The sequence below is a fragment of the Mobula birostris genome, chromosome 12 (genome assembly GCF_030028105.1).
Source record: "Mobula birostris isolate sMobBir1 chromosome 12, sMobBir1.hap1, whole genome shotgun sequence".
Classification (NCBI taxonomy): Eukaryota; Metazoa; Chordata; class Chondrichthyes; order Myliobatiformes; family Myliobatidae; genus Mobula; species Mobula birostris.
The window spans coordinates 54,367,917-54,512,095 of NC_092381.1; the positions used below are offsets into that span (position 1 = coordinate 54,367,917).

Consider the following 144,179-nt stretch of genomic DNA (forward strand, 5'->3'; position numbering starts at 1 on the left):
TCTCTCTCTCTCTCTCTCTCTCTCCTTCTCTCTCCATTTTTTTCTTCTCAGAAAACCTCTGAAAGGTTCACTCAGATTTTGAGGTAGTATTTCTCTGTTCACAAACTATGCTGACTATGTAATCAGTCCATGCCTCTCCTATGATCATAAATCCTATCCCTCAGATTTTTTCCAGTAGTTTTCCTACTACTGATTACGGCTTACTGGCCTGTAATTCCTTGGTTTATTACCACAGCCCTTTCAGAATGTGGGAATATTAGCTACCGTACAGTCTTGCAGCTGATTGTTATTGTGCCGCCAACATTTACTCAGTAACAACGAAGCAAAAATTAGGACATATAAAGGCATACAACAAAGTAAAAATTAATGGGAGATAGAGGATTAATAAGTTTTTAAAAACCTACAGAGAGCAACTATAAAAATCATTAGAAAGGAAAAGATGAAATATTAAAGCAAGCTAGCAAACAATATCAAAGAGGATAGTAAAAATTTTTACAAGTATGTTAAAAATAAAAGAGAAATGAGTGGATACAGGACCACTAGGAAATGAGGCAGGACAAATAATAACGGGGGACAAGGAGATGACTGATGAACTAAATGAGTATTTTGTATCACTGTGGAAGACACAAAGCAGTATGCCAGATGTGGTAGTGTGTGTAGGAAGAGAAGTGAGTGCAGTTACTATTACAAGAGAGAAGGTGCTCAAAAAGCTGAAAGACCTAAAGGTGCATGAGTCACCTGGACCAGATGAGCTGCACCCTAGGGTTCTGAAAGAGGTAGTGTTCGAGACTGTGGTGGCATTAGAAACGATCTTTCAAAAATCATTGGATTCTGGCATGTTGCCAGAGGACTGGAAAATTGCAAATGTCACTCCACCCTTTAAGAAAGGAGGAAGGCAGCAGAAAAGAAATTATAGACCAGTTAGCCTGACTTCAGTGGTTGGGAAGATGTTAGAGTCAATTGTTAAGGATGAGGTGATGGAGTACTTGGTGACACAGGACGAGATAGTACAAAGTCAGCATGGTTTCCTTCGGAGAAAATCCTGCCTGATGGACCCGTTGGAATTTTTTGAGGAGGTTTCAAGTAGGATAGATAAAGGGGAGTCAGTGGGTTTTGTATATTTTTTACTTTCCGAAGGCCTTTGACAAGGTGCCACACATGAGGCTGCTTACCAAGTTAAGAGCCTATGGTATTACAGGAAAGTTACTAACATGGTTAGAGCATTAGCTGATTGGTAGGAGGCAGTGAGTGGGAATAAAAGGATCCTTTTCTGGTTGGCTGCCAGTGACTAGTGGTGTTGCGCCGGGGTCAGTGTTGGGACCACTTCTTTACGCTGTATATAAGTGATTTAGATGATGGAATAGATGGCTTTGTTGCCAAGTTTTCAGGTGATACAAAGATTGGTGGAAGGGCAGGTAGTGTTGAGGAAACAGGCAGGATACAGAAGGACTTAGGCAGATCAAGAGAATGTGCAAGGAAGTGGCAAATGAAATACAATGTTGGAAAATGCATGGTCATGCACTTTGGTAGTAGAAATAAGTGTGCGGACTATTTTCTAAATGGGGAGAAAATCCAAAAACCTGAGGTTCAAAGGGACTTGGGAGTCCTCGTGCAGAGATTGATAGGTTCTTGATTTGACATGGCATCAAAGGTTACCAGGAGAAGGCCGGGAACTGGGGTTGAGGAGGAGAAGGAAAAAAGATCCGCCGTGATTGAATGGCGGAGCAGATTAGATGGGCCAGATGACCTAATTCTGCTCCTACGTCTTATGGAAACAAATGAATCCTTTGCAAACTCATTTTACGCTGACTGAAGTTATTACATTATAAAATGCTCCACTAAAGGCATTTGAAAAAAACTGTTCAATAATCAGTGCCTTCTTTGACGATTCTGCAGAATAAAAGCCCCCAGAACTGCATTTTAGCGTATGGAGAAACAAGCAGAAGCAAGGAAAGTCAGCAACAATCAAAAGGTAGCTCGCTGCTGCAGCCGCAGCCTTGTAGCGATTTGTCCTGGGAGCGAGGGCGTCCGGATCCGGTTTACTGAGACACCACAGTGCGGAGCGATCATTTCCTGAATGTCAGGCGGTCTTAATGAGTGAGATTCGGCGAGTGGACCGGGGGGGGGGTGGTCCCGGGAATAGCCCCGGCCAGGGACTGAGTCTCCGGTCGTCAGTCGGGAGGTAGTTGTTGGTGATCTGTGATACGAACTGCTTCACTGCGGGCGAGATCGTGCGCGGAAGAAGGTAAATGACATTGCGTGGGCCCAGCAGTTGCTTGTTTCATGGTATTTGATCCTCTCGCAGTTCGACAACGGTGGTTGCGATTGATTTTTTAGCTAGCAGTTGGACTCAGAGCTACAAAATGAAACTTCCTCGGCAGGCTGCTGTAAGTTCAGAGACATCAAGGGCACCTTAACCTTAAGGGCACCGTAACATGACCCCTCACCCCCCCCGAGAGAGTTTATACAGAGTTTCGCAGCACCTCAGGTGGTTCAGATCCGCAGTGTTTTTTGAAATACGATGGTTGTTCTTCAGAAAGGAACATTGAAAAGTTAGGAAGTCCCTAAATAGTGCCTCACGCGCACAGTAAACATCAATAATAGAGGTGGCAGTCCGAGGAAATTTAATTGTCTGCCAAATGTTCTTCAGTGCAAATGCAAAGCAGGAAACTGACGTATGAGATATTAGAACTCACGGGATGGAAGATATTGGAGGCTTCACAAGGAAAATGGTAAAACGGGGACCCTCACCCACCCAGAACATGTCCTCTTATTATTGCTATCGGGGAGGAGATACAGGAACCCGAAGACGCACACTCAACGTTTTAGGGACAGTTTCTTCTCCTCAGCCATTAATTTCTGAACGATTCATGAACCAACCAAAATATTTTGCTCTTTTTTTCGCTTTTTGTATATTTTTCTTTGTAAATGTTAGTAAATTTCTATGTATTGCTCTCTACTGCTGCCCCAAAACAACGAATTTCTTGACATATTTCAGTGATGATGAATCAGATTCTGAATGCATTCAGGATCAGAAAGTTCAGGAGAGCGAATATGAGCGAATTCACTATTTCTGATATTCAGAAGCAGTTAAACTGCTAACCTGCTTATTCAAAATTCCTGATGGCTTGGCATCTGACTCACTGGGTTCTCTTCCCATGCTCCTCGGAAACTCATCTGATTCACTTTTATATGTATTATACTAGCATTTTACTAATTATTAACTAACATCAAAACAAAATAGCAAATTAAATGTGTAGGTGTATTAATAGGAGCAATATCGAATACTGCAGAAAATCTGTGTGGCACCACCAGCATGCCAGATGATTGAAGTTTTACTGTACTTCCAAGGAGCTGACCCAGAATTCCTCATTTGTCCCAACAACAGATAAACTCCCATTAGCTCTAAAATAAAATGTTGGACCCATTCCAGGTGTTTGACATTTCCAATTCAAGTAATGATAATAGATGTCTTGGGATATAAAATAGCCTCAAGTTCGTAACGTTAAAAGTTCAGACCAGAGGTACCATTAAAGATATCAGGGAGGAAGATGAGGTACTGTCATTGACGCTTGAGTAGTGCCTGTTTAGAAATATTTTCAAAGGTTAAAGGTGCAACTGCTAGAGGGCGAGAGATTGTTGAATTGACAAGGCAGTGAAACTTGCAGGTGTGAACTGCTGAGATATTCATTAAAACAGTCTCTTAATCTTATTCAACCAACACACACACAAAATGCTGGTGGAATGCAGCAGACCGGGCAGCATCTATAGGAAGAGGTACAGTCGACATTTCAGGCCGAGACCCTTCGTCAGGCCTAACTGATCTTAACCTTATTGTATAGTTACAGGTGATCATCAGGTACACAGGTCAACAGGTTATCGGTAATCTACAAAGAAGATTATAGTGCAAATTCAAAGCAGCTAGTCCAAGATTTGTTTCAGTAAAGTAAGTTTGTCCATCCTAAATTGTCTTCTATTCTTCTGAGTAATCAGTACAGGAAGCACTTAATGCACACTGTTTTCTGAATATGAGGTAAATGGGCAGTTGATGGTCAGTACTAAAGCAGGCCTGAACCCGAAATGTTGACAATCCTTTTTGCTTCCCCATATGTTGATGGACCTGCTGAGTTCCTCTGGTTACGGCATGGACAGTCTTTAGCATCTTCAATTGACAGTCCAGGAACATCATGAAGAGGTTAATTCTGCCTCTGCATACTCAACTAACATTTTCCTGAAGAAATCACTGAACAATAATTATCTGCAAATCAGAATGTTGTTCCTGTACCTCTTGCTGATTCCAAAGACATTTGAAGCTGATAGTTGTGTCTTTACTGTCTAAAACAGGGGTTCCCAACCTTTTTTATGCCGTGGACCATTAAGCAAGGGGTTCATGGACCCAGGTTGGGAACCCCTGGTTGAAGAGATGTGAAATCGCCTTGGGATATCTGATAGTATACGTAATAGAATAGCAGATAAAGGATTTGGAGATGATCTGAAGAGGCCTGTGATGTTGCTGGATTTCTTTTTGTTGGAGTTGAGGTACAAGCCCATCCTTTCTCAAGATTTTATACGTATTTGAGGACTTAGACAAAAAGCAACACACAACTGTTTGTTGAGATCTTTTTATGGATTGTTTTTCATGGATTCTATTTGTAAAGATTGTATCTGTATGTCTCCAAAATTGAGCATTATTTTTGAAAACTACTGGTGCACATTGATAAGAAGAATGGGAGACATTGTTTCTAGAATGCTGCTGTGACATTCCTAGTACTTCAAAAGAAATATCTTCAGTATTAGGCTGCCTTTACATTAGGAGTATGGTGCTGGTTATACACTTTTGTTAATATGCCTCCAGCACCCAACAATATACTGTTTCTGAGCCCCAGGAAGGTTATATCAGATCCTTTACAGTTTCAGCTGTGAAATCTTTCAGCAGCTGTCACCTCCCATTTATTGTCTTACTTTATCATGTTTGTACACAATAGGAGGAAATCGAGATTTCATTTGCTTTGAAATTTCCTCCTGGGAATCTTGATATCTTTCAAGTATTTCTTCATGGTGTTCTTGTTTTTATCTGTCGGCAGAAATGAAGACTGGATTCTGGCTTCAGGTTGCTAGGAGGCACCTGTTGAACTGGCAAAACTACAATTATCAACAAAGCATATCACCACTCCCAGAGATGAAGCATCAGAGATTAACAAGTAGTCTGTGCTGTTTAGGTAGAGATTCAGAAGTCTGGCAGACCTGGATTAAACCTAATGTGGTGTTACTACCTTGCACAAGACATCACTCAGTCTTCAGAAATTTTGTACACAATGTAGGACTTCCATCTAAAAGGCCACCAGCCATCATCCCAAGCCAACCCTCCTTCAGAGACTTTTCTCACTGCACCAGATGGAGGCCTGCTTATATCTTTTCAACAAAACTTTTTATTGCTAAAGAAACCACTGACCTACATAATGACTTCCACACTACTTCTCGGGTCTTAGCCTTGCCAATCCCTTTGTTTTGGATTCTGCTGAAGCCCCTCAAGAAAGTTGCAGCCATGTTTCTTGGCAGGTAAGTTGGTGGATGTGTAAGCATCTGAGGGGATAGAGTTCATGCTGAACCCAAGCATAATATGGCATTTTAAACACAGAAGTACATGGCAGGAGAAAGTGTTTCTCTTGACAATATCGCTTTATGGAAAGGTCAGATTGGAGTTAAAAGATGAATGCTAGTCTATTTTTTTTCATAGTGCATTTTGTTACAATGACGTGGTTCGAGATTCTAAATACGGCTCAAAGCACAGACTACTGGGAATTATCTATCAGTACAACGAGTTAATTGCAGAATGTGAAACTGGGAACACTGAGCTTACCTGCAGTTGTGAAGAAAGCTAGAATTGCAGGGGAGAGTATGTATTGTTATGTACCCCGTAACTGGGTTGCCAAACCAGCAGAAATGGATCACTCAGTTGGAGTCTGGATTACTAGAACTAAGAAAGTTTTATTAAAGAAACAAGCAGCACAGTAATCGAAAGGATAATAAAAGCAACAGTTCAGCAATGATAAACACACATGTGCACAGAATTAAGATAACAGCATCAATCAAGCTCTATCGTTGTCTAGGGGTAAATGACCAATTTCAAAGTGACACAAAAGTCCAGTTCAATTTAGTTCAGTTCGCAGTAATCGTTGCCATGGCGATGGACAACGTGGGGTGAGGGAGAGAGAGAACGAGAACGACTGATCATTCAGAAACGGCTTCCACTCACAGACCGGCGATATTGCTCACAAGCAGTTTTCAGGTGGGTCCTTTGTGATGTCACCTGAGGTCGCTGACTGTGACCCCTCCTCCAGATGCGGTCGACCCTCTGCAGTGAACCCGGCACCCAAGCAAGGGTGGACACACACCGGGTTCCCGCTGATCGTACCTTTCCACCCTGTGCGTTTAAGGTCCAGTACTTCCCACCGACTCGTGAGAGGCGCACCGCTTCCAGGGTCTCGTTACCTCAGGTGTCGTGTGTGTCCTGCCTTAGCGAACCTGTCCCTTTTTATCCCCCTGCTGGGGTATCGCCTGTCCATCACTTCAAACAGTTCAAGGTTCAAAGGGGGAGCTGCTCCAGACAGCTCTCTCTCCTGTCCCTTCATTACACATCTCCAGATCGCCTGTCCATCACTTCAAACAGTTCAGGGTTCAAAGGGGGAGCCGCTCTAGACAGCCCTCTCTCCCGTCCCTTCATTACACATCTCCAGATGCTGCTTCATTGTTCTTTATGTCTCCTTCCCCTGAGGACAGGTGGCAGACCAATTGCTGAGGCCACTGATGCTAGCCCAGGCCAGCAAACATCTTAATTTATGTGTATTCTCGTCACAGTATAAACGTGGGAGTTTTGTTAAATTGGACATGTCCTTTCATGTTAGGTGAAGTCAAGATAGCTTTGGATAGTACAGGGGAAAGTAAGTAAAATGTAAGGAGAGTAGACATACTGTCTTGGGAAAAGAGATTTTAATTTGACTTCCTAGATGTTTTCGTATGGGGTGATTGATTTCAAATTGATTTGGGATATCACATTCAAACCACAATAGAAATGTGAGTGGACAGTTTGGAAATGGTGGATAATAAACTTCAGAAATCTTTCCAAAATATGTACATGAAGAAACAGTTGGTTGTATTTTAAGATGTAGAATATTTGTAGAAGGAATAAAAGCATAGACTATTTTCTAAACAGGGAGAGAATGCAAAAATCAAGTGCAACAGGACTTCAGACACCTCATGCAGAGTTCCCTAAAGGTTAACTTGTAGGGTAGGAATCAAGATTCAAGACTCATTTATGATCAGAAATTGTATGAATTATACAACCTTGAGATTTGCTTGCTGTTCTGGCACTCTGGTTCCCATTCCCCGTATCTCTAGTTTAACCTCCACTGTGCAGTATTAACAAACCTCCCCACTAGGATATTAGATCTCCTCCAATGATCCAAAAACCTTATGCCCTGTTTTGATATGCCTTCCCTTCCACACCAACTCCTTAGCCATGCATTAAACTGTATAATCTTCCTAGTTCTAGCCTCACTAGCACATGGCATATGTAGTAATCCTGAGATCACAACCCTGGAGGTCCTGCCCTTTACCTTAGCACCTAACTCCCTGAACTCCCTATGCAGAACCTCGTCACTCACCCTACCCATGTCACTGGTACCTACGTGGACCATGAATTCCGGCTGTACGCCCTTCCACTTAAGAATAATGAAGACTTGAGTCGAGGTATCCTGGACCCTGGTACCCAGGAGGCAACATACCATTCGGGAATCTCGTTCTCGCCCACAGAACCTTCTGCCTGTTCCCCTAACTAAGGAATCCCCGACCACCACAGCATGCTTCTTCTCCTCCCTTCCCTTCTGAGTCATAGAGCCAGACTCAGTGCCAGAGACTGCGACTGTCCTCCATTAGGTCATCCTCCCTGATGGTATCCAAAGTGACATACCTGTTGTTGAGGGGGATGGCCATGGGGGTGCTCTGCACTGGCTCCTTCAACCCTTTCCCCTTCCTGACTTTCACCTAGTTGTCTGTGTCGTGCACCCTGAGTGAAGCTACCTCTCTATATGTCCTATCTATCACCCCCTCAGCCTTCCGAATGATCTGGAGTTCATCAAGTTCCAGCTCCAAATCCGTAATGCAGTAGTCATGGGGGATTTCAATCTGCAAGTAGATAAGAAAAATCAGGTTGGTGCTGGCTTCCAAGGGGGTAATTTCTAGAGTGCCTATGAGATGGCATTTTAGAGCAGCTCGTGGTTGAGCCCACGAGAAAATCAGCTATTCTGGATTGAATGTTGTACGTGAACCGTAATTGATTATAGAGCTTAAGGTAAAATAACCCTTAGGCGAAATATGATCGAGTTCCCCCTGAAATTTGAGGAGGAGCTAAAGTCAGATGTATCCTATAACAGTAGAGTAAAGGGAATGACAGAAGCATGAGAGAGGAATTGGCTAGAGTTGATTGGAAAAGTACACTGGCAGGGTTAACAGCAGAGCAACAATGGCTAGAATTTCTGGAAGCAATTCAGAAGGCACAGTGTAAATACATCTAAAGAAGAAGTGGAAAGAAAAGGAAATTGCCTTTTAAACTCATGAGAGAGCATAGGCCACCAACTTTTTTTGCTGTTGATGTTTCTGTAGCAGGCAATTTCTTTTTTACGAGGTCGAGTTGCTAGCTCGATGCTCAACCCAGCATGGATGGAAAGCATGCCTGGGTTTGAACTCGGGAGCCTTCACTCCGAAGTCCGGCGCTGATGCCACTACACCACCAGCCAGCCTAAAGAAGAAGTATTCTCAAGGAAAGGTGACACAACCATGGCTAACAGGAGAAGTCAAAGTCGACATAAAAGCAAAGACAGAGCATATAATGGAGCAAAAATTAGTGGGAAGTTAGAGGATTGGGAAGTTTCTTAAAAACCAACAGAAAGCAACTACAAAAGTCATTCAGAAAGTAAAGATGGAATATGAAAGTAAGCTAGCCAACAATATTAAAGAGGATACCAGAAATTTCTTCAGATACATGAAGTGTAAAAGAGAGGCAAGAATGGATATTGGACCACGGGAAAACAATGCTGGAGAGGTAGTAATGGGGGACAAGGAAATGGCAGTTGAATTGAATAAATATTTAGTGGAAGACACTAGCAGTATAGTGCAAGTTCTAGGTGTCGGGAGTCACAAAGTGTGTGAACTTACCTTTACTAGAGAGAAGGTTCTTTGGAAACTGAAAGGTCTGAAGGTAGTTAAGTCACCTGGACTGGATGGTATATACACAGAGTTCTGAAGGAGGTGGCTAAAGAGATTGTGGAGGCATTAATATTGAATCTTCAAGAATCACTAGATTCTGGAATAGTTCCGGCAACTGAAAAATTGCAAATGTTACTCCATTCTTCAGGAAGGGAGAGAGACAGAAGAAAAGAAACTATGGGCCAGTTAGTCATTGTTACTCATCGTTGGGAAGATGTTGGAATTGATTATTATGGATGAGGTCTAAGGGTATTTGGAGGCACATGATAAAATAGGCCATAGACAGTGAGGGAAAATCTTGCCTGACAAATCTGCTAAAACTTTTTGAAGACATATTAAGCAGGATAGATAAAGGAGAATCAGCTGATGTTGTGTACTTGGATTTTCAGAAGGTGCTACACATGAGACTACTTAACAAATTACGAGCCCATGATATTATAGGACAGATATTAGCATGTGGCTGATTGACAGGAGGAAAAAAGTGGGAATAAAGGGAGCCATTTCTGTTTGGCTGCCATTGACTAGTGGTGTTTCACATTTGTCTGTGTTGGGACCAGTTCTTTTTGTGTTACATGTCAATGATTTGGATAATGGAATTGACAGCTTTATTGCAAAGTTTGCAAATGATATGAAGATAGGTAGAGGTGCAGGCAGTTTTGAGGAAGTAGAGAAGCTACAGAGGAACTTAGATTAGGTGAACAGGCAAAGAAGTGGCAGATGGAATACAGTGTCGGGAATTATTTGGCAATACACTTTGACAGAAGAAATGAAAGGGTATACTATTTTCTAAGTGGAGAGAAAATACAAAAAACTGAGGTGCAAAGGGACTTAGGAGTCCTTGTGTAGGATTTCCCAAGTTAATTTGCAGGTTGATTCAGTGATGAGGAACGCAAATGCAATGTTAGCATTCATTTCAAGAGGATTAGAATGTAAAACCAAGTACGTAATGCTGAGACTTTGTAAAGCACTTGTGAGGCCTCACATGGAGTATTGTGAGCAGTTTTAGGTCACTTATCTTAGAAAGGATATGCTGAAACTGGAGAGGGTTCAAAGAAGGTTCACAAAATTTATTCCAGGATTAGATGTCTTGTCGTATGAAGAGCGTCTGATGACTCTGGGGCTGTATTCACTGGAATTCAGAAGAATGAGGGATGACCTCATTGAAACCTATTGAACTGTGAAAGGCCTTGATAGGGTTGATGTGGAGAGGATGTTTCGTATGGTGTGAGAGCCTAAGACCAGAGGACACAGCGTCAGAATAGAGGGGCATCTATTTAGAACCGAGATGAGGAATTTCTTTAGTCAGAGAGTGGTAAATCTGTGGAATTCTTTGCTACAGGCTGCTGTGGAGGGTAAGTCTCTATGTATATTTAAGGCAGAGGTTGATAGATTCTTGATTGGTCAGGGCACGAAGGGATACGGGGAGAAGGCAGGAGATTACGGCTAAGAGGAAAGTTGGAGTACCCATGATAAAATGGTGAGCAGACTTGCTGGGCCAAATGGCCTAACTCTGCTCCTTTGTCTTATGGTCTATGGTCTTAATTTTAGAAAAGGAATGACTGTAGAAGCAGGTGAGAAAGTGGACAATGAAATTGAACTTAGGAAAAAAGCTCTGCTCGCTAGGACTTCATTATTCTTAAAATCCCACACTTACTAGATAGCACCTGAAATCATGTGGTTTTCAATACATTATATGTAGTTTTAATTATAAAGAATTTATTAAGTGAATATGTGGAGTTGTTGGAAACACAAATAATCAATTATGAGAAAGTTGCATGAGTTGTTCAAGTTTTCCTGCTATTTCACTGGTAATTCATAACATACTCAAAGTTTCAATGAGTAGCAACATTGCACTTGTAACAAATAATTGTACTGTCCTAAATAATAAATAACTGCAGCAAATAGTCAAAAAGTCAGACATCATCTGTAGAAAGGGAAACAGTTAATGTTTCATTTTCAATTCTGACAGGTGTCTGCAACTTGAAACGTTAACTTAGTATCTCTTTCCACAGATACCTCATGACTTGCTGAATATTTCCAGCAATTTCTGTTTTTATTACAGATTGACAGAATCTGCAGCTATTTTTGTTTCTCCCATTTTTCAGATAACTGAATTTCATCAAGATGCAAAAGGAAGCATATGTGCTGAGGAGGAACAAATCAAACAGGACCCTTGTTTGCTTTTTGATTCTGTACAGCGAGAGCTCAGGGAAATCGGCATCAAATTCCCTGTATGTGTCCACATACTTGGCGATAATAAAGGATTCTGATTCTGATTAAGGAATATAAAGAAGCCAGGCAAGACCTCAAGAAGGGAATTGGGAGAGCCAGAAGAAGCCCTTGGCAAGCAGAATTAAAGGGATTCCCAAGGCATTGAATGCAATCATGAAGAGCAAGAGGATAATTAGGGAGCGGGTAGGACCATGCGACGAGAAGGATGGAAATGTGCTTGGGAGCGGAGGATGTGGGTGATGTACTAAATGAGTACTTTGCATCAGTAGTTACCAAAAGGAAGGACATAGAGTATAGTGATAATCAATGTGGAGCATATCAATATGCTTTGGCGTTTTGCAATAAAGAAAGATGATGTATTGGATCTAAGAACATTAGGTGGGTAAGCCCCCAGGGCTGGATGGGGGTATACACCAGATTACAGAGAGAGACAATAGATGAGATTGTCAGCCTCGATCAATATCTTTGCAATCTCTCTAGCTCCAGGCTGGTCCAGAAGGACTGGTGAGTAACTAATGTCGTTCTTTTGTTCAAAAGTGGAAATAGGGATTAGACCAGTGAGCCTCATGTCAGCAGTAGGAAAGCTGTTGGAGAGGATTTTTATGGATAGGATTTATGAACATTTGTAAATGCACAGCTTTGCATGAGGCAGGTCATGCCTTTCTAATTTGATTGAGTTTTTTCAGGAGGTGACAGTGGTGATAGATGAGGATAGAGCAGTAATTTTTGTAAGGCTTTTAACAATGTCCCTTATAGTAGGCTCATCCAGAAGATTAAGGTGCATGGGATCTACAGTAACTTGGCCATTTGTAATCAGAATTGGTTGTCCATAGAGGATAGAGGGTAGTGGTTAATAGGACATTCTAGCTGGGGGTCTGTGACTAGCATCAGACTAGTACTGGGACCTCTGCTGTTTGTGAAATGTATAAATTATATAAATGCAAACATAGATGCGTGGGTTAGCAGGTTTGCAGATGATACAAAAATTGGTGGCATTGTGGATTATGTAGCAGATTACCAAAGGATACATTGAGTTATGGATCAGTTGCAGATGTAGTCAGAGAAATGGCAGACAGAGTTTAGTCCGAGCAGTTGTGGGGTGTTGCGGTTCGGGAGTGAAGGGTAGGTGCACTGTGATTGCAGGACCCTTCACAGCATTAATGTACAGAGGGATCTTGGTTCACATCTATAGCTCCCTGAGAGTCATTACACATTGAAAGAAGGTGCATGGCATACTTCCCTTTATTAGGCAAGGCATTGTTCTAGAATCAAGAAGTTACAGCTTTATGATTGTCTGATTAGGCTGTGTTTGGAATGTTGCATTCAGCTCTGCTGCCTCATTATGGGAAGGAGATAGAGGCTATGGAGAGGATTCAGAAGAAGTCTACGAGGATGCTTCCTGGATTAGCGGAAAGTGTGGATAAACCAGTATTGTTGCCTCTGGAGATGCAAAAGCTTAGCGACCTGATAGAAGTTTATTAAATTATGAGAGACCTAGATAAAGCCAACAGGTGTACTATGTGCTGAAAACCCCTGAGCTACATGACATCCTGCTCATGTTTTCTCTCTAGTTTCATAGGAATGATAAAATTAGAAATAAAATATTTCAATGGTTGTGTCTGATAACTTCAGCGTGAATAAGGTGATTTTCAGTATGCATCATCATCTAGCAGAAACAGTGTCTTGTCAAACAACAGGAAGCCTCTCAACCCTAAGCCTATTCCTTCTCGCTATCCATAACAATCAGATTTTCTGTGAAGGCAGATGCAAGGCATTCATTTACAATTTTACTTATTTTTCACCTCTCCATGCTATGTAAATTTAGTCTACATTCGGCCATTTGTCCTTTTGTGATCTTTATTTCTTTTAGTTATTCAGAAATCATCCTGGAGTTTGCTATGATTCTGTTTGCAGATTTTTAAAATGCAATTAAAACTGAAAATGCTGAAAATACTTGGAAGGTCAGGAAGCGTCTTTTTCACAGGAAACAGTTAACATGTCGATTGATAGTCACAAGATCCCTACACTACGTGAAGGTGATGAGTGTGGAGAGAGTTGAGTAGAAGCTGAAGGGTAGTGATACATTACTGGTACATCTATCCTCACCACCAGTGGTGTCTGCATGTGGGGCTGCCAGAAGAAAGCAACATCTATTTTCTAAGATGCCCACAATCCAGGTCATGGCATCTTCTTGCAGTGATGCTACAACAAGCAAGTTTTCATTGCACTTGTACACACATGTACATGAGCATGTGGCAATAAGCTCCACAACTGACAACAAAAAACAGTGCTAAACTACAAAGTATGAAACACAATAGTTGCTGTCACCTGAAACAAAATATTGCATATATCTAGCAGGTTTTGGCAGCAACTATTGAGAGAAGCAAACAGCTAAGATTACAGTTTGATAACCTTTCATGAGAATTATTTATGTACATCTTCCTTTGCCTTCCTAGGTGACTTTTTTATTTCACTCCTGTATTTTCTGGAGATATTCCTAGAGTTTGAGCTCTTGACCATTGGTATGAGCTTCCCTGAGATGATAGGGCTCTCCTGATGGAGGCATGAGACAAACCTGAATACTGAAAAGAATCTGCTTTGTTGTATAATTTTGGAGGTTTCATGTCAGTAATTCAGATGGAATTTTGTGATATAAGCATGCAAAAAGAAACTTTTTTATTTCTTTGAGGTGTTTTGCTTTATTGCTGGTATATATTTGAATTAATGACTCTTGATTTGCTTTAGTTTTCATCACTATTTTGCTCTAAAGTTACCCTTAGATTTTACTTTTTTTATTGTTAAATCATGAGATAATTGCCAGATCATTCACTTCAGATGGGTAGTTTAAACTGCCAGCTTCCAATTTTTATTAAATTTTACACTCGAGTAGGGCTGTGATAAGTCTTTATGTGAGAAAGTTTGAGTCCAAAAGTAAAACTACCAACATGAAACTAAAGCACATGGAAGTCTGTCAGCTGGACTGCAATTGGGAACGACTATAGAAGTCTAGGTAAGGAATTTCAAAACTCAATGCAATGAATCCCCTCTGATCCACAGTCATAATATAATTGTTTTGTATTTTTCTCAGGAGTATTCGGAAATGGTGGAATGAACTTCCAAATGAACAACAGGAGCTGCTCAAGGATAGGGTGAAAAAGAATAAGTGGAGAATTTTGTTTGGCCTGTGTGGCATATCAGGTGTGATTGGATTGTATTTCTTGACCCACCTGGACAAGAGTCCGATTACAGGACGCCGTCGCCTACTGGTGTTCAGCAAACGACAATACCTGAAGCTGGCTGAATTTGAGTATCAGTCGGTAAGCTTGCCCCCTATGTTTAACCAAAGCCCTGTGGCTTCTTGCTGACCCATTTTGGGAATATTGTCAGATCAAAGAATGTATTTTGTCATTTTGTTCAATTTTTAATGTCAGTTTTTGTGATCCAAGAATATAGCTTTCAAAAAGTATATTGAAATTGGTACTGAGCTGTGCATTCCATTGAAATGTTCTGTGTGTTTGCTGGTGACTGTGACACACATTTGTATCACTTCCTTGTGCTTTCAGTAACTGGAGCTCTTTCTGAATTCCTGTCATGCATCTGGTTGTGACTGGAAATTCAAGTTTCCTGCCACTAATGGCATGTCATGCCACCTGACCTCTCCTCCATTGTGATGTCAGTTTTATCTTGTGTACAAAGTGTTTCCAAATTTCTAACTCCCACTTTTAATTGTTTCTGTTTCAGTTCATACTCCTGGCATCCAGAGACAGAAATTGGGAGGTCCCCACCTCCACTCTTGTGGCTCCCACTGTAATTTCTCCTTTTATATTATGCTCCAACATATTTATTCCCCCATGGTTGCTTGGGGCCAATTTATGTGAGTGCCCCTGGATTTCAAACTCATCTGTTCAATCTCCTTTTTGCATTTTTAGTAATAACAGCAAAAGAAAATTCTTGCCTCTTTTAAAAGTTGACATCTTTGATGCCTGTGATCATCTCAGTAAGTGTTTCTGTCTCTGGACAATGAACCAGCTCAGCCACTGAACCCCACTCTCCACCAGTAAATCAGTGAATTGGACTTGCAGTGTTCCACATTAACAATGTCCAGCAGGGTTTTGCGATCACACAAAAACAAACTAGATGCTGTTAGATTGCACACCGCCTTCGTGCACCGACTTCTCTGACTCCTCTCTGGTGCAGGCGGCAGTACGATCCGCACTGAATCCAGCTCCTTCAGTTTCACTGCCAATGAACAACTCTGTGATGGGGTAACCTGCAGTACTTCAACTTCTTAATGTCCAGCAAGGTCTTGTGATCATAAAAATACATTAGAAAATGACAATAACAACTTTGGTTGACCCCATAGATCGAACGCACTGCTATCTTACTAGAATCTGATCTTGTGCCAAGTCCAGAACCTATATACTGATTCCAAGATCATCAAATGACTTATTCTATTCCAACTTCAAACAACTTTGTAGTACATGACTTGCTTTAAGAGTCCACAGTGCATTTCTTTAATTAACCTGTATTTTTTACGGTGAGCATTAATTTTATGCTGTTTTATAGCCTTGAGAAGATTACTTTCTGCAATACAAGCATAATCCAAGGTAGAAACTCTTTTGCACAGCTTCAAAAAATAAGACTGTTGTTGAAAAAGGGCTTAACCATGGACAGCAGCATTGAGCTCATTTCTGTGCCTGTCAGGAAATTTGTTTCTTTTCTCAGTGGGATTTTTTTGTTGCATACAAACCCCAAGTACCTTCCTCAGCGGTGTAATAATGTGCATTATTGGTGACCTGTGTGATTTTCAACTACATTTAGCTAACCAGCATTCACTTGAATATGAGCTTTCAAAGTGCTATCACTAAATCTGCATCCTTTGTCCCTGCTGAGACCTGTAACCAACCTTTGGCATTAAATATAACTTAATACATGTACCTTGACTGCTCTGACCATGGAGATGAACATCACAGGCATTTTTCTACTTTGTTGCTTCAAGGTAGTTTCCTGGCAGCTGATGCTGATTTATTCCACATCTCAGAAGGAGCTCACTGCCACATTAGGGAGATTACCCCAACTTCACACTCGAGGAGCGGAGATTTCATCCACTTTTCTCGAGGTCACAGAAATAGGCAGATTTCCCCGATGCATAGTCTTTTGGAGATGGAACTGATCCTTGGGAACTGATAGACTCCTGCAAACAATCTGCCTATAGTCCTGGAGGGATTCTCGTCTCCCTTGAACACAAAGAATCTGCCTTTTATGTTTTTGTTTGTCTCTAGGTCCCTCTGATCCCTGGAAGCACTTTCCCACTCCCATCCTTGCAGAATCCATAGTTAGAGAGCAGCATTCCACTGCAGTAGAATACTATGCCTATTTGAAAACTGGCCGTAGAGATTGCACATGTGAGGCTAAATGCGAGGACTGCAAGAGCTTGCAATAGATCCACTGAAACAGACAATGTTCAATCTGATTTCCCTCACTGTTCAAAATGCTTGCCTCATCTACCCCCTTTGAACTTCACCAGATGTTTAGTATACTGTCTACACTTTACATAATTGATCCATCAACTATTTCAGTATTTTGTCATTCTTTTTATGCTGGACCTATGTGAAGACTGTCATTCATTTCGAGTTGCGTATATTTCAATGTAAGGGGGATTGTAGGAGCTTATGGCATGGACCTGCACGTAGAATTATGACATTGTAGTCGTTAGTGTGACTTGGTTGCCGGAGGGGCAGGACTGGCAGCTCAGTGTTCCAGGGCTTCATTGTTTTAGACATGATAGAGAGGGAGGGATCAAAGGGGTAGGGGTGGCAATACTAGTTGGGGAAAACGTCACAGAGGTGCTCTGACAGGACAGATTAGAGAGCTCATTTTTTGAGGCTTTATGTGTGGAGTTGAGGAATAAGAAATGAATTGCCACTTTAGTTGGATTATAGTATAGACAACCCAAAAGTCAATGGGATTTAAAGGAGCAAATTTGTAGAGAGATCACAGGCTATTGCATGAATATAATGTTATCATATTTGGTGATTTTAACTTTCCTCATGTTGACTGGGATTCCCATACTGTAGAAGGGCTGGATGGGGTAGGGATTGTCAAACATGCTGAGGAAAGTATCTTTAATAGAGGTCCCAGCCAGGGGGAGCGCAATACCAGGTCTGCTGTGACAGAATGAGACAGGGTAAGTGACAGAAGATTGTGTAGAGGAACACTTGCATCTAGTGGTCATAGTTTCTGTATGTAATGGATTCACTGGCCTTCGATTAATTATCCATTTGGGCTGATGGATGCTGATTCAAAGGCAGTGATATTTGATCATTTTGCCTTTTTGACTTAAAAAAATTTTAATCTAGGCAAGATGCCACGGGCAGATTTGATGCTAGCCGGAAAAATTACCTGGCGTCTGTGCTGGTTTTGTTCATTTACAGGCAATGGACTAAAACACCACAATGTATACTGGAAGAATTATTCCGTCGATAGCTATGAACTAATACACAGTTTTACGAACTAATGCACACCTTTTTAACCATCTCCATGAAACTTTGGCTAATTAGGGCAGCTGCTTAATTGGGCCAAAATGTGCTGGTTCTGATGTGTCCCAATTAACCAGAATCCATTGTGATCATGGAGAAGGATAGGTCTGGTCCTTGCGTTGAAATTCTAAATTAGAGAAAAGACAATTTTGATGGTATCCAAAGGGATCTGTTGAATGTGGATTGGAACAGGTTTTTTTCTGGCAAAGGTGTACTTGGTAAGTGGGAGGCCTTCATAAGTGAAATTTTGAGAGTACAGAGTTTGTATGTTCCTGTCAGAGTAGAAGGTAAAGATAACAGGTTTAGGAAACTGGTTTTTGTTGGATATTGAGGCTTGGTTAAGAAGAAGAAGGCACATAGCAGGTGTAAGATTATAAGAAAGGAAAGAGAACACTTAGGAAGAAAATCAAGAGGGCTAAAAGAAGGCGTGAGGTTGCTCTAGCAGACAAGATGAAGGAGAATCCCAAGAGCTTCTACAGATATTAAGAGCAAAAGGGCAAAATTGGTCCTCTTGAAGATCGAAGTGGCCATCTATACATGGAGCAGAAAGAGATGGGGAGATGCATTTTTTGCATCTGTATTTCCCCAAGAGATGGACACAGTCTATAGATGTGAGGCCAAGCAGTAGTGAGATCATGGACTGTATACAGATTTCAGAGGAGGTGGTGTTTGCTGTCTTGAGGCAAATGAGGGGGGATAAATTCCCAGAGCCTGACTTGTGTTCCCTTGGACCTCTTGGGAGGCTAGTGGAAAAATTTCAGGGACCCTAGCAGAGATATTTAAAATACCCTGAGCAACAGGTGAAGTGCCAGAGGATTGGATGATCGTTAATTTTGTTTGATTGTTTAAGAAAGTCTCTAAAAATAAGCTCTAAATGACAGTGAGCCTGTCATCAGCTGTGGGCAAGTAATTGGAAAATGTTCTAAGGGGCCAGATATATAAATATTTGGATCGACAGGGGCTGATTAAGGATAGTCAACATGGTAGGTCATATATAACCAATCTTGTATATCTTTTCAAGGAAGTTAACAGGAAAATTTATGAAGGCAAGGCAGTAGATGATGTCTACATGGATGTCATCAAGGCCTTTGACAAGGTCTCGCATGGGAGGTTGTTCAAGAGGGTTCAGCCACTTGCCACTCAGGATGGGGTAGTAAATTGGATTAGACCTTGGCTTCATGGGAGAGTGCACATAACAAATGATCTCACCTGGTCCCTCAAAGCCCACCTCTTTTGTCAAGACAGTGCAGCTGCAGCTCTACTTCTTGAGGAGAGTGAGGCTTCTCCCTTCCTCATTCTAACCAATTTTTTCAGGAGCACCATTGAGAGTGTCCTGACCAGCTGCATCACCATCTGGTATAGGAATTGCAAAGCATTGGACTGCAAGTCCCCGCAAAGGATTGCAAGAACTGCTGAGAGGATTATTGGGGTTTCTCTTGCACCCATCAGAGATACTTGTTTGGAGCGCTGCGCGCGCATAGCCCTTAGCATTGTCAATGATCCCTGCCATCTGTCCAGCAATCTCTTTGACTCCCTACCATCAGACAGGAGGTACCACAGTGTTAGGACAAGAACTGTTAGGATGGGAAGCAGCTTCTTCCCCCGGGGTGTAAGGCTACTGAACTTACTGCCACCACTTGGGTCTCATCACGTATGAAGCGCCTGTATTGTTATATTGTTTAGTTTTAAATTTGTGTCATAAATGTACATTATTATTTGTTAATTTGTTTGGGGTAATATTACTTTATGAGTTGCACGTGTGAGTTATATGTACTGTGTTGTGCACCTTGATTCCGGGGAATGTTGTTTCGTTTGGAGGTACAAATGTATATGGTTGAATGACAATACACTGAACTTGAACTTGAAATACAAGAAACAAGAATAGGGTTTAACCTCTGAGAAAGGATTTATCGGTGTTCTTAAATTGGAGAATTACTTAAAGTCCATATCAATTCAGGGTGCAGCAGCTATTTTCATAATTGAAAGTTTAAGGCAAAAAATACCTGCAATATTTGATAATGGCAATGATTAATCCTTGCATTGGAAAAATGTGTATACATTTTAAGTGCATTTTAAATGCATCTTCCATTCACTGACTGAGAAGCCATAAATTTCCCTTTTGTTTTTGCTGTAGGCTATTGTTTAAATAAGAAAAAGTCTTTCCCATGTTCTAAGGGTGAAATCACTCCACAAAGCACTTACGATTATATATTATTTACCAGAAATGACTTGCTGCGTAATGGAGTGATGACCCCAAACTCAAAAATAACAGCTTGTCTGACTGTCAAGTTGTGAGTGCAATATGAATGCATTAAGCTTTGTACGAAGCACCAGTAAAATTTCACACAATTTTCTTTCAAGTTACATTATATAGAAAGTGAAAGGAAATTTACCAAAAAATGGTGCGATAACAACAAAACTTTAGTAGCTGTGTAATTTCTTTAAACCATCCAAAGTTTTGAAAGTTTTCTTCACTAAACCAAAAGCACAAGTACCCAGGATATTTCAACATTTGTGCCTGATCGCCTTGTGCCTGGTCTACAATTCAGAAAGGGCATGGCTGATCCTAACCACATTTCCCTGCAGTAATATGCTTTCCTTCATTTCAAAACTCTTTCAATCGATGTCTCAAAATATACTTAGCGACTGAGCCTCTGTAGCCCATTTGAATAAAGAATTCCTGATTTTACTGTCAGTGAAGAAATTTATGCATGCCTCTGCTGAGTGGCTTTACCCTTATTTTCAGGCTGTAACCCATGGTTTCAGATTTCCCAGCCTGGGGAAACATCATCCTGGCATTTAAACAGTTAAACCCTATGAGAGATTTGTATGTTTCTGTGAGATCGCCTCCCCTTGTTCTGAACGCAAGAGACCAAAGGCCATGTCTGCTTAATGTTTCTTCATATGACAGATCTGCCATCACTTACATTGGATTACTTCTCCCGTGTGTATTCTTCTTTGGGTAGAGAGACTAGGATTGTACACAGTATTGCAGATGTGCTCTCACCAGGGTTGTATATAATTGCAGTCAGACTTCTGTATTTTGTATTGAAGTCCTCTTGTAATAAATATCTGCATACCACTGTCCTCCTAATTGCTTGCTGATTCTGCACACTAACTTTCAAAGATTTGTCTACAAGGACATTCAGGATCCTCTACACACCAACACCTTTCAATCTCTTGAATTTTAAAAAATGCTGTGTTGCAATTGAAGTAGGAAAGATTGCAAAGGCATGAAACAGTAAGTGGTTGTTTTTAAAATGAGAGGAATTAAATAGTAATAATCAAAGTAAGCGATGACTGTGTTCTTTGCAGATGATTCTTTTGAAAATTATCTTCACAAATTATACTTACCTTCTGTAATTGATACATTGAGGAAAATATGCATTGATCCTGAATCATTTGCTTTGCATATTTGCGTAAGTGTATAAATTGAACCCAGTGTCATCTGCAGTATTAACTCAATATTTCATTCAAAAATATTAAATAATGCAGTGGGCATTATTACAATTACCTCTTTTTGTTACATGGATTAGTGATGCTGCTAAGTCCAGACAGACTGAACAGATGTAAGGGAAGTCTAGTATTGCACACTGACGTGCTATCACAGACTGCTTTTTATACGATAAGAAGTGTTACTTTGCAATTCTGTAATTAGGAGATTGAAGAAGAGAAGATAAGCATTTAGTGTACAGATAGATAATGAGGTTTTGAAAGCAGAGAGGGTGTTTTAGTGAAGGATGGAGAGCCTGTGGACAAATGCTCAATGATCCAAAGAGTGTATAGACTGACTGCATGGATGACATGGTCAAGTTTAGACATCAAGGAAATCCACAAAATTGGGTTCCAATGGTGTGAGTGAGAGAGCTGAGAACTGGGATTGTATTTCTGAATATAACTGTGCTGTTGGTGAAAGCTGTCAAAGGGAGAGTCCCTTCAAGCCTGTTTCACATCTTCAGGTATCCGGCTTACGGTGGCAGCGTTACAGCTCACGGCTGGGTGATCAAACAGGCTTGAGGATGGCAAAACAAGGCACTCAGCAAATCCTTTTGATTATCTCTTGATCTTCTTTGAAGTGAATTGTTAAATGTACTTTATCATGTATGAGGATACTGGAATGCTATTTATGATTAGTGCCTCTTTTTCCACAGGTGCTGGAGAAGTACAAGGATAAATTTTTGCCTAATGATGATCCAATCTATAAGGCCATTCAGTTTGTTTTCAACCAGTTAATTGAGAGAAACAAAGATATACCAGGTGTTTCTGAGACCAAGTGGATTATTAACGTTGTGGAAGATCCAGAGATAAATGCCTTTGTCTTGCCTGTAAGAAACAATTCCTGATAAATTTCGAACTTAATATATAGAATTGTTAATGTAGTATATATGTCTATTCTAAAGACCATATAATCAAAATTATGGCAACTAATTTTCTTATAAATTCAGCTTTACAGGTGTAAAATAATTTCTCCGCTATACCCTTTTGTAACCTTCATGTTAGTTTTATCCTACAGTTAATATATAATTGTATTTAATAGTGAAAAGTTTTCATTTCACATTTAATTTGATTCAGAATCACCAAAATTCTATATTTGATGCTGTATTCTGCACAAACAATGAAATACCATGTAGCATTTATAAAAGCTTTACCTAAATGTCAGGATGAATTTAAAAATTTACAGCTGAGTTGTGGATAAGGCAGACAAAATAGTGGATAAATAATATTTAATTTTTATTATTTATAGTAATTTGCACAAGTTATTCAAGAATTATTTTCATATTATATGAACTTGGAAAGCGTGCATTTTTGTTCCCTCCTCCTCATCAGTAATGTAAATAATTGAGGTTGAGACCTGATCCCCGGGCTACTTCACGTTGCATCCGTCCAGCCTGAAGTGATCCATTTGTTACAATTCTCTCTTTTCTTTGTGACAGCCAGTTTTCAGACATCCCACCCTGCAAAAACTCATTTCAGGGAGGTAGCACCATCAATTTGTGGGAGGCTCCGGGAGAGGTGGGATTTCTGCAATAGAGTAGCTCCTTAGCAGCTAGCCAGCTGGTTTAAATAACGTTAGCTATTGCTAATGAACGAATAACACCTGTTAAACTCACCTCAACATGTCTTTTACAGTCCTAACCCACCATGGGCAATAGAAAAGTCACTGTTGCAAACAGTGCAATGAGCAACACTGTCATTATTTTTGACCCCTATTAGGCAGGGGTACACTTTAGTGTAGTCTGGGGTGACGTACATTTTATATTTTTTTTGGAACACTCTCCCATGGCGCGTTCTCTCTCTCACTCTCGTCTCTCGTGCTCACTGTCTCTCACTCTTGTCTCTCGCGCTCGCTCTCTCTCACTCTCATGGTCTCTCTCGCTCTCGTGGTCTCTCTCACGCTTGCTCACTCTCAAAAAAATTGATTTCTGGGACATTGTATATAATTTGTGGCCATCGGGGAGCCACTATTAATATGCGGGAGACTCCTGGAACTTCCAGGAGAGGTGGGATGTCTGAGTTTTCAATCCATGCTAATACACTCTTCCAAGAACTTGGGCTTTTAATTTTTGTTTCAAGTTCTTGTGTGGCACCTTGTCAAATGTCTTTTGGAAACATAAGTATATTACATCTCCAGGCTCCTCTCCACCAACTCTCCATGTCTTATTCGCCAAGAATTCGAGCAAATCTTTCAAGTATAATGGAGACACAAGGGACTGCAGATGCCAGAAATCTGGAGCAACGCACAAAGCATCTGGAGGACCTCAGCAGGTTAGGCAGCATCTATGGAGGGAAATAGACAGCTGAGGTTTCAGAAACATCGACTGTCCATTTTCCTTCATAGATGCTGCTTGACCTGCTGAATTCCTCCAGTTTCTTTCTGTGTTTGTCAAACCTAATTTGCCTTTCATAAAATCCTGTGGATTACATTTGATTGCTTTCAGCTTCCCTAAATGATTAACCATTTTCTCTTGGTTATTGATCCAGAATCTTGTCTACAGTAGATCTTAAACAAACTGCCTGCCCCCCATGTGGGAGTTGTTGATGAACAGCAAGCTCCCTCGAAACAATTGCATAAATTTCAACATTTAAATATAACCAGTTAATTTTATTTCTAACTGTACAGAAATAGCAAACTGTCTATAGTTTATAATGTAACACTATATAATGTGTTGTTGGAGTCCTGACAGAGTAATTCATTTACTTTATGCTGTCAAATAAAATGCTGAGAGACTAGTTCAACATTAGGTTGATTCGTCAGCATTTGGTGCTTGTTTATTCTGATTTAGCATCTCAGCAGATGATATAGGCTATCCTAATGTCTGTTTCTCCTGGCACAGAATGGGCAGGTGTTTGTTTTAACTGGGTTGCTGAAAGCTGTGGCAGACACTGATCAACTGGCATGTATTCTTGGTCATGAGATGGCTCATTGCCTTCTGGCACATGGGGTGAGTGTAGCTTCTATATATTTGGTGGCTTGGATAGAGAAAGTCCTTGGATTTAAAGTAATAAACCATTTACAAAGTAATTCACATTTTAGAGACAATGCAGTAACTGTTTTGGTGTTAGAATGGGACAACTTGGTTCAAAGTTCAAAGTAAATTCATTATCAAAACTGGTTTCACATCACTAGGATGTACAAGAGGACTGGATTTAGGTTTTGTTTATTGGTTCAATCTGTTACCATCTGGGAAAGCAATGCACAATTATTGCAGTTAGAGGCTTCAAAATTAGATTTAAATCAATATTGAGTGATGTTTTTACACCCAAAGCAGAAAATGTTAGAATTGCTCAGCAGGTCAGGCAGCATTCGAGGGGGAAGAAGAGGGAGTTGATTTTTCAAGCTGAGGACCATTTGACAGCACTCAAAAAGTAAGTCACAAGGGTGAAGTAAACCAAGGGAATGCTTGTGATAGGTGAAGATCAAGTTGTCCAGGTAATTGTTTTAAAAATAGACAATTCGAGTCAAAGAGGAAGAAGAATGCAACAAATTAAAATGAAAATGTGCAACTGTATCCATAGAGAGGAACAACAGGTTGTTTACCAAAAATTGTTAAATTCATCATTGAGCCCTGAAGAATGAAACGTACCCAGATCAAAAGTGAAGTGCTTTTCCAAAGAAACTAAAAACTGGGAGGTGGGGATGGGGTGAAGAATTCAAGTGGTTAGTGATTGGAAATTTACAATTGTCCCTGAAGATGGAATGGAGGTGGTTGGATTAGTGGTCACCTAATTTCTGTCTGCCTTCTACATACACATTGTGAGCACTGACTGCCGTATACAAAATTGGAAGTCCAAGTGAATTGCTACTTCACGTACAAGGACTCTTCAGGTCCCTGGGTGGAAGGAAAGAGGCAGAAGTCAGGTGTTGTCTGCTGTGGTTGAATGGGAAAGTAGGGAGCATAGGTGAGATTGTAAGAATGAGCCAGGGAATTGAAGGAACAGCCACTTCAAAATGCTGAAAGGGGAGAAGAGAGGAAAATATGTTTAGTGGTGGAATATTGTTCAAAGTGGTGGAAAATACAGAGAATGATTCATTGTGGGTCGAAATTGAGGACTAAGGAAGCTCTATCTGTGTTCCTATTGGGGTGGGTGAAAATTAGAACAGAAGTGTGGGAAATAGGTATGGTTAGGAGCACTAACAACTATAGTGAAAGGGAAGTCACAGCTGACAGGAAAGAAGACATATCAAAGCAGTAGTATGGAAAGTCTCATCAGAGTAGATTGAACTGAGATGAGAGACTGGGGTTCTTACAGAAAGTGCTGAGAGGAAACATTGTTAATTTAGCAGTGGGAGTTTGTTGGTTTTGATAGATATTATTTCTAGGCTACCCTGTGAGATGAAGAAGACCCTGTGGAGGAAGGAAGAGTTAAATGCTGACCATGTCAAAGTAAGAGCAGGATGAAAATTGGCAGCAGAAGTAATGAACGTTTTCAGTTCTGTGCATATTTAAGAAACAGCATCAACAATATACACAATATAATGGAAGAAGATTTGAGGAAAGGGGTCTGAATAGGATCAATTAAAAAAAAAGTTATGGATATCCTGCAGAGACAACTCTGCTCAAAGCTTGGATGATTACAGTTTCCCATGGCAACAACTTTGATTTGGGTGAAGTGAGTGGAGTTGAAGTAAATATTAATGCAAAAGTGAGCTCAGTCAGGTGAAGGAGGGTGGTGGAGGGGATTAAGGTAAAAGAGGGGGTGGTGGAGAGGAGGGGGTGGAAGAGATTCAGGTGAAGAAGGAGGGTGGAGGGGATTCAGGTGAAGGAGGGTGGAGGGAATTCGGGTGAAGGAAGGGGTGGAGGGGATTCGGGTGGAGGAGGGTGGAGGGGATTCAGATGAGGGTGGAGGGTGGTGCGTATTCAGGTGAGTGAGGAGGGTGGTGGTGGTGGAGAGGATTGGTAGGGTCTTTGTTCAAGGAAATTATGAAAGGTTCTCAGATCATCCTAGTTTGGGATTGAGGTTTTGAGGGATTGTTTGCCCATTGTGAAAATGAACTGTCTGGGACTATAAGTCATCAACAGGCAGAGAACATCAGAGGTGCCACAGATGTAAATGATTAAGGAACTGGAATGGGGAGATAAATGGATCAAAATGGGAAGAAATAAGCTCTATTGGGCCACATCAGGTTAAAACATTGGATCTGCCAACATCTACTTGTGCATTTTATTAGGTTGTGTCCTATTGGTAGCTCTTTACATTAGAAGATGTATGTTGGTTTTAGAAGAATTTGCTAGATTAATTTTATGGTTGAAGAACTTCATTTGTGTAGATAGACTGTTGTTGGTGTCCCTATCCCAGACCCTTCCACACCTTCGGACCCGTCAAGCTCTGAAGGCGACCCTCTCCGCCATGAGGAGGTATTTGGTGTCCCTATCCCAGACCCTCCCACACCTTTGGGACACTTTCTTCGCCGTCTGTAATGGTCCTACCCGTTATTTCATCTTCCGTCGGATCCATGCCTGCAATCGCCATTTTTTTGACTTTGTCATGTTAGGCAAGGATCGCAAGATCTTCCATCTGCAGACCCCAGAGCCTGCTGGCCCAGACACTAGCAGGCATGAACTTAAGATTGCAGCCTCTGCCATTGATCTCGCTGGCTGCAACACCTCAGGGCATATTCAAAATCCGGACTCCAGCAACGACCATGGACACCTTCAAAGCGATTGCACAACCACCAACTGCGACTCTAGCCTTGAACTCCAGGCCGGGTCTTTATGTGCTGCTGTTGTGACTCCCATCTCCCCTTCCCCCACCACCACTCCGCAACCCCGTCTCCGTCAGATCCCATCGTCAGCTCCTGGGTACTCAGAGGCTCCATCTTCCTCTCACCCCAACCCTCCCCTCTCCATTGACACCCCCAGCCTCCCCCCTCCCGCCTCTGATCCCAGCTCTCAAGATTCCAGCCTTGAACTCCAGGCCGGGTCTTTATGTGCTGCTGTTGTGACTCCCATCTCCCCTTCCCCCACCACCACTCTGCAACCCCGTCTTCCTCAGATCCCACCGTCAGCTCCTAGGCCCTCAGAGGCTCCATCTTCCTCTCACCCTAACCCTCCCCTCTCCACTGACACCCCCAGCTTCCCCCCTCTGATCCCAGCTCTCATCCGTGCCGGGTCTTTACCATCCCCTCCGACCTTCAGCTGTCTGAGGCAGGACACTCTGTCCTCAGTAAGGACCTCACCTTTGTCCCCCTTTGCCCACACCTCAGCGAGTTGCGCGTTCACCATGACGCGGAACTGTTCTTCCGCCGTCTCCGAGCCTACTTCTTCGGCAAGGACTCTTCCACTCCCACCGATGACCCCTTCTCCTGTCTTCAACCCTCCTCTTCTTCATGGACACCCCGCACTGGTCTCTGCCTGCTCTGGATCTCTTTATTGCGAACTGCCGACGGGACATCAACCGTCTCGACTTCACAGCACCTTGTTCCCATGCCAACCTCACTCCTTCTGAACGCTCTGCTCTCCACCCCCTCTACACTAATCCTAATCTTATTATTAAACCCGCCGATAGGGGGGGTACTGTTGTAGTCTGGCGCACTGACCTCTACCTTGCCGAGGCACAGCGACAACTCGCAGATACCTCCTCTTATTTACCCCTCAATCGTGACCCCACTAAGGAGCACCAGGCCATTGTCTCCCACACCATCACCAACTTTATCCACTCAGGGGATCTCCCATCCACTGCTACCAACCTTATAGTTCCCACACCCTGCACTTTCCGTTTGTACCTCCTACCCAAGATCCACAAATCTGCCTGTCCTGGTAGACCTATTGTCTCAGCTTGCTCCTGCCCCACCGAACTTATTTCTGCATACCTCGACACGGTTTTATCCCCCCTTGTTCAATCCCTTCCTACCTATGTAAACTTTTCGATGATTTTAAGTTCCCTGACCCCACCGCCTTATTTTCACCATGCATGTCCGGTCTCTATATACTTCCATCCCCCATCAGGAAGGTCTCAAAGCTCTCCGCTTCTTTTTGGATTCCAGACCTAATCAGTTCCCTCTACCACCACTCTGCTCCATCTAGCGGAATTAGTCCTTACTCTTAATAATTTCTCCTTTGGCTGCTCCCACTTCCTCCAAACTAAAGGTGTAGCCATGGGCACCATGCCTGCCTTTTTGTTGGCTTTGTGGAACAATAACAATCTATGTTCTGAACCCATTCTGGTATCTGTGCCCCACTTTTCCTTCGCTACATCGACGACTGCATTGGCGCTGCTTCCTGCACGCATGCGGAGCTCATTGACTTTATTAACTTTGCCTCCAACTTTCACCCTGCCCTCAAGTTTACCTGGTCCATTTCTGATACCCCCCTCTCCTTTCTAGATCTTTCTGTCTCTGTCTCTGGAGACAGCTTATCTACTGATGTCTACTATAAGGCTATAGACTCTCACAGCTATCTGGACTATTCCTCTTTTCACCCTGTCTCTTGCAAAAATGCCATCCCCTTCTCGCAATTCCTCCATCTCCACCGCATCTGCTCTCAGGATGAGGCATTTCATTCCAGAACGAGGGAGATGTCCTTTTTTTTAAAGAAAGGGGCTTCCCTTCCTCCACCATCAACTCTGCTCTCAAACGCATCTCCCCCATTTCATGCACATCTGCTCTCACTCCATCCTTCCACCATCCCACTAGGAATAGGGTTCCCCTGGTCCTCACCTACCACCCCACCAGCCTCCGGGTCGAACATATTATTCTCCGTAACTTCCGCCACCTCCAACGGGATCCCACCACTAAGCACATCTTTCCCTTCCCCCCCCCCTGCTTTCCGCAGGGATCGCTCCCTACGCGACTCCCTTGTCCATTCGTCCCCCCCATCCCTCCCCACTGATCTCCCTCCAGGCACTTATCCTTGTAAGCGGAACAAGTGCTACACATGCCCTTACACTTCCTCCCTTACCACCATTCAGGGCCCCAGACAGTCCTTCCAGGTGAGGTGACACTTCACCTGTGAGTTGGCTGGGGTGATATACTGCGTCCGGTGCTCCCGATGTGGCCTTCTATATATTAGTGAGACCCGACGCAGACTGGGAGATCGTTTTGCTGAACACCTATGCTCTGGTCACCAGAGAAAGCAGGATCTCCCAGTGGCCACATATTTTAATTCCACATCCCATTCCCATTCTGACATGTCCATCCACGGCCTCCTCTACTGTAAAGATGAAGCCACATTCACGTTGGAGGAACAACACCTTATATTCCGTCTGGGTAGCCTCCAACCTGATGGCATGAACATTGACTTCTCTAACTTCCGCTAATGCCCCACCTCCCCCTCGTACCCCATCTGTTATTTATATACACACATTCTTTCTCTCACTCTCCTTTTTCTCCCTCTGTCCCTCTGACTATACCCCTTGCCCATCCTCTGGATTTTTCCCCCCCTCCCTCTTTTCCTTCTCCCTGGGCCTCCTGTCCCATGATACTCCCATATCCCTTTTGCCAATCAACTGTCCAGCTCTTGGCTCCATCCCTCCCCCTCCTGTTTTCTCCTATCATTTTGGATCTCCCCCTCCCCCTCCCACTTTCAAATCTCTTACTAGCTCTTCTTTCAGTTAGTCCTGACGAAGGGTCTCGGCCTGAAACGTCGACTGTACCTCTTCCTAGAGATGCTGCCTGGCCTGCTGCGTTCACCAGTAACTTTGATGTGTGTTGGCTGTTGAAGGGGTGGTTTCCTTGGACATAAATCAGCTGAATGGGGACCTGATGGGTATTTAAAATCATGAAGGCTTCGTCAAGAGGAATGTTTTTATTATTGTCACACATACTGAAGTACCATGATGAACGTTATTTTGCATGCCATCCATACAGGTCTATCTCATCAGTGCATTGAAGTCATACAAGGAGAAGAATAAAGTGATGCAGTTACTCACTGTTATTCTACTGATAAAGTGATACTTCCTCTGTAAATCGATCACAGAGAAAGTGAAGACCATAAGATATAGGAGCAGAATTAGGCCATTAGGCCCATCGAGTCTGCTCCACCATTTCATCATGGCTGATCCATTTTACCTCTCAGCCCCAATCTCCTGCCTTCTCCCCATATCCCTTCATGCCCTATATGGTGCAACGCCATAAGAAAGTAGATGATGTGTTCGATGGTCTATTTTATCATATTAGAGAGCTGTTTAGTAGTGTTATAACAATGGGATGGAAGCTGTCCTTGAGCTTGGTGTTTTCTGCTATTTGTATCTTCTGCCCAATGGGAGGAGGAGAGAAGAGAGAAAGAGATCGTGTTTGGTTTATTGATGCAGGTTGAGGTGTAGACAGAGTCCTTGGAAGGGAGGGTGGTTTCTGTGATGTGCTGAGCTGTGTTCACAACTCCAGCAGATCAGTTGTCACACCGTGCTGCCTCTGTCCATGTAGTTGTACCAGGACAGACTATTGCTGAGATTCACTGTTGGGAATTTGAGGTGCTCAGCCTCTAGACCTCAGCGCCATTGATGTTAACGGGAGGCTGTGCACCAACCCCTTCCTGTAGTAAATGACCGAACCTTTCTGTTACAGATATTCAAGAAATGGGCTGATGTGTGACAAGTCCTTAGTAGTTCAGTAGTTTATTTTAATTCTGTTTGTTAACCAGACATTTTATAGCCATCTGAGATTTAATTTTTGATTATGAAACAACATTACTTGATGCAGTAATACATTGGAATAAAGACAAATGCAGTACAAATAAATGTAATTTAATTTTTTAATGGCTTATTAGATTAATTTATATCAGAAAGGAAATGGGTTGGTGTTAGTAGACCGTGGATAATTGGAGTATAACTGAGGAGGATTTCATTACACAGGTGGGAGTGTGGGAGGATTATTTCGATGTTTCTAAGTATCTCTGTAGTGAATGAGCACTAACTCGCCTATTGTTGCAGGCAGAACATGCAAGTATTATTCAACTCCTTGACTTCATGTCCCTCGTATTTCTGACGCTTACTTGGGCTGTGTTCCCGCGGGATAGCCTTGCTCTTCTGGGGCAGTGGATCCAAGGCAAGCTAATCCAGGTGAGACTACTTCCAAAACTTTTGCATATTAGTTCTGAACTAACCTTAGGACGTGGAGCAGGTTACTCAGCCCTTCTAGTCTGCTTCATCATTCAGGAAAATCAAAGCTGATCCAGTACATTTTCAATAACCTTCCATCCCCTTCCTTATAAAGAATCTTACTACTCGTTGAAAGCTGCTGTTTAAGGAAGACAGCTCCAAAGGCTCAAGATGTCCTGAAGGAAACAAAATTCATTTCATTTCTGTCTTTATGTTAAGCAGCGACTCCTTCCATGAGAGGAAACAATCTCTGCGTCAGTCTTTATTTATTGTGATTTATTGTTGGACATCGGTAGTGTAGAACACTGCAAGCCAGGTTCGCTGGTTCATTGACAAGACTGATGGTGGGGGAGCTGCGTTGCCTCGATTGTGGCAAGAACTAGCCCTAGGCTGTGGGGTCGCTTGTTGTAGTCGCCCAGGAGAGGAGACTCCGGGGTGGAGTGGGGTTGAGTCCTCCTGGAATCCGTTCTGAGTTGGGTGCCGCTCTCCAGTGCTTGCTCCATGCTCTTGGTGAAAGAACAAGCTGGACATTCAGGGACTTGGCCTATATTTTATTTTCTTTGTGACTCTGTTTTTCTGAAATTGTAACCATACGTGCTATGTGCAGTATACTGTATGCTGTTTTGCACCTTGGCCCTGTAGGATCGCTTTTCATTTGGCTACAATCATGTACCGTTGAATAATTGAACTTGAACTTGACTTTGATCTAGTCAAGATCACTTAGATGTTTCAAGTTCTTTCTCGCTGTCCTGAACCAGCAGGCATAAGCCTTGTCTAATCTTTCCTCATTAGATACTCTTCCCTTTGGAGGAATCAGTCTAGCAAGCTTTCTCAGAATTGGCTATCAACTCATTAATACACTTGAGTGAATGGACTGATATTATACACAGATATGGCATGTCATGTTCTATATAACTGAAGTACAACTTCCCAACTTTTACGTTTACTTCTCTTAACAATAATACTATTAGCTTTCCAAATTACTTTTAGCACCAACATAACTGCCTTTTATGAATCCTGTACCAGGACACCCGGAACTCCTGCTTCTAAGAGTTCTGCAGTTGTTGTTCATTCAGAGAATTGGCTTTTTTATGGTTTCTGCCATAATAGACAATTTTACAATTCCTTCACCATCAGCGCTGCCCTCAACTGCATCTCTTGCATTTCATGCACGTCTGCTCTTACCCCATCCACCCTCCACCCTACCAGGGATAGGGTTCCTCTTGTCCTTACCTACCACCACACCAGCTTCCGCATCCAGCACATAATTCTCCAAAACTTCTGCCACCCACAATTGGATCCGCCCACCAAACACATCCTTCCCTCCCCACCACTTTCCGCTTTACACAGGGATTGCTCCCTACGGGACTCCCTTGTCCATTCATCCCTCTCCACTGATCTCCCTCGTGGCGCCTATCCTTGCAAGAGGAAGAAGTGCTACAGCTCCTCCCTCACTACCATTCAGGGCCCCGAACAGTCCTTCCAGGTGAGGCAACACTTCAGCTGTGAGTCTTTTCGCATCATATACTGTGTTCAGAGCTCCTGGGTGTGACCTGCTGTATATCGGTGAGACGCAGGCATAGATTGAGAGACTGCTTCACCAAGCATCTATGCTCCATCTGCCGGAACAGGCAGGGTCTCCCAGTGACCACCCATTTTAATTCCACTTCCCATTCCCATTCCGATATGTCCATTCATGGCCTCCTCCACTGTCCTGATGAGGGCACACTTAGATTGGAGGAACACTTCTGATTGGATGAACATTGATTTCTCAAACTTCCAGTAATGCCTCCCTACTCCTTCACCATTTCCCATCCGCTTTTCCCTCTCTCATGTTATCTCCTTGCGTGCCCACCTTTTTTCTTTCTTCTATGGCCTTTTGTCTCTTTCACCAATCAACTTCCTAGCTCTTTGCTTCATCCCTCTCGCTCCAAGTTTCTCCCATCGCCTGGCATTTCTCTCTCCCCTGCCCCCACCTTTCAAGTCTACTCCTCAGCTTTTTTTCTCCAGTCCTGCCGAAGGGTGTTGGCCTGAAATGTGGACTGTACTTTTCCACAGATGCTGCCTGGCCTGCCGAGTTGCTCCAGCATTTTGTGTGTGTTGCTCGGGTTTCCAGCATCTACAGATTTTCTCATTTGTAACTTTACAGTTATCACAGTATACTACTTTTGCCAGATTGTTGCCCAGTCATTTAATCTTCCTTCCTTGCGCCCTTAACTCCTGGTGGAGTCGTTGGGGCGCCATCATGACAAGCTTTGCACCAGTCTGTTCCATCTGTCGCGGTTGTGTGCCAGAGCCTGGGTCACCGCAAATGTTTTCCCTGTCCATTCTTTAATGTTGTCCATCCATCTTTTCCTCTGTCTACCTCTCCTTATTTTCCCCTCCACAGTTCCTTGTAGAACGGTCTTTGAAAGGCCACTGGATCTTGTTACGTGGCCGTACCATCTCAGCTTTCTTTTCTTCACCGTTGTGAGAAGGTCTTCATGGGAGCTAGTGTGGTGCTGGATGGTCTTGTAGACCTGCTGGTTTGTGATGTGGTCCAAGTATGAGATGCCCAAGATGTTGCGATAGCATCTCATATCCAATGCCTGTATCTTCCTCTGTAGCTCTGCTGTGAGGGTCCATGTCTCACATGCGTACAGGAGGATGGAGAATACCAATGCACGCAGGAGTCTGATCTTGTACTTCATGGTGATGTTGCTGTCCCTCCATATTGTCTTGAGTTTGGATAGTGCAGTCATTGTCTGTGCGGTTCTTGCCAGCACTTCTGGTCTTGATCCTTCATCACTGATGATTGCCCCCAGGTATTTGAACTGCTGCACTGTCTCAAGTTTCTGACCATGGACTGAGATGTCTGTTGTTATGGCACCGTTGGCATTTGCCATGAGCTTGGTTTTCTCGGCACTTATTTCCATTATACCAAGCTCACTTAATCTATATCCCTGTAAACCTTATTGTGTCCTGTCAGAACTTGCGTAACTGTCTTTGTGTCACCAACAAACTCAGCAATCATACCCCTGGTGCCTTCCTCCAGGTTGTTAATATAAATGGTAAAAAGCTGAGGCCCCAGTACTTGTTACACTTACCAATTAAAGAAAGATCAATTTATCCCTACTTTCAATTTGTTTTAGCATCCAACCTTTTGAGCATACCCATCTGAGTTTTGTTGCAGCATCTTATCAAATGCCTTCTGGAATTCTAAGTTCTCCTTCATCCACCTAAAGATACTTCTTAAAAGGATTCCATCTAATTAATCCCTCTTTTGTCTTTGCCTCATTATTAATTCTTCTAAGTGCCTTGCAATAATGTCTTTAAAGCAATGCCTAACATTGTGTCCACGACATATGATAAGCCAACTTCTGCAATTTCCTTCCAAGCCTGCTCTGAGATCAGAAAATGGTAGAGAGCAGGAGTAATGATACAGAACAGTAATGACACTGGACTGATGAAAATCAATTTGATCAAATTTGGCTTACCTTTTTATATCGTTCCTATCTCACTCCAAGGAACTAACTCATGTTGGACTCCGATTCCCGTAGTTCCCTAGCTACTCATTTATCTTCTGTAGAAAGTGAGTTGAATGAAATCACCTTTTTCTATTTCCCTTCCTCTTCGGAACAGTTGTGTTATTGCCATTGTAACAACCCTTCTTCTCTTCATATTGATATAAGCTAACCTAGTACAAATCTGAAATCAATATCACTAGTTCATTAGTGGGGTGATACATTTCATCACTGCCATGTTGGGAGTATTGTGTTATCTTAAAGTGTTACAGAATAGTTATGTATTTTAATAAAAACTGGTGAGATGTTTTAGTAGTCATGCGGAAACCAATTTAATATTTTCCAGAATAGAATAGTCCAGCTGTGAACCATGTTTTCAATGGAACACAGTTAAAGAGCAGGATGTGATATATTTTTTTAACATTTTAATAATGGTTTAAAGTGTACTTTTAGTATTTCCTACCGGATGCCCAGTTCTACCCCCTTCTAATTTCACTGTCACACACTGTTGTTATTGGGACTGATTCCGATGTTTGCCCTGCATCTTGAATCAGAATCAGGTTTATTATCACCAGCATGTGACATGAAATTTGTTAACTTAGCAGCAGCAGTTCAATGCAATACATAATATAGAAGAATAAAGAGAAAAAATAATAATAAATAAATTACCATATATGTGTATTGAATAGATTAAAAATCATGCAAAATCAGAAATAATATTTATTTAAAAAAGGTGAGGTAGTGTTCATGGATTCAATGTCCATTTAGGAATCGGATGGCAGAGGGGAAGAAGCTGTTCCTGAATCGCTGAGTATGTGCCTTCAGGCTTCTGTACCTCCTACCTGATGGTAACAGTGAGGAAAGGGCATGCCCTGGGTGCTGGAGGTCCTCAGTATGGACGCTGCCTTTCTGAGACACCGCTCCCTGAAGATGTTCTAGGTACTTTGTAGGCTAGTACCCAAGATGAAGCTGACTAAATTTATAACCCTCTGCAGCTTCTTTGGGTCCTGTGCAATGCCCTCACCCCCCATACCAGACAGTGATGCAGCTTGTCAGAAGGCTCTCCACGGTACATCTGTAGAAGTTTTTGCAACACACACAAAATGCTGGAGGAACTCCGAAGGCCAGGCGGCATCTATGGAAGAAAGTACAGCTGACGCTTCGGGCCAAAACCCTTCGGTAGGACTGGAGAAAAGGCTGAGGAGTAGATTTGAAAGGTGGGGAGAGGGGAGAGAGTACTACCAGATGATAGATGAAACTTGGAGGGGAAGGGATGAAACAAAGAGCTAGAAAGTTGATTGGTGAACGAGACAGAAGGCCAAGCAAGCAAGAAAAAAAGGGAGTGGGAAAGAGCACTACAGGGAGGCGATTAGCGGGCATGAGACAGGGAAAGGGGGATTGGAAATGGTGAAGGGGGGAGGGGCAGGTACTACCGGATGTTTGAGAAATCAATCTTCTTGCCATCAGGTCGGAGGCTACCCAAATGAAATATAAGATGTTGTTCCTCCAACCTAAGTGTGGTTTTACCTCGTCAGTGGAGGAGGCCATGGATGGATATATCAGAATGGGAATAGGAAATGGAACTAAAATGGGTGGCCACTGGGAGATCCCACTTGTTCTGGCGGACGGAGCTTAGATGCTTGGCAAAACAGTCTCTTAATCCACATTTGGTCTCACTGACATACAAGAGCCCACACTGGGAGCACTGACCCCAACAGATTCACAGGTGAAGTGTCACCTCACCTGGACGGACTGTTTGGGGCCTTGAATGGTCATGAGGGAGGAGGTGTAGGGGCAGGTGTAGCACTTGTTCCACTTGCAAGGGTAAGTGCCAGGAGGGAGATCAGTGGGAAGGGATGAATGGGCAAGGCAATCACATAGGGAGTGATCCCTGCAGAAGGGGCGGGGGGGAGGGAAAGAAGTGTTTGGTGGTGGGATGCATTTGGAGGTGGTGGAAGTTTCAGAGGATTATGTGCTGGATGCAGAGGCTGGTGGAGTGGTAGGTGAGGATATGACAAACCCTATCCCTGGTAGTGTGGTGGGAGGATGGGGTAAGAGCAGACATGCATGAAATGGAAGAGATGCGGTTGAGGGCAGCGTTGATGGTGGAGGAAGGGAAGCCCCTTTCTTTGAAAAAGGAGGACATCTTCTTCATTCGAGAATAAAAAACCTCATTCTGAGAGCAGATGCGGCAGAGACGGAGGAATTGAGAGAAGGGGATGGAGTTTTTTACTAGTGGCAGGGTGGGATTAGGTATAGTCAAGGAAGCTGTGAGAATCTGTTGTTTTATAATAGACATTGGTGGATAAGCTGTCTCCGGAGATAGAGACAGACCGAGGAAGTGAAGGGAAGTGTTGGAAATGGACCAGGTGAATTTGAAGGCAGAATGGAAGTTGGAGGCAAAGTAGATCAAATTGATGAGTTCAGCACGGGTGTAAGAAGCTTTTTGAGTTGTTTTTGTTGACATACCGAATCTCTTCAAGCTCGTAATGAAATATAGTCGTTGTCTTACCTTCTTTATAGCTGCATTGCTACATTGGGACCAGGTTAGGTCCTCAGAGATCTTGACATTTAGGAATTTGAAACTACTCACTCTCTCCACTTCTGATCCCTCTGTGAGGATTGGTATAGAAACATAGAAACATAGAAAATAGGTGCAGGAGTAGGCCATTCGGCCCTTCAAGCCTGCACTGCCATTTATTATGATCATGGCTGATCATCCAACTCAGAACCCCGCCCCAGCCTTCCCTGCATACCCCCTGACCCCCGTAGCCACAAGGGCCATATCTAACTCCCTCTTAAATATAGCCAATGAACTGGCCTCAACTGTTTCTTGTGGCAGAGAATTCCACAGATTCACCACTCTCTGTGTGAAGAAGTTTTTCCTAATCTCGGTCCTAAAAGGCTTCCCCTCTATCCTCAAACTGTGGCCCCTCGTTCTGGACTTCCCCAACATCGGGAACAATCTTCCTGCATCTAGCCTGTCCAATCCCTTTAGGATCTTATATGTTTCAATCAGATCCCCCCTCAATCTTCTAAATTCCAACGAGTACAAGCCCAGTTCATCCAGTCTTTCTTCATATGAAAGTCCTGCCATCCCAGGAATCAATCTGGTGAACCTTCTTTGTACTCCCTCTATGGCAAGGATGTCTTTCCTCAGATTAGGGGACCAAAACTGCACACAATACCCCAGGTGTGGTCTCACCAAGGCCTTGTACAACTGCAGTAGTACCTCCCTGCTCCTGTACTCGAATCCTCTCGCTATAAATGCCAGCATACCATTCGCCTTTTTCACCGCCTGCTGTACCTGCATGCCCACTTTCAATGACTGGTGTATAATGACACCCAGGTCTTGTTGCACCTCCCCTTTTCCTAATCGGCCACCATTCAGATAATAATCTGTTTTCCCATTTTTGCCACCAAAGTGGACAACTTCACATTTATCCACATTAAATTGCATCTGCCATGAATTTGCCCACTCACCCAACCTATCCAAGTCACCCTGCATCCTCTTAGCATCCTCCTCACAGCTAACACTGCCACCCAGCTTCGTGTCATCCGCAAACTTGGAGATGCTGCATTTAATTCCCTCATCCAAGTCATTAATATATATTGTAAACAACTGGGGTCCCAGCACTGAGCCTTGCGGTACCCCACTAGTCACCGCGTGCCATTCTGAAAAGGTCCCGTTTATTCCCACTCTTTGCTTCCTGTCTGCCAACCAATTCTCCACCCATACCAATACCTTACCCCCAATACCGTGTACTTTAAGTTTGCACACTAATCTCCTGTGTGGGACCTTGTCAAAAGCCTTTTGAAAATCCAAATATACCACATCCACTGGTTCTCCCCTATCCACTCTATTAGTTACATCCTCAAAAAATTCTATGAGATTCGTCAGACAGGATTTTCCTTTCACAAATCCATGCTGACTTTGTCTGATCATTTCACCGCTTTCCAAATGTGCTGTTATCACATCCTTGATAACTGACTCCAGCAGTTTCCCCCGGTATGTGTTCCTTCATCTTACCCTTCCTGAAGTCCACAATCAGCTCTTCCATCTTACTGACATTAAGTGCCAGGTTGTTGCTGTGACACCGGTCCAATAGTTGGCATATCTCACTCCTGTACGCCCTCTCGTCTCCATCTGAGATTCTACCAACAATGGTAGTATCATCACCAAATTTATAGATGGTATTTGAGCTATGCCTAGCCACACGGTCATGGGTGTAGAGAGAGTAGAGCAGTGGGCTAAGCACACACCCCTGAGGTGCACTGGTGTTTATCGTAAGCATGGAGGAGATGTTATCACCAATCCACACAGATTGTGGACTTCTGGTTTGGAAGTCAAGGATCCAGTTACAGAGGGAGGTACAGAGGTCCAGGTTATGTAACTTATCAATCAGGATTGTGGGAATGATGGTGTTAAATGCGGAGCTATAGTCGATGAACAGCATCCTGACATAGGTGTTTGTGTTGTCCAGGTGGTCTAAAGCCGTGTGGAGAGCCATTGAGATTGTGTCTGCTGTTAACCTATTGTGGCAATAGGCAGATTGCAATGGGTCCAGGTCCTTGCTGAGGCAGGAGTTCAGTCTAGTCATGACCAACCTCTCAAAGCATTTCATCACTGTCGATGTGAGTGCTACTGGACGATAGTCATTAAGGCAGCTCACGTTATTCTTCATAAGCACTGGTAAATTTATTGCCTTTTTTGAAGCAAGTGGGAACTTCCGCCCGTAACAGTGAGAGGTTAAAAGTGTCCTTGAATACTCCCGCCAGTTGGTTGGCACAAATTTTCAGAGCCTTACCAGGTACTCTGTCAGGGCCTTCTGCCTCACAAGAGTTCACTGTCTTTAAAGACAGCCTAACATCGTCCTCTGAGATCACGGGGTCACCAGGTGCAGCAGGGATCTTCACAGCTGTAGTTATATTCTCCCTTTCAAAGTGGGCATAGAAGCTGTACTCAGTGTACTGTTTGAAAATGTTTCTGTACAAAGCTTTTGTTATTGAAACTGTTGGTAAGTTTGAGATAAAACTTTTAATAACCTCTTTACTTTTAACCTTAAAGTTTTGAAATCATACTTTTAAATGAGTTCTGCATTCCAACATGATACTCACCACTTTTACATATCAGGTTATTTTTGAGTTGTCATTATCAGTGGAGGGCTTGGAGACTTTGGAAGATGCTGAGGGCTGTGTGGATGCCAGATGGGTATAAGACAGCGGGTGAGGAGAGTTCAGGCAATGCCAGCTGCTACACAGACTGAATAACGAGGAAGATGAGACGGGAAGTACGAGGATCTGAGTCAAAGTGCCCTCATCTCATTTGTGGCTTTGGTTTGGACTGTTTCGCCGTCTGAGGCAGACAGGGCTACCTAGAAGAATTTAACACTGGTGAGATAGCTGGAGCTCCAGCCAATCCAGAACCACTGGTGGCAGTCACTTGTAAATGAATAAAACATGGCACAGTGACTGGGGTTAGATAGACGAACAGCTCTGTAATAGCGACATAAGACACTTTTTTAGCTTCATTGTAGATTGAAACATACAAACCCCTTCTGCTGGACTGTTCACCATTTCCCAGCTGATAGGATCCCAAAAAAACACAAAAATCTAAAAAAAAATGCAAGCCAAGTGAACAAGACAGATCCGGGAGGAAAAGAACAACAGACATGGGTATGACAACACTGGATTAAAAAAAAGTTAATGAACTATGTAGATAGTTCAAGTCTGTGGAACTTAAATAGTGGAACTCTTGAGATAAGTACAGCTTCTGTGTGAAGGTTCTTCTGAACCCTCCCATAATGTTATATTCTACTCAGACCATGGAAACTAATGCCAGTTACATGTTCAAAAGATGCTTAATTTGGTGGGCCTAGTAAATTGCACCCTCAAGTTAGTGTGTAGTAATTTAATTGATACATTTGCTCTAAGGGTTATTTAGCTCTTTGTGATGTGTAGAAAATGCACCTGCAGTGGCTATTACTATTTATGGTTTTTACATAACATTTCCTACTGGAGTCCAATTCTGCAATGTGATGTTTCATTTCCTGCTTTTACCTGAATTTGAATGATAAATCAGAGTGGCAGCAGTTTAAATGGAGGATCTGCTTTAATTAAATTGAAGCCTAATGAGAAAAAATAGTATCATTACTCCATACCCTGATGTAATATTTATCTTATATACCTAATTATTGTGAAAAAGCAAAGCACTCTTTATAATAGAAATCTGGAACATTAGCTGCTTAGTGTTACTTTGCACTAGGATGTTTGAGAGTTTAGATCTCATTGTGATGAGATACTGACTCTAATTTATGGAATTTCAATGTTAATATACCAGAAAATATCTTCTGAAAGCATACTTAGAGCTAAAGGGAGTTGGAAATTATCATGTAGTTATTGCTCTACCTGTTTTATTAATATGGATCAGACTTGAAGCATAATATTATCAGTTCTTTTTATTAATAATATATTTATTACTTGCAGTACATGTTTGATAGACCCTACAGTCGAAAACTGGAGATTGAAGCTGATGAGATTGGACTACAACTTGCTGCTAAGGTAAAGTGTCCTCCACAAAATTTTGTACCTTGGTTTGTAAATGTTTATTGAATTATACAAAAAAATTCATTTATGACCAATTACGGATAATATTTCAGAATCAGGTTTATTGTCACCAGCATGTGTTATGAAATTTGTTAACTTTGCAGCAGCAGTTCAATGCAATACATAATATAGAAGTAGAAGAAGAAAAAAATAATAATAGTAAACAAATAATTAAATCAATTACAATATACATATATTGAATAGATGAAAAGTCATACAAAAAACAAATAATATATATTTAAAAACTGTGCGCGAGTTCAATGTCCATTTAGAAATCAGATGGCAGAGGGGAAGAAGCTGTTCCTGAATCGCTGAGTGTGTGTCTTCAGGCTTCTGTACCTTCTACCTGATGGCAACAGTGAGAAAAGGCTATGCTTTGGGTGCTATAGGTCCTTAATGGATGCTGCCTTTCTGAGACACCGCTCCTTGAAGATGTCCTGGGTACTTTGTAGGCTAGTACCCAAGAAGGAGCTGACTATATTTACAACCCTCTGCAGCTTCTTTCGGTCCTGTGCAGTAGACCCCACATACCAGACAGTGATGCAGCCTGTCAGAATGCTGTCCACGGTACATCTATAGAAGTTTTTGAGTGTATTTGTTGACATACCAAATCTCTTCAAACTCCTAATGAAGTATAGTCCCTGTCTTGCCTTCTTTATAACCAGATCAATATGTTGGGACCAGGTTAGGTTCACAGAGATCTTGACACCCAGGAACTTGAAACTGCTCACTCTCTCCACTTCTGATCCCTCTATGAAGATTGGTATGTGTTCCTTGGTCTTACCTTAATATAACCAAGAATTTCTCTAATCATATATTTTATAGAAAAATTGGTACATAATATGCTTTAAATAGATACTAAGAAGTAATTGCTGATCACAGAGCTTTCTGCATTGGAGAATTTTGACTGCTGGAAGTAGAACAATGCTAAGGCTGGATGTGTATAACATGCAGTCTCCCTTCAGTCTCCTGAGACTAATATACATCTTTCATTGAACAAGCACTTTAAATTTGTAGAAGTGAAAAAACAATCTGAGATAAAACTGCAAATATTTGAACGATAGAAAGTCAGTCAATACTTGAAAGAGAAAGGTAGTTCAACATTTCAGACAGGACACTGCTCAGCTGTATCCAAGAAGGCCACTGAATGAATTTTTTCTAATTTTAAATTTAGAACTTGAGAACTGCTGAGGGAATTTGTGTCAGCTGGTATTGTACCCAATTCCCCCATCTTTCATGTGTGACCTCTCTTGAATCTAGGCCTGCATAGATGTGAGAGCCAGCAGTGTATATTGGCGGCAGCTGGAATTGATGAAGATTGTTTCTGGTACATTTCAAATTCCTGAATGGTTTTCTACGCATCCATCAAATGAACGTCGAGTTCAACACCTGGACAACCTGATTCCAAAGGTAAATAGGAACTCGCATTACTCAGAAAAACGGAAAACCCACATGTTAATTAGTTCTGTGAGGATAACTTTGATGAATAGCCATACTGTGTAATTGTTCTCTCTAATAATTAACTTGGAGAGGCCCGAATGAGTGACCAAAGAGACTCAGTTTTCCAAGATAAGCTCTATCTCTCTCCATACATCACATAACTCCTGGAAGTGGAGCTTTTTTACCTGACTGAGCTAGGATGAAACTCAGATGTCCCTTCAACATTCAAACATACATCTTCTGTTAAAGATTTCTTTAAAAAGCAACAAACAAAACAGCCTTTTGCCTGTTTTATCCCTTTAAAACATGAATATTGGAAAATAAGTAATTTGATTATTCCTAGATAATACTTGAGAATTGATATTGACCTTGTTTGAAGGGTTTATGCCTTGGTGAGGATTCTTCTTTGTGGTTAGTTGGAGGAGCCACGGCAGAGTCGGGGTCAGCGTGACGCTGTTACAGCTCGGAGTGTTCCAGAGTTCAGAGTTCAATTCTGGCATCCTCTGTTGGGAGTCTCTGTACGTCCTCCCTATGGAATGCATGTGTTTTCTCTGGGTGCTCCAGTTCCCTCCCACAGTCCAAAGGTGTAACGGGCAGGTTAATTGGTCATTGTAAATTGTCCCATGGTTAGGTTAGGGTAAAATCGGGGTTGTGGGGTTGCTGGCGTGGTGCGGCTCAAAGGGGCTGAAGGGCCGACTCTGTGCTGTATCACTGATGCTTGCTGCTGCTTGTGTTGCAGTCTTTGCCTAGAATTGTGATACAGGATCAGGTGAATGCTGGTAGCTGGTAGCATGGGACCGTGATGAGCGAGCACTGTTTCATTATCTCATTTAGGAAGCAGTATTCCAGATCAGGTTGGATCAAGCCATTGTCACTCATTATCCAATTTAACTTCATACATTCCATCCTTGCATTTAGAAAGTGTTTTTGCTTTATTTCATTTGTAGGTGAAAAGCTGAATGTGCAGTTTTTTAGGAACAGTCTCCAGTAACACAAAAGATTCTGCAGGTGTCAGATTTCTTGAGCTGCACAGACAAAATGCAAGAGGGAACTCGGCAAGTGATGCTGTCTGACCTGTTGACTTTCTTCACTGTTTTGTAAGGTGTGCAGTACCTGCTGAGGAGTTGTGACAGGGAGAAATGAGCTAGTGGCAGGAGCATGAGCGCTCAGTCTGAACAGTCATTGCCCAACCCCTCTGTGACACAAGAGTCCATACATCTTTGTTGTCTGGTTCCTGCTGCAAGCTGATAGGCCTGCTTCATTTTCTGACAAGTTATCGAGAGAATTATTCATTTAGTTGTTTGCTTTATTCATTTATTTACGTGCTATTTATTTAGAGATACAGCGCAGAATCGGCCCTTCTGTCCCTTCAAGCCCTGTCACCCAGCAACTCCCAACTTAACCCTGGCCTAATCATGGGACAATTAACCTACTAACCAGTATGTCTTTAGACTGAGGGAGGAAACTGGAGCACCCCGAAAAAACCCACATATTCCACATGGACGACATACAGATTCCATACCAGTTACTTCAGAATTGAACTACAAACTCTGATGCCCCCAAGCTGTAGTAGTGCTGTGCTAAGCACTTCAGTACTGTGGCGTCCATAATCCTCAATTTTGGAAGGAAGGTCACTGAGGAAGTAACTGAATTGGTTGGGCCAAGGGCATCCCAAGACTTGTATTATTAACCTTCACCAATGGCAGCATTCTTCCTTTATGACTGCAACATTTGTGGTGCTTCTCCTTAATGCCTGTTGAGTTCTATATTCCCTGTCAAATACTGAGCAACACACACAAAATGTTGGAGGGACTCAGCAGGTCAGGCAGCATCCATAGAGAGGAGTAAACAGTCTTTGTTTTGGGCAGAGACCTTTCTTCAGGACTGAGAGAGAAATAAAAGGTGGGGAGAAGAGAAGGAGGCTAGCTGGAAGGTGATTGGTGAAGTCAGGTGGGTGGGAAAGGTCTAGGGCTGGAGATGAAAGAATCTGATAGGAGAGGAAAATGGACCACAGGAGAAAGGGAAGGAGTTGGGCTTCCTCAAATGCTGCTTTGACGTTAAGGGCAGTCGCTCCCACCATGCCTGAGGAATTTAGCTCTTTGGTTATGTTTGCACCAGAGCAGTGATGAGGTGTGGAAGCTGAGTGGTCCTGGCAGAACTCATAACCCGGATTGGTGATCAGATTATTGGTGAATTGGTGCCACACGACACACGTTGGTGATATTTGCCATCATTGATGATTGACAGTAAACCAGTTGGACACACGTTATTTGGGCTGGAATTATCCTGCTGTTTATGCCAAGGCAGATGCCAGTCTTGTAACTGTACTTGAAAAGTTCTGACGAGGGGCACAGATAAATCTGGAGCCAGAGCTTCAGTACCACAGCTGTTGTTTAGTCTGGTAGATTTTACTGCATTGTCAGTGTTGTCAGCCACTTCCTGATGTAATACAGAGTGAATTATATTGACTGAAGACTTGTTTCTGTGACGGTGGAGATTTCAGGAGGAAGCTGAGATAGATCCCCTACTGACTGAACAGAGTTGTGATTGCTTCAGTTTTGTCACAGGCACTCACACACTGGACCTCATGTAGTTCAAAAATTTGAGCCAATTGATTTCAGATCTCTGCTGCCTAGGGTTGTATCTGAGGGAGCTTCTAAATATAACATGAAAGGTGTAACAATATATGCCAGCTGCCCAGGATACCGATTTGTGCCGGTGATAAAAATGACTTAAAATAGTTAAAATTTTATAAGTTCATAGAACAATGGCAGTACCATTCTGAAAGCATCAAGGTGCCTGAAGTACTGGTAGTGTGATTTGCAACAGAAAATGTGAGCTAATTCAGCTGAACAGCTGAAGGTTTTAGTTGACAGGTCATGGGCTCACAGATAAAAGGGGAATTTAATTTGGAGATATTGCCACACAAATGGGAATTAAGGATAATGGCGCACACTGAACACGGGGAAACAAGAGTTAGCATGAGGCCAGCATGAAGGTGAAACTGTCGGAGTAAGGATGGGGTTAGAAATGATAGTTCATCTACTGGCAGAGTAGTGTGCCTGGAAGCCGGCGCCTGTTATTTCCACGTATTAATGAGGCAGATGATTCTGACTGTTCTACATAGATTATTTTTTTACTTTGACAGCACCATATGGTGAGAAAGTACTTCTGGAAATGTTCATAATCGGCCTGTAAACACGATCTACCTGGAATGCACAGGCAACGTGATAAGCTAGGGAAGTTTTGTTCATTAGTGACAGGAAGATGATTAACCGCTTAAGAAGTATGGTGCAGGTGGAACAGATTACAGAGTATCTGGCATTTACTGTTAAGGGCTGAATTTCTAACTTTAAAAATCAGATGACTTAATCAATAATTTAAAACCCTCCAGGAGAGTTGCTGAATATTTCATACCCATTGAGCTGTCTCAGGGATGGGAGGATGCTCCCTTGGAATCCTAGGAGATAAATAAGGATGCTGGGACATGAATAGTACGAGCTTGTAAAGTTGGCATGTCAGTTTTACAGTGCGATAAAGGTGAAAGATTTGTGAGACAGCTATTTTTAAATACCGGTTAAGAGACCTTCAGCAATGTAGATGAAAAATTCTGGGATTCTGCACAAATCACAAAAGTACTCATGGAAAGCTTCTGGATGGAATATTTCATCTGTGACTGGATGATGATAGTGGGCCTTTCGTGTTTCAGGAGGAAACATTAGTCATTGAGCAGTACAGCATAGGCAAACCCTTCAACACACTGAGATCATACTGACCATCAACCACCCATTTCTTTCATCCTCTTCTCATTCCCTCCGGATTCTACCACTCACTTTCACACTCATAACACTTTACAGTAGTCAATTAACATCAAAACCTCCCTTCTTTGGGATGTGGAAGTAAATAGGCTCATACAGAGGAAACCTATGTTGTCACAGAAGAACATGCAAACTCCATACAGACAGTACCCGAGGTCAAGATTGAAACTATGTTTCTGGTGCTTTGAGGCAGAGGCTCTACTGTGCTACTGAATATCAGCATCAGGTTTATTATCACTGTCTTATATGACATAGGATTTATTATTTTGATGCAGCAGTACAATACAAAGATATAAAATTACTATAAATTGCAAAGCAAATAAATAGTTCAAAGATAAAGGAATAATGAGATGGTGTTTACGGACCATTCAGAAGTCTGAAGGCAGAGAGGAAGAAACCACTTCTGAATCGTTGACTGTGGCTCTTCAGGTTCTGTAGCACCTCCCCAGTGGTAGTAACAAGAAGAGCACATGTCCTCGATGGTGAGGGTCCTTAGTGATGGATGATGTCTTCTTGAGGCTCTGCCTCTTGAAGTGTCCTCAGTGATGGGAAGATTTGTGCCTCAGTGCTGTAACTGGCTGAGTCCACATCCCTTCGTAGCCTCTTACAATCCTGTGTATAGGAACCTCCATGCCTGGCTGTGAGGCTACAAGTGAGAATGCTCTTCACATTACATCTATAGAAATTTGCAAGAAGTCTTTGGTGACATACCACATCTCCTCAAACTACACTGGCATGCCTTCTTCATGATTGCATCAGTGTGTTGGCTTCAGGAACTTGAAACTGCTCACCCTGTTAATTGGCCATGACCAAATGGTAGAGCAGACTCGATGAGCCGAATGGCCTAATTCTGCCAAGTCCTATGGTTTAAAATCAAACCAGAAGTTTGGTTGATTCCACTATTGTCTCATCTTCTGACTTCCCAAAGTCTGGCAAAGTACACTCAGGAATACAATGATTTCTCACTTCCTCACTGTATCCAGCGCTGACCATTCAATGAGAACTGATGTCTGTTCTCCTGACTTTCCCTTCTAAAATCCACCATCAATTCTTTGGCCTTTCTGACACTGAATGTGAGAGAGACATAGAGTTGTAGATACTTTAAACTTTTTTTTTGTTATTTTCATGAAATTTGGACTTTGCTGGCAAGGTCGTTACTTAATAAATGTAACTTATAGCCCTTGAGAAAGGTAGATGAAATTCTTCAACAAAACACAAGTCCTTGTAGTGTTTTCTCTGCAAACAAGTTTCAGGATTTTGAGCTAGATATAACGAAGAAGCAGTTACATCTTTCCATTATTAAGGTGTCGTTTCCACTCATTTTCTTTCTGGATGCAACAGATTTGGGAGGCATGAGCAAAGAGTGTGGCAAGGAGAGATGTGCATCTTTTTTCTACGTTACATGGTCCAGGCACGTGCACGCTCATGTAGATAATGAACGTGTAAAGTGGTAAACAGGGTCCAGTGATATAAATTGCTTTGCTCTATGTAGCAGAACTCTACTTATTCTGAAAATTGAAGACATTGTTTCCCTGAGTGTACTTTGCAGACTTTGGCAAGTCAGTAGATGAGTCGTTAATGCAAGTAGCCCAACTTCTGGTTTGATTGGAGACCATAAAACACAACAGAATTAGACTCATTCAGCTCATTGCATCTGCTCCACCATGGCTGATTAATATTCCCCCTCAACATCAGTCTCTGGCCTTCTCCCTGTAAACCTCTGACACACTTACTAATCAAGAACCTACCAACCTCTGAGTCAAATACACCCAAAATGGCTTCACAGCCACCTGTAGCAACAAATTATATAGGTTCACCACCCTCTAGCTAAAGAAATTCCTCCTCATCTCTGTTCTGGAGACATTCTTTTATTCTGAGTCTGTGCCCTCTACAACAATTGGAAGTGTCTTCTGGAAGTCCATTCTATCTCTGCATTTCAGTGATCAGCAGGTTTCATTGAGATCCCCCTTATTCTTCTAAATTCTAGTGACTACAGGCCCAGAGTCATCAAACATTCCTCATATGTTAACCCTTTCATTTCCAGGATCATTCTCATTATGTCTCCAATGCCAGGCAGCACACCCTTGTGTGTGTGCGGCTGGCCCACTTATATTGTGTGTGGGGAGAAGTGGGTGTGGATGATGGAGATTGTATATCGTGTATATCTGGACAGTTCAGCACCTGGACTGACTTACTGTGTCAGCCCATGGCATCGTCGAAGTTTCTGACCCAAGGTCCAAAAAGGAAGGAACTTAGGAGGTCACTGATGAGTTTGGTGGAGGGCCAGCTCAGGTCCAAATGATGAAGAATGAAGACTAGCAGCCTACAGAATAATTTTGTGTGGTTACAGATCCAAGCTGGCCCGAGTCAGAAAGTGGGAGACGCAGCTCCTGAACTATAATAAAACCTAGAAAGAGAGTGGAGGGTGAATTCAGCCTTCATTCCAGTAGACTAGCTCTTGTCCGATGCAGTTAAAAGTGCCTCACACTCTCAGGGCAGAGTGCTGTGTGATGATCTGAGGCAGCACGGGACCAGCACAAAGCACTGAATGAAGTGATGGTGGCAGTAGCACATCGGTGCCTCAGTTTGAAATGGGTGCGGTGTGGCCCGCCATTCAGCTCACAGCAGCTTGACTTGTGGAGCAGGTTGGTACTACTCTGGTTCAGAAATGCCATACCCACTGGCCAGCGTACAAAGCTAATGGTGGACTTGAGAAGGATTGAGAACATCAGACCCGGAGAAGGCCTCATAGTGAATACCCAAGCTTTGTGAATGAACTGCGAACCTTTCCTTTGTTCAGTGTGATATGTTACATTGCACTGTAACAAAATAGAATTAGTTGAGCTCCACTTAGATGTTTTAAACTAAACTCATTTGAAAATTCATGTTCCAAGTTTCTCTTGCTGTTGTTATCAGCTACTTTAACGTTAATGAGTTTGGTGCTCCAGATGTGCTGTACAACTGCTGAACATTGTATGTAATTTGTTACCTTGTTTCGTACCTTTTAAGCACCTACATTTATTATCCTTGGGATGACCTTACTCCTTTAAGCTCAGCAGGTAGTGTCTGCTGTGTCCTTGCTCACACGAGTATTTTCTGGGGGGCAGGGAGAAAAGTCAGAATTCCATTGACGAGCCCATGAATGATTTATTTAACAGGCAAGCAGCCCTACTGTGAGCTCCTGTTCCCATTCTTTGAAAATATGACACAAAAGAGATTAAAAAATGCTCATTTATGGTCATTTCTGCCATAAAGGACTAGTTGCTCCTTCAAGGTGAAAGTCAGGCTTGGATTAGTTTATTGGCCAGATTATCAAGGGGGAAAATACTGAATGCCAAAGAAACATTGTGGTATATTATTTCATCATGAGTTAGGTCACGTTACCTGATGACCTTAAAGGAGTAAAATCATCACAAGTTTATTGAACACAGGAATTAGTTCAATGATAATATGATTTGATTAGAGATGTAGTTTTATTTTATGGTCTAAAATAGTATAGCTTAATGGTTTGTAGCTGGGCACAGCTCTCTAGCTGAGGCATTAAACTAGAGGGTAGAAGAAGCAACCGAGGGCAGATTAGGTGTCAATTTCAGCTTAAAAGGAGGTTATTTACAATGTGAGTAATGATATGATTTGATATTGTTAATGTACTCCCAGTACTGGACATAAAACTTGCTTATGGGAGTGGTAACTGACCATATAGAGAAGACAAAAGTTTTGTAAAATGTGGTTTATGATATGGAGAATGTGGAAATGATTGTGAAAATTAGGATATACTGAGGTAAATTGAAATGGATTGCTCTTAACTCTTGATATGGGCATTAAAAATGGGATAAAGTGGAGAATGGCTAAAAATAGCTCACTAAAGTGGAACATTACACATTCTCTATGAAATCGAAATGTGTTTATTCTGCCTTCCCATATAGGTAAGTGAGTGCTCTTACTTTAGTGTGTGAATAGAAAAGAAGTGGCACACAAACCCATCAATTCTAAAAGCTACGTATCTAATAAATGAAGTAATGTGCTTTGTTGCAGAAAGTGGAAGTGAAATTTGACCTCTGGCCAGAACAGGCAGCAGAATGATGGCACTACCCTGTGCACATCAGAGCATGCCAACCACAACTGGAGCCAAATACGATTCATTGTTATGAAGCAGGTGCCAAACGGGTGACACTTTGTAGCTCACTTAGCTCGAGTCTGTGGCCCTTGAATTTAAGGAGGTTTTCGTGTATTTCAAAGATGTGCATACCATCTTTATTTTCAGAAACATTAAATATTATGTGAAGGAGATAATTCTGGTAGCTTTGCAAACACTGTCTTGAGCAAAAGCAGATTACCCAGTCATTAAAAGGCAAAAAAAAAATTCTAAACATGTGAAATAAAAACAAAACTGTCGGAAAATTTCAGCAGGTTAGGTAAAATGTGAATAGAGAAAAAGCTGTTTTTCCAGGTTAATAACTTTTCATCAGTACACAAAGTTCAACCGTTTCCAGCATTCTCAACTTCCAGCTGCTGATTACCTTATCACTGTCTATATGCCTTCGCTACATGTCACTTTATTGAATTTTGTATCTATATTGAATAAACCCCCTTTGTGATAGGTTTTATATGGCTGGAAGATTCATTGTGCAGGGATTTAAGGGATGCAATTTCCAACAAGAATGTGGCAAATAGATTTTATAAAATAATAGAATAGGTATAAGAGGGGTTATAGGGAAAAGATGAGTGTAGGAGCCAGTCGAATCATTGAGAATTTAAGATGGCGTTGCTGAAGCACGGTGAAGACTTGCTGGCAGCAAACAAACCTATTAACTGCTTTATTAATCACAGTTTTTCTCGACGATGATCACTACAACCAATAGCCTGTAATTTCCCTTTCTGGAGTTGAGATTTCGAACTGCTTGTATGACCTGGCAGTTTTGCAGTATGAACTGAGCAAATCCAGGGCAAAAATCAAAAAGGGCCACTTTTCAACATAATTGTATAAGGGCTAAGAGTGTTGTAAAAGCAAGCCTGAAGGCTTTGTGTGTCATTGCTAGGAGCATTCGTAACAAGGTGGATGAATTAAAAGTGCAGATTGTTATTAATGAATGTGATATAGTTGGGATCACAGAGACATGGCTCCAGGGTGACCAAGGATGGGAGCTCAACATTCAGGGACATTCAATATTCAGGAGGGATAGACATGAAAGAAAAGGAGGTGGGGTAGCATTGCTGGTTAGAGAGGAGATTAACGCTATAGAAAGGAAGGACATTAGCCAGGAGGATGTAGAATCGATATGGGTAGAGCTGCATAACACTAAGGGGCAGAAAACGCTGGTGGGAGTTGTGTACAGGCCACCTAACAGTAGTAGTGAGGTTGGGGATGGCATTAAACAGGAAATTAGAAATGCGTGCAATAAAGGAACAGCAGTTATAATGGGTGACTTCAATCTACATATAGATTGGGTGAACCAAATTGGTAAGGGTGCTGAGGAAGAGAATTTCTTGGAATGTATGCAGGATAGTTTTCTGAACCAACATGTCGAGGAACCAACTAGAGAGCAGGCCATTCTAGACTGGGTATTGAGCAATGAGGAAGGGTTAGTTAGCAATCTTGTCGTGCGAGGCCCCTTTGGTAAGAGTGACCATAATATGGTGGAATTCTTCATTAAGATGGACAGTGACATAGTTAATTCAGAAACAAAAGCTCTGAACTTAAAAAAGGGTAACTTTGAAGGTATGAGACATGAATTAGCTAAGATAGACTGGCAAATGATTCTTCAAGGATTGATGGAGGATATGCAATGGCAAGCATTCAAAGATTGCATGGATGAACTATAATTGTTCATCCCAGTTTGGCAAAAGAATAAATCAAGGAAGGTAGTGCACCCGTGGCTGACAAGAGAAATTAGGGATAGTATCAATTCCAAAGAAGAAGCATACAAATTAGCCAGAAAAAGCGGCACACCTGAGGACTGGGAGAAATTCAGAGTCCAGCAGAGGAGGACAAAGGGCTTAATTAGGAAAGGGAAAAAAGATTATGAGAGAAAGCTGGCAGGGAACATAAAAACTGACTGTAAAAGCTTTTATAGATATGTGTAAAAAAAAAAATTGGTTAAGACAAATGTAGGTCCCTTACAGTCAGAAACAGGTGAATTGAACATGGGGAACAAGGACACGGCAGACCGATTGAATAACTACTTTGGTTCCGTCTTCACTAAGGAGGACATAAATAATCTTCCGGAAATAGTAGGGGACTGAGGGTCTAGTGAGATGGAGAAACTGAGGGAAATACATGTTAGTAGGGAAGTGGTGTTAGGTAAATTGAAGGGAGTAAAGGCAGATAAATCCCCAGGGCCAGATGGTCTGCATCCCAGAGTGCTTAAGGAAGTAGCCCAAGAAATAGTGGATGCATTAGTGATAATTTTTCAAAACTCTTTAGATTATGGATTAGTTCCTGAGGATTGGAGGGTGGCTAATGTAACCCGCTTTTTAAAAAAGGAGGGAGAGAGAAACCAGGGAATTATAGCCTGACATCGGTGGTGGGGAAAATGCTAGAGTCAGTTATCAAGGATGTGATAACAGCACATTTGGAAAGCGGTGAAATGATCGGACAAAGTCAGCATGGATTTGTGAAAGGAAAACCATGTCTGACGAATCTCATAGAATTTTTTGAGGATGTAACTAGTAGAGTGGATAGGGGAGAACCAGTGGATGTGGTATATTTGGATTTTCAAAAGGCTTTTGACAAGGTCCCACACAGGAGATTAGTGTGCAAACTTAAAGCACACAGTATTGGGGGTATGGTATTGATGTGGATAGAGAATTGGTTAGCAGACAGGAAGCAAAGAGTGGGAATAAACAGGACCTTTTCAGAATGGCATGCAGTGACTAGTGGGGTACCACAAGGCTCAGTGCTTGGACCCCAGTTATTTACAATATATATTAATGACTTAGACGAGGGAATTAAATGCAGCATCTCCAAGTTTGCAGATGACATGAAGCTGGGCGGCAGTGTTAGCTGTGAGGAGGATGCAGGGTGACTTGGATAGGTTGGGTGAGTGGGCAAATTCATGGCAGATGCAATTTAATCTGGATATATGTGAGGTTATCCACTTTGGTGGCAAGAACAGGAAAACAGATTATTATCTGAATGGTGGCCGATTAGGAAAAGGGGAGGTGCAACGAGACCTGGGTGTCATTGTACACCAGTCATTGAAAATGGGCATGCAGGTACAGGAGGCAGTGAAAAAGGCAAATGGTATGCTGGCATTCATAGCAAGAGGATTGGAGTACAGGAGCAGGGAGGTACTACTGCAGTTGTACAAGGCCTTGGTGAGACCACACCTGGAGTATTGTGTGCAGTTTTGGTCCCCTAATCTGAGGAAAGACATTCTTGCCATAGAGGGAGTACAAAGAAGGTTCACCAGGTTGATTCCTGGGATGGCAGGACTTTCATATGATGAAAGACTGGATCAACTAGGCTTATACTCTCTGGAATTTAGAAGATTGAGGGGGGGGATCTGATTGAAACGTATAAAATTCTAAAGGGATTGGACAGGCTAGATGCAGGAATATTGTTCCCGATGTTGGGGAAGTCCAGAACGAGGGGTCACAGTTTGAGGATAAAGGGGAAGCCTTTTAGGACCGAGATGAGGAAAAACTTCTTCACGCAGAGAGTGGTGAATCTGTGGAATTCTCTGCCACAGGAAACAGTTGAGGCCAGTTCATTGGCTATATTTAAGAGGGAGTTAGATCTGGCCCTTGTGGCTAAAGGGATCAGGGGGTATGGAGAGAAGGCAGGTACAGGGTTCTGAGTTGGATGATCAGCCATGATCGTACTGAATGGCGGTGCAGGCTCGAAGGGCCGAATGGCCCACTCCTGCACCTATTTTCTATGTTTCTAAGTCTTGAAGCTGCAGGATTGTCGCAGCGTGGCACGTACAGGGTGCCCAGGCCCGAGAGTGAGGAATGAGCCAATGTTTGGCCATTCCTGGAGTGGACTTGAAACCGGTTCAAACCGGTAGATCTGCTGTGAGGCGAGCTGAGGCAGGGCCCCTGCTAAGAGGAAGGAATGAGCCAATGTTTAACTGATCTAAGTGCCGGGCCAGATTGGAAAGGTCAAGTAAAGGCCGAATCGAGGTGGCCAAGAGGGTATTGAAGTGTCAGGGTCCGGGTCTAAGAATGAGCAACGAGCTAAAGTTTAGTTGATAGAACGCTGGGCCATATTGGAAAAGTCAGGGTGTTGGGGCTGGAGGCGAGGGACAGGCAGGTGTTCAGCTTGCTGCTCCGTGAGGTTTACGCGACTCTGCTCTGAACTGAGACTGTGCTCTACAACCAACGGGCTCCTGGATCTGCTGTGACTTGCTTCATGGCCAGGACTGGTTTTGTAGCTGTGAACTCACTTTTGTGAACTTTAATTCTGGATGTTATTTGCTTACTTTTTATTGCTTGCATGATTTTGTTCTTATTTTACACATTGGGTGTTTGATGGTCTTTTTTAATGGGTTCTATTGGGTTTCTTTGTTTTGTGGCTATCTATAAGGAAACAAATTTCAAAGTTATATACAGTGTACATATTTTGAAAATAAATGTATTTTGAACTTTGAGAGTTTTGTGCACATTAGTATAGCCTGCTGTTATCTGTAGAGTCATAAAAACTAGAGGACAAACTTGTTGTTGAATTGTTAACGAAGCACATAATTTAAACGAACAATGGAAGCACAAGGAACCAAAAGTTGTTAAGGACCTTTACGAGTACATCCAACTTTAAGTTCACTGAATTTAAACTTACCTTTGACTAATTTTTTATTGCAATCAAGCTTTTAACACATTGCTGAATAACTCAAGGCACTAAATGCTTCCAACATTCTCCAAGTTTTAATACTGATTCTTGCAGTATCTGCGAAAATATTTGTATTATTAAAGTATTTAATTTTTCTTATTTTTCCAGGTTTAATATAATAGTGCACTAATTTCAATCAAGCATGCGTGCATACACACACACACACACTCTCTCTCTCTCTCTATCTCCCTATCTCTCTCTCTCTATCTCTCCCTCTATCTCCCTCCGGATCCTGGTTAATTGGGACACATTGGAACCAGTATATTTTGCCCCAATTCGACAAACTTTCAATTCCAAGTTCAAGTACAAGTTTACCTGTTATTCAGCCATACATGAATACCCTTGAATAAAGTCAATCAAAACAGTATTACTCCAGGGCCAAATTGCGAAACACAGTACAGTACTAACATATAAGATATCAGTAAAGTACAGTCACACAAAAAAGTATAGTCCAAGACCCTGAGTGCATGAAATAGTTAAAAGGAAACGAAAATATAAACTACCATTTAACTGAATAAAACAATTATGTATTTAAATGAAATTCAGAGCAAGTTAGAACACTAGCAATACCTCTATGTTACTATTAAACAGTATTAGTTTCTAACAGTTATTGATGGAGGTATTCATCTGCTGTGTTCTTTTGATTGAGTGTAATTGAATAAAATCAGAGGAGACATCTAATGCAGATAATGGACTGCCTTCATACAATATTTGAGATGATTTCATCCTCCAAATATTCATTTTCATTGTAACATTCAAGGTGATTACCGATAGCTTCATTATTCTTAACTTACCGTTTCTGGCATCTCCAAGACTGAATGCTTGAAACTGCGGTGAGCAAGCAGTTTTGAATTGTCTTAATGATTATTTCTCACCAATAATCAATGACAAAAATCACTGCTTTTTGAACATAAACACGTGCAACTGATGCTATTTAAAAACTGATCGCTGTAAACACGGAGTAGTGTCCACTGCCCATGCAAATGCACACAACTGATGCTAGTTAGAAACTGTTTGGCAACAGTCTCCTGTCACAACTAAATGGCGTGGGATCCCAGCTATTTTCTCAATTTAGTTTTTGTTCTTTATGAGTTGTCCCAAATAAACAGACATTAAGGTTGAAACTGATTCTCATAACTAACAAAAAAAAATCCTTTTTCACAGACAAAATTTTACTATCTACAAAGCAAAATCTGACTTCCCATATCAAAAATAAGGAGAATCAAGATGAACTGCTGATGCTTCTTTTTTGTAACCATTTGAGTAAGTTTTATAAATAATATGAAATATCTCCATTACCATCTTATCTCTGCAACTAATAATGTATTTATTTATTTATTGAGATACAGCGTGGAATCAGCCCTGCTGGCCCCTTCAAACCACGCCGCCCAGCAATCCCTGATTTAACCCTAGCCTAATCATGGGACATTTACAATGACAATTAACCTATTAACCAGAGCATCTTTGGACTGTGGGAGGAAACCAGAGCACCCGGAGGAAACCCACGTGGTCACGGGGAGGATGTACAAATTCCTTGCAAGCTGCGGCAGGAATTGAACCGGGGTCGCTGGTGTTGTAGAGCGTTTTGCTGACCACTGTGCTACTGTGCCACCCTATAATAAACACTACAATGAGAAAATTAGGTTGAAAACTATCCATCAGCTTGTTTAAAATAACAAACAATACATTAAAATAAAGATATATTTTAGTAAGATGGTAGTGATTAATTTGATTCTATAAAAACTCCTGAACCTTTATGTAGTTCTTCCACCTACTTAAGCAAGTTGGGCTATGCGTAGTGAAAATGAAGTGGATTTAGAAGGACTTTGGATTATTTTAATTCCTCTATCCAAGGATAACCTACCATATAATTCCCTGTAATATGTTTGTCAATATTTGGAAGTTTGAATCTTCTATACCTCTAATTTAAATATTGATTGCAAAGAAAATAAAATTGTGAAATTAGTCATAAATCATTTGACATTTTCTATTTTCATGCTACACTTAATACTAATTCAAAAACATACTGTGCTCTTTATACAATCCAATTTACTTACACAATTCTCCTTCGGTCCAGGTTGAAAATATTAAGATTTCCTTTTGGCAAGTGTCATCTTCGAAATGAATTCTGCAACTTTAGCTTCTGCCAGGTAGTGCCAGAACGAGAGTGCTAGATGTCTTTTTTTTTGTATCACTACAATAAAGTAATGCTCCAACAGTGTATGACTGACTGCCCTCCCCTATCATAAAAAACAGCCGAGACTGATATTAGTTTGTCTGTGAAACTTGTTAAGCAATCCATATAAATAGAGTTCATACATCACACACCTTGTTGATAAGGGTATTTAAATAATAGGGTTCCATTCGTCTCTGACAGATGTTTTAGAAGAATAGCATGGGACCTGTTAAAATTTGTTGTCTGAGATTGAGAATTTCTGGTATCAGTGAATGTACAACTCTGTCAGGAAAGTGATGAGGATGGGTGAGGTGTTCTGATGGCTATTGATCTACAGAATAATGTGGGAGTGTGGCGTAAGTGAAACAGCAGCATGTGTGTTGGTGAGTTTTAAAACCCTGTTGCAGCATCCTGCCATCTTAAACAGCATCATTATCAATGTATGAAAAATAGCATTTGACAACAGCAACATTTCAGTTTTGACATTTGCCTTTCTCTGCTGAACTGAGCAAGAGAAAGACTCTTGGAAGTTCGAAATGTGCTGACAGTATGATTTAACCACATTGCTTTAATCACGTTCCAGACACCGTAAATCACTGTCAGCATAATTAGGACACAATTATTTCTACTGATTTCCATAATAATATGGTATCTTGTTGATTGATTGGCACCCATAGAACAGATTTTTTTCAGTGCAGATCCAATTTGCATTTGTTTAGTTGGTTCATAGCCAACACATTTAGTCTGATTTCACTAAAAAATCTATTTGATGCTTGAGGTGTTCATGGGAAGAGGCAGATGCTGGAGAACGGCTAGGGGAAAAGTGGTGAGGGAAGGTAGTTATGTTATGTTGAAGCCTTCTTCCTCAAAAGCAGAACCTCCCAAAATTATGCATAATTAACTTATTTTGCTGGATGACCAGGGAAGTTCTTTCCATTGGCTTGGAAATCAATGACAAACAGTTAACTAATTAAAATTCGCACTGAGACCACAAAAATGAAAGGTTATGCCAAATGTTGTCTTCTGCCAAAAGATTGGAATATAGAATGCTTTTAAGCTCAAAAAACAAGTCAACAAAAGGGAGGGAGAGGGCAAGGCACAGCAGTTTGTGGCTACCTTAATAGAGTGCTGATACTATGGGTTTAAGTGCCCCCTTATGCTTTAGAGTAGATTTCTTATGTATCGTAATTTACTTATAACATGGGAGGCCATTAGGCCCATCAACTCTATACCAGTTCTGAGAAATTCCATCAAACATTTCTCTTTTGTGGCAGACTGTGTACAGACTGCAGCTGAGGCCAGGGGTGAATCTGGGCTACTTAAGCTAAGAGGCAGATGTGACACTATATGTTGTGGTAGTTACCTACAGAAGCCTTGGCTGCAATTGACCTTTGATGTATCGGTGTCCTGGCACAGTCATGGCAGAAATGTGTACATTGCTGGCTAAGTTCATGTCCATTTCAAGATTCTCCTGACCTTAGAGTTTTCCTGGCTCAATAATTGTGCTTCAATGTGGTGTTACTGACAGGATCTATAAAATTGTAGGCACCTTCTTACTTTCATTTCTTTTAAAGCCACTTGTATGAAAATTTGGAATGAATCAGTAATGGCTCAACCCAGTGCATGATTGTGGGGTGGACTGGACATCTAAAACATCAAAGTGGTTGGTGGAATATCAACATTAGAACAGCTTGTATGATATCATCTTCAATCTGTTAAACAAATGATCAGTGCTACGAGAATTGGGGCAACAGCTGCTGAAGGTGTTATTTTTATGCCAGGTCTGATGGGACAGCGGGAAACAAGCAGCAAACACCACTGTTGGGAACTTGGATTTCATTCTTATTTCCAGGAACCGATCTACTGCTCAGTCAGGGAGCCCGCAAAGGATTGCCCACCGAGTCCAAGCAAACTGTCAATATGATAGTAATATTTGTAAGAGTTCTCAGAGTAACACCTGCATGTCGGGAGGGAAGAATCGTCACATGTTCAGTAAAGCCCACAGTAAACATTTACAATATAGGAAGTTGGTCCATGAAAAACTGTATTAAAAATGGTGTCGAAACATTGGCTCGCATTAAACACTGACAGCACGTCTTTGAATAGGAAGGATTTCCCACTTCCCTTTTTTTGTAGCTTGGTTTCCCTACAGCACTCCAAAGCAATAGGCAGATTAAAAAGGCAAAAAAAAAATTAGGTGGAAATAAATGGGGATGTGAAGAGAAAATATGATTAGTATGTGTTCTGTAGAATGGATGAATGAAGGAATGCCAGGACCCAGTGGGGAATCTTTTGGGGCTCCCTAATTGGGCAGTAAAGCTAAATGGAATGCTGATATCATTTGATGCCTGTTCGGTGCTTATTGAAACACAGAGAATTGCCTCTGAAAGGAAAGGTAGAAGTTTAATTAGAGTAGAAATTAGGATATAAACTGAAAGAACTGTCTTGTGGTCAAGTTGGTGATTGTCCTAGACCAACCATTTAACACCTCTAGATCGAACTTGTCATGGATGGAGAATCAGATGCAGACAGAGGATGCTGCATCTTTTCATAAGGTGATACCTAAATACTGCTTTTTGGTTGTTGCAGGCTATCAAACTACGGGACGAGTGTGGGTGCACTTCATTGCCGAGCATAGACCCACGATTAGTTTTCAAGCTTAGTATGGAGGAAATGATGAAGCGCTTGAAGAAATGGGAAGAACCGATGTGCACAGTTTCTGGAACTGAACAACCAACGGGCACAGTTTCTGGAGCTGAACAACCACCTCAGCAGCAAGAGATCGGCCCAATTGTAATGCAGAGGATACCTGCAGTAATTACACTACAAGCACTCCAAAGCACAGCAGACTCTCAGAAATAAACATATTGAACTGTATTTGGTACCGTGCAAATTAGCAATTTGTGTTTTTAATTTAACTGGACAGTGGGAAACAGAAATAGTATAAGATGCAGTTGTCTCTAAAGAGATATTTCTGTGTTTTCCTAAATTTTGGGGGCGCTTCCAGTTGTTCAGTGATTATTTCTTTAATTAGGTATGGTTTTATTTTGTTCCAAACAAATAAGTTGGGAAGTCTGTTACAAGGAACAATCCAGTTTGCAACAGTCCCCAGTGGAATGTTAATTTGTAATTATGTCCCTTGGAGTCCCTGTTGCACAAAAATTTACCTTGGCAGCAGCAGCTCTCTAGTTGGTGAATCCTGTTTGAGGTAGCATAAGTAGTAGGAGCAGGAGTCTGTCATCTGGCCCGTCGAGCCTGCTCCGCCATTCAATAAGATCATGACTGATCTGACCATGGACTCATCTCCACCTACCTGCCTTTTCCCCATAATCCTTAATTTGCCTACTATGCAAAAATCTATCCAACATTGCCTTAAATATATTTACTGAGGTAGCCTCCGCCGCTTCATTAGGCAGAGAATTCCAGATTCAGCACCGTCTGGGAAAAGCAGTTCCTCTTCATCTCTGTCCTAAATCTACTTCCCTGAATCTTGAGGCTATATCCCCTAGTTCTAGTCTCACCTATCAGTGGAAACAACTTTCCTGCCTCCATCTTATCTACCTCTTTTCATAATTTTATATGTTTCTTTAAGAATTCTCATTCTTCTGAATTCCAGTGAGTACAGGTCCAGGCGAATCAATCTCTCCTCATAGTCTAACCCCATCATCTCTAGAATCAACCTGGTGAACCTCCTCTGCACTGCCTCCAAAGTCAAAATATCCTTCCTCAAGTAAGAAGACCAGAACTGCACACAGTACTCCAGGTGCAGCCTCACCAGTACCCTGTACAGTTATAGCATAACCTCCCTGCTCTTAAATTCAATCCCTCTAGCAATGAAGGGCAACATCCCATTTGCCTTCTTGATAGCCTGCTGCACCTGCAAACCAACCTTTTGTGATTCATGGCTAATTGAATACAGTGAGATATGACTGATTTGTTAAGCAAAGTATGTGAATTGAAAGTTAAAATAATCTATTTAGGAAAAGAAAGTGATTGGGGCGAAGGGGAGGATAACAAGTGAAGGGGATGGCGCCGAACAGGGCAATTTAGCCTTGAGCAAAAAAGCTGCAAGAGAATTAATATCAGCAGGAACATGTGAGACTGGTATTGAGAGCCATTGTTGTAATCAAATGTAGGTAGAAACTGCTAACATGTACTTGAAATTTGCAGTGATTTTGTTTTTTAACTCTGGTATTGTATTACTTTTAGAATTTAATTTCTCTTATCCCATCCTGAAACTTAGGAGGAAGGTTTCTCTGTTAATGGGGAAACAGCTTTTGATTTTCTTCAGCATTGTAATCCATGAGAATCTCTCAGTCCCATTCTATGTGCAGGGCTAATAATTCCTTCACTCGGTAGGGAACTAGATAATGTGTATAAAATAGGTTTTATTAATTACAATGCATTTGATGAAATTTGTATGCATAAAATTATTTTTATGATTAATCAGTCTCTTCCATTTTTATACACATCATACAGGCCTTGTACATTCAAAGAAACACAAGTTGTTTAAGTAATATATTTAGAGCATGTGCCAACCCTGAATTGAAAAAGATTTCAGCAATGTGAAATTGCATATTTCATGCTGCAAAATCACCAAAATGTTGGTTATTTTCCAGTTCATACCTGATCAGTCTACCTTTAGGTTTGATTAATAACTCACTGATGTAGTTGTTTCAGTATTTTCATTGAAAATAAATCCTGATGTACCAAGAAAGTGTTTTTTTTCGTTTGTGTGGCATTGTGGCACTGCTGGCAGATCTGTTGCAGCAACCCATATATGATCCAGAACTCTGGTGCTGTCTGCGTGGAGTTTGCATGTACTCGCTGTGTCTGCATGGGTTTCTCCTGGTGCTCCAGTTTCCTTTTGCATCACAGAGGCATGCTGTTGATAGGTTATCTGGCCACTGTAGAGTGCCCATAGTGTATAGACGAATGATAGAATCTGAAGAGAATTGATGAGCAAGTGTGGAGAATAAGTTACACCGAAAATGGGTCAATGGCATTGCTCTGTAAACTGGCATAGACTTGATGGGCTGAAAGATGTCCTTCTATATCTTAAGGAAATGTGGAAATGGTAAACTTGTTAAGTAGTATTATTAGTTACCAATTCTATTTTCAGACACAAGTGTACAGGATTTGTGGGGTAGGATTACTTAGGATTGGAGTCTAAAGTTATGAACCTAAACAATTAAGTCCAATGTAGTGTGAATATTTTTCAAGAGTGCCTCTGTCCAATTATTGTGTAATGGGAGTGTGAGGTAGAAACACGCATCAGAAATTGTTCTTAGCCCATATTTTATGGCATGTCCAGAGATTCCATTTATGAATTTGTGTTAATTTTCATTCTACCTGATTTATGTTTCATAGTTGCTATGAGGTCCCACAGATAGTACTAACTCTTGGAACATTTAAAGTAGCTACTGCAGCAGCATTTAAACACCAAGTTATTGATTTATATTTTACCCTGGCTGTCTTCGACCTACGTGTGTTCCTTGGCTTCTTCTAAGCATCTGAGCTATAGCTTCTAGGATTTAGCAGACCTCTTCTATCATGTTCTTATTGGCTATTGATAAAAACTACCAGTTATAATGCAAATGCTCCACAGCAATAATAATGTAAGTATTGCCATTATTATTATGTGTATACATAACAATGATATAAAATGCAGCTACAATTAACAATCATATTAAAGATGGTCCAAAGAAACTATAACAAAGGATTCATGCAGTTTCTTTCTCCCAATTACATCCGAGCCTCCTAGCCTCTTCCAGATTTTGCACACAGTCACCAAACTCCAGACAAGAGGTGAGGTAGAACTGCCAATGCGATTAGGGCAGATTTCAGCTGAGAAACTGTAATAAAACAAGTAGAACAGGGAAATAAATGACTAGCAACATAACTGGCCCAAGGAGGGTATACTCTTATCAGATGCAAACCCGTTTGATATACCATTTAATTGTTTTGAAATTGTTTTTTGTGGATGTCCACTGTAAAAATATGGGTGCTGTTGATGAAATAACTGAATACTAAAGATATTTTTAATTGTTTCAGAATTTTCTTTCAATTGAATTTCATCAATTTTCACATTTTCCTCTGCATCACACTTTACTCAAAAATAAGGCCGTCAGAATTTCAAGCAACACACACAAAAAATGCTGGTGAACGCAGCAGGCCAGGCAGCATCTATAGGAAGACGTACAGTTGATGTTTTGGGCCGAGACCCTTCGTCAGGACGAATTTCCAACATCTGCAGATTTCCTCGTGTCTCAGGATTTCAGATCTGATTGTAGATTTTGCATATCACTGCAAGTTTATGGAATCTGCAACTCCATCTGGCTAAAACTTACAACATTTATCTACTGTGACCATGTAGCTTTGTCACACCCCTCAACTCTTACACTACTTTCTTCCAGTAATTTCCTTGAACTGTTGTAACTTCGGCTGGACCAAGTTTAGCTGCAAATGCACTGAAGGCAATGCAGAGAACTGAAAGGAGCTTCATTTTAAAATTAATTTCTGCTGGAGGATAATTTTCTAAAAAGCTTGGGACCAAATTACCATTGACGATATTTTAGAACCCACACAATCAAAACATAAATGCCTATTGTACTCACTAGAACCAATAGTGAGGCAGGATGTCTTTTTTTGGCTTTTTGAAAACTAAAAGCAGCAGATACTGGAAATGCAAAACAATTTTGTATACCATGGGAGACTGGATTCCAGTCACCAGGGTTGTGAGCAGGGTGGGTTTCTTTACCTTAGAAAACGGTTAAAAGTATGCCCTCAATTAGAGTCAGAGCAGGAAAAATTATTTAAAAAGGGAAAAGGCAAGGGATTATGTATGCAATATTCATAACAGGATGAATTAATGGGTCAAATAGAACTGTATCTGCATTTAATAGCCACTACAGAGGCGTGGTTGCTATGCTATAATATGTTCCTGAGAGCTTAGCAAAATTGAAAAAGAAGAAAGGATGCTGTAACGGGAAAGAAAGTGATGAAAGCAATAGAAAAGAAGAATATATAGTAATAATATACAATGTAGTGAATTATAGAGTGGCACTGAGCTGTGATGCTCATTGAGATCTTGCCTCAGACAGTTGGTTGTTTTGGTTGCAAGGATTGTTTTGAGGACAGCCAGGGGAGTTAGAGGATCAGGTTAGGGTTTAGGAGGAGTTGGAGGTCAGGGTCAGTAGCCAGTGGTCAGAGTCTGGGTCTCAGTAGTGGAAGGGCTGAAATTGCCGGGGGTAGAGTCGGCTGCTGCTGAGGATGAAGATCAGCAATTCTTGTGGTCAAGGACCATTGTTGGCAGGCTCCAAGGATGAGGACTGGTGAACTCCAGGATGGTCATTCCCAGGCTTGGAGGCCCGTGCACGTCCAGAGTTTGAGGCTCCAAAGTCAAAGTCCTGTGATTGCCAAGTTCTGGGTCAATATCGGAGGTTGAAGACCAAAGTTTGAAAGTCCAAACATTGAAGCCCTGTGTCAAAAAAATCAGAAGCACGATATCTGCAAGCCTGCAAATCTGGCCAGGGACTGGAGGTTGAAGGCCCAATGTCTGACAGTCTGGATTGTTGTCGTTTTGTTGCTTGTGCTGTTCTGTTGAGCATTGTGGGCCTGCTATGTTGGCATCAGGATGTGTGATGACACTTGCAGGCTACCCCAGCACATCCTTGGGTTGTGTTGGCTGCCAATGTAAACAGTGCATTTCACTGTAGGTTTTGATGTACATATGATGAATAGATGGATCTAAATCTGAAATGTTTCCCCCCAGTCCTAAGACTTACAACCTTTTTGTAAATGCACGAAAGTCTCATGGCTCCTGCATATCAAACTCTAAAGATTACCACTTTAATCTTGTGATATAAATATTAAAGCTAAACATAAGCACTCACCTAATCTATGATCAAAAGTTATAGAAGGCCTGATGGGAAATATGTATATTTTGTAAGCGTATTATTCATATTTCACAATTGTAAAATGGCCCACCCATGACTCAAAACTCCTGTGCAATTCTAAATATTAGAGGCATGTGTATCATTTAGTTAACACAATAACTGCTACTTAGAATGATAGTAACTCTTAGATAATTAATTTGTCTTTATTTTCATTAATATTAGATATCAAATTATTTCATAATCATGTAAAGTCTGAAGACAGGCTTCATTCAGTGGTTTAGATATGTACAGTGATATTTAACCCTCTGATTGGCATTGTGCTATCATTGAAATGAGATTAGACTTAAAAACTACCACCAAGTTGAAAATGAGAACAGATGGAGAAGTCTCAGCTCCCCTCCATGTTTACAAAATGTTTACGAAATCATATATAAAAAAAGAACACTTCTGTCTGCCTTTTGCAGAAGGTTGAATTTAACTTCCTCCAAGTGAGGCAATGCGGACAAAAATTGTGGCTCACTTGCCCACCAATTACGTGCAAAGGAAAGCGCGTGGCGAGTTCCAGCTGTTGACACCTCTGCAGGGGATGATGTGACAGATCTAATAGAGATCAGTGACAAAACCTGCAAGCCTGAAATGAGACCTTTGGATGCAACATATGAAAGCTTTGATGCTGAAGGGAACACTTAAGATTTTAAGAGAATTAAAAATCAGCCTAATCTGCCTTCAGCACAGGCACTTCAAGTACATTTTCATGATCTTCCTTTAACTGAGAAGCTATGAGCTGAAGCTAATCTGCTCAGAGGCACAGTGACAAAGATTGCTGAGTTAGGGCTGTGGCATATTGGTCTACTGTTTTTTTAATGTTCTGGGATGGAAACGGCTGTGCTGTATAAAAGTTGCTGAAGTGATAAAATGATAAAAATGAATCAGGGTAAAGCAGCCCATTGGGAGAAGACCTTTGTTTGAGTTCTGGCTTCAAAGCTACTGCAATGGTTATTGCATGATTGTATTAAGCCTTATATTAATGTACTTCAGATAAATTTCAGGGGCAATATAAATGTGGTTTAGATTGCAAAATTTGTTTCATATAGCAGCAATGTTGCCACTAAAATTGAATTCATCTGTTGTAATTGGGAGTTCGTTCAGAAACGTAAAGCAGAAGAATGCCATCTGATGCCATGAAAAAGGGTGAGAGCATCAGGTCATCAAAATTAGAGTCACAGAGCACAGAAGCAGCCCCCTCAACCCACCGTGTCTGTGCTGGCAATCCTACGCCTATCTGTACTCATCCCAGTTTCCAGCACTTGACCCAGAAACTTTTCTGCTTCGGCATTTCAAACATTTAAATACCTTTTATTTTAATGTTACGAAATTGCTTGTCTCCATTGCCACAGGCAGTTCATTCCAGATTTCAATCATCCTTGGGGTGTAAGATTTCTTTTCCCTTGCCTCAAACCTTTACCTTTGTTTATACCCTATCTGAATATCTCATAATACACACATGTCCATCCAGTCACCCATAGAACTTCAAACAGTGCAGCACAGGAACAACCCTTTGAGCCCGCATTGACTGTGTTAACCATGATGTCAAGTGAAACTAATCCCACCTACCTATACATGATCCACATCCCCAACTCCCCCCCCCACCCACCCCACACATACCCTATGAACTGTATGTGTTTGCCTGAATTCTTCATAAATGCCACTATCATGTCTATTCCTACCACCACCCTGGTAGTACTTCCTACGCACTTGCTACTGTGTAAAAAAAAACACTTCACCCCACACATCCTCTTGAACTTTCCCCCCCCCCTCACCTTAAAGCAATGCCTTCAGTATTTGACATTTCTGCCCTGGGACCAAGATTATCTATCCTGTCTATGACTCTGATAATTTTATAAACTTCTATCCTCTGACACTCCAAAGAAAAAAATCCACTCTCTTTATAGCTAATAATCTCTAATCCAGGCAACATCCTGGTGAACCTTCTCTGCATCATTCCCAAAGCAGCCATATCCTTCCTGTAATGTGAACAGAACTAAACACAATACAAAACGTAACTTTCTGACTTTCATACTCAACACCATTACCAATGAAGGCAAGTATTCCATTCACCTTTTTACCAACCAATCAAACCAATACTCTTTTTCCACCAGCTCCGTCTTCAAGCCTACTTCTTCGGCAAGGACTCTCCCACCCCCACAGAGGACCCCTTCTCCCATCTTCAACCCTCCTCTTCATGGACACCCTGCTCTGGTCTCATGCCCGCTCTGGATCTCTTTATTGCGAACTGCCGACGGGACATCAACCGGCTCGACTTCACCGCACCTTGTTCCCATTCCAACCTCACTCCTTCCAAACGCTGTGCTCTCCACTCCCTCCGCACTAATCCTAACCATACTATAAAACCCACCAATAAGGGGGGTGCTGTTGTAGTCTGGCGTACTGACCTCTACCTTGCCGAGGCACAGCGTCAACTCATGGATACCTCCTCTTAGTGACCCCTCGATCATGACCACACTAAGGAGCACCAGGTCGTTGTCTCCCATACTATCACCAGCTTTATCCGCTCAGGGGATCTCCCATCCACTGCTACCAACTTTACAGTTCCCACACCTCGCACTTCCCGTTTCTACCTCCTACCCAAGATCCACAAGCCTGCCTGTCCAGGTAGACCCATTGTCTCAGCTTGCTCCTGCCCCACCGAATTCGTTTCTGCATACCTCAACACTGTTTTATCCCCCCTTGTTCAATCCCTTCCTACCTATGTTCATGACACTTCTCACGCTTTGAAATTTTTCGATGATTTTAAGTTCCCTGGCCCCCACTGCTTTATTTTCACCATGGCTGTCCAGTCACTATATACTTCCATCCCTCATCAGGAAGGCCTCAAAGCTCTCCGCTTCTTTTTGGATTCTAAACCTAACCAGTTCCCCTCTACCACCACTCTGCTCCGTCTAGCGGAATTAGTCCTTACTCCTAATAATTTTTCCTTTGGCTCCTCCCACTTCCTCCAAACTAAGGTGTAGCCATGGGCACCTGTATGGGTCCCAGCTATGCCTGCCTTTTTGTTGACTTTGTGGAACAATTTATGTTCCAAAACTATACTGGTACCTGTACCCCACTTTTCCTTCACTACATCGACAACTGCATTGGTGCTGCTTCCTGCACGCATGCTGAGCTCGTTGACTTCATTAACTTTGCCTCCAACTTTTACCCTGCCCTCAAGTTTACCTGGTCCATTTCTGACACCTCCCTCCCCTTTCTAGATCTTTCTGCCTCCATCTCTGGAGACAGCTTATCTACTGATGTCTACTATAAGCCTACAGACTCTCACAGCTATCTGGACTATTCCTCTTCTCACCCTGTCTCTTGCAAAAACGCCATCCCCTTCTTGCAATCCCTCCATCTCCGCCGCATTTGCTCTCAGGATGAGGTTTTTCATTCCAGGACGAAGGAGATGTCCTCCTTTTTTATAGAAAGGGGCTTCCCTTCCTCCACCATCAACTCTGCTCTCAAACGCATCTTTCCCATTTCACGCAGATCTGCTCTCACCCCATCCTCCTGGCACCCCACTAGGAATAGGGTTCCCCTTGTCCTCACCTACTACCCCACCAGCCTCCGGGTCCAACACATAATTCTCCGTAACTTCCGCCACCTCCAATGGGATCCCACCACCAAGCACATCTTTCCCTCCCACCCCCCTCTGCTTTCTGCAAGGATCATTCCCTACGCGACTCCCTTGTCCATTCCTCCCCCCATCCCTCCCCACTGATCTCCCTCCAGGCACTTATCCTTGTAAGCGGAACAAGTGCTCCACATGCCCTTACACTTCCTCCCTTACCACCATTCAGGGCCCCAGACAGTCCTTCCAGGTGAGGCGACAATTCACCTGTGAGTCGGCTGGGGTGATATACTGTGTCCGGTGCTCCCGATGTGGCCTTCTATATATTGGCGAGACCCGACGCAGACTGGGAGACTGTTTCACTGAACACCTACGCTCTGTCCGCCAGAGAAAGCAGGATCTCCCAGTGGCCACACATTTTAATTCCACGTCCCATTCCCATTCTGAGATGTCTATCCACGGCCTCCTCTACTGTCAAGACGAAGCCGCACTCAGGTTGGAGGAACAACACCTTATATTCTGTCTGGGTAGCCTCCAACCTGATGGCATGAACATTGACTTCTCTAACTTCCGTTAATGCCCCACCTACCCCTCGTACCCCATCCGTTATTTATTTATTATATATATATTCTTTTTTTCTCCCTGTCCCTCTCACTATACTCCTTGCCCATCCTCTGATCTTCTCCCCTCCCCCTTTCCTTCTCCCTGAGCCTCCTGTCCCATGATCCTCTCATATCCCTTTTGCCAATCAACTGTCCAGCTCTTGGCTCCATCCCTCCCCCTCCTGTCTTCTCCTATCATTTTGGATCTCCCCCTCCCCCTCCCCCTCCCACTTTCAAATCTCTTACTAGCTCTCCCTTCAGTTAGTCCTGACGAAAGGTCTCGGCCCGAAACGTCGACTGTACCTCCTCCTATAGATGCTGCCTGGCCTGCTGTGTTTACCAGCAACTTTTATGTGTGTTGCTTGAAACCAATACTACTCTTGCCATTTTTCGAAAGTAATGGACTTGGACCCCAAGATGTACATTATAATTCTTAATGGTCCTGCTATTTACTATGGACCTTTCCCTATATTTGCCAGTGCAAAGTGCAGCATCTCACCTGTGCCAGGTTAAAGACTATCTGCCATTGTTCCATCTGCAACAGATCGATATCCTGTTTATCCTTCTCCATTTCAAATAACAATGACAGACTATTCCATACTAGTCCATCCCAGGCAAAATCCCAATGAGCCTCTTCTGCAACCTCTCCAGTGCAATCACATCCTTCCTATTGTCTGATGACCAAAGCAGCACACAATACTCCAGCTGTAGTCTATCTTATATTTTAAATTGTTGTACCAGAACCCCCTTGCTCTTGTATTCCATGTCCTGGCTAGTAAAAGCAAATGTCGTGTATGCCTTCCTAAATATCTTACTTGCCTGTATTCTGCATTCAGGATTTCATGGCCACGAACACAAAGGTTGCCTGCTACCTCAGTGCTTCCCAAGGTCCACATCATTTAGTGTGTTTATTCTATCCTTATAAATCCTTCCAAAATGCAACATTTGCATTTTTGAAGATGAAGTTTCATGTGCTACTTTTTCACTCCTCTTACCAACTTACCAATATTCCTCCGTAGCCAGTGGCTCTTTTTCTCACCATCAGCGACACTGCTAATCTGTGACTCAGTGCCATCTGTGAACTTACTGACCACAACTCCCATTAAATCCAGTATACAGTAGACTAACTTATAGTAAGGGTGCCACCTCTGTTCCCCTGGTGCACCAAAGATCACTGGCTTTGCCTCCTGCCACCAATCCCTCTGATGTTGAAGTTGCAACGTGGTAGCTGTTCCATCTTGAGGCCTCCCCATGCTGTCTCCCCATGCCCTTTACAACTACAATGAGCCAATTAATAGTGATGCAGAAGTCTTGACATGCATATTACAACATAGGAGGAAGCCATTTGGTCCTTCTGGTCTACAGCAGGTCACAGGAGAACAACCCATTGAATCCCATTCCCTCACTACTTATTTCTCTGCAGTTTTGCAACTTTACACTCCCTCGCCTGCCCACATCCCTCTTGTTTCCTTTGCCACTTCTCTACACAATGGGGTCATTTACAATAGTCAATTATTCTGACAACATGATGTCTGAGTTTGGGAGGAAAGCAGAACAGCCATAGGAATATAGAACATAGAACAGTACAACACAGAATGGGCCCTTTGGCCTACAAGATTATGCTGACCTACTCCAATCTACCCTCACGCCCCTACAGTCTCATAACCCTTCATTTCCTTTCACCTATGTGTCTATCTAAGAGTCTCATCCATTACCCTTGGCAATGCGTTCCAACCACTGTGTTTAAAAAAACCTATCTCTGACATCTCCCTAGACTTTCTTCCACTCACTTTAAAAGGATGTCCTCTGGTATTAGCCATTGCCGCACTGGGAAAAATGCTCTGGTTGTCCACTCTGTTATTCCTCTTATAATTTTGAACACTTTTCGCAAGTTGCCTATTCACTTCAAAGAGAAAAGGCCTAGTTATCGCAACTTTTCTTCATAAAGATGCTTGAAATCCTCTGATGTGCAGGCTATCACAGGGAGAACATACAAAACTCAGCACTAACAGCACCTGCATCAGGATTGATCCCAACCCCTGCAGCTGTGGCCATGTGCCATCTCGGCCGCCCTTCATTCAACAATCCCTACTTTTAAAGTAAAACCCCGCTCTCACCCGAATAGCTTTCTCCTCGACCCAACACCTTCTACTCCTGGCTGAACAAACATGCCAATATGTTGAAGTAATAACTTGGAGAGATCCATTTCAGATCTTGTTTTGTGCAATGTGGAATGATTAATTGATAACTTGTTGTAAAAGGACTTCAAGGATAGAGTGACCACAATATTATAGAATTCTTACATGAAATTCTAAAGTGAAATTGCAATCTGAAGCAAGGATCTTAAACCTAAACAAAGGAATCTAAAGCCCCAAGGTGAGTGCTGTTTAGAGAAAATAACAGACCAGTAGTGGCTACACATAAACAACGGCTGTCAACGGAAATAAAAGATATTAAAAAGGAGCAAGACCCTTAACAGTGTTGATGAGCAGAGGGACCATAGCTCCCTGAAAGTGGCTACGCACTTTGATAGAGTGGTTAAGAAGCACGTGGTATGCTTGTCTTTATTAATTGAAGCGTTGAGTTCAAAAGTCAGGAAGTTACGTTGCAACTTTATAAGACTCGAGTTTGGCCTCAACTGGAGTATTGGATACAGTTCTGGTCACCCCATTGTAGGAAGGTTTTCAAGGCTTTGGAGAGGATGCAGAAGAGATTTACCAGGTACTGTATGGATTAGAGGGCATGTGCTATAGCAAGAGGTTGGAGAGTCTTGGCGTGTTTTTTTCTGGAGCAGTGGAAGCTGAGGGAAGATCTGATAAAGGTTTATAAGATTGTAAGATGCATAGATAGAGTATATGGACAGTACCTTTTCCCAGGGTTGAAATGTGCCAATAAGAGAGGGCATGGCTTTCAGGTGAGAGGGGGTAAGTTTAAAGGAGATGTGAGGGGCAAGTTTTTTTTATACTGGAGAGTGATGTTTGCTTGGCATGTGAAGCCCGGGGTGGTGGCATAGGCAGGTACAATAGGACCTTTTAAAAGAGTTTTAGATAGGCACGTGAATAAGAGAAAAAATGGAAGGATATGGACACTCAAAAATAGGAAGGGCACACTCACCCTGATGGGATTGTACTACAGACCACAAAATAGCCAGCAGGACATTGAGGAACAGATATGCAGGCAGATTAAGGAAAAGTGTAAAAACACCTTTGAGTTGATGTGATGGGGGGCAGCAACTTCCCGAATATAAACTGAAATCTTCTGAGTACAAGAGGTTTAGATGGGGCAGTATTCGTTAGGTGCATCCATTTTTTTTTAATCAACAACAGGAGGAGCTGTACTGGACCTGGTGTTAGGTAATGAGCCTCGCCATGTGACCAAACATTGTGGGTGAACATTTAGGAGACAGTGAGCACAACTCCTCAGGTCTTAAGGTACCTACAGAAAGGGTAGGTATGGATATTGTGGAAGAGTATTAATTTGGAGCAGAGCAAATTACAAAAGCATTAGGTGAGAACTCGGGAGAGTTAATTAGGAACAGCTGTTTTTCAGCAAGTCCACATCCAGCATGTGAAGGGTGTTGAAAGACCAACTGCACAAAGTACAGGACAGGTATGTTCCAGTCAGGAGGAAGGGCAAGGATGGCAAAGTTGGAGAACTTCGGATGTTGAGGTGATGAATTTAGTTCAGAAGAAAAAGGTAGTTAGGAAGCTAGAATCAAACATTCTAGGGAGCATGAGGTGAGAAACTGAGAGCTGATAAATGGAAAAGGCAAAGGGCTGGAGAAGAAGGAATCTGATAGGAGAGGAGATTGGATAATGGGAGAAAGGTAAGAAGGAGGTGATAGGCAGGTAAGGAGAAGAGGTAAGAGGCCAGAGTGAGAAAATGAAGGAGAGGGAGGGGGGAGCAGAAAATTTACCAGAAGCAGGAGAAATTGATGTTCATGCCATCAAGTTGGAGGCTATCCAGATGAGATATGAGGTGTTGCTCCTCCAACCTGAAAGTGGCCTCATCGTAGAAGAGGAGGCGGCCTTGGACCGATGTGTTGGAAAGGGAATGAGGATAGGAACTCAAGTGGTTGGTCACTTGGAAATTCCGTTTCTTGTGCATGGAGCTGGGATGTTCGACCAGTAGTACTTCAATCTACATCACGCCTCATCAGTGTAAAAGCAGCCACACTGGGAGCACTGTATATTGTAGATCTCAGCAGATTTGCAAGTGAGTTATTGTCTCACCTGGAAGGACTGTTTTGTGCCCTGAATGGAGACGAGGGAGGAGGTGAATGGTCGGGTGTAGAACTTCAACGTCTTGCAAAGATAATTGCCAGGAGGGAGATTAGTGAGGAGGGACGAATGGACAAGGGAACCATGGAGGGACTGATCCTTCTGCAAGGTGCAGAGTGGGGTAGAAGTAAAGATGAGTTTGGTGGTAGGGTCCAGCTGAAGATGGCAGAAATTGTGGAGAATGATGTGTTGGATATGGAGGGTTGGCTTTGTTTTTCCACAGGGATTCCTGACTGATGATTGTTTTCACTCCTCTTTCATATGGTCTATACACTAGTCTAATGTTGTTAATGTTAGTACATTCAGTCCCTCTTCCCACAGGGACTGCTGCCGGATATAAGGCAACTGAGAATTTTGCTGGTCCTGAACCTGCAAGTCATCACCAAGAGTGGACCTGCACTGTCAATGTCAGAGAAAGGGACTGTGGCATGATTTTCCTATAGCAATTGACTGAACTCATGTCATCACAGGTGCTTCTACTATGAAGCCTATATTTTTTTTCCAATAGGAAAGAACAGAGATTAGAAGCTGCAGCAGGAAAAGGGCCCCTCTCAGAATCCAATGAGATCCTCAGCAGATCCCTATATAATTTACTTCTCTTTGTACCCTGTGACTATAAGACTTGCATCAGGGTTTCTTCAGCTCTTTAGCATTTTCATCATCGTTGACTTTAAAACCTTACTATCTTTAGAAACCTAAGGGAGACAATTTCAAATCATTCTGTGTGCCACAGTAGCATTGCGGTTAGTGTGACGGTATTACAGCTTGAGGCATTCCAGAGCTTGGAGTTCAACTCTCGCACCACTCTTTAAGGAGTCTCTGTAGAACCTCTCTATGGAATGTGTAAGCTTTCCCCGATTCCTCCCATTCACAATAAGCCTACTTTTATCCACCCCAGATTTCCATCAACTTCTGTCCCAGAAAGGACCTGGACCCACCGCAATTTGCCTATCACCATAATAGGTCTACAGCAGATGTGATCTCAATTGCTGTCCATGTGGCCTTGTATCACCTAGACAATGCAAGTACCTATGTCAGGATGCTGTTTATTGATGATACCTCAGCATTTAAGACCATGGTTCCTACAAACCTGATCAAAAAGCTACAGAACCTGGGCCTCTGTACCTCCCTCTGCAACTGGATCCTCGACTTCCTAACCAGAAGACCACAATCTGTGCAGATTGAAAATAACATCTCTACTTCACTGACAATCAACACTGGCACGTCTCAGGGATGTGTACATAGCCCACTGCTCTACTCTCTCCACTCACATGACCGTGTGGCTAGGCACAGCTCAAATGCCATCTATAAATTTGCTGACGATACAACCATTGTTGGCAGAACTTCAGATAGTGACGAGAGGGCCTACAGGAGCGAGATATACCAGATAATTGAGTGGTGTCGCAGCAAGAACCTTGTACTCAACGTCAGCAAGACCACAGAGCTGATTGTAGACTTCAAGAAGGGTAAGACAAGGGAATTCAAACCAATCCTCATAGAGGGATCGGAAGTGGAGAGAGTAATCAATTTCAAGTTCTTGGGTGTCAAGTTCTTTGAACACAACATATTGACGCAGCTATAAAGAAGGAAACCAGCGGCTATATTTCATTAAGAGTTTGAGTAGATTTGGTTTGTCAAGTAAAACACTCAAAAACTTCTACAAATGTACCGTGGCGAGAATTCTGACAGGCTGCGTCACTGTCTGGTATGGGGGAGGGTGACAGCACAGGACCAAAAGAAGCTACAGAAAGTTGTAAAATTAGTCAGCTCCATCATGGGTACTAGCCTCCGTGGTATCCAAGACATCTTCAGGGAGCAGTGCCTTAGGAAGGTGGCATCTGTCATTAAGGATCCCCACCACCCAGGACATGCCCTCTTCTCATTGTTACTGTCGGGACGAAGGTACAGAAGCCTGAAGGCACACACTCAGAAATTCAGGAATATCTTCTTCCTGTTACCAGCATTCAGCAGATTGTTTAAACCTCTCAATAATCATTTATACCTTTCATAATATGCCTACTTTGGTTATTCCTAATTTGGTTTGCCCTATCTGTATGCAGATTAAAACCCCAATAATTATTGTACTGCTTCTTTGGTTTCCTGATTTATATCATTATTGTTTGAGGGCAGTCAGAAAAAGTGAAGTGTTTCTGTCATGTTTTCTTTCTCAGTCTCACCCAAACTGACTGTGCAAATGATATTCTGACCTCAGGATCTTAGTCTTTACTGCAGTATCCATTCTTTAAAATCATGACTGCTTCATCCCCTTTATTACCTCTCCTGGGGTATGTTTGGCAGGGTACTTACATAGAGAACAGTTTATGCCCCCCCTCCCCCCCCCCCAAGATTCTGGCATTGAATCAAAGCCCCCAAGATATCCTGTCATCAATGGAATTGGCTGCAAAATCAAAAATACATGCATTTGAGATTATAAACCTGACAGCTAAAGAAGAATAATTATCATTCCTGGCATAACAATGGCAACTCTGAATTAATTTTAAGTGATCTAAGCTTATTATATTTAGTATAATTTCCTTGTAAATTGTATGGGGGACAGTGATTAAGGTTAAGTATGCTGTGTTGGCACAACATGAAGATTATTAAAAGATCACTCTTTCTTACACATCTTCTGATCATTTTTATTGGAATAGAATTCATGACTGCTATATTTTGGATGACTTGGGATATCAGTTAGCCTGACAAGCTATATGAAAGGAAGGATGAAGCTATATTATACTTAATTGGGGTCTGCCTACGTAACTCAGCTCATTACATGCAGTTGGAGAGTCAAAGGGGCATTAGTTTGACCTTTCTAAGTGATAAGTAGCTACATTTTAAATGGCATGAATCACAGCAAAGTTAAACAGCTCATAAAAATCTGGAAAAAGTTTCTATTTTGAATGAAGGAGGATGAGAAGTGACTTGATAAAGGTGTACTAGATGATAAGAGGCATAGATAGAGTGGATAACCAGAGACATTTTCTGAGGGTGAAAATGGCTAATACAAGGGGGCATGATTTTAAGATGATTAAAGTATGGAGGGGGGAATGTCAGCGGCAAGTTATTTACACAGAGAATTGTGAGTGCGTGAATGCCTTGCCAGGGGTTGTGGTAGAAGCAGATACATTAGGGGCATTTAAGAATCGCTTACTGGATGACTGTCAGAAAATGGAGGGCCACGCAGGAGGAAAAGGTTTGATTGATCTTGGCGTAGGTTAAAAACATCCTGGGTCATGACGTAGGCACAACTGTATCTATTTTTTCCTACTAGCATAAGTAATTTTCACCAGATCTATTCACCATGCACGTTTTGGCATCTACCACACTGATTTCTACATTCTACATTGCTAATTCAGTTTACAGCTAGTATTTTTGTTTCTAATGTAGATGTTCAAAATAAAAACACAATTTAAGATGGATATCAGCTATAAATCAGAATGATCCTAATGTGTAAACAATATTTGCCTTTATCATACTGGCATCAGTTTAACTTGGGTATTAGCTAGTATCTTTTAAGAACTTTTCAAAACATTGTCAGTTAGCTTCTTCCTATTATCTCCTGACTTTACTTTTCCTGAAATGTCATTCCTTCAAAATCTGTGAGGGAAAATGCAATGATTCGATCTTACGTGCAAGTGTATGGTCACCATTTTGACTGCCAGCCATACTGATTCAGGTCACACTACATTTGTTATTAAATTGAATCTACTCAGATGTGTGACTATAATATCCTATATACAGAAAGATATAGTTAAATAAACTACTTTTGCTGCTTGTTCAAATGGATATTCTGTATTTCATTAAATATGCATAAAATAATCCCCGATGCTCTACACAGGGAAGAATTTTATCCCAAGCTATATAGAAAAGCCTAGAAGTCAATAAATGAGTACTGTTAACATGCAAACATTAGAGCAACAATGTATCAATATCCTTACAGTAGCTGAGTATGAAAGAAACAGCTTATTACCTAGATACTTAATTCTTAAATAACCTACTCTCTCAATAGTTACCACTTTACTCAAATATCATAGAATCTTTCAGGTTTCTTTGTCTTATCTGCCAAAGTTAATTCATTGCCTCTGTTTTTACTCTCCTAGTTTCCTTCAGATACTTCTACATCCCTTATACTCATCAAAGGATCACTTGATCCTAGCTGCTTATAAATGACAAATGTCCTCTTCTCCACCCCAACCCCACCCAGAGTCTCAACATCCCTTATCAATCAATGTTCCCTGTTCTGCCAGTCTTACCCTTCACTCTAACAGGAACATGCTGGCCCTGAACTCTCTACCCGCTTCTAAAACTACCCCTTCCCCTCCCACAAACCTCTGACTTGCCAGATGTCCCTTTACCTACAATTGGCTTCGCCTAATCAATTCTTGAGAGTTCCTTTCTGATTCTATTGGAATTTGCCTTTCTCCAATTTCAGACTAAATTGAGGACCAAGCCTATCTTTTCTCACACCTGTCTCAAAACTCATGGAATTATGTCCACTGGATCCAAAGTGCTTTTGTTCATTTACTTACTTGTTTACTTATTTCCCAGAGGATCAAGGTTTGATAAAAGAAGGATTCTGTTAACACCAAGGGAGTAAAGGAGAAAGGAACATTGTTCAGCATTGAGTGCACTGGCATTCGCAGACAAGACACAGAGAGCACTGTTTTCTTGTAACATGCACTGAAGTAATTCCCAACAGCTGAGGCATACATTTTCAGCATTTCTACAACTTGCCCAAGAGCTCTTCACTATTCTTCAATTCAATAAATATTAAATAAATCATGAAGAACTGCAAAACCAAAACCTTCTCCAAAACCATCTCTAAAAATCCATTAAACCATTAGAACCAAACAAAATTTGTCCTTTAAATGATGTCAGACACCAGATATCTGATAACTTTTGTTTCCTAGGAAGGTGAGAGACTATTTTCTGTACTTGTTCTGAGGCTCAGCTATTGTGGTGTTGAATATGGTGACTTTGGTGGGCAGTTTTGTTTTTGTGCTTATATATCAATGTCTGACCATATAATGTGATGTTTTATGGAGAAAAATGCAAGAATTGTTAATATAATGAAATGAGTATTTTTAACTGAGGAAAAACAATTTTTACCCATAATATCGATAAGGTTGACAAAACCAAAATATGTATTTGTGAAAACTACTTGACTTGAGTACGTAGCTGAGATTCTACATTGCGACTATAATGTTCTCCTGGAGACAGCACTCACTAATTTCAGGCTTCACGAAGTACATAGCTACAGCTGAATGACTACTTACCTGGTGGTAAACTGTAACTGCCGTGATAATGGACCACTTTTAATAGATTGCAATGACAACAGAGGCTGAAATCTACCTTTAATAAGCCCGAATCAAAATAGCCAAGTATGATTCTGATGGAAAATATAGCAACCATGCTTACCTCCTTGAAAACTAGATAGGCGGGAAATAAAATAAAATCTAACTTTATATTGAAAATGTTGAATTATTTAAGCTCGTCAGCATCATTATCAGTAGCCCCTCATGCCCAGTGCTCTGAAACAATAATTAACCTTTGCTGTATCTTTAGGAAATATAAAGAAGGCTTAAATGACTTATCAATTACACTTCCTTACAATCCATATTAAACAGAACTTTCAAGGGAGCAATAAAGTCCTCAGTCTGGTAAGAACCAGCTTACTTTTTCAATCAACCGATAACTCAGTTTCTACCTCACTTAGCAGCAAAATTCTACACCAGTGACAACAGACTCCACTCTTAATTTTGTGGTATTCCAACTAAGTGCTGGCCACTATACATAAAGATATGGTTCACAACTGTGCAATTAACACAGTAATCTTCTTCCAGCAGATTCCCATCTGAAACAACAGCAGTTGTAGAGGTGTTTCACAACTACAACTTGGCCATTTACCATGACCAAATGAACATTAGGAATTAAAATACTTGCACTGATAGTTATGGCCTAACTGACACTTCATACTGATTTTTAAGTGATCAGCAGTGACTTAATTGTGGCCTGTCCCAGAACCTTGTCTTCTCTGACTCCAGGAGTGAGTTGGGCTTTGCAGCTGACATGCCGAGCAGTTCAGCCACAGGAGAGCGTAAACCATCTGGTCTGCCATCACTGTAAACAGCTCACTTATGATGCAATCTGATAAAATGATTACTATATGTATCTAGCAACATGAATGTTTTACCGGTACAAGCAGCCCATGCATCAAAGACCATTACTGCTTTCTCCCAAATCCAGCATCCCTAAACACTACTGATTGTACTCACATGGATTGCTTTCTGAATGCTGGCCTTTAAACTTCAACATTTACTAAAGTGTGACAGGCGTCACCAGAAACCTAACAAATAGGTCACACTACATCTTCCTTTACGAATCCATGGCATTTCAAATGGGGACATAAAGAGTTCTACTCCTCCTCCTCCCCCGCCCCCCCCCCCCCGTGTCCTGTACAGCCTCACAACAGGGCTTTGGGGTTAGAGTTACACATTGATTGTTTTGTGGAGCCAGTATCAAGGCTTGAAGCCAAATTCTTTCAACATTTGAAGAGGTAGAGCATTATAGTTTCATCAATATTTGACAGAGAAAATTAGCCAGAGTTTCTGCAACTTGTGACTCCCTGGTAACCCCACTAGCAGGTGATGTCTGTATGGACACTTAGCAAGGACAGGATCATTTGAAAAATTTTAACCAAATATTTGAGATCTGAATACATACAACTACACTGGGCAGATTTGGACAGTGGCGGTTAAAACTGCTTTTGACTGACCACTATTTATTTGCATATTTCATTCTCCACTGTGAAACAGTTGACACATCTGACAAATAGAGAAGAATTGTTTAGTATTTTGTAAATTTAGAATCATAGAGCCATAAAACACCACAGAACCAGGCCCTTCAGTCCATCTACTCCATGCTGAACTATTAATCATGCTAGTCCTATCGACTTGCACCTAGACTGTACCCCTCTATACCCCTACCATCCATGTCCCTAACCAAATTTTTCTTAAATGTTGAAATCAAACCCAAATCTACCACTTCTGCTAACAGCTCATTTCACACTCTCAGCACCCTCTGAGTGAAGATGTTCCCCCTTATGTTCCCCTTAAACATTTCACCTTTCACCCTTAACACTGACCTCTATTTCTAGTCTCACACAGCCTCTGTGCAAAATACCTGTATTCATCTATCCTATCTATACTCCCTCATAATTTTGTATACCTCTATCAAATATTCCCTCATTCTCCCATGCTCTAGACCTAACCTATTCAATCTTTCCCAATAACTCAGGTCCTCAAGTCCTAGCAAAATCCTTGTAAATTTTCTCTGCATTCTTTCAATCTTGTTGATATCTTTCCTATAGATAGGTGACCAGAAATGCACACAATTCTGCACTGAAACAATGACCTTTGCACCTGGGTACAATGCTCCTTCAGTCAACATCTTCTGGATAGATCATGAAACCATATATTTCACTTCTTTTATGTCTTTTACATTTAGTTTTCATCTTGGATGTGATTCTGGAACTGTTGAAGCCTTTGATTTGCCGTTTGGAGATTGTTTGGGTGTTTCAGTGCTCTGCCGTCTCTGAGAGGATCTCAGGGGGCAGAGGTAGCGAGTGTGGGCAGGCGGCAGGACAGAACGTGAGCCGATGTCTGACTGCATTTCGCCAATTAAAGCTTCCATTGTTTACTGATTAAAGTGATGCGGGAGATTGAAACACTGAGGCGAATGCAAAAGCCTGGGGATTGTTTGGTGCTTCACCATTCTGCGGTCTCCGAGAGGATTCTGGGAGACAGAGGCACCATGTGAGAACCTCGCGGTGGGCAGACTGCGGGATGGGGTGCAAGTCAATCCCTGATTCCATTTCGCCAATTAGAGCAACAACAGAGATTGAAGCATTGAGGCGAATGTGGAGGGTGAATGCCAGCTGCCTGTCTTTGATCACTCTGCTGCAGAGAGGGAAAGGCCTGCCAGAGAGTGTTGCCCAAGTTTTCTGCGTTTTAGATGTGGACTTGGACTATAGATTTTTTTCAGTCTTATAGTTTTTAATATTCTGATGTTGTTCGTCCAATCTTTGTTTTTTTTTTGTGCAGGGAGGGTGATTTGGGGGTCAATATGCCTGTTCTATTTTGCTCATTTTTTGTGTAGGAGGAGGGATTTAGTGACTGATGTGCCTGTTCTGTTTCTGTCCATTTTTTTGTGTGGGGAGAGGGGTTTGAGGGTTGATGTGCCTGTTCTGTTTCATTCATTTGTTTGTGTGGGATGAGGGATTTGCAGGTTGATGTGACTGTTACATTTTGTTTGTTTTTTTGTGCAGTGAGGGAGGGAATTGGGAGTTGATTGTGCTACCTTTCTTTTCTTTCTTGGTTTCATGGCTACCCGGAGAAGAATTTTAAGATGTATAATTTGATAATAAATGAACCTTTGAAGAAAGATACTACAACTGAGGCTTCAAGTTCATTACATTTAAATCGTATTACTCCAAATTAGGCCTCACCAATACAACTTTGTCAAACCATCCTGACTCCTGTACTCAGTTCTTTGATTAATAAAGGTAAATGTGCCAAAAGCTCTCTTTACAACCCTTCCTACCTGAGACGTCACTTTAAAAAAATATGCACCTGTATTCCCAGATCCCTCTATTCTACTACACTCCTCAGTGCCCTACCGTTCATTGTGTAAGTGCTACCCTAGTCTGTCCTCCCAAAGTGCAAACCTCACACTTTTCTGTACTACATTTTATCTGCCATTTCTCGGCCTATTTCTCCAGCTGGTCCAAATCTTGCTGTATGCTTTGATAGCCTTCTTCACTGTCCACTATACTCAGAGTCAACAAATGTTTTTTCTCTATGTAAATAACTTTATTTTGTAATATTTCTGAATAAAGTATTTTTGGAGGAAAAAAATAATAATCAAAGGCAAGCTCTCACACCAGTATATATGCTGGTGAGATAGATCCTATGAGGCATTGCAACAGCTCAGGGATATTTGAACTGGACTTCAACAGTGACCAACTTTTTAGATGTCAGGAATGTCACTAAAATGTACTAAGGCATAAACAAAAAGGTTAAAAGAGTAAAGAGTTTCTCCACAGCTATACTAGAAGCAAGTTAGATCATCAAAAAGACTAAAGATAACATAGTTGTCAAATCTGCTGATGAGGTCTGTGTTATGTTTACTAAAACCAAATAAAACTCAGTCAGCATCATAGATCCAATCTCTTTAGCTCTATCATATTTGATCTAATGGTAATATCCTGTCTGTAGTGCCTCTGAGATACCTATCTTTAGCCATGTCTTCCCTCCTACGATAGCTTTAAACCACAGCTCTTCCGTTTACTGTACTTCTGTTCTTACCCCATTTCCAGCTGGATAGAGGAGAAAAAGGGTTTTCCTTGTCCTCATCTTCCTCCCAAGAGTCCTTCACATTCAATGCTTTGTTCGACATGACTTCTTCCATTTTCAACATGATCCATACGTTTCTTCATCTCCCTTCCTACTCCAGCATCCTTAAAGGACTGATTCCTCTGCATCTCCCTCGTTCACTCTTCCATCTCACCGTTGCCTATCTGTGGACCTAAGCACTCCTTCAAGATAAAATAGTTATTCACTTATTGTAATTTGGTGTATTGTGTCTGATAGTCCTCTACATCAGAGAAAAAAAAGTCATTGGGTGTCCACTCTGAAGAACACCCAGATAACCCTGAGCTTCCATGCCATTCCCACCCTGATCTTTACTTTTGGTCTTTTGCACCATTCCAAAGAAGCTTACTGTAAGCTTGGAGAACAGGAATAACCTGGCAATATAAGATAAAATAAACTCATCCTAAACAACCTTCAAGAGTACTCTGCTTCTCCCTCCCTCTCTCTCTGTACTCTGCTGAATATTTCCAGGATTGTGTTTCTGCCCCACCCCACCCTTACCCCAAGTCTGGATCATACTTAGAACCCTCCGCATTGAACTACCCACTGCTCTTGGAAAGGATATAGTGGTTTACCAGAATAATATCGGGTAAATTATAAGGGTTAATTAGATAAACTGGATATGTCTTACATAAAATAAGTGGGTTGATTGAGGTTTGATCAAAGGAAAATTTTCCTTTTGGGAGAAAATGTAGAGCAAGAGGGTGTAAACTAAAAATCAGGACTACAAAAGTGACATCAATGTCAAGTCAACTCCATCTCAGTTACTCTCATTGGCTTGGGGGAATTCCATTTTAATATATATTAATAGGTTTAAGCAGTAATGTACTTTTTCCATCAGATCTGCTCCATAGAGCATGTCCTAGAGTTGGATTTAATGAACAAGTCTTTAGTGAAGACACAGGAACATCAACAGTACAGGGTGGGGCAGTTAGTTATCTTTATCATTCAAGAATATAGTTGCCCTGAGTAATGTGTACCCCAATGGCTTTGTTATACTTTGAATGCTACAACCTGAATTGTAATTTACTCATGGGTTAGGCAGTTACAGTCACTGCACTTCATCTGTACACGTCCTCACTGGAAAGATTTCAGTTTTCCTGGAGCTCCAGAGTTTTAAACTACTTGGATAATCGAACAAGAGAAATAATATTGAAACTGGCTGCCAGCCTGACATGCTGAGGCTGCACTATGTGAAACACACATTTGACACTAGAATAATTTTAAAAGCCCTTGGTTTGAGGTAGAGAACATACTGTTAAAGTTGCCCTTGGGAAATGCTGTCCATATACATTTATCATGTGACATTGTTCTAGGTATCTCGTTAAACAATACACTTGTCAAAGGTTAACTGCATCCACACGCATAAGCCATCGGATTGTAAATGATGAGTGTATTTTTTTTATTGTATGAACACAATAGTCAAATAATTGACAAACTTTTTATTAAAAATCAGCTTCCTGAATTATAATGGAAAATATTAACTGTTTGTTTTACTTCAGGGATGAAACTGTGGCTCCAAGATGGAACTTTGCTTATGTTGATGGTATAGACCAGGGGTCCCCAACCTTTTTTGCACCACGGACCGGTTTAATATTGACAATATTCTTGGGGACCAGCCGCGCGGGGGGGGGGGGGGTGTTAATCACGACTGAAATATAGGTGAAACTATAAGTCACTTATAAGTGGCAATAATACACTCAATTTCGTTTCTAAAAGGGTTTATCTAACAAATTTAATATTAAACACATAGCGCATATTTTCCTCGCATGAATATAGTGATAAGTCAATTATAAGTCACTTATAAGTCAATAGCATCATAACATTTTAAGTAACGTTTGGATATTAAACACACAACATATTTTCCCCGTATGAACATATAAAATAATTGCAACATACCAATATCGCTGAATCAGTGGGAGCCCTGGGCTTGTTTCCCTGCAATGAGACGGTCCCATCGAAGGGTGATGGGAGACAGTGATACTCGAAGGGGGTTCCTTATGTCCAGTCTATTCCGCAATTTAGTTTTCATTGCATTCATTGCAGAAAGCTCCGCTTCGCAGAGATATGATGTTGGAAATGGAAGCAACCTTTTCAGTGCTTTCGTGGCTATCTCAGGATATTCAGCCTTGACTTTGATCCAGAATGCCGGCAGAGATGTTATGGCAAACATACTTTTCAGCCCATCGTCACCTGCAAGCTCGAGGAGTTGATTTTCTTCCCGCGCTGACATGGATGATTCACCGGGGACATTCACAAATGGGTCACGGACCCATTCCTTTGTACGACTTGGGTCACTTGCGGTTGGGAAGTAACGCTCGAATTCTGCCGACAGCGAAGTTAGGTGATTGCGCACCAGCTGTGAGAAAGACAGTGCAGCCTCAGTCTCCCCCAAAATCCCAGTTAATGTTGGGAACAAGTCAAAATACCCCTGTCCTCTCGCCGTCCCTGCAATTCCAGTTTGGCTTTGAAAGCAGACACTTTATCTACCAACTTGAAGACAGTTGTCATTCTCCCCTGAAGTGACGAACTGAGTTCATTGAGCAGGTTGAAGATGTCACAGAGATAACCACTAAGTACGACGCTCTCAGAGCAGCAGCATGTATGGAGGTGGTGGCTCTCGGCACTTGCTTTTGTCCCGCTTGCTCACGTTTTTTCCTTTCAAAAAACTCAATGGGTTTGTCTTTAAGTGCAGGGTGCTTGGACTCAAGGTACCGAAGCAGTCTTGAGGGCTTCATTGCCTCATTAGGCAGCTTGTCTCCACACATTACACACAGGGGGCTTGGAGCGTGCGAGTCGCCGGTCGCAATAAAGCCATATTTTATGTACGACTCATCGTATTTTCTGTTGAAGGAAGCTTTCTTTTTTTTTGCAGTCTCTGCCTCAGCTGTCTCTGCATTATCACCATCGTTAGGCCTTTTATGTCCCCTACCAACTTTTCCAAAGAAACCCTCAAGCGACGTTTGTTTTTTACTCCTACCGACTGATGACCTTGTGTGGGTAATGACATCGCGTGTGTTCAACAGTGGGCGTGACAGGGAATGAGGAAAGGTGCAGCTGACTCATATCGCTTCATACCACCAAATCATATCGTTTCCTCGCGGCCCGGCAGCACATGCTTTGCGGCCCGGTACCGGTCCGCGGCCCGTGTGTTTGGGGACCACTGTATAGACCTTAATAATGGTTTGCATGCGAGGTGAGTCGACACAAGATGTACATAACATGTGAGATGGTGACACAATTAAGTGCAACAAGACTGGTTGGCCTGAGCTGCAAGCTCTCAATGAAATAGGACACAGCGTGTGAGAGGAGAGCATGTGGATGAGAGAAGGCAGAGGGGTAAGTGGAAGAGCCATGAGGGGACCAATGGAACTCCCTGGCACTGTAATAAAACTGGGAGACATTACAGCACTACATTCAAATAACTGTGTGTTTTCATTTTAAATGAACAATGAAATGTCATGTCATGTCCACAGAAGATCTAAGTATATTATAGAGGGTGTGTCTGTGCATGCAAGGCTGCTGGGTGGGAGATGAGGTTAGAATGGACTTATAATGGATCTTTGCTGAAAATCTATGATTAAAAATTATCTTTACTTGTCACATGTAAATCATACAGTGGAATACGTCATTTGCATGAAGTTAAATCAGCGAGGAGTGTGCTGGGCTGCCCGCAAGAGTTGCCATGCTTCCAGGGTCAATGTATCATGCTCACAGCTTACTATGCCTAACTGTACATCTTTGGAATGTGGGAGGAAACCGAAGAATCCAGAGGGAACACATGACCTGCACCTTGGTCGTCCCGGAGGCTGAAGTACGCAGGTGTTTTCAACGAGTGGACAGTCGCAAGGCCGCAGGACCAGACGGCATCCCAGGGCAATTACTCAGACTGTGTGTAACACAACTGGCAGGTGTGTTTACAGACATTTTTAATCTCCCCTTCTCCCAGTGTGAAGTGCCCTCCTGCTTCAAAACATCCACCATCATTCCTGTACCTAAAAAGACCAAGGTAACACATCTGAATGACTGGTGTCCCATCGCACTCATCTCAATAATAAGCAAATGCTTAGAGAGGTTGGTTGGTCAAGGACTACATCTGCAGCATACTGCCACCCACACTAGACGCCCTACAATTCACCTACTGACACAACCGATTGACAGACACAGCTCTACACACCATCCTTACTCATCTGGAGAAAGGGATGCTTATGTGAGAATGCTGTTCTTGGACTACAGTTCAGCATTCAACACCATAATTGCCTCTAGGCTCGACAAGAGGCTCAGAGACCTCGGCCTTCCCCCTGCCTTGTGTAGCTGGATCCTGGACTTCCTGTCAGATTGCTGGCAGGTGGTAAGACTGGGCTTCCTCACCTCTGCCCCTCTGACCCTCAACACAGGTGCCCCTCAGGGCTGCATCCTAAGCCCCCTTCTTTACTCTCTGTATACCATGACTGTGTTGCCACCCACAGTTCCAATCTGCTAATTACATTTGCTGATGATACTACACTGATTGGCCTAATCTCAAATAATAATGAGGCAGTCTTCAGAGAAGAAGTCATCACCCTGACACAGTGGTGTCAAGAAAATATCCTCTCCCTCAATGTCACAAAAACAAAGGAGCTGGTTGTGGATTACAGGAGGAATGGAGACGGGCTAACCCCTATTGACATCAATGGATCTGGGGTTGAAAGGGTGAACAGCTTTCAGTTCCTCGGCATATACATCACTGAGAATCTCATGGTCTATATATGCCGGCTGTGTAGTGAAAAAGGCACAACAATGCCTCTTTCACTTCAGACGGTTGAAGAAGTTTGGTATGGGCCCCCACATCCTCAGAACTTCCTACAGGGCACAGTTGACAGTATCCCGACTGGCTTCATCACTGCCTGGTATGGGAACTGTACTTCCCTCAATCGCAGGACTCTGCAGAGAGTAGTGCGGCCAGCCCAGCGCATCTATAATTGTGAACTTCCACTATTCAGGACATTTACAAAGACAGGTGTGTAAAAAGGACCGGAAGGATCTTTAGAGACCTGAGTCACCCCAACCACAAACTGTTCTAGCTGCTAACATCTGGGAAACGGAAGCGCAGCATAAAAGCCAGGACCAACAGGGTCTGGGACAGCTTCTTCCACCAGGACATCAGACTGATTAACTCATGCTGCTACAACTGTATTCCTATGTTATATTGACTGTCCTGTTGAACATAATATTTACTATGAATTACTATAATTGCATATTTAGACAAAGATGAAATGTAAAGATTTTTACTCCTCGTGTATATGAAGGATGTAAGTCATGAAGTCAATTCAATTCATGGGGAGAGCTCCTTACGGAAAGCCGCGGGAATCAAATCCCAATCTCTTTCAGCTGACACGGCGAAGTGCGGCACCATCCGTTACACTACCATGGCCACATCAGCAAGACTTTGCAAAGGCAAATGAATCCTTCAGTTGCTTTGCAAGTAAATTCAAACCGGAAATACCATTCCTTTTCTGTGTGACGCCTTGATCAAACCTCCTTCAGAATACTGGGCCTAGTATTAGTTGTCTCAAATGATGTAAAACATCGCTTGAGAGCTTTAAATGAAGAAATAAAGAAGAGGTGGCTCAGTAGATGAACCTCCAGTTTAAGTGCCGTGATCAACCTGAAGACAGAGATAATTATATGCTATAAAACACAGACAAAAAGATTCAGTAAAATTTCTGAAATAAAAAAGGTTCAATTTGATCTACAATACACCAGGATGGCGAACCTTTTTGAGAGCATGTGCCCAAATTAGCGAAAGTAAGACCATTGTCAAAAAAATTCTGTCACATGCCGTGGTAATTTTGAACAGAGATTAACACTGATTAATGAAAAAGAATGCCCTATTGTTTACTTACATGTACTCATTGTTTTACTATTAATAAAATTATAACAGATTGAAATAAATGAAGCATTTTACAAAACCTGTTCAAATAATATTAATTTTAATCTTTTAAAAAGACTATTAGAAAATTATTTGTAAATTGTACTGTTTTTGTAACTATTTACTATCCAAATACTGATGTGTATGCCAGGTGTGCGAGTATTTCAAAATGTATCTTCATCTGTTCTCTCAACCATCTAGTTGGAGCCAAGTCAGTATGAGACATTTCCTGAAGATATCTCACTGCTCTCGGATGTAAAAAATCTTTCACTGTTTCATTCGATGGTAAAGGTAATCACTATATATCTTTTTATTACGGGTGGGGTTTAAAGAATCGAGGGGCAGCACTGCATGCCGTGTGTCAGCAAATTTTTTACACTGCTGTCTTGGGCATGGGTGCATTAGCTTTGCCACCACTCTAGGTAGATACTTTTAATAGATCAGAATCAGGTTTATTATCACCAGCATGTGATGTGAAATTTGTTAACTTAGCAGCACCAGTTCAATGCAATACATAATCTAGAAAAAATTAGATGAAATAAAAATAATAATAATAAATAAGTAAATCAATTACAGTATACGTACATATTGAATAGATTAAAAAAACATGCAAAAAACAGAAATACTGTATATTAAATAAAAAGTGAGGTAGTGTCCAGGGGTTCAATGTCCATTTAGGAATCAGGTGGCAGAGGGGAAGAAGCTGTTCCTGAATCGCTGAGTGTGTATCTTCAGGCTTCTGTACCTCCTGCCTGATGGTAACAGTGAGAAAAGGGCATGCCCTGGGTGCTGGAGGTCCTTAATAATGGATGCTGCCTTACTGAGACACTGCTCCCTGAAGATGTCCTGGGTACTTTGTAGGCTAGTACCCAAGATGGAGCTGACTAAATTTACGACCCTCTGCACCTTCTTTTGGTCCTGTGCAGTAGGCAACCCCTCCCACCCCATACCAGACAGTGATGCAGCCTGTCAGAATGCTCACCACGGTACATCTATGGAAGTTTTTGAGTGTATTTGTTAACATGCCAATTCTCTTCAAACTCCTAATGAAGTATGGATGCTGTCTTGCCTTCTTTGTAACTACATTGGTATGCTGGGACCAGGTTAGATCCTCAGAGATCCTGACACCCAGGAACTTGAAACTGCTGAATTTCTCCACTTCTGATCCCTCTATGAGGATTGGTATGTGTTCCTTCGTCCTACCCTTCCTGAAGTCCACAATCAGCTCTTTTGTATTACTGACGTTGAGTGCCAGGTTGTTGCTGTGGCACCACTCCACTAGCTGGCATACCTCACTCCTGTAGGCCCTCTCGTCACCACCTGAAATTCTACCAACAATGGTTGTATGGCCAGCAAATTTATAGATGGTATTTGAGCTATGCCAAGCCACACAGTCATGTGTATATAGAGAGTAGAGCAGTGGGCTAAGCACACACCCCTGAGGTGTGCCAGTGTTGATCATCAGCGAGGAGGAGATGTTATCACCAATCCGCACAGAATGTGATCTTCCGGTTAGGAAGTCAAAGATCTAATTGCAGAGGGAGGTACAGAGGCCCAGGTTCTGCAACTTCTCAATCAGAATTGTGGGAATGATAGTATTAAATGCTGAGCTATAGTCGATGAACAGCATCTGACATAGGTGTTTGTGTTGTCCAGGTGGTCTAAAGCTGCGTGGACAGCCATTGGGATTGCGTCTGCTGTTGACCTATTGTGGAAATGGATGCTTTTTCATGCCACTTAGCTTGGAGAGAACAAGGAGATATATGTACATGAAACTCTTCATTGAAAAAAAACTTTGCCTTTGTTGTTAAATCTCTTCCCATTTTCACCCCACCCTGTCCCTGTAGTTCCTTTCCCCATGCAGTCTTCCAGAATACATACAGTATCAAATTTGAGCCTTTTGATCACTCTAAAATGTAATTGTTCCACCGTTGTTAACCCCATCTTCACCTGAGAGGATCATCTTTCACAAATTCCTTTTTGAAATATTAATACTACCTGGCCATTCTTTCCACCTCTGAGGTTATCCTTAAAAAGGATAAGAAATAGAAGTGGCAGGAACTCATTCAGTCCCTTCCTCTGCCCCTTAGAAGGATTATGGCTGATCTCTTACCTCAGCATCACCAGCCCTCACTCATCTCATTCTTCTTCTCCTTTAGTATTTAAAACTCTTGCCAGTTTTTGCCCTGACTAACTCAGAGACAGAGGTTTCTCAATCCCCTTGGGTAAGGGATTGCAAAGCTTAACTGGTGCAGACAGAAGGCATGTGAAATGCCCCATTTCCACGTCTCGGAGGATGCCTGAAGCTGCTCAGCAGCAGGCAAATCAATCCGCATCCATCCTGCTGGTCTCCCAATCACTCAGTCATATGGTTGGGACATTCATAAGTCAGGTGCTGGTCACCTGGGGAAGACCTGTAAACAGCCTCCCATGCCAGGACCCAAAATGATGAATCTTCACTGACCTCCCTCTGTTGTAGTGAGGCCATATCTATAAATGATATTTCAGATGGAATAAAATTGAAGAATATTTTCTCTACTCTGCTGCTTTGGAGGTACCTAATAAAGAGGCCACTGAGTGTATTTTTGGTTTTCTAATTACCTACTTTACCTGTTTTTGAAGAAACTGACACTTTACAGATTCAATGAGTAACTGCAGCAAAACAATGGCATGAAAAGGTAGAAATGTTTTGGTGGCACGGGGAGATGGCAGTGTGATGGTGGGGTACTGAAAGTGAAATGTGTAGACTTGCCTTTCAGAGTTGTTATATGCCTATGACAAGTATATGTGCTTGATATTAGTCATTTGCAAGGGATATTCTACTTCAAAATAGGAGAGCTCTGATAGGACAACTAATTTTTAGGTATTCTTTATATCTTATATGTTGCACTGTTTTAATGTTGATATGAATTTCAACATCCATATGAGATTATACTTATTCTTTGATTATTGTTTTGCTTTCAATGTACAATATGGTACAGTATTAAGGCAAAGTCAAAAGCAGACTTGATATCTGATTTAAAAGGAGGCAATAGAAAAATCTGAATTCATGCCATATTGTTACATGTCAGTTATTCATTCTTGAACGACAAGACGTTTACATACTGGATTCAGTGAATGACATAGTCCTGAATGAGGCTAGTTGGCCCATCTGACATATGCTAACTTTTTGAGTGAGTTCTCCACTTACCCTTCCCTCCTTGACGTTCCTCGTGCTCTTGTTAATTTTCTTTCCTTCATGTATCCATTCAGTTCTCATTTTCATATTCCTGTTGAATCTCCACAGACTCAAGTTCTCACAGAACATTCAGCATGGTATGGAGAACCTTGAAGCCATGCATCCAGGGGCACAGAGGCCTTGCACAGAGTAATGGAAGGAGTGAACCACTTCCCAAATTACCCACCTCCTGCCCTGTAATGGACATCCTGCCCCGACTGTGGAGGAGTCTGCAGTTCCCATATCACCTCATTAGCCATCACAGAAGCCACAAAATCAGTATGGAAGCAATTCATCGTTGATCCTGAGGGAGTGTGCAAGAAGAGCTAATGAATTAGCTTAGCTTCCCTTTCACCATAGTTCAGTGCTTTAAAAAACCTTTCTCTTGTCACCACCAGTTCTTTTGCCAATTAACTTGAACTCTCTTTACTGACCATTCTGCCAGGTAGATTTCCCTTAGCAAAACCCTACGTGATTTTACACACCTCAAGTACTGTACGTCTACCCTTTTTAGTGAAAGCAATGCCATTTCATTCAATCTCTCCGCAAACTGAAGTCATTCATTCTTGATTTCCTTCTGTCAAATCTCTTCTAGAGCCTCTCCGGACCTTGACATCTTCGCCAAATGAAAAGCCCAAATGGCATCACAATATTTCAACTGTGGCCTAACCAATGTTTTATAAAGATTTAGCATTAATTGTTTGTATACTGACACTCAAAACTACCTGTAACTGCATCTCCATTAAATTTGCCTCATGCGGCTCAGATGACAGCATTTTCTCTTAAGTTTTAGATCAAAAGACCTAGGAGCAGAACTAGCCCATTTAGCCCATTGAGTCTGTTCTGCTATTCCATCAAGGCTGATTTATTATCCCTCTCAACCTCATTCTCCTACCCTCTCTCTGTAACCTTTAATAATCAAGAACCTATCAACTTCTGTTTTAGATATACCCAGTGACTTGCCTTCCACAGCCAGCTGTGGCAATAAATTCCATAGATTCACTACCTGTTGTCTAAAGAAATTCCTCCTCAAATAGTTTTTACACCAGTTTCCCTTTTTATTTCTGATGTTCTCCATTGAACTCACAAACTCTCCATGATTTTGCCCCTTAGCTGGGGTTTGAACCTTTGAGGTGGTGCACTTGGACTCGAAAACAAGGATCATTATTTGCCTGCACCTCAGTCAAACATGAGCACTGAAATAATCTTCTGGCTGGCAGAGATCTACACAATCCATTAAGTTTGTTATTAACTTTGAGTTGTGAGTTTATTATCTTATATGAGCAAAGGCAATATTATAAGAAACAATCTTAACACAAGTAAGTGCAGTGTGCTGTGATGTATGTTTTTTGTATTTAAGTTTCCTGTGCCATTATTAAATTCTGTTAGACGTGATAAGTACTGAAATCCATCAAAATGAAGGGGAATGAACTTCTGCAGGAAACATTTTATAGATTGTTTATACAGAAAGGGGAGTAAATTAGAAACCAATCACAGTTTGTTATTGATTCAGCTCTGAGAAAATAACATTACTAACTGTCTCAAAATCCATCTCTTTAGTCAACCCTTTCTGCTGGAAGAAATAGTACATAGTGCACGTTCCAACGGCTTTAATGTCAAAGAACTTCACAGAATAAATACACCTGGCCCAGGAAATATGCATGGGCTTTTTCAGACTATATTGTTTCCACTAGGTTTTCCTTTACATGTATTTATATCCTTGTGAAAACTACTATTTATCTATCACTTATCAATAATATTGCCTTTGCTTATATAAGATAATAAATTCACAACTCAAAATTAATCCTAATCATTTGCACATTGAAGGTTTTGCTTTCTCATGATACCTCTGGTTCTTTGGCCTTTAATCTGTACCTTCATACTATTGCTCTAACAGGCAATGGAAAGGACAGCTTTATTTATTCTCTCCAAACTCATTATGACTTTAAGCACCTCCAGCTTTCTCTGTCCTGCAGGAAACTGTCTAACCATGTAACTGGAATCCCTCTTGTCCATAAACAATTTTGAGAAATCTCTTCTGTTCCCACTTCAAAGCTTCTGCTTTTTTCTCAAAATGAGCTGCCTGGAATTGAACATAATACCCCTACCGGGGTAGAAGTAATGCTTATATGCATTAGGTATAATTGTTTGCCTTTGTATTCAACAGCCAACATTCATGGTGTGAGGGCTGACTCTCCATGTACACAAATATCGCAGCTATTGAATGGCCAACTATACCTGTGACCATGTTTGATGTGCTAAGTGGCAAAATCAGTCTGGTCTGCATTCAGTCCCAGGTAGGCTTCTGTTGGTCAGTGTAATCCATGGATGTTGCATCCTAGGTGTTCACTTTATCAATATGCAAGCCAGGGCAGTATGATATGGAGAGCAAGGCTCTCCCTCTCCATGCAGCTGATGAATCCCAAGGAATAGCAGAAATAGATAACACTGGACAACAAATTTTTTCAAATTGTTACTTTCTCAGAATTTTTTTTTGTTTCTGATAGACTGCTTGAGGATGAACACAAATATAATTTCAGACTACTTGTATCACGTAGGAATTTGGAGAAACAACAAATTAACTTTTATTGAATATAATGTGTTTAATTGCATAATGGTGCTGATGCTTTGCAATAGTTCAACTAAGTTAAAAATATTTTGTTAATGATTTAGATTAGATTATGAGAACACTCAGACCTCATTTATTGTCATTTAGAAATGCATACATGCCTTTAGAAATGATACAATGTTCCTCCAGAGTGATATCACAGAAAACAGGACAAACCAAAGACTAACACTGACAGAACCACATAATTATAACACATAGTTACAGCAGTGCAAAACAATACCATAATTTGATAAAGAACAGACCATGGGCCCAGAAAAAAAAAAGTCTCAAGTCCCAATCGACTCCCAAGTCCCCGATAGCAGGCGGCAAAAGGGAGAAACTCCCTGTCATAAACCTTCTAGGCACCGACAACTGCTGGTGCCTTGGAAGCAGCTGACCACAGCCGACACCGAGTCCGTCCATCCAAAAGCTTTGAGCCTCCGACCAGCCCCTCCGATACAGCCTCCCGAGCGCCATCCTCTGCCGACCACCTTCGACCTAGTCCCGGTTGCCAACACAAGTGAAGCCAAGGATTCGGGGCCTTCTGCTCTGGAGATTACGGTTACCACACAGTAGCAGCGGAAACTGCTATTCAGAAGTTTCTCCAGATGTTCCTCCATACTCTTACATCTGTCTCCATCAAATCAGAATTGTGCACATGATTTTCATTTGTACTCAGTGTCTGAGGCTTCTCACTTAAATGTCCAACAATAATTCGCTAGCATTGATGGATTCCAGTTGCCCTGGTATCTTTTCTCCATGACCGCAATGTCCTGGTGAAACCTTTCACCATGCTCGTCACTAACAGCACCAAGATTTGCAGGGAAGTCGTCTAAATGGGAATGCAGAAAATGAATCTTCATTGACATGTTGCATTTCATGGTCTTAAATGGGAATGCAGAAAATGAATCTTCAGTGACATGTTGCATTTCATGGTTTTATATGCTTGAAGCATGCTTTCAACCAGCTGCATGTAGTTTGATGCCCTGTAGATGCCGAGAAAAAATTCAACAACTTCCTTGAATGCCTTCCATGTGATTTTCTCCGGTCCCACTAGAAATTCTTCAAATTGCCTGTCATTGATTACCTGTTTGATTGTGGACCATCAAAAATGCTTTCCTTAATCTTGGCATCGGTTATTCTGGGAAGCATCTGTCTCAAATATCAAAATCCTTCATATAAATTTTTGTGCCTGGTGATAGCAAATTCCATCCTTACAGTCCTGAACCCAATATTTATTACTTAAACCTGTCCTGCCATGCAGCAACCGCGCTGCCTAAGCATGCCCAAGCATGCCTGGACAAGATAGGAAACTTTCCAGCTTACGTTGTAGGCAACATTTTAATTGACTTGAACTATTAATTGAAATAATAAACATAAGTTTATTAAAAATGGCATGTGATAGGAAAATTTCATGCTGATTTTCATGATCAGTAATTCAAAGTTCATAAGATACACCTAAAGGTGTTCAGGAAGCAAAATCTTTGTTGTCCAGTGTAATTTGAAACTTGTGGCATCACAGGAGCTGGCAGTCAATGTAGGACTGCCTTAGGGACTCCAGCTCCAGATTTTCCTCATGGTTTACTCTTGAAGCCTTTCCCATGAATGTGTATAGCCGCAAGGCAACAGGGGTTTGAGATCAGAGTTTTCCTTCTTCTGGTTGAGCTGCCAACCACAGCTAATGAGCCATATCTGCCTGAAGCAACTGCAAAACAGTTCAACGTGTACTGGTAGATAGAAAGTAATATTCATTCTAAACAAGTACCAGACAATGACTAACTGTACCCAATCACCTCCCCTTGGCATTCAACTTTTTCTTCAGCAAATCTTCCAGAAACATCACTTGGCATCACTTTAAGAAAAGTCTTAATTAAACCAACACCTAAGTATTATTGCTACAAGAACGAATCAGAAGCACTTCTCTCAGAACTATTCATCATTTACAAGTCTCAAGTCAGGAAATACAACTCCCCCTGTCCCCAACAACACTTGGGAGGCTCAGTAAATTTAGGACAAAGCAAACAATCTACTGCTTTGAAAATCATCTCCTTCCTCTAACAGCTACCATGACAGCAGTCCAGCAACTTGTGAAGGCTGCTTTACAGGAACTATTAAATCTATAACCTCTCCGAGAGAAACAACACCACCATCTCCAAGTTGCACACACAAGCTTCATTTGGAAATCCCTTATTTTCTCTGGGTGAGTTTTCTGGTATTCCTTACCTGACAGTTTTGTGAGACCACCTTCTCCAGAAGGAGTGCAGTAGTTCAAGAAAGTGGTTCACCATCTTCTCCACAAATACCATTAAACACTGGTCTTGCCAGCAATACCTTCATCCATCGGTAAAGATTTCCTATGTTAACCACAAATGTCTTTTTTCCCTCCTTTAGAAGATTCTGTAGCCTTGTAGGTACTGGCCCTTTCTTGCTGTCTTGCTAACAAGCATATTATGTGGTTCTTAATCTAACCCATATCAAGAATGTACTCATGTCCTCTGCACACTGCCCATTACCTCCCTTGCTCCATTGTTATAACAGGTTATTTGTTAGAGCAGTGAGCTTCAAAGTAGTAGCACTGGCATTAAATTATTGTCAGATATTGATTAATATAAACCTGTAAGTTCTTCAAACTTCTAGCTAGTACCAATTGAACATCCACTGATTCCACCTGCAACAGCAGCACAATCTGCACAAAGGATATGAATTGGATGCAATATTCAAATCAATTCAGTACTAATGCATTTAAAAATGTGCTTTAACGTCAAGTATCTAATCATTTCTTTATTTCATTTTGTTATTCATTATGCTCCTCAAGACAATGTGTCCGATCATATCAAGATTACAGATATAGTACATCACAGGTATTATCAGGTTACTCATGATGGAAATTGGTATGTATTATAATGTGGGTAGCTTACAAAGCACATGTTAAAGCTGTCCCTCTCTGCCAGTGTTACGTAGCACTGTACTTTCCCATTAAAACATCCAATAATTAATGGGATGTTTATTTTGTAATGACTAGTCTGAAATTCCTGTCCTCAATGGTGCCTGTTCATATATTCATAGAGGCATAGAGCCATAGAACACCTCCAGCACAGAAATAGGCCCTTTGGCCCATCTAGTCAGTGCCAAATCATTAATCTGCCTAGTCCCATCGACTGGCACCTATACCATAGCCCTCCCTACCCCTCCCATCCATGTACCTATCCACATTTCCCCTGTATGTTCTCTTGAAATCAATCCCGCATCAACCACTGGCACTGGCAGCTTGTTTCACGCTCTTACCACCCTCTGAGTAGAGAAGTTCCTCTTCACCGTGTCCTTAAACATTTCACCTTTCACCCTTAACTCATGACCTCTAGTTGGGGTCTCACCCAACCTCAATGGGAAATGGCTGCTTGCATTTATCCTATCTATACCCCTAATAATTTTGTATACCTCTATCAATCTCCTCTCAATCTTCTACGTTCTAAAGAATACAGTCCTCACCAAACAACCTTCCCCTATAACTCAGGTCCTTAAGTCCCAGGAACATCCTTGTAAATTTTCTCTGCACTCTATCAATCTTATTTACATCTTTACCGTAAAGTTCAAGGTTCAAAGTTAATTTATTATCAAAATATAGACAGTATATCATCATATACAACCCTGAGATTCATTGTCTTGCAATCATACTCAATAAATCCATGGAATAGTAACCAGAGTGCATAAGACAATGGCCTGTGCAAATACAAAAAGAAGAAATAATAATAATAATAATAATAAATACTACTACTATTATTACTACTACTACTACTACTGCTGCTGCTGCTACTGCTAGGTCGACTCAGGCCTAGGGGGCCGGCATCGGGTCAGGTCAGGCCAGGGCCTTGCCTTGCTATTGGCACCACGTAGCCCAGTACTACCTGTCTCGGGTTGGGTTGTTGGCGACTCAGCCGGCACACCCCCGGTGCAATTCGGTTAACCAGGGAGGAGGGTGTGTGGCACCCAGCAGGACTAAAAACAAAACCTGTCAAGGGGCGGATGAACTCTTTGTGAGTCCACGGCCACCTACTGCCTGTGTGAGGAGTGGCGCGCCACACAGTCTTTTGTTTCGTGCCTTGTAAGGCATGAAGGCAAGGCATAATAAATAAATAAGAAATAAAAGTTGAGGACATGAGATGAAAAGACCTTGACAGTAAAGTCCTTAGTTTGTGGGAACATTTCAATGTTGGGGCAAGTGAAGTCGAGTGAAGTTATCCCCTTTGGTTCGAGAGCCTGATGGTTGAGGGGTAATCACTGATCCTGAACTTGGTGGTGTGGGTCCTGAGGCTCCTGTACCTTTTTCCTGATGGCAGCAGTGAGAAGAGAGCATGACCCAGGTGGTGGGGGTCCCTTATGATGGATGCTGTTTTCAAATGACAGCCTTTGGTGTAGGTGTGCTCAATGGTAGGGAGCGCTTTACTCGTGAAGGGCTAAGCGGTACCCATTACTTTTGTAGGATTTTATGTTCAAGGGCATTGGTGTTTCCATACCAGGCTGTGGTACAGCCAGTCAAAATACTCTCCACTGCACATCCATAGAGGTTTGACAAAGTCTTAGATGTCATGCTGAATCGCAAACTCCTAAGGAAGTAGAGACCCTACCGTGCCTTCTTTGTAATTGCACTTATGTGCTGGGCCCAGAACAGGTCCTCTGAAATAATAACACTGAGGAATTTAAAGTTACTGACCCTCTCCACCTCTGATCCTCCGATGAGGATTGGCTCATGGACAAACACGAGGAATTCTGCAGATGTTGGAATTTCAAGCAACACACATAAAAGTTGCTGGTGAACGCAGCAGGCCAGGCAGCATCTCTAGGAAGAGGTACAGTCGATGTTTCGGGCTGAAGGGTCTCGGCCCGAAACATTGACTGTACCTCTTCCTAGAGATGCTGCCTGGCCTGCTGCGTTCACCAGCAACTTTTATGTGTGTTGCTCATGGACATCTGGTTTCCTTCTCCTGAAATCAATAATCAGCTAGTTGATCTTGGCTGACATTGAGTAAAAGGTTGTTGTTATAGAACCACTCAGCCAGATTCTCAATCTCCCTCCTGTATGCTGATTCATCACCACCCTTGATTCAGCCTATAGCAGTGGTGTCGTCAGCAAACTTGAAAATGACATTGTTTAGTCACAGTCATAAGTGTAAAATGAGTAGAGCAGGGGCTACGCAAACAGCCTTGTGGAGATCATGGAGGAGATATTGTTGCTATTCCGAATTGATTGGAGTCTGCAATTGAGGAAATCAACCATCCAGTGCAAGGGAAGTAGTGAGGCCAAGGTCTTGGATTAATTCTGAGGTGACGAACACTGGACACAATACTCCAAATTATGAACGCCAAGTGTAATCCTTGGGTTCAGCCAGTACATGTTCATCTATGGGAAAACAGCCTCTGGCCCTGCCAAACTGACAAATCACGTTTGTGTGGATGCTGTGTGATGTGTTGCCCAGTTACAAACCTGCACCACGAAATAGCAAACAGTACACAATATGCGATTAAACAATTGAGCTTTATAATTTTTAATTTGACTATATGGTTAGTAAAGAAACAAAAAAAAGAAAAGGGCCCATTCTCATAAAACAGTCTATTGTGCAACGTTGGAGCTCACTGCTTGTTCATTTGTTCCCATCAACCTCTGAGCGTAGCCGGCCCTGGACACTCGCTCCTCAGTCCACTTCATCCGGTGTTCTACCAACTCTTTCCATCGCTCCCCGACGAAAGACCCCAAAATCCCAGCTCCCAGATACACAAGAAAGAACAAGATCCCCTCATTGGCTAACATGCCCCATTATCTCTAGTCATAACACAAACATTGCTGCGACAGAGAAACCATTACCTTAGCAGTGGAACAGTACATAGAAGCCATTACATTAGCCTTAGCAGTGAAACCTTACAGCGTGTTACACAAACAATTGAACCTTCTTGACCAACATCCCATGAGGGACCTTGTCAAGGGCCTTGCTAAAGTCCATTTTGACAATATCCATTACCTTGCCTTCATCATCTTTCCTGGTAACTTCCTTGAAAAATAAGATTGGTTACATGTGACATATCATGCACAAAGCCATGTTGAGTAACTCTAATCAGCCCATCTTTCCAAATAGTTATATTTTGTAGCCTGGGGAAAAATACACATGCAGGACAACAAGTACTTTTTCGGGTCTTAAATTCATTTATCTGTTTTAGAGGTTTTATTGCAGAAAGAGGGTATCAAAATAAAAACGACAAAATAAATTAAAACAACAGTTCCCGCTATTACAATCTCAGTTTAATTTCAGACCACACCCTTGCTATGTATACAGTATGAAAATAACTAAAACAATATACAAAACCAATATGGTAGTGACAGTTCTAAAAAAATACAAACAACATTAGAATTCCACAACATGTAAAATATGAATAAATACATCTTATCTTAACTAAGAGATATACTCACATTTGGCACACACATGCTTAACTTCCAAACACATATAGTCTAGACTTTGAAATGAGTTCTCCTCGCTTGCACTACGTGAACAGAGATGAACACATTCACATTTGGTCATGAAACAATAAAGAAAGACAAATAAACTTTTACAATATATTGCTTTGTAGTTGAATGACAAAAAAGACCAACCTAGTAGACCTATTAAGGAACCTTGCAATCACACTGTCCAGGGCTGATCAATTTACTCACGAAAATCTAAAGCATCCACATGTAAAACACATCAAATTACTGATATTCTAGATTTTCAAACAAGTATTAATGAATTTACATGGATATTATCAAGTATTGTTCACCTTTCCTCACCAAACCTGGGAAAAGCATTCGAACATTGTCCTTTCTAGAACATGGCAACTCTTCATTCTACTCCACCCATGCAAAATGACATCAGTGTTTTCTCTTAAAGGCACAGGCGGCTATTTTAGTATTACCAAGGTGAATGCCTAAGTGCTCTTTAACAATAAAAAATGATCCAGTCCCTTAGAAAACCTCTAATAACTTTCCCACGACTGATGTCAGAGTCACCAGCCTATAGTGTCCTGTCTTATTTTTGGAAGCTTTCTTAAATAACGGAACAACATTATCTATCCTCCAATTCTCCAGCACCTCATCTGTGGCTAAGGGTGTTTTAAATATCTCTGCTGGGGCCCCTGCAATTTCTGTACTAGCCTCCTACAGGGTCAGAGGAACTATCTTGCCAGGCCCTGGGGATTTATCCACCCTAATTTGCCTCAATGTAGCAAACCTCCTCTGTAATCTGTATACGGTTCATGACTTTTTTCCTGCATTGCCTCACATCCGTAGACTATGTTTTTGTCTCCCAAGTAAATAAAAATGCTTAAAATCCATCTGCGATCCCTTTTGGCTCTATGCATTGATTACCACTCTGATCTTCCAGGGGACCAAATTTGTCCTTTGCTATCCTTTTGCTCTTCATTGATTTGTTGAAACCTTTGGTATTTTTCTTTATCTTCTCTACTAGAGCAACCTCATGCTTTCTTTTAGCCCTCCTGATTTCCTTCTTAACTGTGCTCTTGCATTTCTTATACTTCTCAAGTCCCTTATTTTTCCTTCCTGCCTGTACCTGCGATGCAACTCCCTCTTCTTCCTAACCAGAGCTTCAATAAGTTCCAAAACGTAAATTCTCAAAATCTGTTATCCTTGTCTTTTATTTTGACAGGAACATATAAATTCTGTACTCTCAAAATTTCACATTTGAATGCCTCCCACTTACCAAGTACAACTTTGTCTGAAAACAACCAGTCTCAATCAACACTTGCCAGATCCTTTCTCATACCATCAAAATTGGTCTTTCTCCAATTTAGAATCTCAGCCCAAGGACCAGACCTATCCTTTTCCATAATCACCTTGAAACTAATAGTATTGTGATCACTAGATGCAAAGTGTTTCCCGATACAATCTTCTGTCACCTGCCCCGTCTCTTTCCCTAACTGGAGATCTAGTACTGCATTCTCTCTCTAGTTGGGACTTCAATGTACTGATGAAGGAAATTTTCCTGAACACATTTGACAAACTCTAGACTTTTTACAGTATGGGAGTCCCAGTCAATATGTGGAAAGTTAAAATCATCTAATATCACAACCTTATGTTTCTTGCAACAGTCTGCAATCTCTCTGCAAATTTGCTCCTCGAAATCATCCAGATTATTGGGTTGTTGATAATATAATCCTATTCACATAGTCATACCTTTCCTAGTCCTCAGTTCTATCCATAAAGCCTAACTAACGGAACTCTTCAGTCTCTTCTGACTGAGCACTGCTGTGACATTCTTCTTGATTAATAATGCCACTCTTCCCCTTTAATCCCTCCTGTTCTATCATGTCTAAATCAACAGAATGCTGTAACATTGAGCTGCCAGTTAAGCTGCCCCTCCTGCAACCAACTCTCACTAATGGCTACAATGTCATAAAGCCACGTGCTGATCCATGCCCAAAGCTCACCTGCATTGCTCACCTACAATACTCCTTGCATTGAAATACACATAGCTCAGAACATTATTCCCACCAGAGCATGATGGTAGTGTGGAGGTTAGCACAAGGCTTTACAGTACCAGCCACCCGGGGCAGGGAGATTAGCGAGGGCTACTGAGGTGACTTTAAACTAGAATGGTTGTGGGGTGGGAATCAAATTAAAGAGGCTAGGCGTGAGGAGGTTAGTTCACAACAGGGGGATGGGAACCAGTGCAAAGAGACAGAGGGGTGTAAAGTGAGGGTAGAAGCAAAAAGTACTAAGGAGAAAAGTAAAAGTGGCAGGCTGACAAATTCAGGGCAAGCATTAAAAAGGGCCACTTTTCAACATAATTGTATAAGGGCTAAGAGAGTTGTAAAAGAGCACCTGAAGGCTTTGTGTGTCAATGCAAGGAGCATTCGTAATAAGGTGGATGAATTGAAAGTGCAGATTGTTATTAATGATTATGATATAGTTGGGATCACAGAGACATGGCTGTAGGGTGACCAAGGATGGGAGCTCAACGTTCAGGGATATTCAATATTCAGGAGGGATAGACATGAAGGAAGGGGAAGTGGGGTGGCGTTGCTGGTTAAAGAAGAGATTAACGCAATAGAAAGGAAGGACATAAGCCGGGAAGATGTGGAATCGATATGGATAGAGCTGCGTAACACTAAGGGGCAGAAGACGCTGTTGGGAGTTGTGTACAGGCCACCTAACAGTAGTAGTGAGGTCGGAGATGGTATTAAACAGGAAATTAGAAATGTGTGCAATAAAGGAACAGCAGTTATAATGGGTGACTTCAATCTACATGTAGATTGGGTGAACCAAATTGGTAAAGGTGCTGAGGAAGAGGATTTCTTGGAATGTATGCGGGATGGTTTTTTGAACCAACATGTCGAGGAACCAACTAGAGAGCAGGCTATTCTGGACTGGGTTTTGAGCAATGAGGAAGAGTTAATTAGCAATCTTGTCGTGAGAGGCCCCTTGGGTAAGAGTGACCATAATATGGTGGAATTCTTCATTAAGATGGACAGTAACATAGTTAATTCAGAAACAAAGGTTCTGAACTTAAAGAGGGGTAACTTTGAAGGTATGAGACGTGAATTAGCTAAGATAGACTGGCAAATGACACTTAAAGGATTGACGGTGGATATGCAATGGCAAGCATTTAAAGGTTGCATGGATGAACTACAACAATTGTTCATCCCAGTTTGGCAAAAGAATAAATCAAGAAAGGTAGTGCACCCGTGGCTGACAAGAGAAATTAGGGATAGTATCAATTCCAAAGAAGAAGCATACAAATTAGCCAGAGAAAGTGGCTCACCTGAGGACTGGGAGAAATTCAGAGTTCAGCAAAGGAGGACAAAGGGCTTAATTAGGAAGGGGAAAAAAGATTATGAGAGAAAACTGGCAGGGAACATAAAAACTGACTGTAAAAGCTTTTATAGATATGTAAAATGGAAAAGACTGGTAAAGACAAATGTAGGTCCCCTACAGACAGAAAAAGGTGAATTGATTATGGGGAGCAAGGACATGGCAGACCAATTGAATAATTACTTTGGTTCTGTCTTCACTAAGGAGGACATAAATAATCTTCCAGAAATAGCAGGGGACAGAGGGTCCAGTGAGATGGAGGAACTGAGCGAAATACATGTTAGTAGGGAAGTGGTGTTAAGTAAATTGAAGGGATTGAAGGCAGATAAATCCCCAGGGCCAGATGGTCTGCATCCTAGAGTGCTTAAGGAAGTAGCCCAAGAAATAGTGGATGCATTAGTGATAATTTTTCAAAACTTGTTAGATTCTGGACTAGTTCCTGAGGATTGGAGGGTGGCTAATGTAACCCCACTTTTTAAAAAAGGAGGGAGAGAGAAACCGGGGAATTATAGACCGGTTAGTCTAACGTCGGTGGTGGGGAAACTGCTGGAGTCAGTTATCAAGGATGTGATAACAGCACATTTGGAAAGCGGTGAAATCATCGGACAAAGTCAGCATGGAATTGTGAAAGGAAAATCATGTCTGATGAATCTCATAGAATTTTTTGAGGATGTAACTAGTAGAGTGGATAGGGGAGAACCAGTGGATGTGGTATATTTGGATTTTCAAAAGGCTTTTGACAAGGTGCCACACAGGAGATTAGTGTGCAAACTTAAAGCACACGGTATTGGGGGTAAGGTATTGATGTGGATGGAGAATTGGTTAGCAGACAGGAAGCAAAGAGTGGGAATAAACGGGACCTTTTCAGAATGGCAGGCGGTGACTAGTGGGGTACCGCAAGGCTCAGTGCTGGGACCCCAGTTGTTTACAATATATAATAATGACTTGGATGAGGGAATTAAATGCAGCATCTCCAAGTTTGCGGATGACACGAAGCTGGGTGGCAGTGTTAGCTGTGAGGAGGATGCAGGGTGACTTGGATAGGTTGGGTGAGTGGGCAAATTCATGGCAGATGCAATTTAATGTGGATAAATGTGAAGTTATCCACTTTGGTGGCAAAAATAGGAAAACAGATTATTATCTGAATGGTGGCCGATTAGGGAAAGGGGAGGTGCAACGTGACCTGGGTGTCATTATACACCAGTCATTGAAAGTGGGCATGCAGGTACAGCAGGTGGTGAAAAAGGTGAATGGTATGCTGGCATTTATAGCGAGAGGATTCGAGTACAGGAGCAGGGAGGTACTACTGCAGTTGTACAAGACCTTGGTGAGACCACACCTGGAGTATTGTGTGCAGTTTTGGTCCCCTAATCTGAGGAAAGACATCCTTGCCATAGAGGGAGTACAAAGAAGGTTCACCAGATTGATTCCTGGGATGGCAGGACTTTCATATGAAGAAAGACTGGATGAACTGGGCTTGTACTCGTTGGAATTTAGAAGATTGAGGGGGGATCTGATTGAAACGTATAAAATCCTAAAGGGATTGGACAGGCTAGATGCAGGAAGATTGTTCCCGATGTTGGGGAAGTCCAGAACAAGGGGTCACAGTTTGAGGATAAGGGGAAGCCTTTTAGGACCGAGATTAGGAAAAACTTCTTCACACAGCGAGTGGTGAATCTGTGGAATTCTCTGCCACAAGAAACAGTTGAGGCCAGTTCATTGGCTATATTTAAGAGGGAGTTAGATATGGCCCTTGTGGCTACGGGGATCAGTGGGTATGGAGGGAAGGCTGGGGCGGGGTTCTGAGTTGGATGATCAGCCATGATCATAATAAATGGCGGTGCAGGCTCGAAGGGCCGAATGGCCTACTCCTGCACCTATTTTCTATGTTTCTATGTCATTTCCTGCTGCTGCTGCAAGAAGTGTGTACATTCTCCCTGTAAACACATGGGTTTCCTCCGGGTGCTCCATTTTTCCCCGAAAGTCCAAAGAAGTACCAGTTGGTAGGTTAATTAGTGATTGTAAATTGTACTGTGATTAGGCTAGGATTAAATCAGGGGATTGTTGGATGTTGTGGCTCAAAAACCCTATTTATTACACACTGAATTTCAAAAAATAAATATATAAATGCTTGACTTTTCGATTTCTGATTCTGTATGCAGGCTTAGCAACTTCATTCTCCACAAGCCCTCCACTGTCTGTTTTGGTGTACTGGTTCCCATCCCCCTACTGGTTCCTAGTTTAAATCCCCCTCCTCCCTCGTGCAGCACTAGCAAACCTTCCCAATAGGATATTTGTTCCCCTCCAGTTCATGAAACAACCAACCCTTCTGTGCAGGTCCCACCTTCCCTGGAGGAGAGCTCAATGATTCCAATATCTGAAACCCTTCCTCTTGCACCAATTCCTTAGCTACATGTTGAACAGTATAGAAACATAGAGAAACATAGAAAGCCTACAGCACAATACAGGCCCTTCGGCCCACAATGCTGTGCTGAACATGTACTTACTTTAGAAATTACCTCGGGTTACCCATAGCCCTCTATTTTTCTAAGCTCCATGTACCTATCCAGGAGTTCCTTATAAGACTCTATTGTATCTGCCTCACCAGCAGCCCATTCCATGCACTCACCACTCTCTGCGTAAAAAATTATCTTCCTATTTCTGGCCTCACTAGCATGTGGCATGGTTAGCAATCCCACGGTTGCAACCCTGGAGGTCCTGTCCTTTAATTTAGCACCTAACTCTCTGAACTCATTTTGCAGGACCTTGTCACCCCTCATACCAATGTCACCGGTATCGACGTGGACCATGACCTCTGGACCCTCTTACTTAAGAATGCTGTGGACTCGATCTGAGATGACCCTGACCTTGGTATGTAGGGGAGCAGGCAACAAGCCATCTGGGAATTTCATTCTCGTCCATAGAACCTCCTTTCTATTCCCCTAACCAACAAATCTCCTGTCGCTATAACTTGCCTCTTTCTCCCCATTCTCTTCTGAGGCACAGAGCCCGACTCAATGCCAGAGACCTGACTGCTGTGACTTTCCTCTGCTAGGTCATTCCCCCAACGATATCCAAAGTGGTATGTCTGCTGTTAAGGAGAATGGTCACAGGTGTGCCCTGTATTGTCTGCCTATCCCTTTTCCCCCCTCTTGATAGTCACCCATTTACCCATGTCCTGCACTTTGGGTGTAACTGCAGTGTCTTCCAGTCTGCCCTGTATATCAGCTTCTCTGCCTTCCGAACGAGTAGTACTTGATCTAGTTCCAGCTCCAGCTCCTTAGCACTGTCTGTTGGAAGCTGCAACTGGATGCACTTTTTGTAGGTGTAGTCACCAGAGTCACTGGAGATCTCCCAACTTTTCCACATCCCGCAAGAAGAGTATTCCAGAATCTTGTATGACATTCCCACTGCTTTAAATGTGCAATAAGAAATAAAGGAGAATAATTAACAAAATAAAATATACCTGTAGTCTACCCCTCTTCTTGCTGAAGCCTCAATGAGCGAAAGCCTCAACTTCCCACTCCAACACTAGCCCACTCACACAATGACCACTCTGCTTAAAATTAACTTATTTTTATTCAACCTTTCCAAGTGCCTAATTAAGCACAATCCACTATCTCTTTGAAAATGTTGTATGCAAAATGTGTATACTGCCCCTGCTCACTTCTTTTAAACTCTCACTCCTTCTAAGCAATCCTATGTCTCCTTGGGACTATGGCATGAAAGATGTTCACTATCTATTTTTAAGCAATGTTTGATTTTACTTTAGATCTGCATAAAAAAAAGACTCTGTCACCTACTTTCCAGCATGTATGATGTCTATTTCTATCTTTGAATTATATTGGGTTAAATTATTTTAAAAGCACATGAAAATGTAAAGTGAAGTATATTTTTCCATGTTAAGAGAATATTTTCTTCTTTTTAATGACTCATAATTATGCATGTAGCTGTTGATAAAATATATGAAATCTACATTTCATACCATACAGAGTAAGGCAAAATAAAATAGCTTGATCTATATGAAATGAATTTCTCATCTTAACATACTGTAGCTTTTATCATTTGAATTTTACAGACTGGATCTGCAAATTTCAGAAATATAATTGTATCTTCAGGCTGAAGTATCAGCTATTGTACTTAGCCATGACACTGTGAAATTAATATCAGAGTTTAAACATATCTTTGCAGTATGTTCATGTATTCCAGAAGAAAATAGATGTCTGCTCTGGTCTTTCCTTTGACACATTTTTACATACATCAGCATTTTTAGTGCACCTCATTACGTGGAGCTTTTGAAAGTTTCCATGAATTGCTCGTTATTTCAAAAATAGCCCTGCATTCAAGTTATCTTTGCAGAGAAACACATTTTCTACAATAAAGCAAGGCGACCTGCAGTTGAATTCATTTTCTACAAACTCCTTGTCAATTTAATTCATTGAAAATTGCCCCATAAATTCTCTGGGGTAAAACAATCAAGCAAGTCTGTTATTTAAGGAAATGCAAATTTTGCTTAAGAATAGACTTTGTAATTACAGAAATTCAAAAGGCATGTGATCTTAATATAAGACTGCCATAAGGCCCTGAAAATGGATAGTTCAGTTTTAAACTTATCATTTTCCTAAAGAGCAACAATTTACTCACTGCTCTTGGAAGCAGCAAGTAAAGGAATTAGATGTGAGTTGTAGAAAAGAGGGCAGCTTGTGAATGGAGATCAATAACAGAGACACTGGAACAGAAGGAGAATTACTTCTTTTTGTCGGGATCAATGAGGTCATTAAGGTAAGTCGAGAACTAGGTACTGAGATGAGATTTTGGAGAAAAACAGTCTCTTGAGGTGGTTCCTGATGTTGTTAGATGCTGCCATGTAATCATTTCTTGAGACTAAAGCAGCTAGGGTATGTGCTGCTGAAACCGATGGTGATGGGTGCTAAATCCCATACCAATTGAAATGCAAGTACTCCTGCAATGTGGCTTAACGTATAAATTTTGCCCTCGTTTCCATTTGGATGGACTGTACATTCCAGAAACACACCAACATAATGTGAAAAACTATATCTAGTGTTATTTCATTGTCATTAGGTTATGGGTTCAAGTTCCATTCTGAATATTTGCAGTAAAATCTAGGCCGACACTCCATCACAATACTGAGAGTGTTGCGTAGCTGGAGATTCTGATTTTACAAGGATATATTAAACCAATTGGTTATTTAGGTCAATGCAAAGGGTGCAATTTTGAAGAAGAGTAGAGGAGTTATCTCCAAAGATACTGGGCATGCTATGTTGGCATTGGAATGTGTGGCGACACTTATGGGCAGCCCCCAGCATGTCCTTAGGGTGTGTTGGTTGTTAACACAAATGACCTATTTCACTGTATGTTTCTATGTACAGTGATAAATAAATCTGTATCTGAAAAAAAAACCCTTGTCAATGTGTATCCCTGAGCCACCATTAAAACCCCTCATCAATGCTAAACGATAAACAGAAAATACCGGAAAAACTCTCACTACATCAGGCAGCGCCCATGGAAAGACAAGCAGAGTTAATGTTTTACGTCAAAGCCCCTTTATCGGAATTAAAAGAAAAATAAGGTTAATTTTCAGCTGCAATCAGCTGAACAATGAAAGGACAAAAGGACGGTCTCTGTTAGAGTAAGGCCTGGATTGCCCTGGAAATGCATGATGGTCGATGGCTTACTGGCATCAGTGAGACAATAATCACGCAGATAAAATGTTGGGAACTGTAGGCTGTTGATCATGCCTAGGTAGCCTGTGTTAATGGGGGGAGAAATATTGAACTAGTATCACCAGTGGATGAATTGCAACAGAAAGGCCAGTTCTCATGCAGAGAGAGCAATTTATCTAATGCTGGAGAACTTGATAATGGCTCTGAAGCATGCAACTGGATGGAAAATGAGCTGCTGTTACTCAAGCTTATGTTAGTCATTATTGTAGCAATGCAGGAGGCCACAAACAGATAGGTCAGACTGGGAAAGGGAATTAATATGACAGGCAACAGGAAGTTCGCAGTTACCCCTGTGCAGATTGAATATAAGTGCTCCACAAGTCAGTCACCCGATCTGGTTGTCAATACTACTTTTGGGGAGCTTTCTCTTCTGCTTTGGAATACAGGTCAACCTTCACTAATCTGACTACCTGTAATCCGGTTCCTTCGATAATCCGGCACAGATTATGCTTAATGTGATCCTTCTGTAATTCGGCATTTTCACTAATCCGGCACTCCTCAGGTCCCAATGGTGCCGGATTAGTGAAGGTCGACTTGTATTTTAAGGATTGAGAATAACACATTTCTACTCCAGTTTGGAGGCTCTGAGGTGGCTGATGAGGACTACAAACCTCATCAGTAGGTAGTTGGTGTGAGGGTAGATTAGGAGGTGGCTAGCTTCTAAACTTTGCAGGGTTTCTATGAGTTTCCAGCAAATGGAATTCAGGTCCTTAATATTATCCCCTGGTTCCTTCCCCACTTTGAATAACCAAAGATCAGGAATTATAAAGAATGAAGCTTTAAGATCATCTTAATCTTTTTCTCTATCTGTTAATCTCTTAGCATAGGTTTGTAGATAGAGAAAAGGATTAAGATGATCTTAAATTACATACAGACAGCTCTAATAGACAGGCCATATCATTTATATTCCTGACAGCAGGCTCCTGAAAAGACACTCGATTTAGAGCTGACTGAATGTAATTGGAGCTTCAGTGATGAGTACATTGGCCAGGGAGAGGACACTGATGTCCATTTGTTTACTCTGTCAGTGGGTTTGCAAATTTTTGAAAGGAGGGCATTGGGGATAACTCTCAGTGCTCTGAAGTACCTAAGTTAAGTATCCAGGTGTTACAAACATGCAGAAAGGATCATGACTGCATGATAGACCATAAGTTTTGTGCTAGTTTGAATTCTTAGGTTTCAATTACATTTTTCTCAGATAGTCAAAAGTTTCCAGACTCAATATCACATTCTCCAACTTCAAGTAACTTACTTGAGATTTCTAGTTTGATTTTCTTTTATTACTGACTTCCAGATAAGTCACTATACCAGTTGGTATCTGAACAACCATTTTAGCTCTTTACATACCAACATCCCTCTCTGATATTGATCAGTTTTTCTTCGTTCTGATTGCTGGGCATGTTTTGCACAACATTTTTATTCTCCTTTGTTTGTATGCTCATTCTCAAACTGCACTCATTAAGTCATCAACCAGATAACTTCTACAATTCATCTCCAAAGCAATTCTTTCAGAGATATTCTCTTTGTCCTATCAGTCCTCAAACCAACTTCTCCACAACTTAAAATGAAGTTGATAGCATATAGCTGTGACATCAATGTCAGATATTAATGGTCATACTTGGACTCCTATTGCTTAGGATCCTTGCTGCCAGATTAAAACTGCACTCAGTCAAGCCTCTGTAATAACTGGTTATTAACTGTCCAATCATCTAGTCAAAATTAGGTACAAGTAACTTTCATTCCACAAAACAAAGTTAAGGACATGATCAGGATCACCATGGACATCTCCAGTAATGATCAACAGCAATATCAAGACTACTGATCTCCCTGCCATCACCCAGGTCTCATCACGTATGAAGAGCCAGTAGCCTTATACTGTTTACATTTTAACTTGTATTCACCTTATTGTTTGTTAATGTATTTATGGTAATATTACATTATGTGCTGTGTGTGATTTATATGTACTGTGTTTTGCATCTTGGTCTGGAGGTACATTGTTTGGTGGTATACATGTGTACGATTGAATGACAATAAACTGAATGAATGTGAATGATATATTTTATTAAATATATTTCTTTACAATGTTGAAGGAAGCAATTTGGCCCATCAACTAAGTGCCAATTGAAAATTGTCTAGGAACACAGCTATTTTGATTGGCATTGATATCCAAATTTGCTGTGGTTGTAACACCTCAAGCGCCCAGCAGGTGTCATCGACACCTCCAACAGCAATAATGTCCTCTGTCTGGGTGGAGACCTTCTCTTTAATCACTGGGAGGAATCTCAACTGGATTTACAGGACACACCTGAGACGGATTGAGAGGTGTTTAAGGCTGGTGGCTGCGTCTTCCAGTTGCTCAGTATCAACTGTTAGAGTTATTCATTCTCTGTGGATTTACTTACCTGCACCTGTACTGTGAAAAGACTTGCCTGGGATCTAGCCTGTGGAAACATCCCCTGTGTTTTGTAGATAAACTTGTCTGGTTTTCTCCTGAAGTATTAGTTCTTGTGGGACAGTTTATCTGAAGTCTTTTTGTTGTATTTGCTGGGAACTCCCAAGTTGCTTGTGTATTCTGGTTGGATTCTGAACAAGTGAATGTGGCAAGACAGCTGTGCTGAGTATCTCTGACTGCTGAAGTAAAGTTTGAAGACATTTGCTGTCACTGTCTCTGTCTGCAGTTGTGCTCAGACCCACCTGCACCCCTTAGAATTAACAGATCGGCTACAGCAACTTGAAAATGATAAACCAAATAAAACAGTGACTATACCTTGAATGCACCTCAGTGGAACAGTGCGAACAAGGGCAACATCCTCCAGATGGTTCATGAAACAACCACTGTTACTTCTTTTACATCTTTTTCTTTCCAATGTGGTTCTGCCTCTGTGATTTACATTTTCGTGGTGTGTTTTCGGGCTGATCGATCTGCTGTCTGTGAGGGAATTCTGTGAGGCTTTGAGCAAAGGGTGTCCCTCGAGGCCAAGAAGCCTGGAGACGGGGTGTGAACCCATGATTAACCCCATTTCTCGGCAACCTCACCAATTAAAGCACAGAGGAAGACTGAAGTCATCGAGGTGAGTGGGTGTTCAGCCTCTGACTTGCTGCTGCTGGAGACAGGTGTCTGCATGTGACCATCTCCCTTTCCCTTGATGCTGGGAGGATAGTGCCGGAGTTCAGGTCTTGGGCAAGGTAATCAACATGGTTTGTGAATTTGACTCTGTAGTTCACGTTATGATATTTTTCTGGTTTCTGTTCGCTCTTTTTTTGTTGCTATTTTGGATATTTTGAATTGAGCAGCCTACAGATAACAAACTCCGAGCTGAACTGACTATGCGTGGACTCCTTCAATTTTGTGTTTTGTATTCTATGATCTTTGCTCTTCTTTTTTGGTTGCCATTTGCATGATTTTTCTTAAGCGTGAGGAATTGATGATTTTCTTTGATTGGGTTCCATGATTTTTCTGTGTTTCATGACTGTCTGGGGAAGACGAATCTCAGGGTTATACAGTGCTACCTACTTTGAGAATAAATGTGCTTCGAATCTTTGAACTCATTTGACACTTGTGTGCTAATGGTGTTATATGGGGGAAGGGTTGTGACTGGTTGGAGAATTTTAACAGCAATCATACTGAGTTTTTGATATTATTAGTGAAAGAAAGCATCTTTAGGAGATTGAAACTAAGATAATTATAATAGGATTAAATGGAGTTTCCCTTGTGATCTGTATTAAGAATCTTGGCTGCTCATTATATTTATTAGTAGTCCCCAGGAAGGCATTAAAAGCACTGTTATTAAGTTCATAGATGATAGAAAACGTACACAAAGACTGACAACAGGGGGTGAAATTAGCAGGCTACAAGCTGATTTTGATGTTTGGTAAATAATTTCAGAATTAGGAAATATCAATTCCTGTGGCGTGTGCAGAGCTATGCTCGGTAACCTGTGGCATGACTGCATGTGTGGATGTGTCCAATATATTTCGCATTAAGAAGATCCTGTCATCACATTCCATGTCAGTTCCTGAGCACATCCTAACTAATTTTAATAAAATAAACTTTACTCATAGTAAAAAAAAAGTATTTACAAGAATAAACTGTTCAATGCTTTTCCGTTCTTTACATTCGTAGTCAAAGCATTCCATACTGTTCTATTACACTCAACAACACTGACAACACAGCTGCCACTCGTGTGGCTCCTGGGGTGGTATACCACTACAATAATTGAGGGGTATTATTGACCTGCTACCTCCCCCACCCCATCTCCAGTAGCTGAAGAACCCTACACTATGGTCCTACCCCACCGAGCCTGTGTGGTGGCTGCAGCAAGCTTCCCACTGTTTCCCTCGGCACGTACTCCTGTAGCCTGGAATGGGTCACTCGGCAGCATTCCTGCACGTACATCTCAACCTGCTGGCAGACCTACAACTTTCAGGCAGACCAAAGAGCATCTTTCATCGATGATCTCCTAGCAGCACTTGATGTTTGTGGCCCTGCGAACAGACTGTAGGTCAGAGAGTCCTCTATCAAACAGCTGCTTTGGATGAACCATGGCCCAGGCCCTCGCATCTTTCTCCATACCCTCTTCACAAACCCGCCATTCTTAGAGGGCAATATTGGGTATGTTTTTGCCTCCTTTATCCAGGAGATTGGCACAGACCCGCTCCATGTTGGATCCCCAGTTGAACCTGAGGACTGCTGGGATGATTCCCAAGCTGGAAGAACGGGGAATGGGCCACACCATGAGAGCAGCTCACTCATGATGGCCCGGTTATTCCCAGTTATCGATCGGGAGTGCCCTCCTCACAGTATCACTTTCTGTTTTACCATCCCAATCCACTCCAGCTAATTCTTGTTGTACACCTCAGCCTCCCTGAACCAGGTCCCCGACACCCTCACGTAATCAGACCTGATGGTGAAGGGGGCACTGGATCAGTCGGGCCAGTTGCCGAAGAGCATGACCTCGCTCTTTGTGGGGTTAACTCTGGCCCCCGGTGCCAAATCATACTGGTCAGAGATGCTGATCAATCTGCAAACTCACCTCTGATCTGAGCGGAAGAGAGTGACGTCCACGTACTGGGAGTTTTTCACTTGGGTCCCTCCACTGCCTGGAGGTGTCTCACACCCTATGCTCTTATCCTTCCTGATGGCTTCAGCAAAGGGCTCTATACAGCACACAAACAAGGCAGAGGAGAGTGGGGAACCAGGCCTGGCTCCAGATTTAATGGGGAAGCTGTCTGTTTCTCATCCAATGATTTGGACTGGACTCTAGGTGTCTGTGTAGAGCAGCTAGATCCAATTCCTGATTTCCTCCCCAAAGAATACATCCATCATGTACGTGTGTGATACCCTGTCAAGGTCTTTTTCCTGGTCCAAGCTGACTAATGGATGTGTAGTATTTGTTGTAGAGAAAAACAGTACGGCTAATTAATGCACAGAGTGGACCCACTTACAGCAGAGGAAGGCACATTACACTGCAGGTACTGTGACTGGCTCACAGTTTTAGTGACTGAGGTTTACTCTTGACATCCAGTGCTAACTGTGTGAAGTTCAATGTTTCGCTTGTGACTACATGGGTTCTTCCTGGGTACTTGTGTCGCACTCCCACATCCCAAATCCCAAATATGTGTTGTCTGATCAGGAAATAGCGTACTGTAAATTGCTGAAGATAGTTGAATGGTTGGAGAATTTTGTGTGTGTGTGTGTGTGTGTGTACGGGGTTTGTGGAGATGAGGAGATGGACTTGATGCCGTGAGAGAAAGGACAGCTTACATGGATGAGAGGGATGAGATGCTGAGCAGGCTGGCATACATTTGATGGGACAAAGGGCTTCATAATATCATAAAAATATAAAAGTATGACTAACCAAAGAATCTGCGCTAGTAATACAAGGGGAAGGAGGAATGTTGTCCGGGACACCAGCAGATCTCTGTGATGTTAGGTTCATAGAATCAGAGAAATAGAAGTTCATACTTCCATTCTGTCCATGGAAAGCATGGGGAACTACTTCACTTATTACATTTCACTTTCCACATCTTAGTAGAGTTAAAGGTTGGGGCAATTACTGATCCAGGGTGTGACTTTTAAATGGGATAAGGTTTCATTTGGAGAATTTGAGATCCTCACCATCCTCTAGGTGAATATTTTCTCCTCCCTTAGTCAAAGTTTATATTTTAGACATCTGTGCTGGCATTCACTTATTAGATTGACTGATCTGAAGTTACAGGTCATCATCCTGCCCATTCATTAACTGAGGGTGAATCATTTGCAGTTATTCATCCCTTAGGCTCCAAAGAGGATTGAAAGATTGTTTTCAGAGCTTCTGCATTTTCCACTTTTTCTTCTACAGTAACCTAGGTTCATCCAAAAAATGCCCAGAAGGATGAATATGAAGGCACAATACAGAGTTAATGGCAGGATTCTGAACAGTGTGGAGGAACAGGAAGGTCTAGGGCTGCAAGTCCATTGATCCCTCAGAGTTGCTTCACAAGTTGATAGGGTCATTAGAAAGACAAATGGTTTGTTGGCCTTCATTAGTTGGGATAATGAGTTCAAGAACTGTGAGGTAGTGTTACAACTCTATAAAACCTTTGTTCTACCACACTTGGGATGTTGTGTTCAGTTCAGGTAGCTTCACTATGGGAAGGAAGTGAAAGCTTTGGAGAGGATGCTGCCTGAATGAGAGAGCGTGTCTTATGAGGACAGGTTGAGTGAGCTAGGACTTTTCTCTTTGGACTGAAGGAGGATGAGAGGTGACTGATAGAGGTATACAAGATGATAAGAGGAATAGAATGAGTGGGCAGCCAGAGACCTTTGCCCAGGGCAGAAATGGTTCATAAGAGGGACATAATTTTAAGGTGATTGGAGGAAAGAATAGGGGGAATGTCAGAGGTAAGTTTTTCTTTTGCACGTAGTACTGGGTGATGGAATGCCCACTGGGGATGATGGTAGAGGCAGGTACGTTAAGGGCATTTAAGAAACTCTGAGACAAGCATGTGGATGTTAGAAAAATGGAGGGCCACGTAGGAGAGAAAGGTTAAAAGATCAGCACAACATAATAGGCTGAAGGGCCTTTACTGTGCTGTTACGTTCATTGTTCATCTAGACTTGAGTCTGTTGACACTTTTTGCTCTGTATGACTGGCTTCCTACTCATTTACTATTCCCTCTGGTGCACCCAGAGCATCTACCTGTGGAATCCTTTTGCTGCCTGATGTCAAATGATATCAGATTAGTTTCCATGTATATATCATTGACACCCAGCTCTACCTTGTCACCTCCCTTCATGGATCTTCCACAAACTGATTTTTAACATTGAAGTATCACTGTCTATTTTTGATGGAGGTTTCTTCCTCACTGGTGATCTAAGCCTACTTTCAAAACCGTACACAAAGCAGAACAAGCAACACACATCAAATTTGCTGGTGAACGCAGCAGGCCAGGCAACATCTCTAGGAAGAGGTGCAGTCGACGTTTCAGGCCGAGACCCTTCGTCAGGACGTCTCGGCCTGAAACGTCGACTGCACCTCTTCCTAGAGATGTTGCCTGGCCCGCTGCGTTCACCAGCAAATTTGATGTGTGTTGCTTGAATTTCCAGCATCTGCAGAATTCCTGTTGTAAGGGAAATATACTTGCAGCATTCTACATTACAGTATCTAACATGTTCTTGCAATCACAGGAGGAAGGTTCAAGGCAGTCGTTCGCTGATAGACTGCACTCTGCCTTCGGGCACCGACCCTGAGGCCTTCCTGTAGCAGGCAGTAATGCAGTCCACACCAGACCAGCTCCTCTAGCTGCTCCACCACTGAGCAGCTTGCTGATGGAGTAGACCTGCAGTACCTGATGTCCTTAATGTCCAACATTATCCTGTGATCACAAAAAGGACAAAAACACTTCTGACTGGCCCCCCGAGAGGTCACTGCGTTTGAACATGCTGCCATCTTACCAGAAGTCTTTCCTGTAATACCACCGACTCTTGTTAAGCAGCCTCAGATGTGGTACCTTGTCAAAGGCCTTCTGAATATCCAGGTAAACACCATCCACTGACTCTCTTTAGTCTATCTTGCCTGTTATTTCCTTAAAGGATTCCAGCACTTGTGTCAGGCAAGACTTTCCCCTTAAACAAACCATGCTGACTTTGGCCTGCTTTATCATGTGCCTCCAAGTACCCTGAAAGCTCATCCTTAATAATGGACTCCAGTATCTTCCCAACTACCGAGGTCAGGCTAACTGGCCCATAATGTTCTTTCTTTTGCCTCACTTTTTAAAGAGTGGAGTGACATATGCAATTTTCCAGTACACTGGAACAATTCCAGAATCTAATGATTCTTGAAAGATTGTTACTAATGAATCCACAATCTCTTCAGCTACCTCATTTAGAACTCTGGGATGTACACCATCTGTTCCAGGAGACATATCTACCTTCAGACCTTTCAGCTTCCCAAGAACTTTCTCCTTAGTAATAGCAACTACATTCATTGCTGCCCCCTTAAACTTCAAATTTCTACATTACTACTTGTAATGGCGCAAAATACGTACATTTGTCTGGTATTTCTTTGTCCCTCCCCCCCATTATTACCTCTCCAGCATCATTTTCCAGGGGTCTGATCTCCACTCTCACTTCTCTTTTACTTTGTATGTATGTTTTAAAAACAATTGGTATGCTCTTTTATATCACTGTCTAGCTTCATTTTTCATCTTTTCTCTCTTTTTGGCTTTTTTAGTTAGCTTCTGTTGGTTTTTAAAAGATTCCTAATCCTCTAACTTCCCACAAATTTTTGCTATATTATATGCCCTCTCTTTTCCTTTTATGCTGTCTTTGACTTCCCTTGGCAGCCAATCTTTCCTTATGCTCTCTTTGGAATTCTTTTTCTTCTTTGGGATTTATCTATCCTGCACCTTCCGAATCTCCCCCAGAAATTCTAACCATTGCTGTTCTGTCGTCATTCCTGCTGGTGTCCCCTTCCAATCAACTTTTTCATTTTCTCTCTCACACCTCTATAATTCCCCTTATACCACTGTAACAAGCTGATTTAAAACACCATCTCTTAGGCATTCTACAAATTCCTCCCTTGGAATCCCACACCAACCTGATTTTCCCAATCTACCTGCATATTGAAATCCCCCATGACTATCGTAACATTGCCCTTATTACATGCCTTTTCTATTTCTCTTTGAAATTTATATCCCACATCCTGGCTACTGTTTGGAGGCTTGTATATAATTCCCATCAGGGATCAGGGTCTTTTTACCCTTGCAGTTTCTTACCTCTACCCACAAGGGTTCTACATCTTCTGATCACATGTCACCACTTTCTTTTTATTTGTTACTAATTTTTTATTGCAACACCAACAAATTACTTTCAATACAACCAGTTGCCAATTACATTTTGACTGTTTATCCCAACCTTCATCACCATCCCCCTTCCACCCCTCTCTCCCCCCCCATCCCTCTCCCCTCCACCAACCAACTGAATAGTAGTGCATACACAGACAAAGCATTCCTACTTTGTACAACAGTAAGATTTTCTGATTTATCTGTGTTGCTCATCCTCCCCTGAATCTGTTGTTGTAAGTTGGTGGTGGAGCCCTGAGTTACCCCCTTCCCACCACCCCTCCCATTACCCCTCACATTCAACCCTTTACTTGGTAACATCTGTGAGTGTCACTTAGCAATGTCAGACACTGAACAATAACCGCCCCCCCTCTCGCACCAACAAATTAGAAAGGCAAAGCAGTTCTCATAGACAATCATATCAAAGAGACAAGAAAAAAAAAAACCTGGACAAACCCGTTAACCTATATAATTAAAACCATTTCCATCTCAAATATAATATACCACGTAATCAAGATCCCAACAGCTCTCTTGTGAGAAACTGTTGGTTTAATAGTCCGTCGCTTTGCAATGGCACCAGTGATGTCTTATCTGGCGCCCAGGAACGTAAACAAGTCTGCTGGAGACATAACCCGAAATGAACATGTACAACTAAAGTTATTCAGAATCAGAACAAACTGCTGTTTTTCAGCTTCGTTCTTGATGAAGTATGACATTTGGGTATATTGAATATCACCTTAGAAAATAAAAGATAAAAAGTATAAATCTAGGCGGACTTGTATCACCCTACCATGTTATCCTTGTACTAACAAGTTAACTGAGCCATTACCTTAAAACTCTCACCTGCAATACTCAGAGACAAATTGGCCCCTTAATTAACTAAATACAAAAGTACATCGAATGACTTTCCAATAAAAGAATAACCAGAAAACTTCACACCCAGGACATTAACTTGCCCGTGCCTGTTAGATTGCGCATACAGGCTGGTCCGAGTTCTTAATGCAGTTCCATCTCCTCCCGACGGGCGTGTGGACTTTGCCAAGGGTCTTCTTCCATATCTCCCAGCACTGATGAATTCAGAGCTTCTTTAGCTTCCTCTGCCGAGTTAAATGACATCTCTATCCCCTTTATATTCACTCTCAAAATTGCAGGGTATATGAAGAATGAGTCGATCCCCTTCCGTTGAAGCTTAGCGCTGATCTCCTCGTATCCCTGCTGTTCCTGCATCATGCCGGGATGTAGTTGGCGAAGAACTGTAGCTGGGTGCCATGAGGGAGAGTAGGCTTGGCTTTCCTCGCGCCCTCCAGGATAGCCTGCCGGTCGGTGTACCGTAGAAGCCTAAAAACCATGGTCCGCGGTGTTGAGGTGTTGTTTGAAAAGATCCTATGTACTCTATCGATCTCCAGTGGAGTGCTGTGGGAATTCTTGAGCGCTGGAATCTAATTAGGCAGCATCTCCTGGAGGTAACCTCTTGGATCGTCACCCTCAGCATCTGTCGGTAAGTTGACCAGCCGCACATTGTTTCTCCTGGATTTGTCCTCCAAGTCGTTTAGCTTCTTCCATATCTTAGACACCTCCGCGAGACAGGAGTTAGTAACTTTCTCATTCTTGCATAAGCAAATCTGAATGTTGTCTATTTTGTTGAAGACTGTGCTAAATTTTTTAGCATGAATGTCCGCTTGCTCCTTTAATGACCGGAGAATGTTGCCATTCTCTGCCATATGCTTCTGTATGGGGTCAAGAGCCTTTTCCAGCGACTCCTTTAGCATGTGGGCTACCGTTTCTTGCAGCAATTCCATCTCCGTTGCCATTGTTTGCTTAATTAGCAAAGCTATTTCCTCGGATGAATCGCTAGCTTAGTGTCATCTGCTGGTATCTTGTTTCCTGGTTGAATTTTGATCTTTTTTTGAGGTCATGTCTTGAGTTATATCTTTCTCCAACTCAATTTTGTGTTAAGACCATCTATGTTAATTATGTGTTTCATAAACTGGAAGCTCTTCTTTTGAAGTATCAGGAAGGCATATAAGATATGAAATACTTTAAGCTAAATCTGAAAGAGTGAGAGAGGGGTTCTCTATCAAAGATCCTGTAAACTTCATCATTGTAAATCATAGAATATGACAGTTTCATACATTACAAACTAGGACAACACCAAAACAGGCCACGGTGTCTATGCCGAACATAAAGATGGTAACAAGAACTTGAAAAAGGAGGGTTATATGTCAGCGCTCAGTGCTGTGCTGCCATCTTGCCTTGTGCCTCAGCGGAAGTCCCCCCATGTCACCACTTTCTAAGGATTTTATTTCATTTTTTACCAACAAAACCACCACATCCCCTCTGCCTACCTGCCTGTCCTTTCAATACAAGGTGTATCCTTGGATGTTAAGCTCCCAACTATAATCTTCCTTGCGCCACGACTCAGTGATGCCCACAACATCATATCTGCCAATTTCTAACTGTGTTACATGATCTTCTACCTTATTCCATATACTGTGTGAATTCAAATATAACACCTTCAGTCCTGTATGCATCACCCTTTTTAATCTTGACCCCCATATTGCACTTCAACTTATCCTACTGACTGCAATTTTGCCCTATCATCTGCCTGTCATTCCTCACAGTTTCACTTCACAATGCATCGACTTGTACTTCGAACTGCCCCATCTTCAGCCCTATCACTCTAGTTCCCATCTACCTGCCAAATTAGTTTAAATCCTCACTAACAGCTCTAGCAAACCTGTCTGCAAAGATATTGGTCCCAATCGGGTTCAGGTGTAACCTGTCCTTTTTGTACAGGTCATACTTTCTCCAGAGAGATCCCAATCATCCAGAAATCTGAAATCTTGCAACCTGCACCACTTTCTAAACCACTCATTCATCTGTGCTATCATCTTATTCCTGCCCTGACTAGCATATGGTACTGGGAGTAACCCAGTGATTACTACCTTGGAGTTTCTGCTCTGCAACCTCTTCCCTAACTCCCTATGCTCACTGTGCAAGACCTCCCTCGCTTTTACCTAAGTCATTGGTGCCAATGTGCACCATGATCTCTGGCCGCTCACCCTCCCTCTTGAGAATCTTCTGTGGTCATTCTGAGACATCCTGCACCCTAGCACCTTGTAGGCAATACACCATCCTGGCATCTCTTCCATGGCCACCGAATCTCCTGTCCATTCCCCTATCGAGTCTCCTATTACTATCATTCTGCCCGACTTTACCCTTCCCTGCTGAGCCCCAGTGCCAACCACAGCCCCGACTGCTGCTGCAGGTGCCCGATGGGACGTCCCTCCCAGCAATATCCAAAGGGGTATACTTGTTGCCGATGGGAATAGCAACAGGGGAACCACAGTCCCAACTGCTGCTGCAGGTGCCTGATGAGTCATTACCCCACAGCAATATCCAAAGGGGTATACTTGTTGCTGATGAGAATAGCAACAGGGGAACCCTGCAATGTATGCTTACTCACTTTGCCTCTCCTGGTGGTCACCAATATACTACGTGAAGCCTACACTCTGGGTGTGGCCATTTCAGAAAAAGTTTCATCTGAGGTTTTCAGCTTAACTGCAGATCACCACACATATCTTTCTCTCTCTGGCTTCTTTCATTGTGAATTATCTTATATTTGTGTATTTTAATTATCTGCAGTTCTGGCAGTGAGCAGAGTCACCAACCTCTTACTCCACCAATACCCCTCGTGTTTTTGACTCCTGCAATTTAATCTCTCTGTAGTGCCTCTACACGTGGCCAAGAGGTTCAGGCATTGGACTAGCGACCTGAAGGTCGTGAGTTCGAGCCCCAGCCGAGGCAACATGTGTTGTGTCCTTGAGCAAGGCACTTAATCATACATTGCTCTGCGATGACACTGGTGCCAAGCTGTATGGGTCCTAATACCCTTCCCTTGGACAACATTGGTGTCGTGGAGAGGGGAGACTTTCAGCATGGGCAACTGCTGGTCTTCCATACAACTTTGCCCAGGCCTGCGCCCTGGAGAGTGAAGACTTTCCAGGCGCAGATCCATGGTCTTGCAAGTGCCTCCACATACTTGAGATCTTCCATTCTTCACTCAGTTAATTGATATTAAATCGATATGGTGCAGTCCAGGTATACCTTCACTCTGGACTGACTGAGAACGCATACCTATCAAGTGTTCACATCTCAGGAAGTCTGAGACCTTTGAACATGCGCAGCCAAGCTAGAAACCTGAAATGTCTGGATGGTGATATGCCAGTCTATCAGTCTACCTGCTCCATTGTTTGGTCCCCCATTGGGTCTGCACCAGAGAGCAACTTGCTGAGGGAACACTTGACATCTGGGTTTCAGCTTTAGGACAAGGAGTAATAGATAAGGTAGCCAGCTCTAAGAAAAAAAAGAAAGTACAAACAAGTTCTTTACCTTTTATCATTTTAACTATTTGCTAATATTTGCAATGTGTTGTTAATTACAATTAACTATTTTAATTTTACATTTCTTGTTGAATAAATTTCTAAAAGTCCATTGGCTCCAGTTAAAGGTTATTATAAATCCTTTGAGAAACAGATGATGAAATGTTGTCAAGTAAACATAGAGATTCAGAATATCCTTGCTGTCTAAGGCTAACATGTCACTTAAAGCCATTCAAACTCTCTCTGAGCAGTTTAAGGAGCCAACCTTTTTTCCCTTCCATTTTTGGAAGAAGTGTGTGGGAAGGCAGGGCTGGGAGCAGCATTGGATTCAACTCACTAAATTTGTTGCATATCAACTAGGGTCATGGCTTAAGTTCATTCTCATTGAGGAAATGACCCAGTTTCCAAATTTCTAATTTCCTGATTTTGAGAACTATTGAAATTGGATTGGCATAGACCATTTTATTTTTAGTTTTATATGTTTGATGACTCTCAATGATTGTCATTTCAAGCTCAGTTAATCCAGCCCCTAAAAAATGAACAATTCACTACTATATTGGCTAGTTTTAATTAGGCAAGGCTTTTCTGATCTATTAAAGCTGCAACACATATTATTTCTAGATTTACAAATTAGCCAGCAGTTCCTAAAGGAAATTAAGGATGGACAGTAAATGCTGGAAATACCCAGCAGGCCTGAGAGCATCTGTGGAGAGAGATATTAAATTAACATTTCAAGTTGATGACCTTTCATCAGCATATCAGTTGTGATGAAGATAAGCGAAAGATTCAATTTTCCAAATCATTGACCTGAAATCTTGACTTTTTTCCCCTTACTATAAAGACTGTCTGACTGACCAGAATTTGAAGCATTCCCTGTACCTACTTCAGACTTAAATAGTCATCGTACTTTTGTTTTTTGACAGTAAATGTAGACCTTGCTAGTGACACTTGCATTGATAAGTGAATAAATAAAATCCTGCAACTGAGTACTGCTCATTATCTCCATCATTTGATGCTTATCTCAGTCTGACTGTGTCCAGTTTAATATTTCACCAACTGTTTCCTTTCTTCTGAAATTCTTTCTGAATCTACTCTGAAAAGAACAAAAAACATTTCCCATCCCTGCTGCAGTAATTCTTTATCAATGTCTTCAGTTCTTCCCCTATGCATATCCAATTCCTTTATTTTCTGTTAGTTAACTGTTTTTCTTCATTATAAATACTCTTGGGTACTTTACAATAAATGCCACCTTACAGTGAGCTGCTATTGAGGGCTGACAACTGGAAATTCACCCTTTGTTCGGTACAATAGTTCAGAAAAAGAAGTGTATGAACTGTCAGAAATTATCAGCAAGAAATACAGCTCAACCATGCCAGTCTCATTGTGATATCCCCCAAATGGGCATGGATTGGGGAATGAGATGGGGTGGATGGAGAGGGTGAAATGTTACAAATATCTGCAGTGCACCAGTCTACATACAAGATAGAACTAAACATATTTGCAATGTCACAGAATTTTCCATCAATAAGAGAGACTCCATATTCAAAGAAAGTAGTTATATTTTGTTCTTTTCAAGTGGAGAAACTTTACAACTGTGCTAGTTTTCCAATGCAGTGTGCCATCAACTGCTTAAATTGCTTTACAGTCACTAGATGTCAACTTTAACCATGTAGGATAACAAAATAGGGACACCTTCATGGTCCAATTGTCGTGCACAGCTTTGGTCTATCTGTAACAGGAAGGTTGTCATTAAGCTGTAAAGAGTGCAGTGAGGATCTATAAGAATGTTTCCAGGACTCGAGGACCTGAGTTATTTGGGGAAAGGCTGGGCAGACTAGGACTTTATGCCTTGGAATGTAGGATTTTGAGGGGCGGCCATTTCGAGATGCATAAGGTGATGAGCGCAGATATGGTGAATGCACAGTTTCTTTCCCAGGCAAAGGGAACCATAAACTCAAGGTACACACACAAAATGCTGGTGGAATGCAGCAGGCCAGACAGCACCCACAGAAAGAAGCACAGTCGACGTTTCAGGCCAAGACCCTCCGTTCATCAACCATCTCGACTTCACCACACTTTGTTCCAGTTTCGTTTTTACATAAACTCGAGGTCATAGTTTTAATGTGAGAGGGGAAAAATTAAAAAGAATATAAGGAACAATTTCTTCATGCAGAAGGTGGTGTTATATATGGAATGAGCTGACAGAGAAAGAGGCTGAAGCAGGCACATTAATAGCATTCAGATGTGATTGGGACAATACATGAATAGAGGATATGGGCCAAATGTGGGCAAATGCGACTAGCCTGGGTGTGAATCTTGATCAGAGTGAACAAGTTGGGTCAAAGGGTCTGTTTCTGTGCTGAATTATTCTAAGACTTTGACTCAGTTAGTCATTTGATGTAAATTCTAGAACCAACAGATGATGGGGCTCTGCAGCTGGTAGTTAAAACTGCCCAATGCATCACTGGCACCAATCTACTCGCCATCAAGTTCATGCATGCAGAAAGGTGCTTGGAGGGGAAAGCCAACTAAATCATAAAGGATTCCACACACCCTGCTTGTGGACTCTTTGTCCCACTCCCAGCAAGAAAGAGGCTATGCACAATCCACACCAGGACCACCAGACTCAATGACAGTTACTTCCCACAAGCCGTGAGGCTGGTCAACACCTCACCCATAAACCCAACCCAATACAACTACATACACATCAAGTAGTGTCACTTTATTTCCTTACAATCAGTCTATGTATATAACAGTTACTTGGATGTTGTATTTTATAGGGTTTCTTTATATTGTGTTTTTATTGTTTTCTCACCGTGTTTTTCTCTGGATCAAATGCAGCACGAGTAACAATCATTTCATTCTCCTTTACACTCATGTATTGAAGAATGACAAATAATCTTGAATCTTGAATGAATCTCTACGGTAAATGAAAGAGGAATCATTCATGACTAGAGCTATTCTGCTGAAGAGGCTTCTGATTTTGCTGATAATCAATCCATTCAGAACCTTGGTGACACATAGTATCCTGAGTAGACAACTGGAGGATCTTTGCAGTTCTCAACACATTGGCCTTGTGAACAAAGATTATAATTAAGATTTGACACTTAGTTGTTGCTATGGAAACCATCACAGATACCAAGTCCTTTGATCTGTTGAGATAGCTGTAAGTATATTAATTCTGACATTGAGTCTAAGTGAGCAGATATATAAACTTAGTTTGGGGGAGATCCTTTAAGTACATCCAAATGGAGTTGAAAGAACATTGGCTTGAGCAGTTGATATGAGGTAGCTGCTGGTTTTCAAGAACTCAGTGAGTTTCTAATAGAAAAACAATCTTAGAAGGAATGTGGTTATTTTGGCTATTGGTTATTAAGCAAGAGTACCTTCAGCTGCTTATCAAGGCACTCTCACCTTTGCCTTCCCTTCATTACTTTCCCTCATGCTTGTCTAATGTTCAGTTTAATTTATCAGGTAATGGAACAGTCCACGTCTGTATGCAGGAAAGCCCGGACACCAGCAGTCAGGCTGGGACTGATATTTGGTAGCAGAACTCATGTTATACAGGAACCAGTCAATGAGCCCCACACATGGAAATGTCTAACAAACTCAGCTTCAAACTGAATGACCTTCCCATCAAACCCTCAACTACAGACTTACTGGGAACCTTACAGTACATACCAATGTGGTATCCTAGCCAACTACCTGGAATGCAGGTCAATAATATCTGATGTATAAATCCTACCCCCAATATTTATGAATGTGGAGTTAGCTTCAAGAGCTGATTGGTCACACATATGAGATTAAGTGATGTTTCTCTATCTTCATCATTTGCTGTCTTGCTTTTCCTGAAGTGCGTCACCAGTCTGGAGTTCCCAAGTGTGATGGACAGGCTGTGAGGTTAATGCTATGGACTTATTGAACAGCAGAAGAGGCACCAAGGGTATCAAAGTTTACTCTTGTTCTTGTATCTTTTTTTAGTGAAAATAATAGGCAAAAATTGGAAGATTCACTCTCTGCAGGAAAAAAGTATGAGATTCTTGATTGGTCAGGGCATGAAGGGATGCAGGGAGAAGGCAGGGGATTAGGGCTGAGATGAAAATTGGATCAGCCATGATGAAATAGGGGAGCAGACTCAATGGGCCAAATGGCCTAATTCTGCTCCTATTATCTTATGGTCATATGAGAGGGAAATGGGATTTAAGCTAAAGAAATCAGTTATTATTGTTTCACATTTGCCATCTACCCTGATTTCAGCAGTGGCTATTCCAATAGTGATCAGCTTGGGGTGAGGACTTGTAGGACAATCCCTCTAGAACAGGGGCTCCCAAACTCTTTATGCCATGGACCCCTACCATTCACTGAGGGGTCTGTGGACCCCAGGTTTCAAACCCCTGCTCTAGAAGCAACTCCTCCTGCCTCCAATTGATCACTTGCTGCAAGAGAAGAGAAGAGCAGAGTGTCAGTGAGTTTTACGTAATCTCTTCGGGTGACATTGAATAGCTGGCAAAGTCTGCAAACTGCTTGTAAGGTGGAGGGTTAAGTGAAGCATATGGATGTTAGGTGTGAGCCCTAGCTGATTGATTATGTTGGCAATTGAGTGCTGGGAGTGTTGTGAATTGAGGTTAGCTGAACAAACGATCGGATATGACATTTGAAGATGTATTTCAACACAGCAAAAAGCAACATGGTAAGATGGCAGCATGCTTGGTCAATGACCACCCTGGGTCCAGTCAAAGCTGTATTTGTTCATCTTTATATATTTTTTTTTTACAATCACATGTCACCGCTGGATACTAAGAACATCAAGTGCTGCAGGAATATCCCATCAGCAAGTTGTTCAATAGTGATGGAGCTGGACTTGTGATGTGCTCTTGTTGTGTTGTTACCTGGACTTGTTGTGTACTGTTGTGTCAAGAAGGTACACAGACCAACAAACAGAGGGAGTGATTGTCCTGGATGTTTTTATTGTGATGGCTAGACCCTCTTGAACACTGGTGACATAGAATACTGCCAGTCTGGTTCACTGGCGAGACCATCGGCAAGGGAGCTGCATTGCCGTGGTTACGGCAAGGACTAGGCCGAGCCCTAAGTGTCACCTGTGGCAGCCAACCAGAAGAGGAGACACGAGTGCGGTGTGGGAGAGCCCTGCGGGGCACATTGAAGTCCATAGCTGGGTTGGGGACTGACCCCACCTGTCAGTGCTACCCCACCAGTGCTTGCTTGGTAGAAGAACAAGCTAGACACGGACAACTTGTCATCAATTCTACAGTCTTGCCATGCAGGGACTTTTCTTTTCTTGTGACTGTATGTTTTATTGAAATCGCTACCAAAGGCACACGTGGTTATGTATATTGAATCTTTGCCCTGGAGGAACTCTGCTTCATTCGACTTTATTCATGTGTGGTTGAATGATAATTAAATTTGATCTATTGATTTAACCTTGGCCACTCTTATAGGTTATTAAACTTTGTGCAGCTAGGTCCCTTGGTCTGGTGTCTGTGTCTGGAGTGTCCCCGAGCTCCTCTATTCCCCTACACATCTCTCTTACTTTCATCAAATCACTTAACGTAACATCAGCAAAACTATCTTCTCCTGTATTCTCTCATGGTGTATTTCAATCTTCCTTTATCATATTTACTTTCTGCAGAACTGCCAGATACAGTAACCAATGTAGCCCCACACACCTTTAGCTTGTGCATGCCTGAAGTTATTGCTGTTATGATACTGTGAATGTGACCAATGAATTAAAGTTTGGTGCTAGCTGAAAACAGAAATCTTGGAAGTGACAAGGTAACACAATGTCAACCAGCTGTCTGCATAGCAGTCAGTAGTTTGGGGACTCCTGTACACTTTCGAGACAGTTCAATTTCCCTCGCTCTGGACCCAACTCACTTCTAGTACTGCAGCTTAATCTTTGTCTTACATATTGCTAGTGCTGAGGGAAGTTTAACAGTGCATAAAATGAAATTGTGAACAGTTTGAGGTGACAGCAGAGATGTCCTCAAGGCATGGATGTTAATAACCCAAAAATTAATAAATTAAATTTTAACTGCAATCTTGATTGATAGAGCAAGCTAGCTAAATCATGAGGCTTTGCAGAAAGTTTAACATTACTGTTGGCAGAATGATACCTGTCTGAACAGGTATGCAATCAAGCTCTCTGCTACCCTTCGTTCACCTCCCCAATGTTCCAACTGACCTATGACAGGACTTGCCAAAGTAACCTCACATTTGGATGGTTGACAGGATGAGAAGGTATTGAAAATGTATAAAGCTCTAACATTTTATCTTTAAGGGAATAAAATGCAACCAAGATTTTTAAACTGTATTTACTGATCTAAACCACATCTAAGAGGTAGTACAGGAAACCCCCACTTACTGCATGAATCCAGTACTCTGTTCCGGAAAAAGGCTGAAATATTGTGCCTCTGCTTCATTAACCTATATGTCCTGCAAGTATATTTAGCCTTAACAGTGCAAAATTAAAGAATTTCATTTGCATAGAACTGAAGGTACTATTGACAATAGTTCAGAATGTTATGATACTGAATTTGTTTTTATTTTTATTTAGAGATACTGTGTGGAACAGGTCCTTCCAACCCAATGAAGCGCACTGCCCAGCCACTCCATTTAACCCAAGCCTAACCATGGGTTTACAATTTATAATGGCCAATTAACCTACTTAACAATATGTCTTTGGAATATGGGAGGAACCCGACGTGCCTACGGGAAGGATGTACAAACTTCTTACAGGATGCGTTGCGTTGGAAGTGAACTCTGAACCCTGGGCACGTCACCCCCTATCATGTCACCCCCCCCCATCAACAAAAGCACATTATTGAGTATATGCATTGTCACACAATGCAATACCTGCAAAATAAACATTTGATGAAGCGGCGGTGTAGCAAACCATACTATAACTGGTTGGGTTTCCTGTGCCCAAATGCCAAGAGTATAATTTTCATCTTTTCAATCAATTGGTGTTTGGTGCTTTTAAAGGTTAAGAAGAGTGACAAGGGTGTGGAGTTGACATATGGGGGAGAAACTAACGATAACATGCTTGCAATTGAGGAAGGTATTCATAGTATTTTAAAGAAGAGCATTGTAATGATGTTAATGACTTGATAGAACTGTCATGTTATTGACAACAGGATGAAACTGTCACTTTAATGGAAGAAAAGAATCTCAGTATTACGTGGCAGAAGACAGCAGTGTCACCTCATCATCACTCCCATTGTTATTATGCACAGCTGCATCTGCTAAATTTTATTTGCCGCATTGAAGTGGTTCGTTTATTAAGATGCTGCCTGCATCTCAGTAAAAGAGTAAAATTGATGTCTGTCTGAATTATGAAAGTGTCAACCTGTAAACGATTTCCAAGCATTCCCAAAATATTCTTAAGCACTGGATTACAAATCATGTTCACTGTGTCATGGATATGATAAGCACTTAAAAATTACTAATGCATTGAGCGTTGCTCTGGATTTCCAGCATATGCAGAACCTCTTGTATGTAGGATTTGCTGCTCCAATATGAAGTCTCTTCAAGGGACGGTGAAGCACCTTCAATAACTCCAAAAGACTGAGGTTTGGTAAAATACTGAAAGGCTTTTATTCGCTGTACAATACGACCTCCACAGTGAGTGTCTGCCCCCGGACTGAGGGGGAGGGGCAAGGCGAACACCTTTATACAGGACTCTGTGGGAGGAGCCACAGGGGCAGTCAGCAGAAGGGCGTGTCCAGACAGTTAACCCAGTTACAACGTATATATATGGTTTACCACAGACAGCTACCCTGAAGAAGTTTAAATCTTCTCTTTGACGAGAGTTCAGTGAAACCTCCTCTCACTGCTCCCCCTCTGTAATCTGTGCTGCCCCCTGAAGTTTTGACCATGTGCTCACCCAAACACACGACCCCAGCCACGCATCGTTCTTGGGAACTTGTCGTCACCACCATCTTAGACCACAAGACTTGGGAGTAGAGTTAGACCATTTGGCCCATCGAGTCTGCTTTACTACTTCATCATGGCTGATCCAATTTCCTCTCAGCCTCAATCTCCTGCCTTCTCCCCGTATCCCTTCATGCCCTGACCAATCAAGAATCTATCAACCTCTGCCTTAAATATACAAAGACTTGGCCTCCACAGTTGCCTGTGGCAAAGAATTCCAGATTCACCACTCTCTGGCTAAAGAAATTCCTCCTCATTTCTATTCTAAAAGGACACCCCTCTATTCTGGGGATGTGTGCTCCGGCAGACCCCCTCACCACAGGAAACAGGAGCCACAGGAAACATCCTCCTCACATCCACTCTATCAAGACATTTCACCTAGAACTATATTCCAGTTGTCTTGAAATAAATGCTAACTTTGCATTTGCCTTCCTTACCACAGACTCAACCTGAAAATTAACTTTTAGGGAATTCTGCACAAGAATTCCCAAGTTCCTTTGCACCTCAGTTTTCTGTATTTTCTCTCCATTTAGAAAATGGTCAATCCTTTCATTTCTTCTACCAACGTACATGACCATACACTTACCGACACTATATTCCATCTGCTACTTTTTTGCCCATTCTCCTAATCTGTCTAAGTCCTTCTGTAGCCTCTCTACTTGCACAAAACTACCTGCTCCTCCACCTATTTTCATATTCTCTGCAAACTTTGCAATGAAGCCATCAATTCCATTATCCAAATCATTGACATATAACGTAAAAAGAATCGGTCTCAACACAGACCCCTGTGGAATACCAATAGTCACCGGTATCCAACCAGACGAGGCTCTCTTTATTCCCACTTCTTGCTTCCTGTAAATCAGCCACTGCTTTATCTGTGCTAGGATCTTTCCTGTAATACCATGGGTTTGTAGCTTGTTAAACAGCTTCATGCGGCACGTTGTCAAAGACCTTCTGAAAATCTATGTACGCAACATCAACTTATTCTCCTTTGTCTATCCAGCTTATTTCTTCAAAGAATTCCGAGAGATTTGTCCTTAGACTAACTGGCCTATAGTTTTCTTTCTTCTCTCTCTCTCTCTCTCTCTCTTTTTGAAGAGTGGAGTGACGTTTGCAATTTTCCAGTACATTGGAAACATTCCAGAATCAAAAGATTCCTGAAAGATTGTTACTAATTAATCCACAATCTCTTCAGCTACCTCTTTCAGAACTCTGGGCTACACTATCTGGTCCAGATGACCTATCTACTTTCAGACCTTTCAGTTTCCCAAGAACCTTTTCTCTGCTAATGGTAACTTCACCCTCTTCATGATCCCTGACACCTGGAATTTCCACCATAATGCTAATGTTTTCCACAGTGAACAAATGATGCTAAATACTTATTCAGTTCTTCTGCCATTTCCTTGTCTGCCATTACTACCTCTCCAGCATCGTTTTCCAGTGGTCCGATATCCACTCTCACCTCTCTTTTACACTTTATGTATGTATCGGAAGAAACTTCTGATATCTCCTTTAATGTTATTGGCTAGCTGACTTTCAAATTCCATCTTTACCTTCTTAATGACATTTTTAGTTTCCTGTTGGTTTTGAAAAGCTTCCAAATTCTCTAACTTCCCACTAATTTTTGCTCTGTTATATGCCCTCTCTTTGGCTTTTATGTTGGCTTTGATTTCTCTTGTTAACCATGGCTGTGTCATCTTGCCTTTATAATACCTCTTTCCCTTTGCATCAAGAAATCCTAGACATTACTGCTCTGCTGTCATCCCTGCCAGTGATCTTTTCTGATTAATTCTGGCCAACTCCTCTCTCATGCCTCTGTCATTCCCTTTACTCCACCGCAATACGGAAGCATCTGACTTTAGCTTCTCCTCTCAAATTTCAGGGTGAATTTGATCATATTATGATCACTTCCCCTGAGGGTTCCCCTGAGGGTTCTTTTACCTAAAGCTCTCTAATCAATTCTGGTTCATTGCAGAATAGCTGATTTCCCCAGTGGGCTCAGCCATGAGCTGCTCTAAAAAGCCATCTCGTAGGCATTCTAGAAACTCCTCCTCCTGGAATCCGGCAACAATCTACTTGCATATTGAAATCCCCCATGATTATTGTAACATTGCCCTTTAAGCATGCTTTTTCTATCTCCCGTTGCAATTTATAGACCACATCCTTACTACTGTTTTGGGTGGTCTGTATACAACTCCCATGAAGATCTTTTTACACTTGCAGTTCTTTAGCTCTATTCACAATGATTCAACACCTTCTGAACTTATGTCAACTCTTTCTAATGATTGAATTTCATTTTTTACTAACAGCGCAATGCCGCTCTCCCTGCCTTCCTGCCTGTCCTTTCGATATAATGTGTATCCTTGGGCATTAAGTATAATTTTCTCTCAGCTATGATTCAATGATGCCTACAACATCACACATGCCAATCTGTAACTGAGCTGCAAGTTCATCTATTTTATTCTGTGTACTGTGTGCATTCAAATTTAAGACCTTCAGTCCTGTATTCACCCTTTTCAATTTTGTCCGCCTTTTACGTTGCAACTCATCCTGTTGACAATAAGTTTCCCCTATCAACAGCCTCTCCCCACTACACATTGCCTCTGTTTGTAAACTAGTTACCTCATCTTCAGCACTATCATCCGCCTTTCCTATGATACTTCTTGCATTGAAATATAGGCAGTGCAGGACACTAGTTGCACCATGCTCAACCTTTTGATTCCTAACTTTGTATGAGGCCTTACAACATCTGTCTCCATAACCTCTCCTCTTACTGTTCTGGCACCCTAGTTCCCATCCACTAGCAACTTTAGTTTAAACCCCGCCATGCAGCATTAACAAACCTTCCCACTAGGTTATTAGTCCCCCTCAGTTCGGATACAACCTGTCCTGTTTGTACAGGTCCCACCTTCCCAGGAAGAGACCAATGATCCAAAACTCTTATGCCCTTCTTCCTACACCAAGTCCTTAGCCATGTATTAAACTGTATCATCTTCCTAGCTCTGGTCTCACTGGCACGTGGCACAGGTAGCAATCCTGAGATCACATCTCTGGAGGTCCTGCCCTTCAGCATAGCACCTAACTCCCTGAATTCCCTATGCAGAACCTTGTCACTTGTCCTACACATGTCATTGTTACCTACATAGACCATGGCTTCTGGCTGTTCACCTTACCATTTAAGAATGCTGAGGACTTGATCCGATATATCCAGGACCCTGGCACCCGGGATGCAACAAACCAACTGGGAATCTTGTTCTCAACCACAGAGCCCCCTGTTTATTCTCCTAACTAACAAATCCCCTATCACCACAGCATGCTTCTTCTTCTCACCTCCCTTTTAAAGTCACAGAGCCAGACTCAGTGTCAGAGACTTAACCACTGTGACTTTCCTCTGTTCGGTCAATCCCCGCCCCCCACCAACAGCATCCAAAGTGGTATACCCGTTGTTGAGGGGGGTGGCCACAGGGGTACTCTCAGCTGGCTGTATAACCCTTTCTCCTTCCTGACTGTCACCCAGTTTCCTGTGTCCTGCCCCTTGGGTGCAACTACCTCTCCATATGTCCTATCTATCATCCTGCCAGCCTCCCAATGATCCAGAGTTCATCCAGTTCCAGCTCCCGCTCCTTAACACAAATTGTTAGAAGCTGCAGCTGAATGCTCTTCTCGCACTTATAGTTATTAGGGACACTGGAGGACTCCTTGTCTTCCCACATCCTACATGAGAGCATTCAACTATCCTGCCTGGCATCCCTATTGTCCTATTTGAGCAGGTAACTAGGGGACATATGAAGGGAAGGGAGAAAGAAATTTATTTGTTCAGCTTTTCTTTTCCTTCACCTTCTCTGACTGAAGCTTCTCTTCGCTGAAGCCTTGAAGAGCTAAATTTAAGATCACCGCTCTGACTCTGTCCACTTAGACAATGGCTGCTGTGCTTGCTCTTACCTTCCTTTAATTTTCTTTTGCCAATCAATCCCAAATGCTGACTGGTCGCTGGTCAAAGCTCCTTTTTTCGCTATAGGAACTCACTGCTGGCTTTTCTACTCCAGCAGTGGACCTTTGTGAAATCTCTCCTCTCAAAAGGCTTTTCCCCAGAGCTGAAATGGCTAGCATGAGAGGGCACAGTTTTAAGGTGTTTGGAAGCAGGTACAGAGGAGATGTCAGGGGTAAGTTTTTTACACAGAGAGTGGTGAGTACGTGGAATGGGCAGCCAGCGGCGGTGGTGGAGGCAGAAACGATAGGGTCTTTTAAGAGACTCCTGGATGGATACATGGAGCTTAGCAAAATAGAGGGCTATGGGTAAGCCTAGGTAGTTCTAAGGTAGGGACATGTTCAGCACAGCTTTGAGAGCTGAAGGGCCTGTATTGTGTTGTAGGTTTTCTATTTTTCTCAAACTTCTGATGTCCAGATTGGTGGCTGGTCAAAGCTTTTTTTTTGCTGTAATGACACTCTGCTGGATTTTCTACTCGAGTAGTGGACCTGAGTGATATCCCCTCCTCTCAAAACTTCCAATGTCTAGGTTGGTCACTGGTCAAAGCTCTTTTCTTTTGTCGACGTATTCAGAGAAAGACACTGTATAAAAGAGTTGCTGCATTATCACATTTACAAAGCATAGGACCACTTGAGTTGGTGTGTTTGGATTTCCTGTCCATGGAGCCTGATTCTAGTAGTGCTGCGAATGTCTTGGTTATCACGGATCACCACACCAGATATGCTCAAGCTTTCCCTACAAAGGATCAGAGGGCATTAATAGTGCCAAAAGTGTTATGGGAGAAATATTTTATTCATTATGGCCTCCTGAGATCAGGGAAGGGACTTGGAGAGAGTTGGCTGACCATGCTTGAAGTCAGGAAGTCAAAGACCAACGACACTATATCACCCTTAGGGAGATCTTCAGCCTGAAAGGTTCAACCGGACATTGCTAGACATGCTTGGAACTCTGGATGCCAACAAGATGAACAAATAGATCCAGCATATTGGGCATTTGGTACATTGCTACAACTGTACACAGGATGAAACTACTGGCTACTCGCCATACTACTTGATGTTCAGACGCGAACGAGATTTCCTGTAGATCTTTGTTTTGAAACCAGTGGTGAAGACTTGTCGCAGAAGATGTATCTCAAGTATGTGTCTGACATGGAGAAAGAACTGCAGAAAGCTTAGGAGGTAGCAGCAGTTTCTGCTACCAAGGACACAAGAGGAGATATGATCAAAAGATTAGGCTCTCCCAAATGATGCCTGGAGAGAGGGCTACCAGGGAAGCACAAGTCGGCTGACCTCTGGGTTTCCACAATTTGCGTAATGAAGAGACAGATGCCAAGTTTGCCACTTTTCTGGGTGAAGCCAGAGGAGGGGAACGGTCCTGTCAAAATTCTCCATTGGAATCATCTTCTACCCCTTGGGCAGGAAGTACATGTTGACCCAGAGTCTAACGTGGAAAAACTCTGTGCAGAAGAAGGAGAACAGAAAGGCAACAAGCTGACAATGGTATAATTTCAGTGGAATGGCCTCGGGAGGGACCAGATGAACCCACTGAATACTGTACAGACTCTGAGGATGAGGTAATGGGAGTGTGGTATACTCAACCTTATGCTAACTCCCCAAGACACTGATGAAGAGATGTCTGCATCTCCCAGCCTCCACCCAGATATAATGGAGAGGACTACCAATGGACATCATTTGTGATAATAGACAGTGAAGGGAAACTAGGCTCCCATATAATTGGAGATAAAGCTGAGTTCTGTCAGGGGGCAAGGGGAACTGAATCATGTAAAGGTACAAGTGACAGACAGGGGGAAGACATCCCCAAGCAGACAAGAACAGTCACAAGGAGTGGCTGAGGCCAAAGAAGCTGAAAGTGAGATGAGGATGTCTCAGAGTCAGGAAACCCCCAGATAGGCTGGCATATGCTGCAACACACACAACATGCTGGAGGAACTCAGCAGGCCAGGCAGCATCTATAGGGGAGAAAGGTACAGTCAATGTTTTCAGGCCAAAACCCTTTGGCTGGACTGAAGAAATAAAGCTGAGCAGTAGATTTAAAAGGTCGGGGGAAGGGAGAGAGAACCACCAGGTGATAGGTGAAACATGGAGCTGTGAACTTGATTGGTGAGATGAGGTGAGAGAGGGAAAAGGGGATGGGAAATAGAGAAGGGGGGAGGATATTGGGAGGCATAACTGGAAGCTTGAGAAATCAATGTTCATGCCATTAGGTTGGAGACTACCCAAATGGAATATAAGGTGTTGCTTCTCCAACCTAAGCGTGGCCTCATCACAACAGTGGAGAAGGCCATGGATGGACATATCAGAATGGGAATGGGAAGTGGAATTAAAATGGGTGGGCACTGGGAGATCCCGCTTGTTCTGGTGGACAGAGTGTAGATGCTCCGTAAAGCAGTCTTCCAATCTATGTCGGGTCTCACCAATGTACAGGAGGCCACACCGGGAGCACTGAACACAGTAAATGACCCCACCAGACTCACAGGTGAAGTGTCGCCTCATCTGGAAGGACTGTTTAGGGCACTGGGTGGTAGTGAGGGAGGAGGTGTAGGGGCGGGTGTAGCACTTGTTCTGTTTGCAAAGTTAAGTGCCAGGAGGGAGATCAGTGGGGAGAGATGAATGGACAAGAGGGTTGCGTAGGGAGCGATCCCTGCAGAAAGCAGAACTTGGGGCAGAGGGAAAGATGTGCTTGGTGGTGGGATTCCGTTGGAGGTGGCGGAAGTTTCAGGGAATTATGTGCTGGACTCAGGCTGGTGGGGTGGTAGATGAGGACAAAAGGAATCCTATCCCTGATAGGGTGGCAGGAGGTTGGGGTAAGAGCAGACGTGCATGAAATGGAAGAAGGGCGGTTGAGGGCAGCGTTGTTGGTGGAGGAAGGGAAGTCTCTTTCTTTGAAAAAGGAGGACATCTCTTTCATTCGAGAATAAAAAGCCTCATCCTGAGAGCAGATGTGGTGGAGATGGAGGAATTGAGAAAAGGGGATGGCATTTTTACAAGTGGTAACGTGGGATGAGGTGTAGTCTTGGTAACTGTGAGAGTCTGTGGGTTTGTAATAGGCATCGGTGGATATGCTGTCTCTGGAGATAGAGACATTGAGATCAAGAAAGGGAAGGGAGGTATCAGAAATGGACCAGGTGAATTTGAGGACAGGGTGGAAGTTGGAGGCAAAGTGGATGAAGAGACGAGTGGTGCAGGAAGTAGCATCAGTGCTGTCATCGATGTAGCATAGAAAAAGTGTGGGATGATCACCAGTGTAGGCTTGGAACACAGACTGTCCCACACAGCTGACAAACAAGCAGGCATAGTTGCGGCCCATGTGAGTGCCCACGGCTACACCTTTTGTTTGAAGGAAGTGAAAGGTGCCAAAGGAAAAATTATTGAGAGTGAGGACAAGTTCTGCTAGGTGGAGGAGAGTGGTGGTGGAGGGGAACTGGTTAGGTCTGGTGTCTAGAAAAAACGGAGGGCTTGAAGCCTTCCTAGTGTGGGATGGAGGTCTATAGGGACTGGCCATCCACAGTAAAAATGAAATGATGGGGACCAGGCAGCTTAAAATCCTTGAAATGATCAAGAGCATGTGAGGTGTCACAGATGTAGGTAGGAAGGGACTGAACCAGGGGGATAAAACACGGTCGAGGTATGCAGATATGGGTTCAGTGGGGAAGGAACAAGCTGAAATATTAGGTCTACCTGGACAAACAGGTTTGTGGATCTTGGGTAGGAAGTAGAAACAGGAGGTGCAGGGTACGGGAACTATGAGGTCAGTGGTGGTGGACAGGAGATCTCCAGAGTCAATAAGTTTGGTGATGGTGTGAGAGACGATGGCCTGGTGTTCCTTAGTGGGGTCCTGTTCGAGGGGTGAGTAAGAGGAGGTGTCTGAAAGTTGGCACTGGGCCTCAGCAAAGTAGAGGTCAGTTCACCAGACTACTATAGTATAGCACCTCCCTTATCTGCGAGTTTGATGGTGAGGTTAGGATCAGTGTGGAGGGAATGGAGAGTTGAGCATTCAGAAGGAATGAGGTTGGAATAGAAGAGAGGAGAATTAAAGTCTAGACGGTTAATGTCCCATCGGCAGTTGGCAAGGAAAAGGTCCAGGGTAGGCAGAAGACCAGGGCGGGGCGTCCAGGAAGAGGAGGTGGGTTGAAAACGGGAGAAGGGGTCATCGGTGCGGGATGGAGAGTCTTCACCAACGAAATGGGCTTGGAGGCGGAGGCAGCGGGAGAAGAGCTCAGTGTCATGGCGGGTGCAGAACTCACTGGGAGCAGGGGGACAAAGGGAGACAAACTCTCTGCTCCTTCTCCATTTCCCATCCCCTTTTCCCTCTCTCACCTCATTTCACCAATCAACTTCCAAACTCTTTACTTCATCCCTCCCCTCCAGGTTTCACCCATCACCTAGTCGTTCTCTCTCCCCTCCCCCCACCTTTTAAATCTACTCCTCAGATTTTTTTTCCAGTCCTGCCAAAGGGTTTCGGCCTGAAATGTCGACTATACTTTTTTCCATAGATGCTGCCTGGTTTGCTGAGTTCCTCCAGCACTTTGTTTGTGTGGTTTGGATTTCCAGCATCTGCAGGTTGAATCACAAAATTAATTTGAATACTGTGTTATTAATAATGGTCTGATAAGTTTGAGTGGTCTACAAAGCCATGAGGACATAACTATTTTTGGTGAGGGCGGGTGTAGAATGTAATGCCCAGTTTAAGGACATGTTTCACTGTACTTCTACTGCTACATTGTGAGGTATTTTTATTTTAGCAGGTTTTCTGCAAACACATTGTATCCAGTTAATTAAGCATCATAGATTAGTGTTTTGGCTTCGGCTAAAGATAAGGAGACACTTGCCCAATCTAGGTAGGTTGTGTCAGTTGATCAGGTTTGACTTGGTAACATGTTGTAATATTCTGCCCAGTGGGATGCTATGGAAGATTTGAGAGAGGTGGACAGGATTAAATTTCTGAAGGAGAGTAGTCTGGTTTGGGGTCTTTTGCGAGGAGGTGTGGGAAAAAGCAGCAGGGAAGACAACTGGAGGATCCCATCCGAAGGAGAGACCTTATCACAAGACGTGCTTTGTGCAGACGAACGGTTTCAGGGAGAAAGTGCCAATATTTCTGAGTTAGGCAGTTGTTTATGATGTTCTTCAAGGGAAGTTCGACCTGCAACTGGTGATGGGAGTTCAGCGGTATGACTAAAGTGATACTACAACAGAAACAAGCTCCAACATTTATGTACACATTTAGACTGGTTTAAACAGTTATAGGCCCTTTTACTTTCCTTTTTCTGTTAACTGTTCATTAAAGTTGAATATTGGTTAGTATACTTTCACTGTAATTTTATTTCCATATACGATCTGTTATTTCCTACTGAACAATACTTTACATGGGGCAGTATTTACACAGCATTCACCACAATTTTTGTTCCCTCATCAGAACAGGCCGACTTTTCTTCTCACAGTTACCCATGCAATGCTAAGTCATGTGTCTGTTAGAGTTAGCTAACGAGCCAGGTTTGTTACAAGCCATGATGAAAGGGTTACACATGCCTTATCTATCTCCCCTGGTAATTTGTATCCTGCAACTTACATCCTTTTTTGAACAGTGGCGTGACATTCGCCTTCTTCCAATCTGCCAGGATCTACCCAGAGTCCAAAGAATTTTGTTAAATCGTCACCAAAGCCTCTACTATAACTTCTGCTTTTCTTTCAGTACCCTGGGAGGCTGCACTTGGAGTGCTGTGTGCAGTTCTGGTCTCCTTTCTTGAGGAAGGATATACTGGCTTTGGAGGTGGTGCAGAGGATATTCACCGGGTTGATTCCAGAAATGAGGGGGCTAGACTATGAGAAGAGATTGAATCGCCTGGGACTGTACTCGCTGGAATTCAGAAGAATGAGCGGAGATCTTATAGAAACATATAAAATTGTGAAAGGGATAGATAAGATGGAGGCAGGTAAGTTGTTTCCACCAGTAGGTGAAACTAGAACTAGGGGACATAGCCTCAAGATTCGGAGGGGTAGATTTAGGATGGAGATGAGGAGCAACTGATTTTCCCAGAGAGTTGTGAATCCATGGAATTCTCTGCCCAATGAAGCAATGGAGGCTACCTCAGTAAATAGATTTAAAACAAGGTTGGATAGACTTTTGCATAGCAGAAGGAATTAAGGGTTATGGGGAAAAGGCAAGTGGGTGGAGATGAGTCCATGGCCATATCAACCATGATCTTATTGAATGGCGGAGCAGAATCGACGGGCCAAATGGCCTACACCTGCTCCTAATTCTTATGTTCCTATGTTTATGGCTACTGTTTGGAGGTCCGTATAGTAACACCCGCTGGGGTCTTTTTACCCTTGCAGTTTCTTAACTCTACCTACAAGGATTCTTCATCTTCTGATCTTATGTCACATCTATGTAAGGATTTGATTTTTTTTTTTTACTAATAGAGCCTTCACACTCCCTCTGTCTATCTGCCTGTCCTTTTGATACAATGTGTATCCTTGGATGTTAAGTTTCCAACTATGACCTTCTTTAAGTTACCACCCAGTAATGCCTACAATTTCATACCTACCAATTTCTAACTGCATTACAAGATCATCTACCTTATCCTGTATACTGTGTGCATTCAAATATAAGACCTTTAGTCCTGTATTTGTCACCCTTTTCTATTTTGTCCTCATGCTCCAACTCATCACACTGACTGCAATTTTGCCCTATCGTCTGCCCGTCCTTCCTCACAGTCTCACTACACACTGCATCAACTTGTATACCAACTGCCCCATCCTCAGCCTTATCACTCTGGTTCCCATCCCCTTGCCAGATTAGTTTAAACTCCCCAACAACTCTAGCAAACCTACCTTCAAGGATATTAGCTTCCCCTCGAGTCAGTTGTAATCTGTCCTTTTTGTACAGATCATACCTTCCCGAGAAGAGATCCTAATGATCCAGAAACCTAAAACCTTGCCACCTGTACCAGTTCCTCAGCTTTGCAGTCATCTGCCAAACGATCATGTTCTTACTTACACTGGCATCTGGCCCGTGGAGCTATCTGGAAATTACTATCCTTGAGGTCTTGCTTTTCAGCTTTCTATCGAACTCCATATATTTTCTCTTCAGGACCTCGATCTTTTCTCTACTTGTGTTGTTGGTTCCGATTATATTAGTTTAGACTAGATTCAACTTTATTGTCATTGTGCCGAGTACAGATACAAAGCCAATGAAATGCTGTTAGCATCTAACCAGAAATGCAAAGAATAGTGTTACTTACTTTTTATTCGCAGTTAATTTGTAAGTGCTACGGCACACAAATATAAAAGTACTGAGACAGTACAATATGGGTGCAATACTGCTTAGCGCTGTGATGTGAGGTTCAGCAGGGTCACAGCCTCAGGGAAGAAGCTCTTCCTGTGCCTGCTGGTGCAGGAGCGG

The 144,179-nt window shown here is 42.1% G+C and overlaps 1 protein-coding gene across 3 annotated transcripts; it reads left to right on the plus strand.

The window, feature by feature from the left end:
* The first annotated feature begins 2,056 nt into the window (after window positions 1-2,056).
* oma1 (OMA1 zinc metallopeptidase) lies at window positions 2,057-63,601 on the plus strand. 3 transcript variants are annotated; one of them, XM_072273815.1, is made up of 10 exons: window positions 2,057-2,245; window positions 3,843-3,946; window positions 5,085-5,559; window positions 14,585-14,813; window positions 22,187-22,360; window positions 24,371-24,478; window positions 31,404-31,532; window positions 41,561-41,635; window positions 42,941-43,090; window positions 60,531-63,600. In XM_072273815.1, exons 3-10 carry the CDS (start codon window positions 5,087-5,089, stop codon window positions 60,801-60,803), a joined length of 1,611 nt encoding a protein of 536 aa, XP_072129916.1. In that variant the 5' UTR covers window positions 2,057-2,245; window positions 3,843-3,946; window positions 5,085-5,086; the 3' UTR covers window positions 60,804-63,600. The 3 variants fall into 3 exon arrangements, with proteins under 3 accessions (XP_072129916.1, XP_072129915.1, XP_072129917.1); XM_072273814.1 differs by lacking the exon at window positions 3,843-3,946; XM_072273816.1 differs by lacking the exons at window positions 3,843-3,946; window positions 24,371-24,478 and having other exon boundaries at window positions 60,531-63,601.
* Window positions 63,602-144,179: the final 80,578 nt, after the last annotated feature.

Bases quoted from the DNA above. Each gene is read 5' to 3' on its own strand.
- oma1 (XM_072273815.1), top strand. From the start codon at position 5,087: ATGAAGACTGGATTCTGGCTTCAGGTTGCTAGGAGGCACCTGTTGAAC. The intron at 14,814-22,186 runs GTAAGCTTGCCC...CTTTTTCCACAG, and splicing joins CTGAATTTGAGTATCAGTCG to GTGCTGGAGAAGTACAAGGA. The intron at 24,479-31,403 runs GTGAGTGTAGCT...CTATTGTTGCAG, and splicing joins ATTGCCTTCTGGCACATGGG to GCAGAACATGCAAGTATTAT.